This window comes from Acanthopagrus latus, chromosome 4, assembly GCF_904848185.1.
Source record: "Acanthopagrus latus isolate v.2019 chromosome 4, fAcaLat1.1, whole genome shotgun sequence".
Lineage (NCBI taxonomy): Eukaryota > Metazoa > Chordata > Actinopteri > Spariformes > Sparidae > Acanthopagrus > Acanthopagrus latus.
Genome location: NC_051042.1, coordinates 34,675,532 through 34,819,710, shown reverse-complemented (window position 1 = coordinate 34,819,710; position 144,179 = coordinate 34,675,532). Strand labels below are relative to the sequence as shown.

Here is a 144,179-nt window from a genome sequence, read left to right as displayed (position 1 = left end):
GGCTCAGAACCCTCCTCAGTACTGTTCTCTGTCCAGCCTGTCAGCTGGGAGCTGCCAGTCAGTGGACCGCTGGCTCTGTGATGTGGCTGTTCATCACTACTTACTACTGTAAAGGCCAAACTCAGTCTCTCCAGAAGTGCCTGTACTTAAAGTAACACATATAGTGAAGCACAGTGAAGGTGATGGAGGAGAACAGGAGGTGGATATCAGCGGTGCTTGTGCTCGCTGATGGGGAACAGCCCGGTTCAGGCAGCGCGTCCCGACCCAGCTCGCCCTCGTCTGCTTCCTCATCGTCTTCCTCTCTTTGCTTCCTCAAGGTCGTCTCTTAGAGAACAGCTTTGCTCATTGATGCATATTTTATTCTCTTTCCTCTTCATTATACGTATGTGTGGCTTCACCTTCACCTCTGAGCCTTCGTCTCCTCCTCCTCCTCCTCCTCCTCCTCCTCCTCCTCCTCCTCCTCCTGTGGAGCAGGATGGTTTAATTCCAGTTGAAAACAATGTTTCCATGTTTCTCATTACCACAGTAAAAATTGTCTGTGTCTTTGGAAAAAGCTTGTGTCTCCTGTTATTGGGAAGTTGTGTCTACAGAATAAGTGGCTTCCCAGTGAAACAGCATGAAACGAAGCATCGTATCAGCGCCTTCCGTCCTCCTGGCTGCCGCGGGCTAATGAGCAAACACACCACGATGAGCAGAGTCTGCCCGGCTGAAAGACGGAGGCATGCTGTCAGCCACAGATGCTTCTTTAGATTTAAAGCTCTTTTATTTCTTAATCGTATATCCCTCCATGCCCTCGTCCCTTTGTTTCGCTCCACTACAGACTGCATCTCTGTTTCCAAAGCTGCGACTTTCATCACAACAAAACACCAACAAACAAGCAGGATTTATTCTGCATTATTAGACTGGAAGCCGATTTCACACAGACTGCTGACAAGATATTCAGACGTGTGATGTTGCTGCCGGCTCAGTCCAGTGATGAGCTGCAGTGTTCAAGAGATGTTTTGTGGGTCTTTAACATCCATCCGATGTTCAGGAATTTCTGCATTTAACGCGCGCTGTGATTATTTCTTTTAAAGCCGACCGCCGGCAGAGCAGCTGCTTTGTGATGGAGATCTCACATGAAGAACAAAACGTGGTCACAGCGTTTTGCAACAGAGCTTCAGATTCAGTATTTGTGTGACCAGATAACACAGCAAACATCTCAATCCTCACAGCAAATTAAACGGCCACCACATTTTACACAGACGTGAACATTTTGAAGGTAGGTCCGCTGACAGTCCTGACCCTGCCCATCCAGAGGCCCCTCCAGTCCTTTATTTAAGGATTACAGGGCCCTTTGTGTCCCCTCCCTGATCCAGGACCCGTAATAACTGATTCAGTTTCCTTCAGAGACACTTACAGTAATGAGTTGAAGGCCCTGCAGAGCCACAGTATCTGACTGACTAGATCTCAGATCTCAGTGTCAGCTTCACTGACATCTCCCACAGTGTTTCGTCCTCGAAGTTACAGCTGCTGAAACTTAAATAGTTCCTCTTGCTTCATTCATTTTGTCTGATCTAATTAAACCTTCAGTTCCTGAGCTGAATGAAAGTCCGGGTTGATTCGAGGAGCTTTGGGGGGAGGAACATTTTTAAGAGCAGGTCCCCGTCGTCCTTGTTTGAGCCTGTGGCTGACGAGATGCTCGGTGCTGTCGATGGTTCACACTGATCCACAGCGAAGAGCAAACATGAATGACAACATGACAAAATGACAACATGAGCTTCCAGTTCTCCAGAAACTGAGCTGAGTAACAGCCGACTTGTCTACTCAGATTTTAGAAAATGCCCGAAAGCATAATGTCAGTTTATCTTAACTTTACACTATAATCTTCACTAAAGGAACGAACAGAGTGCAGCTTTTGCACACCTGAAGATGGACAGCAAACACACCTGGACCAACAAATCTGAGCCCCTGAATGAAAATCTTTTTTTTGAAGACATAAATACTGTGAAGACTCGTTTATATGCAGCGTAGAGACAGCAAAGATGTTGTGAATGCTTCATATCGTCTGTTAACCCAGATGTTGAATCCCTGCTGCAGTGACTGAGATCCCAACACCCATACTGTGTGTGTGTGTGTGTGTGTGTGTGTGTGTGTGTGTGTGTGTGTGTATGTGTGTGTGTGAGGCTGAAGCAGCAGATTAACGCTGGTTTTAAATTCAGCCTTGGATGTTGATAACGCTGAAAAAAGGTGCTTCAAGGAGCAATTGTTTATTGTTGGAGAGGATTTCCATAATCTACAGGCTAATTATGATGTCGCTGTGGATTCATCTGCGTCTGACTGCTTAATACGGCCGGCGGAGGAGGAGAGTGCTTGGGTATTGATCCGAGGCGGTGAAGGTTACAGCCATCAATCAGGTGCTGCGCTGCTGCTCTGTTCTGGTGCCAAATGGACCATTTAACCAAACCTTTTGTCCACTTTGGCCTCGACTCAAAGCTTTTGTCTTCCCTTAAATTCACTCATTCTTCAGGAGATTACTCTTCCTGCTTCCAGCCTCGTCCAGGCAGCGCAGTCAGATGAGGTGAGGATTATTCTTGTGACTCTGTGTTCAGCACCGCTGCCTCCAGGGACCTCCCAGCTTGGCAGGACCGACTTACTGTGGCTGGCACCGAGCGCAGAGCTCCGTCTCTCTCCCAGAGACTCGGCCCATGACAGCAGTAAACTGTGCACCCTGGGACTGCTACAGGCAATGATGGAGACACCTCAGGGACCTTCAGGACCTTTGATGAGGTCCTTTGGGTCCCAGAGGGAGACAGGACATCTGGGACATGAAGCAGGAACAGCAGACACCTGCTGAGCTCTCAGTGGACAGACACTGTCTGATCTAATGACTCTGATGTGATGTTACATTCTTCTACACATTCTTGTATGTTGTGACTCTTTTAATACTTCGTCCGGCTCCATCAGCAGTTTCATCTTTCTGATCCGTGTCTGAGTGCTGCTAGGAGGCTAGCTGGTTAGCATGCTAACTGCAGCAGACTCCTCTGAAACACAGAACCGAGAATCAGATTGCGAGTCACATCCTAACGATCGATTCTTCAACGATCACCTGAGTTCACACAAGACAAGATGCTTTGAGTTAATGTTGCTCAGACGTGGATTCATCATGTTAATGAGTGAAAGTCAAACTGGGCTTTTTCAGTTAAGAGCAGATTTAATTTGCAGGGTTGGTGGAATAATCTTCTGCTTCAGAATTGGACTACAGTTCAGAACAAATACAAACGTCGAACTGTTCTCAGTCCTGAGTGGAGGACTGATTATGTTGGAAGTTGAAGCATGGAGGCATGAAGAGCAACCTGCTCCCCTGGAGGTGTCTCCTCACCTGGCAGGGTCGTTACTAATCATGCTCACCTGGGCCCACTGATCAGTCTTTAATATGTTTGTTACACCTTCCACCACGGCTCATTACAGGTCAAGATGTTTGTGATTCATTAGTTAGCACGTGCAGTCGCTCGTGACAGATTGCAGCACATCGCAGCGAGGAAGCACACCTCTAACAGGTAGAGGTGTGTGTTTACATGCCCGTGTGTTTCCTGAGGCAAACAGCTAACAGGGGTGTTGATGCAACATCTGTGTGTATCGCCTGCATGTGTGTGGACGTTAGTGTGTGTATATATATATGTGTGTGTGTGTGCACTCTGGGATCATTGGCAGGGAGGTTTGCAGAGGCATTCAGGGAGGTTCTGCCAGTTTGTTTGATTATTGAGTGACAGGAAGCTCAGGAGAGAAGCGCCTCGCTAGTTCAGCCGGCGCCTCGGGGCTTCAAGGTCGACAGGATTAGCATTTTAAAACCTCTGCTCCTCAGATCTGTGAGAGGAGAGAGGCGGTGGAGTGGCAGCAACCTGGCTGATTCAAAATTGGATCTTCTTCCTCCTCTCAGCTCCTCCTCATCTCATTGAGATGTGTGGAATAGATAGGAAGGGGAAGTTTACCTGACTCGTTACACCACATCACAGGACGGCTCAGACTAACAGGAAGCAGTCGAGTGGTTCCACAGCTCTGCACGCCGCTCACGATTTCATCCACAGATCTGTTGCAGCAGCGACGGTTCAGCACATTTTCTGCAGTGTTGGTTTAAGTTTTAGTGAATTTGTACTCTTCTAAAATAGCCTGAAAGTCTGAGGCTGACTCACAGTTTATTTAAATCCTCCACAGGAGACAGGAAGCCTGCTCGGAGTTCTGGACCTGTTCTGATGAGCTGATGTGCCTCCAGGATGCTCAGCAGCAAACCTCCGACATCTCCAGCTCCACATCTGTGACTCAAGTGGCCCATGAACAGTGTCTGTGCAGTACGGAGGCACATTCAACTCATTCAGGCTGTTGAACACATCTGGAATATGAACTAAGCAGGACGACCAGAGCCGGCGCTCACGTTTGCTGCCGCAGGCTCAGTGAAGACGCTCCGCTTGTTAAATGTTTCAGTGAGCGTCGGACCTGAAGAAGAGACACGACGGAGACACGATGCACACGAGTGTAATGTAGCTGTACGAGGTTCAGGCTCTGTTCACAGGTTGTTCGGTTAGTTTTAATCATGAATCTCCTCGATTAGATCTGGGAAAATATAATAAACAAGTAAAAATGTTACAAATGTGACGTAGTTTAAGTAGGAGGAGCAGAGGTTTTAAGTGACTTTTACTGTCACATGTGACACACTCGCCCTCATCATGTGTGGAGTTATGCTACTTATGTCACCTGACTTCCTCCTTTGCTCCCCTCATTCTCACGAGCCACGCGAGGTTGTTAATCAACAAACACCTACATATTGTTCATGCTGAGTCGGTAACGCAGACGAGCAGCGCAGCCGTGACGAAGAGCTGCTCTCACCTGCTTCTGCACAAAAGAACCTGCATGAAGAAAAAACTCACGTTGTCTTTCGGGTATTAAAAATTCAGCAGCTGTTTGGTCTGCAGCAACACTTAATACCCCGCTGGAATCACTTTTCTTTCAAACTCGTCGCCGCAGAATGAAAAAATATCAATAGTTCACGGTAATCTGCTGGACGTGGTTTCACTCAGACCCCTCGAGGCTTCACACGTCTGCATACACAACATTCTCCTCCTCAGCTAATTCAGGTGACATTATAGTGTTTGTAGATTTTCATTTTTTTTTTTTTAAAATCAGTTCAATCAGAACACTTCAGGGGATTCAGCACAATACAGTAAATACAAGGAGCTAATTAAACAACCACCTGAGGCCTCGAGTATTGATTCTGTAATATCTTGCTGAGGTTGCTGAAACGCTCGGGAGAAGTTAATGATTCAAACTGAGATTCTGACACGATCAATACGCAACGCAACAGACGACAAGCAGACGCTCTGTGACAGATTCACATCATCATCTGTAGTCAACACGTCTGCATCGTGTGATCAACAGGCTGACACTGACCCTGGACCAGTTTCTACACAAACACCAGTCAGAACTTTAATCGGGCCAGATTCTGTTCAGGTTCCTCCAGGTGGTACTTAGAGAATCTGAGGCTCAGTTCTTGTGACTTATTTATTTTCACTCGGGTTCAAATGATTTGCAGACTGAATATTTGTATTCAGGTCAGTAATTTATATTTTATTTGACTGTTTTTAATCAGAACTGGATGAGAGCTGTGATTCGGGCCGGGCCTCCCTGGAGTTTAGATCCTCTTATTAATTTTATGTGTTGGTTAATATTTTTGTGTTTGAAATTGTTCTGACTGAAGCTGGTTCACAGCTCACTGAGTTACTGTGGGAGAAACAAAACAATTCAGTCATTATTAGTTTTACAGAACCTGATGTTATTAATCTAAAACACATATTAACATTATTCTGGCGCGTCTCCTCTTTCAGCACACTGTTTTGATTTTACAGTGAATAAATGAAGTGTTGGGTTCAGTTTTCAGTGACAGAGACAGAAATTCTGTTCTCAGCAGCTGAGCTGAGAACAAACCAGAGCTGAGAGGAGATCGACTCTTTTTATCAGACGTGAACATCGACTAAAAATAAGAAACTGAGTCAGTGTTGTGTTTGTAGCTCGTTTCACTCCAAGACAAACTGCGACTGCACGACCGAGTACGAGTGTTTCTTCAGCCTGGTGACGTAAACTTGGTGCATCCTCCAGAAACAGGGAGAAGAAGGAGCCTCTGGAGGAGCCTTCAGACTGGGACAGACTTCATGCAGGACTCTGCGTTTCCTGTTGACCGTCTCTCTTCATGCACCAACAGGCAGCACGTTCATCATGTTCTTCTTTTTTCATATCTGCCAGTTAAATGTTGTCAGATAACGTCTTCGGTCATGTACCTCAGTGCTACACAGCGGGCAGAGACGATGGTTCCTCTGAGGTTTGCTGGACACATTTTAATTCATTTCCGTCAGTGTTTCCATTCAGACTCCTTCCCGTCTCCTGCGTCTCCTCCTAAACCAGAACACATTTCTCTCACTTCTGTGTTCTGAGTGCGTCATTTGCATTTTAAGCACACGGCGCTCGTTTCACAGCATTTCATCAGACTCAGGCTCACATACAGCGCAGCTCACAGGTGTGTGTGAGCTGTCCTTCCCTCAGGGCTGAACACAGCTTACTTACATGTGTTTTCATGCATTAACGTCCCATTATTGTAAGTGACGACACATCTAATGCTCATCACTTCTGTCATGGAGGCCATTAGCGGCTCCAGCTTGTGTGGAGACGAGCTGAGTGAACATCTCGGAGCAGAGCAGCTGACGGCTGAACAATGACGATGTCGGGATGACACGCTCGCTCTGTGCTTGTTCCTCAGACCAGAAACAACCTCAGTGAGTGCTGAGAGCAAGACTTAAATCATCTCAACTCATTGCTTTTAGTTTGTAAAGCAGCTTTTTAAACTCATTTTCTGTGATAAAGTTTTCTGACTCAGCGTCTCTTTGTGTGGATTTCCAGCTTTTCTATGATTTTATGTTTTTTACAATTTCTTGATACTTTACAGTAACATGGCGGTAAGTTTAAACAGCCCCGCTCTCACCTGCATTACTGATGCATATGGTGACATTCAGCCTTGCAAGCCGACCAGCATGAGCACGATTAATGCCTGATTTATTTCTTTCTTCATCGCTTTTTAGGTCACACTGTCAGATCGATATGCAATGACAGACATTATTTACCTCGTCTGTGAGGACTTCTCACTCTCTCCTGGTTTCACTGCAGACACTTTATCACAGACTGAACACAGGTATTGCAGAGAGCAGTTGGACCAGAACCGCCTGCAGTCTGAACACACCTGAACTGTCACGGCGAGGCTGCGGCGCTGACACAAACACTGCTGTGTAATTTGCATCTTAAACATATTTATTTCTGTATTTGTTCTGTTGATGTTGAACAAATGTCCCCACACCACTTTTGGGTTTTTTTTTTCAATTTGAGCTGTGTGCTGTCCCTGAAAGCGTTGAGTGCAGATAATAAAAAGCTTTTTCTATTCAGCAGATATTTATCTCTGCCAGGTCATTTCCCTTTCAATGTCAAACGTGAAAGTGACATTTTCAAATACGTCCTTTTTTTCCTCCACTGCAGCTGTGATTTTACTGTGTGCAGCAGTCGGAGCCAGGCAGGAGGCGTGTGTCTGAAATTATCCCGTCATGATCTGCTCGACTGACGGATCCATTAAACAAAAGCAACAGACTGCTGCTCTGAATCTGTGATGTGTTCTGCAGCTGACTGGTCCTCCAGGCGGGCAGCACATTCAAACACGTGCTGTTGTGCGTCTGCATCACACAGCTCACTAAAACAAAATGTAAATGATTGAAATCTACGAACACCAGAGTCCTGCAGGCCTGGACAGCCTCTGGTTGGATGTGGAAGTCGTCAGACGCTGTCAAAGACGAGCCTCAGCTGTGTTTCTGAGAACTTTTTCAACAAGCGAGAACGTCTTTTGACCATCTCGATGTTTCCAGGGTCGTGTTTGAGGAGATCCAAAGAAAGTCTGGAGGTCGTCAGAAAAAGATGTTTCCAGGTGAGTAAACACCGTCTGAGTCTGGATGCAGGGAGGGAGGTCATGGTGGACTTATTCTAAGTCCTCGGAGGGATGGTTACTGAGACCAGGTATTAAATGGACCCTGAGGCTAAATTACTACAGACAGTCCTGATCAGCTGTCAGTTCTCCTGCTGGAGAGGCAGCAGAAGATATTTAGCATCTTGATTGCTGCTGTGTGTCGAGTTATACTAATAATAATACATTTAATTTCTATAGCACCTTTCAGGGACACAAGGACACTTAGTGGAAGAATCAAAACAAAGAATAAATGGAGCGCCTGTCAATGAGCACAGAGGGTCCAATAAAAGGCGCTGCAGCAAGTCAAACCAGAACTTGGCCTGGTTCAGTAACCTGTTGAAGGTAAGCAGAGGCCAGATTAAACTAATGTCCCACATGTCTACTGCTGCAGTGAGTAGCATCAGCTGGTTGAAGCGGTTGACTCGCCTCCCTTTGGGGTCTTTTTCTCAGCTCCCCAGCTGGTAGGAGAGTCCAGGGCAGGTCCAGAGCTCGCTGGAGTGAACACATATCTCATCTGGCCTGGAAACATTTGGGAAGCGTTGCAGGGGGAGAAGGACGTCGAGGATTCACTGCCCAGCCTGCTGCTGCATGACCGGGTGGATGAGCGGAGGTCAGTCTGCGCCGTCAGACCGCCCTCAGTCTGTAAGGCTCTCGCGTGTGACTGCGTTGTGTTAACACCTTACAGTACGACAAGCTCTTTCTTCACTTTCACTCTCATCCTCTTTTGCATTTCAATGAGCATTTATTGTCGTCTTGTCTCTCCCTCTAAACTGTTTTATATACGACTGGTTTCCTTAAATTCTTCCTTGTTGACAGATTCTTTTACATAGTATTGGTGTGAATAATCCTTCACTTTTCATCCCAGTGGAGCTGATTAAAGCGATCTCTGAAGCCACCGCTCCTGCACAAAGCTTTCTTCCTGCTGGAAAAAGCCCCTCTTTGACCTAAATACAGAGGCCGGGGCACTTGGAAGAGAAAACGCCTGCAGGCATCGCCACAAACACAATGATTACTAATGCAGGAGTGTGAACCATGTGTTGTGTTTGAACCAGTTATCATTAGCAGCCTTGAGGTGAGCCTGGACGCGACCGTCTGCTCTGGATAAGAAGACAGAAGTTATATGTGAGGGTTGAAGGCTGCTGACCTCCGCGGGCGGCTGCTCGCTCGCTCACATTTATCGTGTATGATGTTAATAAGCTGCTTTGACCAGAGAAGATGAGACTTAACTGCAGCTTTGTAGTTTCCCTCCGGCCTCCGTGAGACTTCAACAGAAGGTTTGAAGTCGGTCCGGTGAACTGAAGGCAGGTGAGGCAGGTAGAAGCCTTAACTCACACAGGCAGCCAGAGCATTTTAAGAATACCTCTTTCTTCTTCTTCTTCTTTAGTATTTACCCTTTCATGAAGAGATGAGAAGGATCCGGAGCTGTTAGGGCCCAGCAGGGGTCTCGGCTGAAGTCTTACCTCAACTTAGAAATGCTGTTTGGTTTCACAGTCGAGGTTTCGTACCAGCTGCAGTTTCTCTTTGAGTGTTTGGCTTCATTTTGTGGCAGCAAGCAAGAGCAGCAAGAAAGAAAGAAAGAAAGAAAGAAAGCTGTTGACAGTGACTGAACTGGACTGACAGACTACAGAAGTTTAAAGGTGACGGACTCCATTCTGCAGAGAGATCAGCTAATGATCCACTGCATTTCTTCAGATCCACGTTCTGCCCCTTCAAGCAGCAGTTTCGTTCACACTCACAGATAAACTGTGAGGAGCGTACAGATGATGAGAACAGAGTACGTTCGGAGATGATCTCTCGTTAAAGATCGTCATGGTCGTGCAATTTTTTGGTTTAATCAAAAAGCATCAAACAAAAGCTTGTTTGGTTTTTGCTTCAGACACTTTCTGCTTCTTTTCTTTTTCACCTGATTGATTTCACCAAGAAAATGGATGCAAGAACCAGTTTGATCAGTTCGATCAGTCTTCTCATCTTGTGCCTTCACCTGCCTGTGTCCATGTGTCCATGTGTGTATGTAAGAGTGTCCAAATGCTCCTGAACGACACTCTTCATCAAGCTCGTCGTTAGCTAGCTTGTTAGCATCGCGTGTTAGCAGGTTTACATGTCACTGTATGGATTGTGAAACACCCCGAGTGCTTTGAGGACTATAAACATGTTCAGAGTGGAGCTGCAGAGTTTGTTAGAAAATGTCTGAGTTTCTTTTATGAATTTTGTTCTCTGAATTTTGATATTTCTTTACATCGCATCACATTTTCCTTTCAAGGAATAGTCAGACATGTTTGTAGAATTTCAGCTTTCCTGCAGAGAGTTTGATAAGATGTTCACTACTTTCATGTCTGCATACTTGATGTGAAGCTGCTGTCTTGAATGTAGAAAAGGTTCAAACTGAAAAGTTTTAAATTGTCACATGCACACTCACACCTATATTTACAGCGGTGAAGAATCCAGTGGTTCCTCCCACTCGGCTCCTGACGAGCAGCGTGGGCTGAGCTGTCTGACAGAAACTTCTTCCTTCAGACTCGCAGCTGAACAGTTTCCTCTCAGAAGACAGAAACATGCACCGTGTTCTCACAGCTCACGCTTCATAATACTCCACCAGAGTGCCTCAGGCCTGTATTTGATGAGTTAGAAGTTTGATCATCAGCGTAACACAGCGAGGGGAGAACGGACTGTGGTCAGTGAAGGCACCACGAACTGCTATCTGCTCTATTCAAGGTCTGTTTCACAAAACACATTGTACTCATTACATTACAGCACAGTGATGACCATCAAGTTCTGCAGCTGGGTTCATTCTGCCCTTTTTTTGTCTCGTTTCATTTCTCCCTGTGGCGAAGTGTAGAAAGGACTCGAGCCGTTCATGACACCCGGAGACGACTTCACGTCTACATGGTTTCTCTTCTCTGTCTTACTCGTGCAGGTTTAGCAGCCGTGATTGTCCTTTATCCTTCATGAATCTGTGATCGGTCCCTCCTGAACACAATGCTGTGCTTCTGGTCTGTTTGACTGAAGGCACTAAAGCACCTGGTCAGAGTTTGGAAGAGACAAAGTTTTATTTTAGTTCTGTCCTGATGTTTGGTTTAAACTATCCAGTGGTGTCAGGTCTCTTATCAAACGTACAAATCTGTACAATCTTTGAGACAGGAGTGATGTGTTCCAGTGTTGCTTCCAAGCTTGTGACTCACTCAAACCCACAACTGATGAACAATAATTCAGAATTAATAGTAGTTCTGTCAGCAGAGTGGTTCTGCTACATCAGACTGTCGGAGCCTTCATCTCTCTTCAGATCCTCCTCCTCCTCCTCCTCCTCTGTTTGCTCAGCAGCCGATTCATCGCTGACTCCAATCTGACTCCGAGGGCTGCCAGAGGAGCAGATTAATGGAACAACGTTCTCCTTCACAGCGATAAAAACGCCCGTCGTGCCCCTCAGCTCTTCTTGGAGGCCGTATCCAAATGGATCTGTCGCAGTTTTGTGGAGATTAGATTAAATTTGGTGGTAATGTGATGCCATTCTGTGAAGAGAGATAAAGCACCATCTGCTCCTCGCTCCCGTTCTGTGTTCTCTCTTCCCTCTGCAGCCTCTCACCTTCACGCCCCCACACACACCTCTTCCTCTTCTATTTTCTCTTTCATTCCACTTCTCACTTCCTCCCTGTAAACTCTCGCCCATACTTGTTCTCTGCATATTTCTCTCTTGCTATACCTCATAATTAAATGTGTCCTTCTCTTTCAACCGTGCACTCCAGGCTGCATAATGTCCCATGAGTATGCAGAACTTTCTGAATCTGCTCGAGTCGTTCTCCTTCATCTCAGTGAATTTAACTTCCACCCTCTCGCTGCGAGCTGCCGGTGCTCTGCAGAGTCCTGGTGGGCGGTGTGGGCTCCAGTCTCTGCTGCGCTCTCGCTGTTTGTTTGTCTTGTTATGGATTCATTTAACATTTCTAACCATGGAAGAAAAGCTGCTCACTGAGAGAAAGTCAACAGGTTAAACTTTCCCGAGTCGTCTAATTCATTCTCGCCGCTCTGACGGCAGTTAAACTGCTGCTGCTGCGGCTGGACGGAGCTGCACTGACCCGCCTCAGTGGGAGGAAAAAACTCAAACTAAACATTGCAAATATGTGTGAGAGCTGTTTGTTGTGTGAAGCCAAACGAAGCCCAACAACTCAAGACTGAGTCACGGTGACGAGTTCTCCATGACGAGACTTTATTATCTCCTGAAAAGCTGAATATTTAAAATGATATCTGCTCAATAAAACATATATTTTATAACATATCAGTAAAGTAAAACAGTAAAGTAAAACTCAGATATGTTGCACCAGAAAAACTGAGAATATGATCAGACTTTAGACATTTTATGCTCTCGTCAGAAGCGTGATGAAGTGACTGATGCTTCAGTCTGAAGTCGGTCAGGACAGCAAACCTCCAGACGCAACTGATCCAGCTGGTGGTCGCCGTCAGAGCCTGACGGGAGGCAGCTGGTTTGCTGTGGCCTGATGCTGGACTCTGACGACCGTCACATGACATGACATCACATGACATCACATGACATCACATGACATCACATGACATCACATCACATCACATCACATGATCACATCATCACATCACATGACATCACATCACATGACATCACATCATCACATGACATCACATGACATCACATCACATGACATCACATGATCACATGATCACATCACATGACATCACATGATCACATCATCACATCACATGACATCACATCACATGACATCACATCATCACATCATCACATCACATGACATCACATGACATGACATGACATCACATGACATGACATGACATGACATGACATGACATGACATGATCACATCACATCACTTGACATCACTTGACATCACATGACATCACATCACATGACATCACATCATCACATCACTGCTGTCGGTGTTGATGAACAAAGTTGCGATCATTGTTTTCAGTCACCAGATTTGTTTTCCAAAATGATGAACTTTCTGTCGGTCGCCTGATCACCATAGCAGTAATAAATATTCCAGTAGAGTTCCACTGTGTCAGAGTCGTCAGCGTCCTCAGTTTGTTCTGCAAACTTATCTTTTAAAGGCCACATCTCTCCACACCTGTCCAGGTCATCGCCGAGTCACCGTGGAGGAAGTTTAAACTCCCTCAGACTCGGCTGTCCTTGTCCCAACCTGCCGCACATTGATTATTCACTTACAGTCTCTCTTCTGTGAATCGGTCCAGTTAACTGCTGAGTCACTTTCTCCATCAGCCCTCTCTCTCCTCTCTGCAGGCGTCCTTTGTCCTCTCCCGTCCACCTGAGCATCGCAGCGGCGTCCAGATGGGCCTCCGACCCGGCGCTGCGTACAGGAGCTCGGAGGAAAGGTCACGGAGACACAAAGCGACGAGAAAGGAGACGCTCCAAGTCTCCTGAACAGCAGCTGTGACATTCACACAGCAGAAGTGCTTTTAAAGGAAGCTGCTGTAGTTTAATATGACAGGATTATATACAAAAGGCATAAAGACTGAGCGGAGGAGCAGCTTCACTGAAGAGGAACACGACGCTGACCGCAGCAGAAAACATCTCGCCAGCACACAGAAATGTTAAACATTCATGCCGTCTGAATATTTGAGCCTCTCACAGCTCAGCAGCTGAAGCTCTCGTTCTGTTTTTACACATTTATGAGGTAATGAAACTGCAAAAGCTGGTCAAATTTAAATTATTCACATATCATGAATCTGGTTCATTCGCTCTGTATTCGGCTGCATCATTTATGAAATCTCACTGAAGTTTGTTCCAGGAAGAAACTCTGACAAGCTCTCAGATTAAAGCCAGAACATCATGTTCCTGCAAAGCAACTCTCAATATCAACCGTTGAATTAGTCTTTAAGAGGGAAACTCACATCTTTGCAGATGGAGGTCTGCTAATGTGGAATATTCTGAATTTGTAGAAAGTAATTATTTTTCAAATATGCTCAATATCAGCAGAGAAAATCTAGTTTTCCTGCTCAGAGTGAAGTTCAAAACCAGTTCAGAGTCTTTTGAACCAAGAGACAGATTCAGGTTAAAAGTGGAACCAGTGCTTTTTCCTTAATAAGTGACCTGAAGTGTAGATTGCTTGATTCCCTGCAGCTGCCTGCAGGATGGAGTCAGAGGTGATAAAGGTGGATTTGCTTCACCTGGTCTGACGGCTGCAGCCACACGAGCTGGTGTCATGTCTCACGCTTCAGTGTTGATGGCTGTCGTACTGCTGCCTCTCTTACTTTGGTTCAACTTCACTGAAAGCAGAAGGCAGCACCTCAGTAATGAGATTCTCAGCGGAGTGTTAAACCCATATTCTCAATAAAAGATGAGGGCATCACATCTCAGTTCCTCGAGTCAGAGAGACGATCACTTGTTTATCTGAATCAGATTTCAACAGAAAACCTTTTGTCTCTGACGCTCAGAGAGTTTGAAGGAAATCAGGTTCAATCAGTTTGTTTCCTTTGTTCCCTTTTTGTCCCTTCCTGGTTCTGGTTGTTGTTATTCATGTGAAATCACACGATGCTGCTGAGCACGTTTACATGACCTCAGTGATCTGATCTGAAGTGTTTGAATGAATCGGTCAGTTAGAAGGTGACCTGTCAACATGGCGTCACCCTCTGTTTCCTCTCACAGCTGCTTTCTTTTACATTTTGTGCAGCTGTAAAAGAAAAAAAGAAACCAGATTAACTTTATAGATGCAGCAAATAAAACTGAATATTGAGCACAAAACTCTGTGTGTTTATCGGATTTCTCATAATCCGATATCGGCTTTTATCCAATAAAGCAACATCACATCATGCTGTTTTCATGGCCCCTTGAATAAACTGGTAAATCCATGAATCAGATAAATTGATGAAAAGCCGTCTGAGGTCCCTGCAGGAAGCCTGGAGGACGGTACTGTCCTCCAGGAACACGAGTTCACTGAGCTGCTGGCTGGATCGTGTTTCTGTTGTTGTTAACTGGGTTTCTACTTAATCTTGGACAAAATACAGCTTTGTACATAAAATACACAAAACAACGTGTGTGTCCCCAAACAGAAATAAAAGAAGTATTTTAGCTGTTTGAGTCACTCACACCTGCTTCCTCCCTGCAGCTGAACCTTCAGAGTCACACTTCCTCTCTGCCTGCAACACGTGTCGCCTCGCTGCAGAAACACGACGACGACTGCCGCGTCTTTTCATCGTCAGCAGATTTTCTACGGAGCCTGTGGAGGGAAACTCACCACCGCCTCTCAGACGCTGCAGCTGATGTTTAATGCAGCCGGACATGTTCGGACCTCAGCTGAGCGCTGCGGGGACGGAACAGTCGGGGAGGACACGTCATCTGAGGAAGCTGAACTCATCCAGTGCTTGAGTTTAAAAAGAAAACTCCTCATCTCCCTCATCAGGAAGGGGCGATCCCCACAGACAGAAACACATCACGCTATAAAAAAGATAAAACCTGTGAAAGTGATGCAGAGATTAAACTGATCATATCTTCATATAGCTGGCAGGACCTTCAGCTCGTCTTTCAGACTTTTGTCTTTAGTTGCAGAGACACTGTGACAGTTGTGATCTAACCAGGATGTTAGCATGATACCAGCAGCAGCAGAACAACAGCCAGACGTCCAGTTGATTCATGGTCCTCAGAGGATGATTCCTAAAAGGCCATTACTGACATACAGTACAACACACACACAGGAAGCATCTGTTCTTGGATCTGCTGCGAGCGTTGTGATGGTTTTAGCTAACCTCCTGTCCTCTGCATCAGCACATGAACACGGAGCTGCGTGCAGACAGGATCCTGCTCTGTGCACGTTCACCAGCCTCTCTCTGCAAACACAGAACTGCTGTAAGCTAACTGTTACAAACCAGCATCATCAAGACCGCGTACACACCTGTTTCTTCAAACAAAACCATGCAGGTCACCGACAGCTGAGCTTCTGGGAATCTCCTGCTGGAGGGAAGTTATCCAGAAGTCCAGGAACGCAGATTTCAGTGTTTATTTGCAGACATGAAAACCAGGTGTCTTGGTTTGTCTCTTTTGTTTGGTGACAGGTACAATGACGTGCGCTTGACAGATTTTGTTTGCGGTTTCATGTGGACAGGATTCTTTTTGAATCCAGAGAAGGAAAAAAAAAAAATAACCAAAAAATACCAACGTACGTGTAGACGAGGTCTGAAAGAGAGGAAGGTTTCAGGTCTTTTTTTCCCCTCGACAGAAGGTGAAGAGTAAATCTCATCCTCCTCTCCTCTTCTCCTGAAGCCGGATTTGAACTTGTGACAGTGATTACAGTACAGGGTTCTCAGGATCAGCCAGAGTGCCTCTCCTCCTCCTCCTCCTCCTCCTCTTCCTCTTCCTCCTCCTCCTCCTCCTCCTCCTGGCTGAAATGGCAGTGGAAAGCTCAATAATCTGACAATCTCTGCGGACATTACCGGTTGTGGCCGGAAGGCAGGTGCCTTAATTTCCAGTAACGGGTAGTTATTACTGAACAGATCTTCTTAAAATGGAGTAGGTAATGGCCCATGGTGCTTTGGGTGCTCGTCTAAGCTGCCTATTAGAGCTTAATGTGATTTACACTGCAGAGGAGAGGAGAGCTAAATCGGGACGAGCAGAGTGCTGCTATCTGTGTGGATTTGTGTGAATGTGTTTAAAATGGGAGCAGAAATGAATCCATGAAGGAATTTAAATTGAATGTGATCTGCTTTTCTGCAAGTCCTGCGAAGACGGACCGGTTGCACAGGAGAGGAGGACCAGAGGTGTGTGTGTGTGTGTGTGTGTGTGTGTGGATTAATCCCTGAAGTCATTTTCATGACTTGCAGCAGTAATGCGTCTCTATAATCTGTCAAAGAAGCAGGAAGTGGTGTTGTGCGAGGGATCTGCTGGGATCCTGGCGAGGCGTCAGAGCTCAGCACCAGCTTAACCAGTTTAAGGATGATGGACACAAACTGTGACGAGCATTAAGAGGCGACCAGAGACACTCGGTCCTGTCCCTGTTTACCCCCGGGCTTCACATGTTCAGGCCTGCAGCACAGCACAGTGTCTCTATTGTTCAGAAATGTGTTTAATACTCCGTCTAACAACTCCTGTCAGTCTGTCCTCTGGCTGAACAACAGACTCATGGAAGGAGTTCACAGATTCCAGGATGACTTGGAATAATGTTTGCTGATCGTTTTTAATGCAGCTTCATCTGATTTTAAGTTCAAGTTTCATACAAAAATAAAGTCCTCTGACCCAGCAGCCGGGTGTTTGTGTCCCGGGACTTCTGTGAACCCAAAGACTGAACTTCTCCTACATCTGATGAACTAGTTTTGGTCTGCCTCATTTTGGTTTGGAAAGGTACTTCCTGTTTTATTTTGTAGCAATATCCTCTGGTGTCACACACACACACACACACACACACACACACACACACACACCTGTCTCAGATCAGCCTCATCAGTTCCTGGTGTATCTGCGCCTCATCTCCTCGTTAGTTGTAACCTGTTCTCCGGCCTTCATGTGCTCCTTGTGGTCCTGATTACCTCAGCATTTCTCCCTCACGGTTAGTTTTGGTCACCTGCCATTTTATAGTTTTGTTTGTGACTGTGATTTTTTAATATCAGCTCATTAAAGCTCGTTCTTTCTAACATGTGAATGTTAGTTTCACGACTCTCTCAGTCTCATGACACGTTTTGGAAGCGAGACACTTCAGAGGAACCAGAAACTGAAGAGGAAGTCAGACGTCTTTGACTCTGAAAGCAGCACGTTCACACAGAGTTAATCTGAAGTCCTCCCACGCCGCTCAGCTGTCTGCAGTGATGGAGGCTCCAGGTGTCCAAGTGAAGGTCACCTTCAGCTTCCCGCTCGCAGCTCTCCCTCCCCGCCGCTCCTAATCCACCGTTAATTAACCAGAATCTGCTCGTTTGCCAAATAATCCATCAAACGGCCAATAAGGTTTAGGAGGAGGCGCGGAGGGAGACGCTGCTCCTGTCCAGTTGAAATGAACTTTAACTCCAGAATCACGTCCGGGAGGCTGATGATGGAGCTGCAGCAGGATCACCGAGGACGACCGTGTTACGTCTCAGCTGGACGGACACGTTTCACATCAACAGTGAAACACACGGCGTTAAGAACACATGTTGAGTTTAAACATCCTGTTAATCATTAATCTGATCTGCTCGCTGCACACCGAACATCGCTCTCGTTAGATTCTCCCTGTCCGCTCTTTTTTATCTTAAAAATGGTCGAATCTAAAGGTCAGAAGGATTTTTTCAACCTTCCCTTTGTTGCTCGCATCTTTCTATCATTCCTTCTTTTTCTGTTTATGCCCTCAAAACCAAACCTTTGAGATTTGAGTCCAGACTCAGTATCTGTCCACAAGCTGTTACTTTGGTGCATTGTCTTCAGTCTGACGTCACTCGACCTCTTCTGTTTAAAACTGAAGCTGGTTTCAGATTAGAGTCGTCTGAGCTCAGAACCAGAACCCTCCAGTTCAGCATGGCTGACAATAAAAAAGGCTGAAACACTTTTACAACGACTCCGACACAGTGACAGTCGGATCAGAGCATCGACAGAGCTCTGATGAATCTCTGTGCCGCGCTGCACTAACATTTGTTTTTAGTGATTTGAGTATTTTATCCTCCTTGACTTGACTCAGATTTGTTACTGTTTCATATTTTTTAGAATAGACTAACTGGATTTTTAAGTGTCACACTCGACTGAGCAATTATAAAGTTGACAGTAACGTCAGTGTTGCAGTTAGTCGGCTCAGTGTGGCTCGGTGGATGTAGACTGGATCAGTCCGTCTCTCTGTCCTTCACAGCGACGACCTCTGAGTTCACCGCCTGAAAGCTGTAAATGCTGAAAAGTAACCGGGTGCTAACAGTCTGAACCTCAGCGAGCCAGCAGCTGAGAGCTGTTCTGTCACGGGGAGTCGACCGACACTCTTAAATTAGTAAAACTCTGGAAGAGCCGCACCGTTAAATGGTTTTATCACTGTTTAAATGTGCTGGGAGGTAAACCGGACAGAAGTCTCTAGTTTGCACAGTGAAGAAGCTCAGTACTTCTGTACTTCTGTACCAGCTTCATGTGTCACTGACAACCTCAACAATCATTAATCATCAGAACCATCGATTCTCTTAACGCCCACAGGTGTTATGACTGTGAGCGTCGTGCTTCACGCCCTTCAAACACTGAGTTTCCTTCAGGAGTCGTCCTGTGAGTGTGAACGCAGGCTGTCGTTACTGAAGACAGGACTCTCTGCCGACATCCACACCCTTCATTTCCACATTTTTCTGTATCAATCTGCTTCCTGCTCTCCAGCTGCGTCTCCTCTACCTGGACCCTCCCGCTGTGGGAAAATGAATTTCTCTTGCTTTTATTGCTCGTCGCAGGTTATTTGCATTTTCAGATGCGGTGCTCATACAGCTAAATTTCATGGGACCGGGCCGACGAAATAGCAGCAGGAGGTCAAAAGTATCACAAAGCTCATTTTATTCAGAACTCACAAAGAGCGCAGGAAGTCGCGGAGCAGCCAAACTTTTAGCGAGCTGGTTTTGTTGTCAGCAGGTTATTGCTCGGAGGGTCAAAGCGGCTCAGCAGCATGTGTGCATGTTAATGTGCCGACGAGATACCGAGCTCTGAGCCCTGCTCACGATAATTCCAACACTTGAAAGGGAAACTGGAGCACGGAAGGTAGAAAACCTCTCTTTTTTTTAAAGATGAAATCCAGGATCCAAGGTCAGTGTTTCCCCCTCGAGCGAGCATCACCACTCACACCTTTTCAAGCACCTGTATTCAGAAGGAGCGCCACAGGCGAGGGCGCCGTGATTCAACAGAAAAGACTGCGTGAATCTGCTCCGTCTGCTTTTTTCCAGCCCGTCCTGCCAAACAGCCCGATTGGGGAATCAGGCAGCGATTAGTCTCCCCTGAGCCACACATGAAGGACGATCCACCAGGCTTGTCCTCATTAAGACTCCATTAGCGGGAGTGTAATGGATTTTTAATGAAGGAGGGAGACACAAACACAAAGATGAGCTCGACTCGACCCCGACATCAGCAGGGAGTCACGCCAATCATCGCTGTGCGTCCTGCTCCTCCTCGTCTGCTGCTGCCGAGGGACAGAAAAACATCCAAGAACTCTCAATTCACAAAGATTTAGTTTGACATTTTCACACACTGAAGACCTGCATCATTATTAAATCTGAAATTTAAAGTGAAACAGAAGAAATCCCTCTGATGTTATCTCCTGTTTCTCTTCACTTTAATCTCTCATTAGCAGTTTTATTTTCTCGCTTTCCGCCAACAACCAGATTGTTTTTATGCCGATCGGACGACACTGATGAGAATTCTGCAGAACGAGACGCAATCAACTCCTCTTTTCGGCGGCAGCGTCGATCGTCCTCCGACTGTGTCGGCTCCCATTACACAAGTCCGACAAACACCATTAAGATCCTTCTTTTGTTATTCACAGCAGCGTGCGAGTGGAAAGTCATTAAAGCTGCAGCAGCAATCAAATGAGGAGTTTAATCAGTTCAGCAGAATCACAGATAACATTCATCCATGTTCTGTCCAACATCCTCGATGTCACCGACACGCTCACATGATTCTGTCTTTACAAGACACTTCATAACATAACGTCCTTTACAGAGCCGCTAAAAACTGAAACTCTGATTTGAATCATTTTTCTCACAGAAGAAAATCTAAATTCCACGATGAACAAGCAAAAACACTCAAATATCAACATATATCACAAGTTTATCATGAGTCTGTTCACTGTCTTATTGTCTTCTATCATTTCTGATCACACGCGTCTTTTCTCTCTCAGCTGTTCGTCTCTTTGCTTTGACATTAAAACACTTCAGCACTTGTGATTCGTTTGTTTCTCCAAATCACAATGATGATTTTTTTTTTTTTTTTGTAAAATGTCAAAAATAAATGCGACAGCTTTGTTTCTGTCCTTCAGAACCAACAGGACGTTCATGATTTTACATTCAGACTGACGTCAGCTGGTCATATGCTGTTTCCAACTCGACCATTTCTACGTTTCTGTGACTACATGAATCACTTCATGTATGAACTGTGCACAGACTCTCGGCTGATGTTCATCCTGACATGACATCAGAGCACTGAAACAGTAAACTTACTGGGAATTAAATAATTGCTAAAATATTCCAGAGCATCTTTTCTTTACGAAACACACAGCTGGATGTCAGCGTCTCCGTCTTCTCCTGCTCGTCTTCACGTGGTTTGACTGATCTAATAAATATGTGAACATTCTCTTTGTTCTACGATCCGTCACAGAACAACGAGCTCGTGGTTTCAGATTCAGGACGTCACTTGTTTTCTTTCACCAAACGCTGTGAATCCTGCGTCGGTCACGTCGGCCTCACGTTGATCGTAAAACCTCAGCGAATGTCACCTTTTACTGTGGTGTATCCTGAACTCAAGCTCATCCCTCCTGCTCCTCATGGTAATTAACACAGGTATCGACTCCTTTTAACAGCTTTTAAACTCCCAGCGTTTGATTTAAAGGAGGAAAGACGTCCCGCTTAATGGCTCGCCGCCAAAAGGTCGGTTTTAATTAATGTTATGACTCCATAATGTCGGTGTGATTATCAAAGAGCTGCTCTCTGCATACTCAACATGCAGAAATACCAACAGGGACTCTGGAGTTTTTCTTAGGGAAAGACGTCCGTGTGTTTCATCACCAGCAGCTCGAGAACACCAGAGACCAGCGGTGCACAAAGCTAATCGAGAGGCAAATCAATCATAATTACCTCCAGGAGAAAGCAGTTTACAGTAGCTCAGACCTGGGCTTGTTCTCTAAATGATGGAAAATTGATGAGAGCAGAAGGTCAATCACTCAGGATCATCTGCTGCAGGATCGCTCTGCTGTGCAGGCGGTACCACGGCCCGGCTCGGTCCGATAACACTCCTTCACATCAGTGGATACAGAGACTTCTCCTCCTCTCCTGGAGACGCACTTGACTGAAATAAAAAGCTCAGTCTGATGGAAAACTGTGAAGATGTGCAGTAACAGTCAGTCAGTCCTGCACTGACAATCCAGCAGGACCTCTGCAGGGATCAATACTCCACCTCAACTGTCTCCGTCACGTCTGGTTCATAACATTTACCGATACAAACCTCTTACTCCATCCGGGCCAGAGTCGCTGGAACCTTTTGAAGAGAAAGGTCATCAGACGGTAACTTCCATCTGAGATGAAAGGATTCAGATTATTGCAGCCGGTTCAGAGACGAGGCTGAACAAATGCACCCGAAACACGAGGAAGGACGACAAAACAAAAATGTGAAAGACAAGTTGGAGAGGAAGAGAAGAGGAGATCAAACGCAGAGTGTAATGCTGCACAATCACAGCTCATCTTTTCATTATTCTCAATCCGACCTGCCGTGTGGACCGACATGTAATAAAAGTCCCAATAATATTTCACATCAGAACCGAACAGACCGAACGCCTCCAACCCTGCGCACCTCACATTAACTCCAGCTCGTCGCTCCCTGGTGGCTCTGTAATCACATCAGAGACGTGTTGGTGCAGCAGCTCCAGTCAGAAGACATTTCCCCCGAGAGCTCACAAACTTTGTAAAGAGCGACGAGCGGCTTGTGAAGCCGTCTTCTGAGTTTATTGCACCGTCACACAGCTGCTGTGGGAGCCTGCTGCAGAGATATCAGAGGTGAACGAAGGCAATGCTACATTAACACAGTCAACCTTACAGAAATACAGTGTAGAACATGAAGTTGTCTAAAAACTACCAAACCTTTGTTCCATATATTAACATTAACATTACCCCAAATGTTTCCAGAAAACTTAACGTAACGTGATTAAAACTTTAATACATTTGTCTTTGATTTGATTGACAGACATCGAGTGGCAGAGCCAACAGACTTTGAGAGGGACAGTCTGATAGTCTGACTTCTTGGAAATGCAGTGAGTGCTTCACTGAGTGAGGCAGGCGTCAGGTGTGTGTGTGTGTGTGTGTGTGTGTGTGTGTGTGTGTGTGTGTGTGTTTCCACTGACCACAGATCATTTGCGAGGATGTGCTGTCAGATCTCAGCTGTCCTCATTAACTCACACTTTGATTTATTCTGTCTTACGATCACAAAGAAATGATCATTATGAAGCTGAGCTGCAGATAAAATCAACAGCATTTATGGGCAGCGATCAAATTTCAAGATTACAAGTGTGTTTATAAGACACAGCCGCATCCTGCTGATCAGCTGTTAGAGGTGTGTGTGTGTGTGTTTGTGTGTGTGTGTGTGAAAGCAGCTAGGCGGCGATGAGAAGTTGTCAAGGTCAGCTGCTCAGAGTTTGTCGTTGTTACTCGGCTCCTCGTTTCGCCTCAGGCTTCATTAGCCGCCTGATTGGCCTCCAGTTCACCACCCTGATGACTCTGTTTCATCACACTGAGTCATTACTGGCTGCTGCAGTCACACACACACACACACACACACACACACACACACACACACACTTAACAAAAATGTTCATCTCCATTTGTAATTTAGGACACAAACCAAGTGACATAAAGCGTGTTGACGTTAACTATAAGCATCGGTTTGGTTGGCATTTAGTGCAAATGAGTCCACACACACACACACACACACACACACACACACACACACACACACACACACACACACACACACACACACACAGTAAAAGGCTTCAGGGGCCACTCAGAATCTGAATCAAAACACATTTTCCCTCCAACTTGGCGAGGACGGTGGAAGCAGAGCTGCTGTGGACGGAGACTCGGAGGAAACCTCTCAGGACAGGAAGTGACTCCTGGAAACAAAGTGTAGTCCGTCTATCAGAACATGGTCAGCCACACAGGATGACATTTTAACCACGGCTGATGACTGAGCGAGGTAACTAGGTAACCATAGCAACAGTACATACACTAGCACAACCTTGCCTTCAGCTGGTGGTCTTTGTATGAGGACAGTGCTCGGGTATTATACTCAAGTAAAAAAGTGTCTGAAGTGTATAATGGACCTGCCGCCTCCGTTAGCAGACGCGCCTGTAGACACGCTCAGATGAAGGTCCAGGACCAGCAGAGGAGGTGACGGATGGAGAGCAAAGAGCCAGAACATCCGAGAAAGACTCGGTGACTCACAGAACAAGCGACGCAGACTGTTTTAAAGAAGATTTAATCTGACATGAAACCCTGATGTGTTTCTGAACCGGACGAGCGTCTCTGCTGACTCTTCATCTGAAAGTGTTGCCTCGTCCTGCAGAAGGAACAGAATGACAAGTCGACTCTTAAAGGTTTTGTTTTTGCTGCAGGAGGTGAAAAGAGTTGAACTTCTGTTCATGAATTCATCTTCATGTGGAATCATCATCTGCTCATTTTGAATCAGGTGTCAGGTGTTAAAGTGTTAAAGACGTGCAACAGGAACAGACCTTCAGTTAAAGCAGGTACGACTGTAGAAGAAACACCGACTGTGCTGTTTTTAACAAACTGTACAAATATATATACAACACAAATGTGTCTAATTAAAGACAAATCTACACTTTTTATTTTACACTTCCTTAATTTTGTCTCGACAAATAAGCACAAATTCTTATTTCCAGACGAAGCCTGGAGAGAAACAAGGAACAACTCCAAGTGTCAAAGTGTGTGTGTGTGTGTGTGTGTGTGTGTGTGTGTGTGTGTGTGTGTGTGCAGAATTGAGACAAAAGCAACAAAGTTCTGAAGAGAAGAATTAGGACCAGAGGGGAGGAAGGAAGCAGCTCGGAATAAATGTGTCGGAGCGAGCGAGCGCTGGGACTGATCCAGCAGCAGATTCTGCACATAATGAATAGTTCGGGTGAGTAATTGTTTTTCAGACAGAAAAGAGAAGGAGGAATAAATTGTTTTCTAAATCCTCTTTCAGACATTGAATCTGTACCATTGCTCGGTTCATCTGTTTGCTTCGGTACCGGCTCGTTCCGTTGACTCTGTTGAGACTGGACCCGTACAGACGGAGCTGCAACACATGCAGGAGGTGGACGCTGGTGGTTACACACAACAAGGCTGCAGGCCGGCTGACATTTCCTGCTGATCAGTTACAAACAAAGCAGGTGTTCAAGTCAAACCGTGACGTTTTGTAACCCGGACCAAGTGGATTCTGTTCTGCAGACGCAGTGTCAACCAACACAAACGTCAGGTTGCAACACGTTTAGTTTGAATGTTTCTGTGGTTTAAGCTTTAATATTGATGTGTTTAATAACAGTTATAATATGCGACCTGTTTATCAGCGAGCTTCACCCTGAAAGTCTGACAACATGTTAGATAATATGTATTATTCCTCACGTGACTGCATGTTAAACTGATGGGATGGCAGTCGGCTCGCAGGAGTATGAAGCAATAAAATGTAATGTAATGTAATGTAATGTAATGTAATGTAATGTAATGCTGTGGACGAGGGCAGCAGCAAAACAAATTCTGGATGAATATGAATATATTCTCCTCTGACGTGTCGGTCCTCCAGCGTCCGTCTCTGCAGATGAGATGGAGGACAGCTGTTGATATTGAGGAATGTCTCAGTAGAAATCCAGAGGTGTCAGCAGTGAGCTGCATGTGCCTTCATCTCCTCCAGCTCCATGTCATCCGTCCACGCCTGCCCACAGTCACAAGCGCTGGCTGATCCAGGTACAATAGAGCACCATCGGCCGGACGTCATCCAATTAGAAGCACTCAATAAAAAGCGTCCAGACCAGCCGTCTGTGAAGAGAGGACGAGAAGATGAATATCCAAATGTCTGTCTGATATTTCAGCTCCCTCGGTGCCGAGTCCTGACAGCCACAGAAAAAGTGTTTCCGGAGGCAGTTTGCCCCGACACCATCCAAAGATTCAGCGCTGCAGACGAGAGACTGTCAGGCATAAAGAAACACATCAGCTGGCAGTCTGAATGAAGATATTCAGGATAAGTGCTCCATTTGGTGAAGTGCACAGAGCTGCCAAGGATGAAATATATTTCTGACAAGTGGAAAATGTTTCCAAACTTCTTTACTGCTGAGGACAGTCGACCGTCACACAGCACAGAAGTGTGTGTGGAGAGTAACGTGTGAGGAGATCCCCAAGAAGCCAGCAGCCGGAGAGCAAGTTAGCTGCGATGATAAAAAAAACAACTCGCTCAGCCTTTAGAGGTACGTTTCAAGGACGAGGACTCTCTGATGAGTGTGGCTGAAATGTCCCAGGTCCTTCAGTATCTATCAGAAAAGAGTCAGGAAATCAAATACGAGGAAGATGTTTGGAACTGATTATATAGCTCAGTAACATGCAGCAGGATGAACAAACACACGGCTAGTTTACATCCAATCAGTATCAGCAGAACACAGAACATAGACGGGCAAAGACTGGAAAACTCAATCAGAAGTACCTGTAATCAATACTTACAGACGCGGTTTACTTCCCTTATTGGATTTAATTGGAGTGAAGTGAGAACTCTTGTCTCCATCTTCTGTTTTATGTCTGAGGATCGTCTCTGTGACTGAGTCTCTTGTTCCGTGTCTGTCGTCATGTTTCAGCAGCTCACATGAAAAACAGAAACTAATCACTGCAGTTTAGCTCTTTGTAATGTGGCTTTCTGCATCTGTGCAGACTGGAGATGAAAGAAAATTATGAATAATTGTCTTAATTTGGTGAAATCAGGAGGAGCAGAGAGGAAAACATGCCTCTAATTACAGAGTCATTACAGGGTTTGTTCACTGATCGCCTCTGATTGGCCGATGACGATCAGAAGTTTGCATGTTCACGTCGTTTCACAGCTTCTGTGCAGCGACTCTGTGACACTGTGTTGTTTAAATGTTTAATCTCTGTTCTTAAAGAGGAGATGACATGTGACGAACCTTAGAGTGAAACTCGCGCCAAAAAGCAACCGAGGCTTTTTTTGTGAATGTATATGAGTGAATGTATGAGAGTGTTAGCAGCAGCTTGTTCCGCTCGCCGCCGTCCTGCCAGTGGAGAAGAGTCGATCTCAGAATGAGACGTAACCTGGAGGTTCAGGTGGAACTTCTGTCTTCCAGCAACAACTAACCACACCAGATCTCACGTCACTTTTCCGGCTTTTGATTTTAGTATTGTTTCTTACATGAGGCTCCTTTTTCAATGGACAACACCGCACACTCTACCTGTTGGGTCAGTTTCTGTCGGGAACCTCCTTGAACTCTTTCCAGTCGTTCAGTAAGGTTCTGATCTGACTTGAGTATTCAGGCAGATGCAGCTGATGGAAACAGCAGACACCAGGCGTGGACACAGCAAGGCTCCAACTGTAACGATGTGCTCAGGTCCTCTGAAATCACAGTCTTGCTTCATCAAGTGTTTAATTTCAGCTTGTGTAACGTCTCAAAGAATCATCTTCAGCTTGGATCTTTATCATTTCCCTTTTTTTCAGTCTTGTGTCTTAATCAGCATCATAACTGCTGCTGAAGCCTGATGATGGTGTTTCACTGAGTTATCACATCATCACCCTCAGGATCAGTAGCAGGGGGTCAATCTGCATCCCAAAATGCAACGGGACATTTTTTAGAAAATTGCACTGTCTCAGCAAACCCACTGGAACAACAATGTGTGTGTGTGTGTGTGTGTGTGTGTTTCCCTACAGAGGCTGTGGTTTGCACACAGCGCTGCAGCCGTAACAGATGAAGATGGATTAGCGTCTCTGCGCGTCTGTCTTAGGGAAGCAGAAACAGGACGGAGAAGCACCGACACTCGCAGCAGAAACACATTACTCCACCCTGCCAAGGTCCCCTGATGAAAGCTTCAGCAATTCTATTGGCTGCTTATCAAAACCAAGACGCAGCAGTTTCCTCTCCTCTGCCTCTGTATCTGTCGCCTCCCTCCTCCTCCTCCTCCTCCTCCTCCTCCTGCTGACTCGGCTGAGGAGCTGCTGTCCTTCTTTTGTTCGGTGACATTTTGTGTCTCAATGTTTGGGTGAACGTTTGCCTCCTCTTCATAATATGAGACAGTCTACAGACCACATCACCTTTCAGAACAAGACCAGGAGCACAGCTGAGTCGACATCAGTGTGCACAGTAACACGGTCCAGGTTCAGAACCAGGAAGTTCAGATCAGCAAAGAAAATAAAAAATAAAAGACAGCAGGTATAAACTCTGAGTTGTGAGGATAAAGACTGGTCACTGACGTCTCTCATTCTGATCATGATGATTTAATCTTGGGCTGCACAAACACAGAACATTCACAGAACAATACATGCTGCCATGTTTGAGTCCTGCTGCTATTAGAAACTGTGGTGAAAATCAAAGTGATAGAAAAGATCCGTTCTGTCTGCTGAGTGCTCCCAGTCGAGGGTCGCGCTGGGTTTCATGGCCTCCCTGCTTGCTGTCGAACATCCCGTCAGATTATATTTACTGTTTGTCAACCGCACGCACAGATGTTGCTTTTAAGGCTTGCTAGCGTGGCGTTAGCTCCGTGGCTAACATCTGAGCCACAGTTTAACGGACAGTTTATCTCCCGTTACTGAAGTCGAATCTGTGAGTCGACCACCAGGCGCTGCTGTCAAAGGATAAACCTGTCAGGAGACTCGTCTGTCTGCGCACGGTGAGATCGGAGGTCTCATGAAGACATTTGCCGGCTAAAGTGCAGGTTTGACTTGACCTGGTCTCCTGGGTGTGTGTGTGTGTGTGTGTGTGTGTGTGTGTGGTTCCCGTCACAGTCCGGCGCTCTCACGGATCCGTCAGTCTGGCAGGTCATTAACCTGATGGAGGCAGAGCGATACCAATCCACCTCCGAAAGGTCTGAGAAAGGTTAGATTCATACGGCGGCTTATCTGACTGATACTGACACCAGCACGCCGTCCTCTATCAGTCCACCATCCCCAGACAAACACACACAGGTCGCACACCTTCTCCTCGTCTTCCTCTTTTGTTTTACGCCCTCCCGAAGACTAAATGTCAGAGAAGTGACCTTTTGACGGGAGGTACACGAGAGGAGATCTTGATTTACAGGACGGACGTGATCTTATAACAGCGTCTCCTGTTTAAACTGCTCTCACACAGAAACAGGAAGCAAAAAGTGGAACACTCTTGACTTGACAGAGCTCAGAGGACATTACACAACATCACTGTGATGACTCAACTGATGGTCGGGAGCTTTAGTTTCTCCTCGCTGTCTCCTCAGATCAGGTTGTGATGTGTTCTCTGCTGCAGACTGTGGTCACAGCAGGTGAGCTGGATGGACACATCTCGTGTTTCTCTTTAAATCAAGTCTCCAGTTTTACTGTGAAGCTCCAGAAGCACTCCCACTTCTCTGATGTCACTTTTGGATGTGAAGACGGTCGAGTTATCAATGTGTTAGAAACAATCTCTGATAACATTTTCAAAGTAAAGCGAGATGAATACGTGACCTGGTTAGGGTTGAAAAAAAAAGCACCAGGTTAAAGTCTGACAACATCTTTCTGTGGTTAGTGCTGTTGCCTCACAGCAGGAAGGGTTGGATGATGTCACCAAGCTGATTTATGCACGTTCTCTTACTTAAGTTATACAAAGACAAATCACTGTTGACTCAATAACAGGACATGAACTGTGGTTTTCAGAGAGACAGTGTCATTAATAACTCACCTCCACCAGCTTCTGACTGCAGCGCTCTCGCTCATGCTGAACCAGCAGCGCTTCAAGAACTGAAGCTGGAGGGGAACAAGAAAAACTTTGCCTCTGGCGTCTGAGCCGGCTGCTGCGTCTGACACGTCCAGAGTGACACCGTGCTGCACAGATCATGCCTGCAGGCTCGCTTCAGTCGGCTCGGAGAAAATGTACACTTTGAGCATCAAATGTGAAAAAAACAGCATCTTGGTGTCGAATTCTGCACAGACGTCACTTCAGAGTTCAAACATTCAGCCGGAGGAACAAAAAGAAAACACAGTGTGGACGTGAGGAGCATCAACACACATCAACACACAACACTGTCAGAAGCTGTCACCTTCCTGCTGAAGCATCTAATAAATACTGAATATAGTTTTTATCATCACCTGCCGTTAGTTACCTGTCAGCCTTCATCAGCGCATGTTAATTATCATCTTTCATGCTGTTTTTAAACGTTGTCTCAAAATATAATTTGAGAGTTTTTTTTTTTTAATCTAAGCTCATCTGGTGACGTGTTGAACCTCTCGACGGGACGTTAATGTTGTTTTGGGAGTTGGATTGGCTCGATGCAAACTCAGCTCTCTATTAGCGGCTGCTGTTGTGTTTGGACTGGAGGGATGTGAACACGCTGTGATCTCACACACGAGCACGTCATTATTTCATAATGATACAATATTCCCTCGTTTCAGCCTCATTTTCTTACTTTATCTCCGTTACAGCTCCCATAGAAATGAAACCAAACGGTAATAAATCTGCAGGTGATTGTGGGTATCACAGTGTCTGTGTCTCTCAGCCAACACCAGCTCATTATGTTTGCACAGACTCAGAGCTGAGGACGGGAAATCACAGCTCATCCTGTTAAACCTGCAGTTTAAGTCATTAGACAAATAGATGTTTTCTCTCGGTGTTCCCATCAGTCTGAGCGAGCTCGCTCCGTCTGCTGTTTGGACATCCTAATGCCTCCCTCTAATGACAAAGCATTATTATCATGTAGAAGCCTTTTTATCTCGTCGGACTGCTGTTAGAATTATAATCACAAATAAAAACCGGCCATGTAAAATAATGTATTTGTTGTCTGTGAGGTTGTGAGCAGGCTGCAGGCCGATTAAACGCTTCAGTAACGATGAACAGACTCATTGTTTCAGAGGATGAACACTTATAAACTGCTCCTAATGAATGTGTGATGATTATAGGTTTTGCACACACTGTACAAGACAACAGCACCACTTTACATCCTGTGATTTATTTATTATCCCCAGTAAGAAACTTCCTGTCTGCACATCTGCAGGCTGGACGCCGTCAGACTGGAGATGATCTGTGGACTTTGTCCTGTATGGATAAAAGATTACATGGACTTTTGTCAGAAGTGACATGGTTCAGTATAACACGTGGATCAAACACACATCAGGGTCCAGGTGACATTGTTCAAATGTCTCACAGCTTCACGTTCCTCTAAAACAGCAGAGTGTTTCAGTTTGATTAACTGAAGGAGAAATATTCTGCAGTCAGTTCAGGTTTCTGTCTGTTTCCTCCAGCTGACTGACTTCCCGGGGCCACATGTAGAAAACTCTGTGTGTTCAGGTGTACAAATCTGCCTCCATCATCCTGAAATCATATGCACATGCACAAGCTTTCTGATCGTCACCACAATTTACTATAAATGGCTGTAAACTAATTACCTGGTTTGCATATAAAGGACCAGAATTTTGTTTTGTTTTGTGCAGAAATGCTGGAAGCAACAGTGGAAAAGAAGTTTAATTTTCTGGACTGTGAACTTGAAATAATATTTCAACTGAGCCTTAAAAACAACTTTCATTTGAAGGCTTAAGTTCTGGCGTCAGCAACAAAATGAAGCAGGTGGAACGTCAGAAAGCGACAGAAGCGTTGAACGCTGTGAGTTCAGAGCTGCAGGCTTTTTGCAGAGTTAGAAAAAATAGCTGATTTTAAGCGAGCAGTTGAGAAGCAGCTTCATGGTGGACCGGAACATCAGCACGGGCCCTGAAAACTCACCCTCGCCTGATTCACACATTGACAACGTCCTCTAGCAGCGCCAAAGCAGCTGTTGTGTCATGTGGCACGGCCATTACTCACAACTCATGTGATCAGTGGGAAGGTTTAGAAACTTGCACAATTACACAAAACTTACATAAATTAGTAAAAAGAAGCAGCTGTAAATAAATGTCTCCCAGATTCACACTTTTCTTCGCCTTTGTTGCCGCCGCTCATCGTCACACTGAAAGTGGAATAAACACATGTTTTGTGTGTTTGCATGATTCATGCATTTGGCCTCTGGAGTGCCAGCAGAGAGTCGTTAGAGTTGACTGGCCACACCTGGTGTAGGTGTGGCCCGAGCTGATCACATGGACAGATCCTCCAGGTGCAACATGTCCTTCACCCTGCAGCATGTCTGGTTTCGTGTTTTTCAACATACTTCATTTTATACGACATCTAATGAGATCCTGTTTGAATGCTGACCAAGACAATCTTTGGCCCAACGTGATTCAGCTGGATTGAATCAGTTAACACAATCCACAGTTAAACTTTGTTCTTTTTCCCACCTGCAAACAGCCTTGACAGAATTCTGTTGAACTTTGATTTGCTGTCTGTCACCGGGAACATTTTGTGCACACGACACAACAGCATGTTTTTGTGTCTGTGTGGGAAAACACAACTCACAGACTCTCTCAGACTAAAAAAATCAAAAAAAACTGTGAAATGAAATGAAAAGGCACAAAAATCTGAACTCTTAGTCAACGTTCCTCCCTGTTCTGAATCGTAAAAGCTTCGCAGAGATTTTCCAGAGAAATGTTGTAGTTGACGGTGACATGCTGTTGTTGCTTGGTAACAAGTCCCCTGACGACTGCCCTGCTGTTCAGTTTGAAAAGATCAGAGTCAAGGTTAGCAGCTGTGGCTTCACCTACCTGGATTGTTATTAATGACCTCGTCCCTCTGCTGGCATGATGAACAGCACCTGACCTGCCACTGAGCCCTGGGAGCCCTGAGAGCGACGCAGCAGCAGCAGCAGCTCACGCAGTAGATGACACGGACGACAGGAAATTAATTTACCTGAAGTTGTTCAGTAAAGTTGCACAAGAGAACAAACAGAGTGAAGCACCGCAGGACAGATGGAAGTCATTTTCTTTTATTAAACTGCTGTCTTTTTTATTAACGTTTCCTGCAGGTCGTTAAATAAAACAGTGAAAAAGTTAAATCTCTGCTGGGACACCAGTCCTTCAGATTTATGCATATAGATTTATGAAGATGGTTGTAAACATTACGAGCAAAGTTTAGAAGTAAAGAAGTGCTTCCCAGCAGTCAAAGTCACAGAGGAAATAAATTACATATACAATAAATATGGAGCATAAATAAACAAGGACAATAAAACACAGTAGCTCCTTCATACTCACTGCTGCTGGTTCATGGAGAAATTATAAGTGCCGTGATGGAGAGAAAACTTTCTTAATGCTCACAGGTGATCCTGTCGACACAGACAGAGGACAGATGTGTAACACTATATTCAGGTGTAGACGTCTGCGAACACCTAACAGGAGACGTCTGTTCCCCGTCTCTCCTCAAACATCTAGATAATAATACAGGAAAATTATCTTTATGTATATATTCATGTGGTTATTTACATGAGGACCATTATAATTTTCCTCATGCAAACTGACAATCATGTTTACAGAAGACAGTTAAAGACTTCTACTTAACATTACATCTGTCTTTGTTTGCTCCTTATACACAAATACCTGTTTACAAATGTGAACAATGAGTGGAGAGAAGCGCACCGCTGCAGGAGTGGTGGTTTCAAAAACACATTTATCATTTCAAGTATTTGTAAGTTAAAACTTCAACACCTCCGTTTGTCCCCTGAGGAGAAGAAAAGCATGTTCTGATATATCTAGCTGGATTCTGATGCTTACACATTGGCTCCTTCATACTATCATAACTATTTGTGTTTTGCATGTGTTGTATATTTTGGGGCCTTGTTTCATTATAAAGATGATCCAGTCTGTGAACTGTCTCCGTGTGCAGCAGCAGCAGCGTCTCTGGCAGCGAACACAGGTCATTAAAGTGTGAGAGCAGATTTATGGAAGCGGATCAGGCCACAAGTCAGCCGGGCAAAGGCCGATGAAACATTAATAACTGATTGGCTTTTAAAGAATTCAGGAGTGGATGATCCACTCGAGGTGTGAAACATGAACTTTCAAAGGACAGAAATACAAATATATAAAGTATTAATGGATGCACACAACGGCCACATTCAAAGAGTAATGGGTGAATAACACAAGCGTTTGATATCACACAGTGTCAAAACACATCTTCAGCAGACACGAGAGATCCTGCAGTATTTAGACCAGATAGCTCATAATGCAGCGGAGCAGCTCCAACACACAGCAGGGATTATTCTGGGATGACAGGTATTATTGAGTACAGACAGTTTCAAGACTTTAACAAGCCTTTCCTTCATCTGAGCTGTCCGTCAGACACAGACCACAGCAGTGTTCCCCTATTGAAAATTAATCTGCTTCTCTTAGCTTTGTCGAAAATGTTTTTTGTGTGACTGACCTACAGATGTGTTATATGTTCAGAGGTCATGATCTCCTCGAAATCTCCTTCTGTTTTTTGTCACTTTTCCGTTGTTGTGCTATCGATGACTTTCAAAATATAAAGTTAAACAATATAACATCCATTCTGTCACCGAACAAACTCAAATACTCAGAGTTAACATCTGCTAATGATGCTACAAACAATGATGAATGTGTCCATCCATCTGTCCAGACATAACGAGGAGCAAGGAGTGTACTCAGTGACTGAAACAGTGTTCAAGTGAAGACAGACCCAGAGTTGGCCTGTAAATACCCCAAGAGACATGAACCTGTGAACAGTCAGTGTCGATGTGACTAACCTGTCAGCACGGAGCCCAGAGGAAGCTAACAAACAGCCCCAGTCTGTTCACCCTGTTGCCGTCTACAGCAGCTTCACTCCTTTCAGGCTGGACACACTGGATGTGTGGCGTTACCTCTCACTTTTCATTTCGGCGTCCATGATAAGAGGTTAGATCGTTCACACTGGAAGGCTGAGACAACATCTCACATGTGATATCTACATCGTATCAGCATTTTTACTAGTTTTAAAGTCTGTATCTGAAGAGAACACACACAAATTTCACTTTCTCTCACTCCTTCTCTCTCACTCTTTTGACAGGGGTTAAGGAAAATCATGTCATCATATTTACTGATTATTATAGTTAATCAAAGGCAAGCTTCTGTAACTCTCCTCATCCTCACACACCACACCACAGTAGTTTTTCTGTTGTGTAGCATGAAGCAACACACAACACTTATGTTTCATCGTACAGCCCTGTGGCATGGAGTGAACCTCGATGGAAACACGCATGTCTTCCTGAGGCTTTGTACTCTGAAAACTCTCCTGATGATCCGTCTGTCTGTGTCCAAACAGCTTCAGGCTGTCAATAGAAACAATTCAGCTACAGCTGGAGACACAGAGGTCCACAGGTCAGAAAGAGACCAGATGGGATGAAAGACCTTCAGAGACTCTGAATCATTCTGTACTTTCATGAGCTGTGAGGTCCTCCTACGGCCTGAAGGCGTGCAGTTAAACTCTGTGACCGTAAAGACAGTGTTCTGATTCTGATTACATGTTCTGCCTTTTCTGTTCTTCATTTGGGTTCATGTAAAGTTTGGTGACTAACATTAACCAGCAGACTCTGACGTTTGCTGCCTCTGCTCAGAGAGGCGGTCGGTGTCGGCAGGTTTCTGCTCAGATAAACAGCTTCAGGTCACAGAGGTTGCATCGCTGAGCTGATTTATGTCGTCCACTTCTTCAGTAAACTCACCTCCTCCTCTCTGTCGCTCACTGAGGGATGACGGAGCAGTTCTTGGGCCTGTCCAGCACCGCCAGGGTCAGCTGCTGCGTCATTATCACCACATGTGGGCGAACTGCCTTCAAATGTCTCCTGCATCCCCCACAGCTGAAGGGTGAGAGGGTAATCTGCAGCCCGCTGGCACAACACAACACTGAGTTCAATGTGACACAAACACATTTATACTCCTGTCATTGTGAGGACCAACTCTGACATGATACTGTCCCTCACCTCAGACCGGAACCTTTAAATAATATCAGCTCACCGCATGCAACTGATTTCAGACTGAGAGTTGTTTCTGCAGAATGTTTTAGTCGGGCAGTGAATGTAGAGATAATGATCTGTTGATTCTTATTATCTATTTATCATTATCGATAATAAATGGAATAAATTGGAGCATCCTATCTGAGGTAACGTCTTTTAAATCTCACTTTTATTAACTTGCTTTTCTGTCAGTGTTTGTGGGGGAACCATGGGGGGATGACAAAGCCGACCAAGACCGAGACCAAGATCTGCACCCATCGAGTCTCAACCTCCCTGGATCCTAGATGGTCCAGACACTCAAACCCTTGTCTTCATCCACCAACCCTGACTCCTTTTCTATCCTTCTCAAATCTTCTACCAATTTAAATAAACTACCTTCCTGCTGAACGATTGTGTGGTCTCATTAGTGAACCTGTAATTACTCTTCTACTTTGTCTGTTCTGCCTTATTGTGTTGACTCACCTCAGACGAGGTTTCCATGTGTTTGTCTCCACCGTCGAGTGTTTGTTCTGGGATATTGTCTTCCTGAGTTTGTCAAAGCACTTATAGGTGCTATATATAAAGTTTATTATCATTATAAACCAGTCAAACAAAGGCTTTATGAATGATTCTTGTTGGCCTGTAGGCTGCCATCCTTTTAAAGTTTATGATGTTCACCCTGCCCCCGGGGGAACGGGCCGGGGTCATCTGGGTTGGCTCGGTACCAACTTCAGCTCAACTCGAAAAACCTGATGTGGCCAGAAATATTTGTTAAACACTGCTCATTTCTGAATGCCTTTCTGATTGGTCAGAAATATTTAACTCCCATCTCCAATCTTTAACTTTCACTAGTGTGAAAGCGTCTTCCACAGGTGGGGAGCATAAAAACTAAAACCTGCTTTACGTTGCTTGGTTCTGATCCTGGGAACACGGACAGCTGTTGACTTGTACTGGCTGTAGGGATCCGCCCTGCGGTTCATTTTCTTCACTTCAAAGAGCCTGTGTAGAATAAACTGTGCGTTCAGTGACACCGGCTGCAACCGATGACAACTTGTGAACTGTGAAAATGTGTTTTTCATCTGAATGTGATGCCTTTTACTCAGTGCGTGAGTTGATGTTGTGAATCAACATGAGGGTCTGCAGGTCTGTGTGCATTATGAACTCATCTCGATTGTAAAATGAAGTTTCAATTCAGATTTTATCACCTGGATGAGTCTTACTCTGCACATGGATTGGAACAGTAGATTTTACTATTTCTCTTGATAAGGATGAACTTCTGCTCTAATAATCCACAGCTAATTCCATGACATTTGAAATTCAGGTACCTCAGAGCGTTAGCACATTGAACACTTCCCAGAGATAAACAAAGAAGCACGTGTGATTTCATTGGCTGTGGTATAAAAGCTGACGAACAGCAGACGGAGCTGATTTGAGATGCGTCTCGTCTGTTATTGGTCCCTGTGGCTCGTCTTCATCACTCTCTCTCATCCAAACATCCATCCTCACAAATGTGCACCTTCTGGCACAATCCTGCGTGATGACAAAGCAAGGCTGCTGTCTTCATATTTAATCTCAGCTGTAAAAGTGTCAACATGATCATCAGTCAGAGTCCTGACACAGAATCACAGAGAAAGAGAGAGAGACAGTGTGCAGCAGACTTCATCAGTCACGGTCAAATAAACACTCTGATCATTCTGAGTTCAGACTATTGAAACATAATGACATCTGATACGTTTCTGAGACAAAAAGTCCAACATACATCTCTTTAGTCTCACAGAGCAGACCTCCACTTCTCCACAACACTGTGTCAGTGCTGTAGAAAGGTCTGAATGCAGTCTATCTTTCTGCTCTGGGGAAACCAAACCACTATCGTCATGGTCGGTGAAATACTGCAGCTCTGGTAAAACAGAGTCAGGAGGAACCGGTTGGAGTATGTCTTGCACATGGGGTCGGTAGCTTGTTGTTGTTAGGGACCAGGTTAAGGTCAGTTCAGAGGTTGTTGGTTCTCATAAAGACTCACAGATAGTGGAGGGAGAGAAGAAAGCTGCTTGAAATAGTCGACCGGTGACGGGCTGGTTCCCAACGTCTCCACGTGGTGAGTATGCAGACGTACACAAATATCAGGATTCTCGACCTGAAAGCTTTGGATTCTTTCAAATCTCCTGCTCTGCTCTGCTCTCAGCAGTTTTTTCTAGTCTCTTGTGCTCGTGCTCCTAAAAACTGTGCAGTTCATGTCCACATCTCTGCTCGTCAAGACATGAAAACTTGACTTCATCAGTCTGGGATGAGCCGAAGCTTTTGGTGGCTAATGTTAGCAGAAATAATAAAGATATTTGTGTGTAACTCGCAGCTTGCTGAGTCTTCTGTACTTGTGAACTGCACCAGATTAGATTAAGATTAAAATATGCAATTGTCTTGAAATTACCATTACACAGGCATGCTTAACATGTGACTCATTTATTTCCATTGAGATCACGCATGCACCTATTCTTACTCCCACACAATACATTTTCTACAGACTGAAGAGTGTCTTACTGAGGCATCCTGTTGGCCACAGATCATCTCTCTCATGTCAAATGAAAGTAAAATTCCCACTAAAGTTATAAATAAATATATGAAATTGTCTCATTTAGTGTCTTTGTGATTTATAAAACTGCTTTTGTTTTCTTTGTGGTGAGACGTGATGACGATCTGAGTTTATGGCAAAGAAAATGTTTTTGTATCATCAAAAGAAAAAGATCATTGATTTCTGAGTGTTTGTGTTTCATCTCTTTCCTTCATGTTTTGTCTTGATGTGAGTCTCACTGAAGAACAGAGTAAATAAATGGGACCATACAAGCAGCAGGTTCACAAGCTTGATGTAACGTTAGTCCATTTTCCTTTCTACCTTTACATCATCCTCATACGAAGCTGCCTGAGACCAATTAAACCACAGCGTGTGATATCTGAGAGACTCCTTCCACTTCTGGTGTTAACTTTGTCTTTTATCTGGTTATTTTTGTCCCTGTGATACAGTTTGAACTCAGATTAATCCGTCTGGAGTCTTGTGCTGGCCTCAGGAGAAAAATGCCCAGTCGCTCTAAATATCGACGCGCTGGCCTTTTCCGACTCAGCAGAGAAACGTCGACACAATGGATGCTGCGCCGCAGTAATGGCTGACTCCTGCCTGACCCCTCAGCCTCGCTTTTAATCTGAACCCAGGAGGCTTTGACTTTTCTCTGACATTTAGCATCATACCGCTACCTTAGAAAACGGGGCTTAGTTAATGGCTCTCAGCAATCAATAGGCAGCTAGTACATCCTGCAGCAGTTGAAAAGAAGGCATCACATGAATCTGTCATTTCTGCAGGTTAGAACATGTAAACAAGAACCACTCGGCTGTTTCTGGGTTCGGTACATCTGCAGTGTTCGGTTACATATCAGCTGTTTGTGATGTTGGATAACAGAAATAACAGTAATCAGCATGTTACTGAGAGCTGAGAGTCCTCAGTGAGAAGGGGCTCACAAATCACTTCCACACAACAATGTCTTCTTCAAGGATATTTAAAAGTGTAACTCTTAAAACATAGATAGAATATCTTAAAATGTAGAGGGCAGAACTACTGCAGGTGTTTGAAAGCTGTCCTAGGCTGCACCTGGGAACAGATCGCTTATTATCTCATGGCTCAGTTAGCCACGGAGAGTTTAGTCCCATGACTGGGACTTTGGATCATGAGGGAAGTCACCACGAGCGACGAGGCTCAGCTCGAGTGAACACAGAGGTCAGTGTGAAGACAGAGTCAGTACAGAGGTGATTTACAGTACAGAGGTGATTTACAGCAGCTCTGACCAGGACTGTGACTCTGGGGACGAGAAGACTGTGGAGACAAACCAGGACTGTTCTGGTGACTCTTCAGTTTATGTCCAGTCTGAATGAAGTGTGTCAACATATTTCCTTTCTTTGTGAACTTACTAGACTCAGCAGTGATAATGTACAAAATATATGAGTGAGAGAATCTCTGACAGTTTGAGACAGAAGAAATATGTCCTTTGACTCCGCATCAGAGGACGTCTCTGTTTAAGTCTGACGTCATGAGGCCGACGGCAGTAACTGAGTTGATTGAGCGTGTGGAGAAGAATCACTTGACACCAGCGTCGGGGTTCAGCAGGTAATCAGACGGGTGAAGGCCGGCCGGCCTGGAGAGTCTCCACCACAGAGCTGACATGATGCTCCAGGAAACAAATTCTCCCTAAAGCGCTGACAAAAGGCTTCTGTCCTCTTTCCGTAAAACCTTTTTAAAATGCAGCGAATCAACTGTACAACAAGCAGCCGCTGCTGTCATTATCCTTTTGTCACATCACCTGAACTGTGAAGTGCTGGAGCAGACGATAAGCAGCCTCTCAGTCGGTCTGAATCTCAGAAGTTCACACCGAAAACCTGATTTCTTTTCAGCACCACTTGCCCTCTGTCTCCACCGGTGACTCAGGGGTTCAGGAGGACGAAACACTGAGACGTGTTCTGGAGTCAGACTGACTCAGACTGGAGGAAGTCAGTGTTAAGCATCCAGAGGAAAGGACTGCGGCACACCGGAGGCTGTCAAACCTTTTAACAAGAGAAATTAACAAGATCACAGAGCACTTTCCTTTTGTTCTGTCTGACAGATCGTCAGAGACGTCTGAAAATAAATGAATCCTTCAACATGAAAATCTCACAATCAGAGGCAGAAATAATGAGCGTTTTCTTTTAATATCTCAGGTGTAGATTTCTAAATATCCTCGTACCAGCTGATTGAAAACAGCTTCTGCCACCTGCATCCTCCCTCCTGATTGGTTGGTCTATTTAAAGGTCTGTCCCAGCAGTCACATCACCACGGCAGCGCGTGGGAGCAGTCGAGGGACGGATCCAGGTATTTACTGCGCTGAGGCGGCAGCATGTGGACGCTCATCAGCAGGACAAATACCTGCTTTAAAGATTTGATTTTCACATGAAGAACAAAGATGTAAGATTAACTATGAAGTGTTCCAGTCACAACATTTAACAAAAGCATTTATAAAAGGACGTTAAATAGAAATAATCCATAATTCGACTGAAATGCAGCAAACTAAAGTAACAAGGCTGTTCTGAAGCTGTGAGGAGGAGAAAGTTCAGATGTTTGTGTTCAGATGTAGAGAGGAGAAGTCACAGTGATACTCAGGGAAAGTACATTCACCTGAGCACAGAAACAAAGTGCTAATACTTAGTTACTTCCCACCTCTGGTATAAGGACAAGTGTTCATTGAGTGAAGGTCACATGTTCTGTAAACTAGCATTGGTCAAGATGTGGTACACAGTTTCTCACAACCTGGAGACCTCATAGTTAAATGATATGATTCTTTTTGTCACCACAAACACAAAGAGAGGGCTCACTGAAATCTCCTGAGATCAAAAATCAGTTTGATATTCAGGCAGGACTCTGGGTAAACAGTCCATCTGTGACTCGTGTTTGCACCGTCGTCTTCCTGAGACAACTCACCTCTCGTCAGGTTTCAGACCTCTCCGAACGACCTCAGCGTGTTACGTTAGTGAAATTAGTTCATAAGTTACAGTCACAAACTCATGAGTCACAAACAGGACTCTCAGCCAGTCAATGGATGTCTTTGTTTCACCCATCCAACGACCCCGACCTTCACCCTGTGCAGACAGCTTACACTACAACACCTGACCTGCAGTCAGCTTGTTCACATGACAGCAGGCTGGAGTGGACCAGGTGAGATTTTCAGGGTGGTTTAAGTTCTTCCTGCTGTACGAGACGTCTGTGAGTTCGCACTGACACAAAATGCAGCATTTTATAAATATCTGATTATGTCACTTATTGACCTCTTCGTCACTGCCAGAATGTCCAAGTGAGTTGCCAATCACAATGAAAAATGGAATAATTAACTCCCTCCTTCGGCAGCGTTGCACTGTGGCTGATGAACAGCAGGAAACCAAAGCAGGATGCAGAAATTAAAGCCCTGAGAACATCATGGTAATCATCACATCATGTACAGTAAGACTCTTCATCCATCACGCAGCTCGTCACGTGTGAGATCACTTCACCGCCATGTGATTCTTACAGGCCGGCCTCGTTAGTCGTCGACCTTCACGGCTCCCCGGTCGTCTCCCTGCGACGACGTCCCCATGACAACCTTTAAATCAGCCGCGACTCTCGTCTCACGGTCAATAAGTCACATTATCTCCTCCGCTGAGGATACAGGCTCTGCAGCCACATGGTCAGGACCCACAAGTCACTGCTGCAGACGTCTCAACATCTTTAACCATCAACACAGACTGTTACACTATTACAACCCGCCAACATCATCATCATCATCATCATCATCATCATCGGGCTGATTGTGGTAAAATGTGAAATGAGCAGCGGCAGATTGCAGCCTGCAGCTGGCGGCATCATCATCCTGCAGCAGGGAGACACATCACAGCTGGAGGACTGTGATGCACTCTGACAATCACAATTACAATGAGAGTCGGATTCATGTGGAATCAGGCGACACACTCCGTCATGTCTGATGTTAATGACTTACAGATACCGAAGGTGAGTTTGTGTTCGGCGCCTGATTTCCCTCGAGGAACCGAAAAATAATTCAGTTAATCCTTCAGCCTCCTCCGTCAGCAGGCGCCTGTACTTCTCTCTTCTTATGTATATATTTGTGTGAGCGGCCACACACACCCAGCTACTGTGCAGAATGTGTGGGGTTTTTAAAACGGCAGTGAAGTGCGCCGGTGTTACTCCGGGGACGTGTTGAAGCGTTAACGCTGACGTGCTGACGGAGGAGTTTTGTTCTGACGTGACGGAGCGAGCTCGGGGACTTCCTCCATTTATCTCCTCTTACATCTCCGTTTCCTGGATCTCATGTTCTGCATTTAATTACCAGCTCCTTGCTGCTTTCTCTGCGTTTTTCTCTAACAAACTTACGACATATCTCATCAAATATGGAGGTGAGAAACTGCAGGTTAGTGAGTATTGATGAGGATCTTGTGAGACCATCTGGCTCCTGTGATGCAGACATGCATCACTGTGTTTGTGTGCAAAGTTCTTTCAGCGCCTTTTTTCCTTCTCTGTTGGGATAAAATGTTTTGTCGTTGCTGTTCGGCATTTTCTCTGCAGCCGGGTGGGGAAATTACCAGTCATCCACACATCTGGCAAAATGGATTTCTCATTATTTTAACTACTGACAAAAACTGGCAGCAGCTCTGTGAGTGTTTTTCACTCCACCACAGTGAAAATATTGAATTTGATGCTACTGCAGTTTCAGTTTTCCACCGGCGACTATAATCCATCATACCTTGTTTGCTCACCTGCTGATATCCTTGGATTTTGCTTAACTTATAAAGCTGCACTTGATTAATAGTGCAGGTTTCAGAGTGTAATATATCAGACGCAGTCCAAGCATCACCCTCCAAGTTCAAACCGGCAATTCACTTTCTCCTTCAGAGGATTAACGAGTCGCTGTTGTCGTTAAGAGAGTAAATACACACAGAAGTCGTCATGAATAAAAATCCATTGTGACATTTTAATTCCAGTCTGTTTCACACTGGGTCACTGAATTAAAGCCAACTAAGGGTGGTGAAAATGAGTTCACATCCTAGTGTGGACCTCCGCTTCATTAACTCCCCACACAAGTTTAAAGTGGTCTGATTAATTGACTGAGTTGAGCCGTAATAACCTCGTCACACAGGTAGAACACAAGCAACATCTCTTGTAGTTCGGGGCTGTTCGGGTGAGTTTCCTGTGCAGGAAAAAGTAGAAAGATAAGTGCTGAAGACTGAGTGAGTGTGGAGGGAAGCAGGACATGTGAACAGGTTGAAGACACGTCAGGAACACTGAGCTCAGAGCTGCTGCCTTTGATGGCAGCGTGTAAAAAGGAAACTCCAGCTGTGAGTTCTGCTCAGCTCTCTGCAGGACTAATTGAGAGATGAGGTGATGTAACGTACGGCGAGCCTACGTTTCCCTCCGCGAGGCTCCGGCTTCACTCCTCGTCCTTTTCTATCAAACACACTGAGACACTTCCAGCTGCTCTCCAGAGAACCGGCCTTCATTTTCACAAGATCAAGCTGAACCATTATAATAATAAGGATTGTTAACACGTAACGTTAACGTGCAGCAACCTACAGACATGACCCAGCAGGATTCACTCGTCATGTCAGGAAGAACCTGGTGTGTTTGGCTCCTTCTGAGAACAGAACCAACCCCATTTATTTTTGGACAAACAGCTGTAAATAGTTTGAAATTAAGAATCCAAAATGGAACCGAAGTGAAACACTGGTGAAACGAGACCGGACCTGCTGCCAGAACATTAAACAGATCCCTGTTTGTTCTGGTCCGGGTTGGCTGGTGTGGAAGTTGTCATTCAAACTCTGGTGCCAACAACAACGGGACTTATTGATCGCGATTTATAATGATTTCTAAAGCAGAGGAACTGTGAGTACAAACTACTGGATGTGAACATTTCCCTTCACACTTCAGAAACTGGAAACACTCAGACACGTTCAACTCGCTGAGGTCCCAAACTGACCCGTCTGCTGCTCCTTCCTCCTCACGGGAGGTCGGGTGATGATCTGCTTTCACCTCTAAATGAAATGTGTCTGTGTCCCGAGGGCTTCGATCAGTTCCAGTTAGAGAGCAAGAAATTACAACCTCCGTCGCTCCTCTTCTCTCCCTCGCTCATTCAAATTCAAATTTGCTTTATTGGCATGACAGTAATTATGCACAGTACTTCCAAATCCAGTTTGTGCAGGGCCCACACTGTGGCAGCACTGACAGGGAAAGTAAGATCCTCATAAAGGAAACTCCTACACAGCCATGAATCATCCAACAGCTACACGTCGTGTGTCACGTCCAGATGTTCGCAGCAGCTCCAGCTGAGGTCTGGAACAGAAACTGTTCGGTGATCTGAAGCGTTTCTGTGACGAGGAAACAGACCGAACGTCTTCACTCAGACATCTGAATCACTGCCGGTCACACCTGACACCTTCTCCATCCTCCTCCTCTCTGCCGACGCTGCAGTAAAGTTACTTTGTTCTCAGCTGTAAAGCAGATTTTCCTTTTAAAGTCAGCCGCCCACCGACTGAACCAAATGTCCCCACAACCCTCCTGCAGTCTGTACGACGTGAACTCCTTTTATATCAGTGACGATCGATGGAGGCTCGCAGTGTCACTGTGAGACGTCTGATTTGATCGTGAGCATGTAGATCGACACAAAGTGTACGAAACCAATAACTGTAAGGAGTCGCCAGCTGCAGACGGGCTGACATGTTCAGGAGCATTTTACTGAAGTGAAATGACTTGTTCTTGTCCTTTCTTCTGTAGAAACACTCCTGGGTTTTCTTCACTGCTACAGTTCAAATGTGACGCAATTCACCATCATTTAAGAGCAACAGTAGTTAAAAATTCACTCCAGACACCTGCAGCTTCATCTGTTCAGACATCAAGGCGAGACATGAGGCAAATCTGTTTGAATAAAACCAGAACCTTTTAGTCTGAGTTCAGTCAGGACACTCACGTCACGGCTTTCATGTTGGCCGTCAGCCGACAGTTTGAGCCGCTGGATATTTCTGAGGACACCTGGAGACATGTCCAGCTGTCTTCACTGCTTCAAAGCTGGAAGTCAGACCGTCTCCATCTGCGATCATGGTGAAAACTGACCGCATCAAACAAACGTGAAGCAGAAACATAAAGAAACATTCTGAACTTCTCTGGGGTTTCACAGAACTGTAGCCTGCTGAGACCAAAGTGTCCAGACGAGTTATTTCTTATCTCTTGTCTTCATTTTTCAGCCCTGTCTGTGATGCTCAGGAACAAATCTGTCGGACACTTAAATACCTTGTATCTGTATACGCGATCATTAAATGTTTTATATGATCACCTGTTGTAAGATGTTCTGGACACGTGACTGGAGGATTCGGGTCATGTGACCGAGCCGCAGCAGCTCCAGAAGCTTTAATGTGCAACTTTAATGTGCCGTCGTATAATTTGATCACTTCCTGTAGGTTGATGCAGAACCTGGCAAACGGTTGCTCGAAGCTTTTAATCTATAAAAAAGATACCATAAATGTGTGTGTGTGTGTGTGTGTGTGTGTGTGTGTGTGTGAGAAGGTTAATAGGGCTGTGTGTGGGGGCAGAGGGAAGACGAGTTTTGGATGAGTCCCATTTGTAGCGCATCATTACTCCCTGGCTTCTGGCTCCGTCCTCAGACAGACTGATCTATAAATACAAGCGAAGCGGTCCAGACTCAGAGACAGAGAGAGAGAGAGACAGAGAGAGAGAGACAGAGAGAGAGAGAGAGAGAGAGAGAGAGACAGAGAGAGAGAGAGAGAGAGAGAGAGAGACAGAGAGAGAGAGAGAGAGAGAGAGAGAGGGCGACTGAGCAGCCCGACAGACAAACAGCTGGTAAACGAACAAACAAACATCAACCAGGAGTAAAATCGCACAGGAACGAGGCGCCGGATGTTCTCGGAGCCTGAACGCCTCATCAGTCGTCCTGATGCAGAGAGCGGTCGGTTACAGTGAATGAAGAGAAACCTGGTCAGACCTCTGAGTCTTTACAAAGCTTATTAAAGTTCATCCTTCAGTCGCAGGTGCAGCGGCTGGCAGGAGAGAGAACAAGAGGAGAACGGGGGCCATCTTGGATCTCAGAAAAACAGTTTTGATGAAGCCACAACAACACAGGTCTGCACGCCGGCTGACTTCCTGCTGGCTCCTCACACATATGAAGATAGAATAATTCAGTCATGTGTCTCTTTTAGACTTCTACATATGTGGATGAGACCTGATGCAGCAGGTGCTTTGTTGACATCAGAGGACCAGCTGTGACTAAGCTGACGTCCAGTCACGTCTCCTGTTTCTTTGCTGAAAAGCTGCACTTGAACACACCGCAGACACATCAGCTGACAGCCAAGTGAAAGGAAGCGTCTCTCTGCATGTGTACAAACCAGGGTCACGACTGAGCAGCACTCTGGATCATAGAGCCACTTCTGATCCACAGCCTGTCTGATGAAAAGAGAGGCAGAGGACAGAAACAAGCAGAGGCTGTCTTGGATACGTGATTGAAGCTCAGGTGGCTTTCACTTTATTTTTCTCTTTCTCGTTCCACACACTGATCCGCTCACTGGAAACCAACAAGAGTGATTTCTCTCACAGAGAAGTCAGAGAAGCCGTCCAGCGCACCGACTACAGAGAGAGGCGCTGACAGAAGGTGCTGACGGTGGTCCGTCTGAGAGAAAGCAGACAAACACTCATCAGGTGACTGGACGAACACAATCCATCTGTCCATCTCCGTCTGTCCTGTGAGTGAGCAGCAGGAGAGCTGCTGAGTCAGACTCTCTCTGACAAACTCGCTCTCTGCTCTTCTGTCAACGAGATCGACTCTCCGCTCCTGATTGAACTGATCAACATCAGCATATCAGCCGTCCACTCTTCTCTTCTGTCGCTGTTCATCAAATCTAAACCACGCCAAGGTCTCTGATTGGTTCAACCCCAGTGTGTTCAGCCATAAGCCGGCAGCTGGATCCAGTTTACCAAGAGATCTCCTCACCATGTGTTCCTCCATCTTGCCTCCATCAGTCCCTCCAGCCTCCTTCATCCTCAGCTGAGTGAACGTGTGTCTGAGGCAGCTGCAGAGCAAAAAACTCAGAACCAGAGAGTATCAGGCCACGCTGCTCTTTGATCCAGTCCTGTGCTGCATGTTCTCCATCAGCGCTGACGGAGGAGGTCTGAGACCGAGAGGAGACCGTGAACACTAACAGGAGACGAGGCGGAGACGCTTCACTCGCCCTCCAATCTGGATAACAAGACCTCCATCAGGCCTCAGGCAGCCTGTTTACCTTCCACTCACTGCTGAGCCTCAGACTGTCAGATCAATAGCTGTGTAGCAGCACAGCAGGGTGCCACACACAGACACACACACACACACACACACACACACACACACACACAGATGATCTGAACGGTTCTGCTGCTTGCTGTTGAGGCTCAAACAGGCCACTGATATATTTAGTTTACAAAATAAAATGCGAGCCTTATTTGTTTCTTCTTCTTCTTCTTAAGTGCACAGACGGATCAGTAAACGGACCTGACACGGTGTCGACAGCAGGGAGGTTACAGACGTGTGAGGAGTCAGAACCAACGTGACCCAATCTAATTTTAAAACAGCAGATTATTAGAAATAAAGCTCTGTGATATCAGCGGGTCCAAAATACTTTGTTTTTAATTTCACATCCTTTAATTAAAGACTGTGTGTGTGTGTGTGTGTGTGTGTGTGTGTGCGTGTGTGTGTGTGTGTGTGTGTGTGTGTGTGTGTGTGTGTGTGTGTGTGTGTGTGTGTGTGTGTGTGTGCGCGTGTGTGTGTGTCTCTTCCACTGGATCACATTTTATTATAAGAGTTGAACTTCACTTGTTAATTTATTTTAATTACAGGAAGCTTAGATGCAGCGAACAAGCAGCAGCACAGATCACAAGACTAATGTAGGAATACAGCAGTGTGTGTGTGTGTGTGTGTGTGTGTGTGTGTGTGTGTGTGTGTGTGTGTGTGTGTGTGTGTGTGCTGAGGCTCAGTTGGTACTAAAGGGGCAGAAATGCTTATAGGAGGGTTTCTGCAGACTGCTGACAGAGAGCTGTTATCATCAAAAATCAGGCCATAACATCCAGAAAATCACAACAAGATAAACCTGAGAGTGAACACACACACACACACACACACACACACACACACACACACACACACACACCCTCTCCCACTTTCCTGTGCATGTCAGCAGGTGACAGAGGAGGAGATGGGGGTCACAGTGGGCTCATCAACCTGACGATTTTCTCCAGGTAAGCAGTTTCACACTCACACACACACACACACACACACACACACACACACACACACACACACACACACAAGGACTCACACACAGATAAAACATAAAGTAGTGAGGATATTCTCATCGTCTTTATTTCTGACTGTTCAGAAACTGAACAATGACGACAAAACAGCACAAACACAACATGAAATGTCTTTTTATTAATTTAACTTTAAATGATTTCACCATTAACAAATAAATAATAACGTCTTCAGCTTGTTGGATGAAACGTCTTGAAACACGTCCAGTTTTCATCATCGTGACCTGATGACTGAGAAGCGTCACGCTAACGTTAGCAAGCTCAGATCCTCGCCTGCTGCTCTCACTGAGGAGCAGACAGCCCGTGATGACGCATGGCTCCGGCTGCTTCATCATCCAGACTGGTTTTAATTCCTCCCTGCAGAGCGTTAACGTGCTGCGTCGCTCCCTCTGACACGATAACCTTCATGACATCCAGCAGTGAAGCTCTGAGATGGGAGAACATCTGTGAAGACTGTCCTGGTGTGTGTGATGAGGCCCGATCTCACCGAGCCCGGCCCGACTGAACATTCAAGCAGTCTGTGACATCACACAACACTGTCGCATCACGCCGGGATAACATGAGTCAGCAGGTCTCACACTGACTTGTGGAGTCCATGCAGCTGGAGTGCATGTTGTCATTAAAGACTTTTGAAGAGATGAGAAGATTTAATCTGTAATGAAAAGAAAACCTTGACTGTAGAATGACTGTTTGCGCTCTGACTGCAGAAACACACCAGCGGTCCAAACTTCATAAAAAAACCTGCACCACCTGCTGTCTGGCTCTTCCTGTCTGGGAAGAAGTCCAAGGTAAAGAAGCAGATTCATCACTTAAAGGAAGACGAGCTGCTGGAGCGGAACAAGCCGAGCCAGAACTGGAGTGAAACATCGCTGTCGCCGTTCCAAGATGGAAAACCTCCTCAAGGTGAGAAGTGACGACGAGGAGCCGTCAACACCTGGCTCATCCCAGAGGTGTCGGTGGGGGGAAGTCAGCCTGCCTGCAGTTTTAATGAGCATCAACACGGACAGCGTAACATTTAAAAGACGTGTGTGTTTCTAAAGGTGTGTGTTCCCTCACGGTGTGAACACGGATGTGCTGTGACTAACAAACACTCAGAGGTAACAACAGAAGAGGAAACAACATCTGTATTCGTCATCCGTCACAAACACGTCTCTGAACTGACACGTGGTCACAATCATCTCCACCTCCCGTCAGACGCTTCTGTAAATAACACAAGATCGCACTGCTGCTGCGTCACGTTCACCACAACTGCAGATGTATTTTGAAAGAAACACAAATTTCCCTCAGCGTCTATAAATCTCTCCATCCATCTCCACCCTGAGACACACTGTCTGTCAGCACAACGGCGCCAAGGAGAGAAATATTTCATTTGGTTTCTCAAAATATATCTGCTATACAGAAACCGGAGCATAATTCATGCTCCGTGGTTCAGTTTGGACCCTCTCAGCACACGGTTCAGATCTCTGACAGGTAAATAATTAAAAAGTGAAGAGTGCATTCAAACCATTTAGTTATTTTAAAGAAATGGTTCTGTCTGAGTGTGTTTCTGCTTTTCTAAGAATCTGATGTAACATTTTACAAGAAAAGATTAATAAAGAACTTTTATTTATTCTGCTCATCAGACCAACTACAGGGTTCAAATCCACACTGAAAGTGATTTCAAGCCAGTCAGAGACGATAAAACGTACATGATAACGATAAAATGTTGAGCACAATGTTCCAGAAGTTGCACCGACACGTTCAGCGACCAAAATAAACTTGCTGCTCGTTAAAGTCGCTGTCGTCAGTCGTGCAGGAGTCAGACGCAGCAGGGAAGGTGAACAGAGATCGTCTACTTGTGTAGAAAAATATAAAGTTAACTGCTCTGATCCCACAGACGTCCTGTGGGACAGGCCGTCCTGTTGTCCTATAATCCCTCCGGCAGATTGTTCTGGTCCAGCTGTGCATCTTCCAGACGTGCGACCGACCCACTGGTCCTGCTCCGGCAGTACAGACAGAACCGCCCGGCTTCACTCTCAAGTCTTCAGCCGATGGTTCAGTTCCCAGAGCAGCACTGCCTCTGCAGTCGAGGTCAAGGTGGTATTTTTTTCTGACTCCTGTTGAATTCTGTGTTTAGCTGTTTTTCCTTCGGCTGTATTCCAGTCACAGCTCGGCTCTCTCCTCGGGCCGGCTCCACCGTGACTCCGACTCAGTTCTCCAGAATAAATGTGCTGTTGAACTTCTGCTCTCTGTGAGTCTGAGTCCTGCTGCAGGTCTGAAATGAGCTCAGCCTCTCAGATTGTAATCTTCACATCATTCATGAACCCAAACCAAAGTTTTCATTTCTCAGTCTGAGTTTATCTCCTGGAGAAGTGTGGACTGTTGGCCCGCTCAGTATCCCTCACACGTTCTGACACCTTGCCCTCCGCCTCGCCTCGGCCCGTGTTTCTGTTCAGGTCGCCGCCTCTGATCGAGACAACGGAATCATTTTCACTTTTATTCCCGAGGATAAATGCAGTTCATCACATTCCCACCTGACAGAGCTCTTAAATTGAATTGTTCTTCCCGTGACACTGATGTTATATATATATATATAGTTTGGTGGCGGAGCAGATGAAGGCGGTGGGAACATGACAGAGCCATTCTTCTCTCTGCTCTCCCATGAAGCTCCTCCGAACCAGAGTCTATCTCTCGACAATAGAAGCTTTTCTTTCTAATGGAGACAGAAAACTGATGGAATAATTCAATAACAGAGCCGGCGCTCTTTGACTGGATCGAAGCACGGCGCGCTCTTCAGTCCTTGATTAAAAAATGGAGAGGTGCCACTCAGAGGTAACAATGAAAAGATGAACACAATAGAAGAGGAGAATAGGATGGAGGTGGATGCAGATTAATTGATGATTTGGTACCATGAACTGTGTCACTCATTGTTTGAGCTACAATGAAATGTTCCTCCAACACAAATGGAATCCGTTTTTCAGCCCGACAATGATTGTTTCCTCCGTATTATCACACTGATGTGTTTTTAGTTTTCTTTCTCTACCTAATTCAGTTTCTTCTGCTGACAGATGTTTCAGATGCTCTGCCATGTGACTCGCTGCCCTTCAGACAAAATGAATCACAAATTCTGAGGAGAAGCTACATTCAATTATTTTTGTTAAACTGGAGCAGCTGAACAAAGTCTGAGAGAAGAATCCAGGTCCAGCTGATTTATATCGCCCATGCAGTCATTAGCTTATTGTTCTGGACTGACTGGAGAGCAAAATAATTCGTGTTAATAGACAACATGATGTCCTGATAACACACAGAGTGGAGGTGAAGTCATTAAGTCCATTATCTGGTCAGTCAGGACACCAGAGTGAATTATGTTACTCGCCCTGCGGCTGCCGACCACGAGCAGGAACAGTAATGACAGTAATCAGCAGCATCATTAGAAACATTCAAACTTTAATCCGTATCATCAAGAAATGACAGGAGGAGCAGAAATAACAGGTTCTGAAGACAAAGGTGAGTTTTTAACAGTCGGCTCAGCGTCCTCCGAGTCCGAGCAGGAAGAAGGAAACGATCTTCAACTGGAGCGAAAAGAAAACGTGTGAAACTAGTCGCACACACACTCCACAAAAATATAAACACTCGTGTGGAGATGCTCATTAAACAGCACGATTATTAAACAGGTGTGCTTCCACTGGTTTGTCCAAAGCACCACCTCTCTAGCTTCAGACAGTGCTCTGGGTCCTCTAAATAATTGAATGAAGCTTCTCCTCAGAATTTGTGATTCATTGTGTATTAAAGGCAGCAATTCACATGGCAGAACACCTGAAAACATCTGAAAACACCTGAAAACATCTGAAAACATCTGAAAACATCTGAAAACATCTGTCTGCAGAAGAAACTCAATTACTTACTTGAATTGAATAGAGAAAGAAAGCTCTATATAAACTGTCTCTCTCTCTCTCTCTCTCTCTCTCTCTCTCTCTCTCTCTCTCTCTCTATATATATATATATATATATATATATATATATATATATATATATATATATAGAGAGAGAGAGAGAGAGAGAGAGAGAGCATCAGCAGACTGGTGTTATAAAGACACACCCCGGTGTTTCTTGGTGATATTGATTCGGAGACGTCTGCGGTGGTCTTCGGCGTCTCGGCTGTTTGTGAAGCGACGACCACGCAGTTGAAAACAAACAGACGCTGCAGCAGGAAACACCGTCTCATCCCTCTTTTCTTCCTCACATAACAGGATTGTGAGTGATTACAGGGTTAAATGATTTCATAATCTACCCGGCATGGCTCGGATACAAGAACGACAGATAAATCCTCCCAATCCTCCAATCCACTCACGAGATGCCCTCGCTGCATCAAACACTGAGTGTATGCGCGCTGGAACAAAACGCCTAAATCATCGCTTAACAATATAAATATAAATGTATATAATATACAATGATGAAATATGAAAAAATAAGCTGCACTCTGATTCTTGTAGAGCTAAAGGAGAACATGAGTTGTGGTCTGAAGGCAGGTGAGACTCCATGGAGACACCACAGGTGATGTGATGCTGCAGCAGACATCCTCCCTCAGTGGTGCAGTGGAGGTGCAGCCTGTTCCCCAGCAGGTCACTGAACGACTCCCTCAGCTGCTGCTGGATCCTGGATGAACCGCAGAAGAACACGAGTGATAATTTAACAGCGATCATTTCTGAAAGGGTCTTATAACAGGTTTCATTTCAAGTCATTACATTCATACAGCTGTATTGTTTTGTTCCCGTCAGATCCTATGAAAATGCCTGAAATAAAGTAATTGTGGGTCATTATTTCTGCAGCTGCTGAGCCTTTTAGGATCCTGCTTGGTTTGGAAATGATCCTGTCAGAGTTCCCACTTCAGTATTTACTATTGTTGGTCATGATCGTGGAAATAACCTGAAATAAACACACTTAAATGTCGTAACTGAACTGTTAGACTCCCTTCTTCTTTGTCCAGACCTGGCACCTACATTACCCACAATGCAATGCAACTGCAGACACTTGGGCTGGATGTTCAGGTGTGTGATGCTACGAGCAGCTCATGTGTGAAGCGATGAGGAGCAGAGACTCAACAACAGACTCGTTTCATGTTCGAACTTCCTTCTTCCTGACTCAAGCGAGGTGCTGATATCAGAGCCAACAAGTTCAAGTCACACTGGATATTTTTAAGGACACATGGAGGTTTTACTGTTTTTTGTTCTGGTGTCAGAACCAGCTGTTTTTGTTCACAGGAAGTCGTTTTCCTGACACCTTACCAAGTGTTGTTTGTGCCTCAACCCATCCAGAGCATCAGCACAGTGTTGTGACGAGACAGGAAAAGAAAATTCGACCAGACAAACATAAAGTTGCATCATAAAGAAACGTTCAGTTTGCACTTATCAATGGTTTTACAGAAACGTACTGGAATAACATCCAGTGTTCTGCAGATCGGGCTGCTCCCCTGTTGTGATCGACATCACAGCGTAAAGGCCACATGGAAATATGTGAAGAGTTCTGATTACATTGTTCTTGTACGTAACGCGGGCCTGAATAAAGGTTCAGCCTGACTGTCCTGGTGCCACCTTTTTATCCGTCCATCAGATTAGTTTTCAGTGTGTAAATGTGCATCGCAGCCTCACAGAGCCACTAACATGCAGAAGACATTTAGTCATGATAATTGCTTTTCCAAGCAAACAGTCACACATCACGACCCTGTGATTAAATGGCCTCGGCGAGTAAAACTGGCAGACTGCAGTGATTATTCCCGCCTGCCGTCCTCTGGTGAGGCTTGTTTTTCTGTCCTCTGACACGATGTAATTGTCTTCCAGTCCCCGCAGGAATCTGACCATCAGATGTCAGCTTCTCATGGAAAGTCACGTCGTTCAGCCTTTTTGCATACAGAAGCATTTGATTTGATCTCTTTTTCCTTTTCCGGTCAGTAAACTGCAGTTTTTCAATGGAACCAGACTCTGATGAACAGCAGTCGTTGTTCGCTGACGTCTGTCCGTCTGTGGTTTTGTTTTTGTGTCAGTGGAAAATAGTTAACATGTATGTAATGAATCAAAAACAGTTCAGACATGGATCTCTAGTCGTGTTTTGAGGATCTGCAGGACTATATGAATCTGTTCATCGCCGCCTTCTCTTCCTCTCACAAACTGAGCGAGAGAGACTGGAGAATGGAGAGAGAGAGAGATACAAGACCGCCTCGGGGGAAATCGCCACATATCGGATGTGCTGACAAGACACCGCAGCCGAGATTAACTCTGTGAAACGCTGTGGAAAACATCCCGCCCCTGCACCTCTCCACACGCCATTAATCTGAGATGACACGCAGGAGACGGGCCGGGAGGCGGAGGCCGCGCTGACGACTGTGACTGGAAAAGAAAGAGGCGGCGACGCTTATTTCCTGAGATATTGGCACTATCGTCGCCTCGCTCCCTGTCACGTTTGCTCAGTGCATGCCCTATATGAACAGGCGATGAAGTGCGTTCCACTCTATAAATGTTTCCTATACGAGCCCTTGTTTAGGCTGTCAGGAGGGAAACCGGAAGTTGTGTTGATGCTGTAAGAAGTGAGTGGGAGGAAGCGGCGGTGTCGCCCGGAGGCTGCGCCGCCTCACGATCTCATCGTGAGGAAGAAGACGAGGAGTTCTGGTGCCGCCGGACTGCACAGATCGTTCATCAGTAATTAAAACTTGGTAAAAGTAAAAGAGACTTAATCATTTCTGCTTTACAGTGACGTGGTGTGTGTGAGTGTGAGTCCACCAGTCTGACTGCACTGCAGTGAAGGATGGTAACAAATATGATGGTTGCATGTCAGTTAAAGCTGCACACAGCTGATTTATGAAGAGACTTTCCATCAGTGTGGAGGAAGTTTTAAACATCATGTTTAACCGAACGCTCCATCGCTACGTTTAGTGTTTGTTCAAAGACAGAATTACTGCTGTGAACCCTGCAGTCTTCTCTTCTCAAGCTGTCTTCACTGTCAACTCTCTGAAAATTGAGCAGCACGCAGCTTCTTGTGATGAAGGGATGGACGGAGGGAGCTGGTCTGGAGTCAGTCTCAGATGTCTTGATTTAATAAAACTAAGGTTTGAACTTTAGTTAAACTGTTTTCAGCTCCACAACTGAACAGAAATCATCAGCCAAACTGTGTGAGGTGGTTTGGAGTTTTTGCTGACGTGTATCTAAAGTGTTCTGGCAGAACCCAGAAGACGTCTTCCAGGTTCTTCCAGGTTCTTCCAGGTGTAGTGTGTGAGAGGCTCCAGGTCACAGAGGAGCTGCTCTCTGCAGACCTGCAGGTGAGGTGGACTGACCGAGCGAGTCTGAACGTCTGCCTGTCCGTCAGTCTGCAGTGACCTTATCAGCGCCGTTGATTTGATGGTTTTCAGGTCAAAACACTTCCGAGTTAAAGTTTGTTGCAAAGTTTTTGAAATGTCGGTGCGTAACTCTAAAAGGCCAGTCCAACATCAGCAGCTTTATCCATCTCAGCGGATTTATTCTTCACAATACAACTAAACCTTTATCTTGCGTACTGCTCACAGAGCCTGTGTGGAAACCTAATTTCGGAGGTTGCTCAGCCTGGTGAAGACGACCTGAGCTGCAGATACTGAACAAATCCCTGCAGCCAGACTCTGACATGTTGTGGGAAGCAGGAGTGTGGAGGCAGCACAGTAACGCTCAGGATTCACTGACATGTTCAACTACGTCACGCTCTCTTTTATTCTGCTCCTTGGAGAAAGACACATTTTTGACTATAGGGCATCTTGATGAAGTAAATGTTAGTTCTACTTTCCCTCCTGCTCGGTGATTCTACAATTTCACATCTGTGTTGTCGACTAAATGAAGGAACAAACTCACATTTCTGTGTTATCTGAGCTTATTGATACAGCAGAGATGTCGTCTTTGGCAGCTACACTTCCCACAATGCAACGTGACCAGCAACAGCAGCTAACTATGGCAGACTGTGTCCTGCAGGATCAGCTCACGTCTCTCCTCACCGAGAGTTTTTAACTTGCTGACTCAGATGACATCACTGGAGGACATTTATCAGGCGTCATACTGTCAGAGACGTCCATCTGTTCTGCTCCTTTAAGGCTGTTGTCATTCTTCACAACATGTTCATCAAGTTTAAGACTTCTACGGTTTGAGAACTTCTCACCACAGACAAAACGCCCACTGGAGCCTGTTGTGGGTCAATCAATTCAGATGTCAAGCAGGAAAGTGAAACTGAAGCACCCGTCGGCTTTATGTACCAGGAAAGTTTGTTCTCAAGTCTGTTAACACACACACACACACGCACACACACACACACACACACACACACACACAGTTTGCAGCTGCAGTGTGTCCTGATGTAATGCCGGGTGGATGTTGAGGCTCCACGCTACTCGCTAAGATGTCGGGCTGTTTCCTGATGTGAGGCGCCGTCAGCTGGATGCTGCTCTGCTGCTCAATTAGCCTAATGAGGAGAGTCAGCGTGATGTCACAACGCAGCGCCGCTGGCCGTCAGTCGGGCCGCGGGCCGTGGAACCGTCCAGCGGCCCTCTTCATCACACCGTGTCAAATTATGCAGCTTTTAATAAGAGCGTCTGAAGGTTTCATTATGGAATTCGTCTGTAAGTTGTCTGGCTGTGTTTCCGATCGATCACCTGAACCGACTCTCATCTCGTCATCTCCTGCCTCACCTTTCACTGAGCTCTGCAGAACCACCCGCCGCTGGTTCCTCCACAAAAAGAACTAAATTAGCTTCATCTCACATGCGTCGGTGTATTAAAAGAAGCCATCGACAGTGATTTATGCGTCTGCTGTTCTTGTTCTGCTGAAGGGACTTCTTCTTTGTCTTGGCTCAAAGAAGCAGAAGGCATGAATATAAATGAGTTAATCAATTTCAAACGCCACAGTTTGTGCACCGGACGGCTCCCACGCTGTTGGCCTGGAAACCACGAGTCCAGATAAGACCTGAGAGCGTGCCGACAGGCGTGCAGCTCCGTCACTATCGAGTTACCGCTTCAGATCGCTGCTGGACCGAGTCCTGGTCCAGAGTTAAGCTGCTGGGAACAAACAGACAGCGTACCGGCTGAACATCATATGGTCTAATGTTTGTGTGGCCGAAACGTGTGGATTCTTTGGTGTTTGTGGTTTTCTGTTAATCTGTTTTGGTTTGTGTCACTTCATGTTTTCAGGATTATTTAGATCTCAGACATTTTTTAAGTCACAGCAACACTGCGTAACTTATAAAAACAATTGTGGAGAAAGAGCTGACTGTGCAGATGGGTGGGTTGGCAAGCTTATAGCAACTAGTGTTTAAATCCCCCGACACTCCAGAAATTCTTGGTTTGCTTTGTTTATTTTGTCTGTTTTCTGTGTGTTATTTTTATTACTTTAATTAATTTATGTTTTGTTTGCTGGTTAATGTTCTTGTTAATCTGCTCAAGTAAAAACAAAAGAAATACACATGAGAGAAAAGAAGTCATCTGCAACACAATAGAAGAAGAAGAAGAAGAAGAAGCCACGCCTCCTCCTGAGCTCCCTCTCATCAACAGGAAGTTGAGTTTAGTGCCTGAGGTCAAACAGAAATGTGTCTCTATATTTTGTATCACTGAATGGATCACCCAGCCTGTGGAGATGGAGATCAGGTGGACAGGTGAGCCTGCAGGTGGATGTTAACCTGAACTGTGGCTCTGCAGGCGGGCGGACATTTTGTTTTCTGTGGTGTTGAAAGAAGAGCAGCAGAACCTTTAGCTTCTGTGTGTGTTCACGTTAGCAGGTGTGTGTTCACGTTAGCAGGTGTGTGTTCAGGTCAGCAGGTGTGTGTTCAGGTCAGGTGTGTGTTCAAGTCAGCAGGTGGCTGGTTGGCTCAGTTTCTTTAAATTGTGAGTTAGCATGAATAGATCTGGATGAACAGAATCAGGTGTGTGTAGCTGGCTGGATCTGACTGAGGACAGTTTGATGTGTATTAAAAGAGACTGTTGGGCGTCGGTGGAGGTATACGCTCTACAGATGCTGTAGAACCTTTTTGCTCTCACAGATTCCTGTAAATGTCATTTCCTGTTCTGGCTGAACGGTTGTATGTGCACCATCAGGATAATCTGACTCTTGTCGGAAAAATAATTCCCATAATGCAACTTGATAGTGTCCAGCCACATCTTTATAACTCCACACGCACAGGTCCCCTTTTTAAAAAAGCTTTATGAGGCCAGAAAACTGATCAGTTCCCTCCAGAGAAGCAACACACACACACACACACACACACACACACACACACACACACACACACACACACACACACACACACACACACACACACACTTCCTGCAGCGAGCTCGGCAGATGTTGTGAGCAGGTGTTTTGGCCTCTTTTCCAGATGAGAAGTTTGGTCTATAATTGGAGACCTGGGGCCATGATGGACACGCACACACACACACACACACACACACACTCTCTCTCACACACAGACACACACACACACACGCACACACACACACACACACACACACACACACACACACACATACTTAGCAGGCTGCACCAGTTGGGCTTCATTTACCAAATGTTGCAGTATGTCTCTCTAATGAATCCATCGTGTAAAAGCGTGTTCGCCCCTTCGCCCTCATTAAGTGCTGCTGCAGCCTCCTCGTCTTCGGACCACGTGATGTCAGAAATGAGACGACGGCTCTGATCCACGTGACCCGGCCGCTGGCCGCTGAGAGGCCCCTCAAACATCCTCCCATCAGGGGGAGGATCAGATTTAATGAAGTGGAAAATGTCCATTTATTTGTCTTTAAACACGTCAGATATGAAGCGAGCGCTGTGGGCGTGATGTCAGATGAATGTGGCTGCTGGCTGAGAGAGCTGCTCAGGTTTGACTTCATAAGTAATAAAGACAATTCTGCGTGTGGTCCAGGTGACAAATCAGGCTGACACTGTTCACCTGGACGCACCTGCAGCATTCATGACATCACAGCAGGCTCGGAGCCAATCGTGGACCAGTGTGAAAGCTACACACACACACACACACACACACACACATACCTGTGCCTTCACGTCTGGTGATAAACAAACTAATATGTATTATTATATTGAGAAGTAACAGACTTAATACTTCAGCTAATTAACACCAGCGTGTGTGTGTGTGATAAAACACAGCAGCTCTGATGGAGGAGGAGTGAAGACACGTCAACTTAACACAATTAATGAGCAGCTGTAATCATCGTTCATCAGGCGACACTTTGTTTGTGAGACGTCTCGTTTTAACGCCGCAGCAGAAACACAAAAACATAATTATCTGATCGTCAGGCTGATTCTAACGACGCTCTTTATGACCTCATTATGAGCTCGTCTGTCCCTGACAGGATCCTGTTGGAGGCGTGCTCTCTCTAAGCTGATTGGTCAGTGGCGGTGCAGGTGACAGCAGGTTACCATGGTGACCGGACTCCATGATGCAGAGCTGCTGACGGTCTGGTTTTTATGCACACTGATGGAATGTAACTAAGTACATTTACTCAAGTACAACTTTTATCATTCTGCTCTTCGATCCTTTTTACTCCACAACATTTGACTTTAGTTACTAGTTACTTTGCAGATTACATGAGAGATGCAGAACTGACCAGGTCCATATCACCGAGTCAGCACTGAGTCAATGGCTCATACTTTTACTTTTACTTGTTGTTTAATCACTTCAGTACAAGTCATATCAGGCTTGACTACCGTTCATGTGGGTGACGTGAGCTTTTTACATCACAGATGTTGTAAATGTTGTTGTGTATTCAGTGACGTGATCTGATCTTTGATTCCAGCTTCTTTAACTGGAGACAGATAACATAGAGTTCATTACCAAGTACATGTTGCTCGATGTAAGCGCTGCAGAATAATGACACTGTTAATATAAGATTGGTTCAGTATATAAACTTTACTTTCACTGTAAACACCCACATTCTGTCAGGAAAACGTAGACTGACTGGAAAATGGAAATTATCCAGTTGACCTTGGTTTTGCTTCTTTCTTCTTCTGTGACAGTAAACTGAATATCTTTACTGTTTGGACACAACGAGACGTTTGAGGACGTCATCTTGATGTTTTTCACCATTTTCTAAAATTTATCGAGTTAATAATAATTGATTAATTGAGAAAATAACTGACAGAATACATGAACATAACTTCAGGTCTAGCTGTCTGCGTGTCTTCATGTCGTCGCTCAGCTGTGATGTGGTGGAGATACAGTGCTGTGTGATCTTTTGTCATCATCGTTGTGTTAAAGGACTTTTTGTTGCTTCAGGTGACAAACAGCTGACAGACACAAACATGAAGCTTCAGGGTGAAACTGTGAGACTTTAATATCATTTGTTGGCAGTAATTAATTTCTAGTGTTGTAGAGGATGTACACAAAATGTATATGTTGAAGCTAAAACTCTGAGAAGAATCGACACGGAGACGGGACGCAGACAGTCGGTTCAGTTTATTCCTGGACTGACAAATGATTTATAATCCCCAGAATCTGTTGCATGGTGACCTGGACCAGCACCAAAATGTCACACTGATCTTTGTTCTGTATCTTTCCTAATAATCATGTAACTCCCAAAGTGTGCGTGTGTGCGCGTGTGTGTGCGTGCGTCATAACACAGTCATTAATACCAGTCACCTAGTCGATCCAGATTTCTCAGCACGCTTTATATAAATTAAGACTTTTCTGGAGCTTTCAGTCGTCTCAGGTCTTCATCAGGACGTTCGCTCGGCTGTCGTGGAGTCGAGTGTTTACAGCTCTGACTTCACTCTCTGGTATCAAAGTTCATTTTTGACTTTGGAAATCTTAGTATCTTAGAAACTGATTGTTTGGATTTAGTCTTTGAGATTATATTTAAATCGCTGTGTTTTGTAGATTTGACGGATTTCTAAGACAAGATAATAAATAAAATAATAATGGATCTTTAGTTTTTATACAGAAGCTAAAGGACACGAGTTTCTTGTTCACTGCTAGTGACGTCTGATCGACTTGAATAGTTCTGAAAATTGTGATTTTGTTCACAGAAGTTAAGAATCTATTGATCAGAGAGTTTACAGCAATAACAAGTTTTTAATAATGATCCTGGGTGTCGGTGAGCAAACGTGACAACACGTGAACATCAGTAGAATTTAAAGTCCAAACGTTTGGAGCAGAATATGTCAGCTGCTGGTTTCCTTTTTTATTTTAATCAATTATTAAACATGAAAATACAAAGATGAAATGTTTGTAATTGGTGAGAGTTGGAGGTGAAATTAGCAGCTCAAACATGTTGTTGGAGATCAGACACAGAAATATTAGAACTTATTTAATTTGCTGACTTTCATAATGAGACTCAGAACGTGAACGTTTGTATCGACCGGATCTGTTCTGAGAGCAGCGGCTCTGAACTCATTAGCTCAGTGTTTTCTAGATGACACGCGCTCAATTAAAACAAAACTCTGATCGTCCCTCAGGCGGGAACCTGCTTCCAATTTATGTCATCAAGCAAAACAATTAATTAAACTGCAGATGTCAAATATCAAAAGTTACCAATTAACACATATTGATCAAATTAACTTTGAGCGGCCAGCAGAGAAACAACCTGTGCTTCTCATTAGATGAAACATTTCTGTTTGATTTTTCATGAAGGAAAAAGTCACAACTACGGATCCAACCGGACCTTTTTATCACAGCGCACATGTTTCCTCTTTATCTGAACTGACCCTTTAAAAGACGACTCCTGTTTGTTAAAGAAGCATCTTTAGTTACTGTCAGGATGTCATTAATGAGGCTGAAGGAGGGAGAACCTTCTCTTCCACAGGGTGCCTCTAAACACTTAACTTAACATTTATTCATTTGTCTCAGCTAAATGTTTTAATGCTGCAGTCGAGCTGTGACTGCTCCCGTCAGCTGGAAAACACATGAGAGTAACAGGATCAAACACTCAGTAGAGTTCCTTATTTCTTTATTAAACGGACTTTGTGCTGAACAGCCACATAAAACAACAAACTCTCTTATTTTTCAGGTTTATGGCTTTAAAAGCTGACAGAGCAAATTTTAGTGGGTTTGTAATCTCAGTGGCATCATGATGCATCAGTAATGTGGAGCTCAGGAGAGAGAAGACAAAGATGAGTCGCTTGTCAACACCATGACTCGTCGGCTGTTGTAGGCTGTAGGACGGGCACAGAAGCTCATATCTGCTGCCTCTCTGGATGACATGTGGCACTGAATGGATCTCGTGCACGTTTGTGGATAAGAGAAGATGTTTTTTGTTGGACTTTGATGAACCACTGCGACACCTTTTGTTGGCGAGCTGGTGAAACTTCATGCATGCTGGTTTATTAGCTTGTTTGTTTGTTGATGTGGTTTCATCTTGGAATGGTTTTGCATGAACCGAATCACCAGAATCGAGGCTGGATGTTGTTTTGCATCATGACTGTAAACTTCTGTTGAGACGTTTGTATCGTTTGGTGAAGCAGCTGACAGCTGACGTTTCGGATCTGTAGTTTGACATCGACAGCAGCTGTGTGATGTACAGACCTTTAAATGAATAAGAGAGGTTGTCGTCTTAACTTCACCTCATGTCTGATGTTCCAGTGACCGTTGTTAGATTCACCTGGAGACCATGTTAATGTCTCCAATCCGCTCACTAACAGTTGTATGTATTCAGCTGTGCGGTTCTGTCTGTTCTCTGTGATTCCGTCATTACCGGGTCTGGATTAGGGTCATCAATGGACCAACTCTCCAGAGACGGACGGTCAATGACAGGCAGAAGGGACAATAACCACCCAGGGTAAATCTGATGGATACACCAGGGGAGCTCTGCTGTTAGTCTGATCACTGCTGAGAGAGACGGAGCGTCAGCCTCCCCTTTATTGAGCCGCTGGAGAGGAGGAGACGGAGAGGGAACAGTTATTGGCATTGATCTGAGGAGGAGGAGGAGGGAGGAGGGAGGAGGAGGAGGGAGGACGAGGAGGAGGTGGGAGGAGGGAGGAAGAGGAGGAGGAGGAGGGAGGAGGAGGAGGAGGAGGAGGGAGGAGGAGGGAGGAGGGAGGAGGGAGGAGGGAGGAGGAGGAGGAGGAGGAGGAGGAGGAGGAGGGAGGAGGAGGAGGAGGAGGGAGGAGGGAGGAAGAGGAGGAGGAGGAGGGAGGAGGTGGAGGAGGAGGAGGAGGAGGAGGAGGGAGGAGGTGGAGGAGGAGGAGGAGGAGGAGGAGGAGGAGGAGGAGGAGGGAGGGGGAGGAGGAGGAGGAGGAGGAGGAGGAGGAGGAGGAGGGAGGAGGAGGAGGTGGAGGAGGAGGAGGAGGAGGGAGGAGGAGGAGGTGGAGGAGGAGGAGGAGGAGGAGGGAGGAGGAGGGAGGAGGTGGAGGAGGAGGAGCAGGAGGGAGGAGGAGGAGGTGGAGGAGGGAGGAGGGAGGAGGAGGAGGAGGAGGAGGAGGAGGAGGAGGAGGGAGGAGGTGGAGGAGGGAGGGGGAGGAGGAGGTGGAGGGAGGAGGAGGAGGGGGAGGGAGGAGGAGGAGGAGGTGGAGGAGGAGGGGGAGGGAGGAGGAGGTGGAGGAGGAGGGGGAGGGAGGAGGAGGAGGAGGAGGGAGGAGGGAGGAGGAGGAGGTGGAGTCCTCTGGGCCCTGGTGGGAGTTGCTTTTTGTTGGGAGCACATCGATCCAGCTCCACTCTGACACTGATAATTGTCCTGTGTCCGCCTCGGTCCCCCGACAGCTCCGTCACCTCCTCCTGCTCCACAGCGAGCGCTGAGCACCGGAGAGCTGAAGTCAACACTGTCTCATGCTCCATGACACCAGAGCACTTCTAGTGAAACTGCAGGTGTATTTTGTTTATTTGAACTGAATTATTTTCTGATCTGTGATTTTAAATTGTATTTTGAAATTGGTGCTGGAAACATTTTAGCAGAATAAAAGTTCTTTATTTTTTTCCATCCGTTAAAATTTAATTCAAAGTTAAATTCAAAGTTTTGGAAGCTAAAAAAATTCACTAAGAAAAAAAAATCAGTATTTTGCGAAAAAAACAAAATTATTCCAGCAAAATATTATATTTATTTTTTAGGATTAGTAGAGGAAAAAAAAATAAAATCCTGACTTGTTCCTCCGGGCTCCTGTAGTTCCCTCAGGGGCAAGTAAGAATTAGTCTTTTTTCTGGTGATCCAGATTTGATCTATATTATTTTCTCTCCTGTGATTTACTGGGAAAAAGTTTGGCAGGATGATGTTTCTAAGTAAAAATAAGTCCAATATTTATTTATTTTTTAAAAATAAAAAAAAACATTTAGTAGAATTGTCCTTATTTTCTTTCCCATCTGTGAAAATGAAGTGAAAAAAGTTTAAAGAAATTGAGAAGGTTAAAAAAAAAAAAAAAAAAAAAAAGGTAAGAAAAAAAATCAGTAAAATTTCAGTTTTCATGTTTGAAAAAACTGAAACTGTTTGTTTGTTTGAGTGTTGAAGCAGGTACAAAGGAAAAAAAATCCTCTGAATGAAATGAGGCTTCAGGTTTTGGACTGTTGTTGGACATTTTACACAACTCTTTTTGGGACTTTTTTTTTCGGCTGAACAGCAATTTATTTATCTTGAAAATAATCAGCATGTTAATCAATAATACTCATAATTAGTCCTGACTGTAGCAAAGTGACCTACAAAGTGTTAGACATCGTTCAGTTTACTGAAATTAGCTTCTGAGTTCGTGTTACATTCTGACTTCATCACCTCCAACAAAGAAACAAAAACTCCTGGACGAGGAATGGAACAAGGAGCTCTTGACTTGTTTCTTGTCGATCCATGAACACACTCAGTGTTTTCCCAACAATCTAAATGAATAAATCACCAGAAGAAGAAAGCTTTTATTCCACCAGTGATAAAAATATAATGAGCAGGCTGTCATCTACTCAACTGACCCTGAACGCCTCACAGGTTGATGTGAATCATCAGGTTGGAGCGCTCGCCGCTCTGTTAATGTTCAAACATCCAGCTGATACTGTGAATCTATTCAAAGCAGCTGATAGTCAGTTACACAACAACATGATGAGCCTCAGAACAAGGAACAGACTGACAACACAAAACAAGACGGCACAGATCAGATCTGATGGTGTGTGTTACTCCTGTCTGCTTCATGGCAGAGCAGGAAATGATGGCAGTGGGAGGCAGGTGGTGGTCCGGGTGGAGGAGGCGGGTGGTGGTCCGGGTGGAGGAGGCGGGCGGTGGTCCGGGTGGAGGAGGCAGACGGTGGTCCGGGTGGAGGAGGCGGGTGGTGGTCCGGGTGGAGGAGGCAGGTGGTGGTCCGGGTGGAGGAGGCGGGCGGTGGTCCGGGTGGAGGAGGCGGGCGGTGGTCCGGGTGGAGGAGGCGGGCGGTGGTCCGGGTGGAGCGATACGATACGCAGCTTGTTTGTTCAGAGGAGTTAAATCATCTTCACTCCTTAACCACAGTGGAAATTAAGTTTCTGTGTGCAGTTTGACTTTAAGTCTGAAAATATATTCAAAAAATCAAAGAACAAAGAAAAAAGACCTCATCAGAAGAAATATCCAAAATAAAATCAACTTGAACTTCAAACAGATTTTAGAAGATTAACGCATTCTTCATTAATCCTCACATCAAAGATTAGTTCTCATTAGCTGGAGGTTCCAAATTATTAAAGACAGTTAAATAAATGAGTCTATATAATAATTATAAATATGATATTATAATAAATGTCTGTATGAGGGCAGCAGGATGTTCAGTAAAGCTGCCGTCACTAGACATCAACATGACGACGACGTCAGACAACATGCGTCCTGTTCGTCCACATCATCGTGACACAGACAAGGAAAACATGTCAGCAGTGATTCTGATTCACCTGGAAGCTTTTGGAAACAAAAAACAAAAAGAAATGCAGATTTTTTTATTATTCATTTTAAGTATTCCCACAAACCAGAGGAGCAGTAAAATCCAATAAAAAGATGTGAGTCTCATTCAGCCGTAGAGTTCCAAACCTCTGCATTAATTCCAAACTGCAGATCAGAGAGTTAATGTGCATGATGTCATGAATCATTTAGGGTTGTAAATCTCCTGTGAGCCTCAGTGTCGCGGTCAGAGTGAGAGCTGTCCTTCACATCTCATGTCAGATTATAAATAGTTTATATGTTGATGGAACTTTTGAAGAATGTTGATGCAGGTTGATTAAATTTGAGTTCATGACCAGCGTCTGTTCATCGTGGACAACGTTCACACAGTGAAGATCATCATATACAAAACATTTCCAGACCTGCCTGAGAATTATTATTCATCAGCAGCAGTATACGCAGATATTTACCGCTGTTTCCTTTCCCATAGAAATGTTCTCTGTAGGCTCCAGTGTGACTCGGATGATGGATTCATATAGACTGTGATTATTCTGAAAATAATAAATGGCGTCCTGAGTGTAGCGACCGTCTCTTCAATGAGTAATTGTACGTGTGTGCTGTATGTCTGCTGACACGATGTACTTACAGGCTTGTTGGCCTACATGCAGAGAGGCTGACTAATAATTGAAGAGTCGTGGCTGAGAACCCTGCAGGGAGACGTGGACGTCTTTCTGCTGTGAAGCGGCAGCTCGGGGAGGCCGAATGTTCCCGCTCTGTTAATGTGTTGGAGGAGAGGACGGCTGCAGGCTGCTCCACAAACAGACAACCGCGAGGAGCATACATGCACACATGTGTGTGTGTGTGCACAGCTGCAGTTAACGTAGACGTGTTGAGGTTTCCGTCTTGTCGAGGAGCGACACGACGTCGAGCTCCTCTGTGGTTCACATGTTCAGCTCATGTTACAGGAACATTCCCACATTATAGAAAATGCACAAGTCAGTCTGGACAGAAACGATCATGGAAACAGCGCTGACATGTTCATACGACACCTGAGTTACTAAATCATCACACTGTTAACAGTCGGGTGATGTTCAGGCTGGAATGTATCTTGTTTTGAGCAGTTGGGATCCACAAAGTGTTTTATTTTCAGGCGGAGAAGCGCTGTGTGTGCACCTCAGACTGCCGAGACCAAGCGTTCATAAGCTGGGAGAAAAAATGCTGGTGATCCACAGGAGACAAATATACGGTGAATATTATCACCTCGGCCAGGAAACGATGACGGTGACACCACCAGCACCACAGAGCTGCAGAGACGGTGACAGTTCTGCAGGTCCAGTCCTGCAGGTCCAGTCCTGCAGGTCCAGTTCTGCAGGTCCAGTCCTGGAACTTTTAAGGCATTTCTTTAGAACCTGGTTCCTACATTCATGGTTTTGACCTTCGCTCATTAGTTGAAGATATGAAGCTGCTGGTCGACTTCACTGAGGAACACAGGACTGATGAGAAGCTGCTGCTGTGGATCATGGTTCATGGATGGACGTCCTCAGTGATTGGTCGACAGGCGATGTGTCAGCGAATGGGAACATGATCAGGATTTAATTTGAAAGTGTTTGAGATGTTTCATATGTTTCAGATTTCACACATGAAACAAACTGAAGTCGATTCTGTCACTGAGCACTTTCTGCATGTTGGTCTGATGGAGTCGTGTGTTCATCAGTCGTCCAGAGATGGAAATGAAATCAGTTTCATTTGATCAGCTGGTGATAATTTACTGTTCACTTAATGAACTGATGGTTCTGGTTCCTGAGGAGCAGTTCAGTTATTAAGATATTTAAGATATCAAGTTCCTCCAGAATAGTTCCTGTCTGTTGATGAGCTGACTGGATCTTTATCAACTTAACTGTTGTCTAAATGTTCTTTTTAAACGTCCGTCTCCGATGTGGCCGACATGATGTTGACATGATGAGACTCATTACCTGCTGACTGAGCAGCACCGAGCCCGCTGGACCTCAGAAATCTATTTCTCTTAGGAATTGAGAGAAAAATTGTGCCAAATTTCCTCTTGAAGAGTCATTTTGAGCACATTCCAAGTTTTTTTCATGCTGTGAAAAAATTAAAAGAAATTTCACAAGGAAAAAAAAAAAAAATTGTCAACACGAAAAGAAAACTTGTGAAAAACATTTTCAGTCGGCTCAACAAAAGAAACAAGTTTTTCATGAGAAAGTTTAATTTCAAGCTGAGCAAAAAAATATTTTTTCACTGTTTCACACATGAAAACATTTTTAATATTGACAAAATGGAGCAACAGAAAAAAAAAAAATCCTTTTTTCTTGCTCATTTTTTCCCAACAGTTTGACACAAGAAAAAAAGTTTCATGTGTGAGAAATTTTTCAAGCTGAGTGAAAAAAACATTTTCGTGCATTTCCCTCGACATTAAATTTGTTTTTTAAGAAATTGTCTGATGTATCGCTAGAAAAAAAAAAACAAAAAAAACAAAACTTTTGTGTCATCAGACAGTAAAACAATCCAGCAGCCTGGTCAGTTTGATGCTGTGTTTCTAGAGTCGAGAGCGAGAAACGGATCAGACTCTGGACTTGAACTGAGCGGAGGAGGTTCAGTCCAGTATGTTAACAGACATAGATAACATAGTTATTTTAATCCAAAGTGTGATCGTTGACCTAAACATGTACCTTTGTTGCCTAAAGCTGCCAAACCAACGAGGAGTCATCAGTCTGTTCTCCAGGAGAAGTTCAGAAGTTCTGATCCAGCTTGTTTCCTCCAGTACAGTAACAGAGTTCAGGCTCTGACATGGACTCAGAGGATCAGAGTAAAAAGTCTCCCTCTGAAGGACATTTGTGCTCAAAGCTAACTGAAGCTCACGTCATATTAATAGAATTCAAAGACTATTAAAGTTCAGATGTTTGTGTAACTAAGTATGTGTACTTTGTTACCTCCCACCTCTGTTTGAGTCATAACACTAAATGTTTGTCAGCAAGCTTTATTTTGAAAGTCTCCCCAGATGTTCCAGATGTAACATTACTAACCTGACGAGTCTGAAGAGCTTCAGTTTGAAGCTTCAGGCAGCTGACAGCTGCAGCTGATATCGAGGTATTTAGTCATAAATATTGTGAGATTTAATTGTGTCGCCCTTTCAGAGCCGTTATGAAGCAGAGATAAATAGAGATATTTATATTTATTGTGTATCATGATGCAGCCTGGTATCATTTTAAGGCCACATCGCCCACTCATAGTTTCAGGGCTCATTTCAAGGCTCTCTGCTTGTTATTGCTGCAAAATCTACTTTTTAAAATGGTTTCGTACTTGATAAATATAATAAATATTCTGTGTTCAGAGTGAGAAACTAGAACATAATGTTTGTTTAGACACTGCAGGAGAGTTTGTGTCTATCAGGTTATTATAAGTTACATTTGACCTGAATGTGAACTGTCAGCAGGCTCGTGGACTCATGCAGAATAATTTAGTTTGTGCTAATGTTCCTTGGACCAATTACACACATGGAAGCTTCACACAGGCTTAACATCCCTGAGCCTGCTGCATATTATGACCTCCTGGTTACCTGAGATATTATTTGCCTCAGGGGGGTTAGAGTTTTATAGAAATCTTCAGTTTCAGTAATCCCACATTAACATGAACTCAGATTAATGAGGAGAAGTTTCAGTGAACTTTTGTGTGTAGAAAAACAAAATGCACCAGACGAAGTGATTTAAAAAAGGGCAATTTTATTTAAAGCACTTACATAGAAAAATATGATTGATTTGAGTCAACAATAATAAATAGAGCGCCTGACTATCCCCAGGCCCTGTCGGTACAACAGTACAATCAATATCCAGTTTCACAATACAGCAAAGGCACTAGCATTTACCACAATCAACAACAAGTCAATGGAGGCGGCGTGGATGGAGGGGGGCAGTTCAGTCACTCCTCAACAAACAAACTGTGTGAGCCCGCGGGCCTCAGTACAGAACCACTAAGATCCAACAGCCTCTCCCTGTTCTGACTGTCCTCTGGATCACTTCTGCTCTGCTCACCATTCGTCCAAATGCAGGAAGGAATTAAAGTAAAATGAAACAAAGGGACAAAATATTCTGAACATAATTGGAAGTAAAACAAGGAGACGACCCCGAATCGTTCCAGTTTCTGAGATCGTGTTGGAGCGAAAATGTAAAGAAAGTTCTATTAGAACATGAGGATCATCCTCTGGGGAGCTCGACTACACAGGACAAATACATCTGGCCAATGACTTAATAAAGTCTGGCGGGGACTGAAGGTTAATTTAACTTCACCGTGATAATTCACCCACTAAACGTCGTGGTCAGCTCAGAAAGTAAAAACTGAAAATAATACAAAAATCTGTAAGATTAAAGTCCAACTGAAGTGTTTCTTTCTGCTGCAGCGCTCGTTTAAAAGACATTAATCAGCACCTGAAAGGTTTTTATCGTCACGTCGATGTGTATGTTCTGAGCACTTCCTCTTCGACACTGTTTGACTGTTGGTCACACTCTCACACCAAATTTAAAATTCATGTGCACATTTTATTTTAAAGGTGCTAAAGTCCTCCGTCTCCTTCCACAGTGATGGGAGGAGAGTCTGAATGCACCAGCAGAAACTGTTGATCCAGAAGACGTTAATTAAAAATATACTGAAGACTTTTTTAAAACAAATTTAGACACGTTTTTTCTGGAAGTTGTTGAGGAGTGAGACGTCGCCTTTCTTTCTGATCTCTGTTGAGAGCTGCACATGCTCAGTACCGATCAGACGTTCACGCTCTGACGCAAACTGTCATCATAAGAATATTTTTTACTTCAGTCTCTCTGAACATCAGCGCTGGCTGAACAGAGACTGAACATCCTTGACTTGTATGTGCATCACAGCCAGGTGTTGTTTCCATCTCAGCCAATCAGAGCTGGAGCTGAGAAACACTCACATTACAGACAGAAGCCAGATGTTCGTGGGTTTTTGTCCGGTGTGAGAGGCGTCTGAACTGTTGAACTTTCCCTTTATCTACCAAACCAGTACCGTCTGTCTCCAACACTACAACCTTCACTGTCACGTATTTCCCAGCAGCCTCAGAGTCAAATCTGTCTCACACGGACCTCCACTTTTCCTTCGCCACCCTCCGGTCTCCCCCCAGCTGCTCTGTAGGGACAGAGATGTATAACTCATATAACCTCTCCCCAAAAATGATAGCTTGAACTACAAGATAATCTGCTACACTGCCCCCTGTGGCCACAGGAGGTACTGCTCCGTCTGTATGTGTGTCTAACGTAACGTAAATAATGCATCTTTTTCATGATGGCCAGATCACATCATCTTGTTTGGAGGGAAAATTGTAAAGGTCAAGAAAAGCTCCTTATACTTTAATTCAGTACAGTACAAACAGTGAGTGATGTGACTGCAGGAGGGTGTGAAGTTAACATTTCAGCTGGACTTCAGACTAAAGGAACGGGGTGTCGTAAGGCGGAACAGTAGACGGCACATAAATCCAGTGAATCAGACACAGTAAAGATAAAATGACACAAAGTGAAGAAGCTCCTGCCCCTCGTCCGAGCAGCCGCTTCGTTTCAGAGCTTCATTAATAACAACTCACTGTCACGTGTCAGCGTTGGTCCCAATCAGTGATGATGCATCTGTTGTTATTAATAGATTCTGCTTCTCTCCGAGGATTAATGCTGGAAAACAAACTGATCAGTGACGTGAAAGGAACATGTAGTGCAAACTCTTTACATGCAAGCAACTGTATGATCGAGACAGAAGCGAGAATGACATCGACGACGATCAGTGAGCGTGTTGAAGACGAGCCATACGATGCAGCTGGATCACACACACACACACACACACACACACACACACACACACACACACTGAGCATGTCCCTGAAGCTCAGAATCTGACACAACTGGACCGGGACACGATGGATTTTCTTTTAAAGAGCTCAGAAAATATAGAAAGAAAAAAATAAACTGATTCTTATGTAAAGTCGTAATCAAAACATTGTAAATGCCAACGTTTGTTATTCATTGGTTCTGATTTACACCGGGGGGAAAAGAAAAGGAAAGAAATGAAAGTATTAAATATCTCAGTAAATACCATGAACGTGATAAGGCTTAAATCTTTCTCCAGTTCGACTGGCCTCACACACACCACTCTTCTCTTTGAATGTCTCCACAGACGCTTCCTGTCGCGTCCTGATGTCCACGAGGACGGACTGGTTCCTCCTGTGTCTTCTGGAAAAAGCCCTGATTGTCAAAACAAATTGTAAGTATATGGTTGTTGTTTCCGGCCTTAAAGCTAGTCCCATCAGTCTCCACTCTCATCCATCGGCCCGTCCGGCTCAGTGAATCCTGCCTTCAGGAGGTACTCAGTCTCTGCCGCTCGTCCTCGGTCACCTTGAGGTGGAGTCGACTGGAGAATTAATGCACAGGAGCCCAACAATGTTCAAAAGGGCTGTAAAGCTTTGCCGTCATTGTTTTGCGCTCTGCAGCGATGCGGCCGGCGGCGCCGTGCTGCGTCAGTACGTGTCCGAGCTCCGAGGCCGACGGACTCGCTGGCTCTCAGCAGTTCACGTTCCTAGATGTTCCTCTGGGCGGTGAGGTACTTGAGAGCAGCCGAGCCGTACTTCCTGGACAGGTCCTGGTGGAACTCGTCCTTCAGGGTGTTCAGACAGTTGCGGTAACTGGAGCTGGAGCGAAATTTGGAGATGTCAAAGCTGGGAGCGTGGGGCATGTGGATCATGAACGCGTTGGGGAGAACCATCAGGTCGTACTCCTGAGAACAGGAAGAGAGACGGCTTGAGACAAAGTGTTTCAACAAGTCATACTTCAGAACAAGAATCCAACTGCCGATCCAGAATAATTTAACAAATGTAATGTTAATGCAAAGTAACTAATGTAATCAGATTAATGTGGTGGAATGAAAGCATAATTAACTAAACATGGAAATACTCAAGTAACATACATCGAGCTTCTGCTTAGTTCCATTCCTTCACAAACATCGTGTTAACAATTTATTGTTTTTTCACACAACTGAAGTTACTGAAACAAATTTAAATCACCGTCACGTTTCTCTTCAGCGGCTTCACAAACCTGACTGAATGCTCATCTCATGGAGAAAAACCATATCTGGATTTAAATTTCTACATCAGAAAACAGTTTTCACGTCATCCTGACTCATTTTTCGTTCCCTCAGGATAACAACAGGATCGCCGTCGCTCTGCTCAGCTGTGTGAACGAGGCGGCACAAACTTTATTATTTCTTTATGATTGTTAGAACGCGGCTGGCTGGTTAACACACATTACAAGACCTAACAGACACAGAACAGGATGTGACTGACTGTTTCAGTCTGTTTCAGTGGTGATAAAAACAGAAAGATCTTCTCCCAGGAACATTTCTTACCTCCATGTGTGATGTTAAGGGGCCAGAACAGTGAAAATATGATTTGTCATTTGGGTCGGAGGGGTAATAAAGTGTGATTTGCATACCTGAATACTAAGGAGTGGAGTTCTGATGCAGCCTCAGAGCTCTGACGAGAGCACAGAGCTGCTATGATTTCACCCTCTGAAGTCTGTTTCTCTCTGCTGCTGTTGTTTCACACAGAACCGGCTGGATTAAAGTTAACTTTGAACTGAGCTGGTCTGGTGTTCTGCTGGATCAAGTTCTACGTTAGAGATGTTGTTAAAAAAACCCACCAGAAATAAAAACACTTTTAAAATGTCTGCTGTTTGTAATGTTAGCAGGAAGTCAGGGAGATACTGACAACTGAACTCATCTGTAAGAGAATTAAACCAGGAGTCTGACCGATCACACTGACTGCTGAACTCTGACATCACGGCTAATATCAGCGTCTTGTTGGCTGATATAAGCAAACGTCAGAGCTCGTCCCTCTGCCAGACCACCATCCATCAGTTAGAAGTGACCTTTAATCCAGCACAGTTTCATGAGCTTCAGTAACAGCAGAAATAAACAGACTTGCTGTTTGGGAGCTTCAGGTGAACTCAGGTGAACTCACTGCTGTGCGCTCGGCTCTTGTAGTCCTTGAGTCTACATGCAAATCACACTGACAGAAAGCTGAAACTGAGAAGCAGCAGCACTGAACACTTTACTAAAAATCACGTCATTGAAAAATAAAATCCAAAAAATAACAAAAATAATTTCATATTTTTTTTGTAGTGTCAATACAAAATTGTGTCCTTTTTCAGTTCAGGTTTTGTTTTGATAAAATCAAACATATTTTTGATGTTCTGGCTCTATTTGTCCTTCAGTCTGAAGGATCTGTAACACGTGGAGCTGTTAAAGTTCCCGCCAGCGTTTCTCGTGTGGAGGTGACATTTTGAAGACGTACCTGTGCATCCAGCTCCATGACGTGGGACACTTTGTTCCAGCCGAAGCCCACGAAGCGCTGGTCGTACTCGGGACAGTCTCGTCTCACCACGACGTACGGTTCGAAGTCCGGCTCCCACTCCACCTTATACGGTGTGGTGGCTGTTCGCCATTTGGCATAGTTGGTAGGAGCGTGACCTTTGGGCCACACGTGATACCTGAGAGGGAGGGGAGACGTGTTTTCTGCTGGACTTTTCTTTCCTGTGATCATCGTTCACTAATATGAAAAGCTGTTCTCTGGACGTACCTGAAGGTGTAGAGAGTCCCCATGTCCAGCATGGAGAGCAGCTCAGCTTTGGATTTGGGGAAAGACAGACGGTAACGAAGCGTCTCGAAGGCTGGAACCACCAGAGCCTTCTTGGTGTGAGCCATGTCCAGCTGCACCACGGACTTTCTGCTCGGAGGAAACAGGACAGGTGAGTAACAGGTAACAAAAAAAAGGCCACACAGATGTTCTATCAGTGGATGTTAGTCGCAGCCCTTACTCCGGATATCTAACCACTATTTTTATGATTGTTTAGTTTACAAAGTGTCACATTATTTTATTTTGTTCAACCAACAATCTAAAACCCCAAAACTCTTCATCTGCTGTCACAAATCACAAAAACAAAGCAGCAAATCCGATCATGGAACCTGCAGATGTGACAGACCATTAATTCATTATCAAAATGATTGGTATTTAATTTGGCAAATGTCCTTTGACTGAACATTGCAGCTCTAACCAGGGAAAAAGAGGATCTGCTTCATGGTGACAAACTGTTTTTCCTGCCCTGAGCAGCTGAACACAGAGGATGCAGTAGATGTGTGTGATGGCAGGAGCCCTCGTCTGTCTGGACTCAGATACAAGTCCACATAAAAACCACAAGACATCTTCAAGGCACGTGCTTTTAAACTAAAACGCACGTGTTGTCACAGCGTTGGTCACGTGAGAAAACAACTGATTTCTCAGCATCAAGCCTTCAAACCCCTGACGATTTTTTTTCTTGTAACTTTTATGAAAACATCATTATGAAAAACTGAGAGAGCTTCAGCTGCAACGATCAGCGGCTGAATTAAGTCTCAACTTTAAATTACATTCCCTAGCAAAAACATTTCAATTCTCAGCTTCTCAAATCTATTTTCTGTTTAATTTATTTGATTTTGTCTTCTCTAAAACGGTAAAATGAATATATTTTGGTTCTGGACAAAACCGGACATTTTATGGACCAGACAGCTAATTGATTAGTGGAGAAAATGGTCGACCTATAGTGGACGTGTCAGTGCGGCGTGTTGCTTCAGGCGCAGACGACTAACGACTGAATACCATCTTTTACTTGTTCTGTATCGAGACTCTGAATATCTAAAAAAGTACCAAATACAATGTGTTCTTGTTAGAAGTTGAGCCACATTCAACTTCTTTGCTGATGACACTGTTCTACTACGTGAGAGTTGTTCAATAATTATTAGTTACACATGTTCCTCCTGCTATGATGATTTAATGTGTGCTGTCATAGTTCTTATATAATCCACTGCCTAACAAACCTTTCTCGTCCCTTCAGCACGGCGGCCGATCTTACCTGAGGTAATCGTAGAGACCGTACATCGGCAGGAAGTCCACGTCGGTCAGGAACACGTACGGCGTGTTGGCGTTCTTCAGGGCCACGTTCCTCACCAGGTTGACGGGGTAGAACTGGCCCTCCTTGTAGACGATGTGATAGCCGACGTTCTTGCGGTTCTTGAGGACCTCCGAGGCCTGAGCGTACCGGAGGAACTGCTGGGCCTCGGCGTCTGACATGTAGAGCGCCAGGCTGATGGGACCCTCCCAGTGCTTACAGATGGCCTCCAGCATCTGCAGCCTGCAGGTGAGAAGTCCCAGGTGTTCGGTGTTAAAACAGTCGTCATGACAACCTTCCAAAACTCGAAATGACGTTTACAATTTCTTAGTTTGTGCAAAACCCAAATATATTCAGCAACATTTGCAAAAATTTGTTATGAGGGAACAAACTGCTGGTTAACTTTCAGTAAATGATTCACTTTTAATCTAGTTTGATAGAGTGATAAGTAGTTTATACTTCTTAGTACACTGAAGTATTTACTAACGATTCTTCAGTTATCAAGTCTCTCTTGATTTATTTCCTCACTCACTGTTACAAGATGTTCAGCTCACTGTGATATCAAACAGAGTAAAGTAGCAAATCTGGAAACACAATGTTTGACCTTGTACCTGAAGAATGAGTCAGTTTGGAGTAAAAATCAAACAATTGTGTTGAATAAATCTCATGACAAGTTTCTATCATGTTTGTGTGTTTTCAGTCATAGCAGATGATCTTCATCTGCACATTTGTGTTTGCACAGTTGTCAGGGAACTGCAGAAGATTTCCATGTTGATGTCAAACTAATTTAAGTTGCTCACACAAACAGAAACTTGGAAGCAGACATGAGATAAACACTGATCAGCCAGAATATCACAGAGCGCTGACAGGTGACGTGGTGATGCTGGTCACCATGTATTGTTCTGTTGGGTTCTGGCATTCAGGTGGAAGTCACCTGATGCACACCAGCCTCTCAAAGACCATAAAACAATGCACCTGGCCACACTGAACAAACTGCTCAAGGATCATGACAAAGAGCTCAAACACCTTGAGCGCTTCATCACACGAGTGGTGTACTTGATTCTCCGACAGTGTCTGGGTGGGTGGTGATGACTGCCAGGACTCAATGTGCACTTCACCCGTCAGTGGTTTTAATGTTGTGGCTGACGGGTGACGGGCGGTTGGGTACCTGTCCATGGACAGCTGGGCGACCAGTGTGACGTCGGTGTCGTCCTCAGTGGGCGTGTACTCGTACTGCAGGAAGTAAAGGTGCACTCGGTGGACGGTGAGTCGCTCCCGCCGGAAGTCGTAACACTGATCGTCCTCGTCCAGCTCCTCCAGCGCTGCCTGTAGCTGAGGAGACGAACAAAACGCTGGTCAGAATATCAGAATAAAAACAAAGCAACAAAACACTTTTAACTGAAGGAGTTTTTAGAGCCAGAAAATGTCTTTTGAATTCTAACGATCTGTTGCTTCAGACTGAAGAGTTTCGCCTCCTCCGTTTAGTTCTGGCTCTCTTTTAAATTCTGACTTCAGGAGACTTTCTGTCTTTTAAATTCTGACGGCTGAACTCGACCGCACACACGAATCAACCAATAAAACTAACTTGGAATCAAGATCTGGCAAATCTTAGCAGAAACTGTGTTACCACGGTAACCACGCTCCCGCTGAACAGAGAACCATTAAAACTGACATCCTGCCAAATAATAATAACATCAATAATGAATCCCATGGAAAGTGTGAAATGTAAAATGAATGTTGGCTGAGAATAATTTGTTACTCTGAAAATCAATTACTCAGTGGGATGAGTCGCCCTGAACTAACTCCATCACGTGTCGCGTGCAGTGTGACGTCACCTGCACAGCGTCGGTCTCTCTCACCTGCACCGTCTCCGGACTGGCCTGACTCGGACAGCCGAACAGCTCCCGTCTCAGCAGGTTCCCGTCGTACTCCAGGAAGGTCAGGTAAAGGTTCCTGAAGAACTCCACGTGTTTGTTCTTCACTCGGAGCTTCTTTGGAGAGTTCCAGTGGATCACCTGAAACCACAGCGGCACAGTTTCCACTTCAGGAGACTTTCTGTCTGATATTAAAATGATCTTAGAAACCAAAAGTGTTCTGCAAGAGTTTCTTTTTTTCATGATTTGAACCAGGAAGCCGTCTCTTTCATCTCCATTTCATATGCAGCACGTACTCCTCAAACTGGAGGTCAAACTCTGTATCTCAATTATTTTTACTATTTAATTTAGTCACTTTCAGGAACTAGTAAACGTCCACAGTTGTTTTCAGTTATTTTGGCTGATTTGGTTTCTGCTTGGGATGAAGAAAAGGTGAAACAAATGTAAGATGAGAGTGAGAGACGTGTCGATCAAAGATTTGATACATGATAATATTTTGCTGCTCATTTACTTCAGGACATTCAATAATACTGGTGACATTTAATCATATGTTTTTATTTACACTGTATTACGAATCAATAATTAAATGTGTTTGTGGTGAAATCAAAGAATAATTCCAGAGCTGTCGATTCAGTTTCAGGAACATGCTGAACTCTGACACTCTGTCTCTAGATGATGGTGTCTGTATTGATTGGTGTGTGTGTGTGTGTGTGTGTGTGTGTGTGTGTGTGTGTGTGTGTGTACCTTGAGGTCCGACACCTCGGTGTAGCACTGCTCGGAGCGAGTGTGATCGGACAGCTGAACGTTCCAGAAGCAGGGCAGCTGGTGGACCAGGACCGGGTTCTGCTTGATGAAGGCGTTGAAGATGTCCTGCACACAGACAACAGACAGCGTGAGCGTCGCTGACAGCAGCTCCTCTGCTCTGCGTCCCTGATACTGTGACTCATCATGGCATTAAGACTGAAACGCGGCGGCTCGGCTCTTCAAGGCATCAGGCGGGAGGCGTATTATCTCTGAGCCGGTTCCCTGGCAACCTCAGCTTTGATTTTACAGCCTGTAGGACGAAACAAAGGCGGCTCCCGGCGCACAGGACGCTTTGTGTTCTTTAAAACACAGTCAGGGTCTCTGATCGAAGCTCAACAAGCACGCTGGTAATACAAGATGTGTGACTGTAAATAAACTAATACGAATGATGAAGCCAAGAGAATAATTCTTGTTGTGTAACAGTGGAGCAGGACTGGGCAGCAAACCCTGATGTCAGTCAGCTCACTGATTGATCTGACATTGATCTGACATTGATCTGACATTGATCTGACATTGATCTGTGCTGGGCTTCTCTCTGGTTGTTTTTTAAACCAGCCATGGAAGTTTTCTGTCAGTGAATGAAGCTCGAGTGTCCTCTGATCGACGTGTTGTCGGCTGTAAAACTCTTTATGGCAGATTTCTGATTTTGAGGTTCAACAATATAATTCCATATACTGAATTCGTCTGATACTCCCAAAAATGCTGGAATCTGTATTGCTGAATAAACAAGTCTATGTACCAATAATCTGTAACTTCCTTCTGCTCAGCGACCTTCATTTAATTACAGATGTCTGATGCACAATTATCCACAAACAGCAACAGGTGAACTGTGAACATAAAAGGTTATTCATACAGCTGTTTGAACAAAAACAGTAATAAGCATATGTTCAATAGGCTGATACCCAAAGTAAAAAAAGAATTGTATCTGAACAACTAGTGTGTCTCTTAGCGACTGTACTGTGTTGTCTGTGTGGGAGTCTTCTCATGTTTATCTCTCAGTTACTGATCTCATATTTTGGTAAAATAATCTCTAGCTGGGCTTTTCAAAGCTGCAGAGGACTGCTTGTGTTGAACTCACTGTCACTGATTAAATTGTCCCTGTCATCTTTTTCTATATTATCAAAGTCTGCATTGGTTTACTGTGCAGTAAATGCACTACAGGAATATTAAACAATCTATATTTTCATACACCATTCTCAGCTACATGATCGAAACAAATAACCCAAAACCAGTCCGGTCATCAGAAACTGCTGACTGACTAACTGATCCATAGAAGATCTAACTGTTTGGTGACCTCTGATCTTTCATCTTGTGCCATCAAAGGTCCCAAAAAAACCCCCAAAACATATTTCAGTGTGCTGGCGACGTCACACACCTGATCAGCCAGCGACGTACTGAGCATGCTCATTAGCTCCCTCTCTGCCGTCAGCCGCCACATCTGCTCCCAGCCAATCCGCCGCAGTCGCTCCAAGTAAAGAAGAATGACGCCTGTGAGAGAGAGAGAAGAGGAAATAACTCACAGATGACTTCCAGCTCCACCGCTGTAACCTGGCTCACGTCACATCCTGCGTCTTAAAGTTGCCAGAAAACCGGCCGTTACCTGTGTTGAAGCCTCGTCCCAGCGCAGGCCAGGGTTTGTGGTTCTTCCACAGGTTCCCCAGGTACCAGTCGCTCTGGTTCTCCACCAGGCCGATCACCTGTTTGTCTGCACACACCTCAAACATTAATAAACGTGCAAAGCACCATATACATAAATCAACACAGTATACATTATTCATGCTTGTGTATGAACGATAACTACACTCAACTATTTTATATATTCACTAGTTACACATTTATTTTATTTAGCATATGTATGAACAGTATATCCTCATATTTACATTTATACTGTGGTGATCATGTCCAAATTAATGTTTATACTTTTAGTGAGATGTAACGTTTGATTCACAATCGCGGGTCAAAAAATCAATTTCTGTCTGTATGTAACATCTTTGCTCTGATCTTATCTTACATTTTGTTTTTTACCCTCCTGCTTCATTTCTCTCCCTGTGATTCTGACTCTTGAACAAACAAGTTTTCCTGCGGTGGGATCAATTAAATCTCATCTTATCTCGTACTCGTAGTTCAGTCTGACAGCAGCAGGGATGATTAACAGATGAGCTGATGGTTTAGTTTGTGGGCATGTTAGACAACAACAGCTTCGAGGTGATGGAAATAAAATAATCCTCTAATATGGTGTGAAACTGTAGTAGAACAGTAGAACAGAAGAAATATTATTTATTCTGTGGTCGGAGGTTTTGGACGGTCTCTCCTCTGACTCATAACACTTGTGCGTATTTGAACGACAATGAAGTTCTTCATTTGTAGATCAGCATCATTTTCCTGTAATCATGTTTTTGTGCTTTAACTCTGATGGTGGCTGGTGTTCGGGTGGTGCAACAGCAGCATCATCGCTGTAAATGATCGCCACCTTTGTGTTCATGAATGCGACACCTGTGAAGCCTCAACATCTTTTTACAGAGGGGAATAAAATTCAAAGATTTCTCACCGGTGAACTTCCTAAAAATGCCCCACAGCTCAGCGATGTCGGTGGCGAAGGTGATGTCCGTGTCCAGGACGATGACCTTTGACAGGTCTGAGGGCAAAGCTTTGGTTAGCGTCAGCTTCATCAAGCCGTAAATACCTGAGTAGTGTTTGTTGGGTATCCACGACACCTCGGACTGAAACGACACAGAAGGAAACAACAAATGTTTAGGTTTCCACAAACGGGTGAAACGTGGACACGGTGACTGACGTCCTGTGTGAGCAGCATTCTGTTCGGAGGTGAACACAAAGCAACATTCATCACATTTTGGCGAAAGCTCAATGTGTTCTTTTCTTCCAGGATCTGCAAATAGTGTCTTTTAATTAATTCTCTTGATTCAGAGTAATTGGATCTGCATAAGTGCGTCATGTGCGAATATAATCGGCTTAGAGTCTCGTCTGCTTTTCCTCCAGTTTAATGTGAGTTGATGAAAGCTGAGCAGAGAGGCTGCAGGTCGAAGCATCTGACGGCACAAAGGACTCATTGTTCAGCACAAACACTGCGAGGGAGGAGAATGTGATGATGTGACGGAGGGGGATGCAGGTTGGAGACACACACACACACACACACACACACACACACACACACACACACACACACACACACACACACACACACACACACACGCTCGTTCCTCACATTCCCGTCACTCTGAGAGCTCATTCATCAACTTGATGTTAAAATAAATGATGCTGAAGTGTCACTCGCCTTGGAGGGAGAAGTGTTTAAGCAGCTCCAGCAGATTGTTGCTTTTCAGTGAATGTCACCGTTTTAATGTACGGAGCACAACGTACCACTGAGATCACTGAGACAGAGTCTCATGTGGTCAGGATGTCAAACACACTGTAGGTGAGTCTCACAGCACACGTGTTTGATGGAGAGAAGGCGGTCGTCACAGGTTGGCTGTGGAGACGTCACGGCAGTCTGCTCTAAGATGAGGCGGGCGTCACCCTCAGTCAACAGTGTGAAGGGTTGAGCACTATGAGATATACACTGTAAGACAACTGGCACATTAGGGCTGCAACTAATGGCGGTCTGGGTTTTGTATTTCAATCACACCTGCTTGCAGGTGAGTCTTAAACCAATGACGCACATGTTTCGATCCCTTCAGTACTGTTGAAGGATCACAACTAACAAAGTGGATCCACTGACTCAGTTACAGACACGTTTCATTTCCTGTAACTTCTTCACAATTAAAGCCCTCTGTTATTCACCTAAACTCTTTTATTGTGAACACAGACTTTAAAAACCTCCTTCTCTCAGGTTTCTCTCAGGTTTCTCTCAGGTTTCTCTCAGGTTTCTCTCAGGTTTCCTGCACAGACAGGATCAGTATTGATCTGAGGGGCAGCAGGTGCTTGGTACTGGTTGGCTGCAGCCCGACCTGTTCCAGAGCCGGTCCATCGCCGGGCAGCTTGGCTCAACTCAGTACAACTGGAGATGGAAAAGCAAATCGGCGCAGCTCGGTTTGACTCGCGGGGCCAAAAGTGCTGGTGGAGAAACTGCATAAATTGAACTAATCCTTAGATTTATTAATTTATTTATTAAATCTGTGGTCTGACCAAAATCAGAAACCCAAAGATATTTAATTCATCATCATGGAAGTCAAACAAATCCAGCGTACTTTCACATTCATGGAGCTGAAACTTTTGGAAAATGTTGCATTTTCTCAATCAATCTCAGGAAAAGAGCAGCAAATATAAAACCTGTAATTCATAAATAATGTTGTGAACTAATATTATCCACTGAACACTGTTTCTAATATTGTGTCCCAGCATATTAACACAAATGTGTGTGGACACAATAAAAGAAATAAGAGACAGAGATGTTAATTAGCTGAATGTTGACGCATCTAACTCCGACGTGACCTTGGACCTCCTGTCTTGAGATTCGCTGTCAGTGTAAATGGAGGCTAAGCTGCAGATTGACCCTCCATCACATCTGGATGTAACATCCAGTTAACACTCGGCAGCTTAAACAGTCGTCTGATCTGTTAATGTGACATCTGACAGGCACACGAAGACGCACTGTGACCTCCTGCTTTAAATTCACCATGTGTCTGAACTGTGCAGGTTTCGTATTGATGTCTCTCCGTCTTTGATGCTCCGAGGTGAATCTCTTCTGTGAGAGAAGATTTATAAATACATTTAACTCGACTCGTATCCTCACAGCCTGCTGCAGCTTCGGTGCACAGAGATCCTCCTTTGATATGTTAAACGTGCTGTTTGACTTTGGCTCACCTTGTCCCAACAGAGAGACACGGTGTGTGTGAGACCAGGTGTGTGTGTGTGTGTGTGTGTGTGTGTGTGTGTGTGTGTGTGTGTGTGTGTGTGTGTGTGTGTGTGTGTGTGTGTGTGTGTGTGTGTGTGTGTGTGTGTGTGTGTGTGTGTGTGTGCGTGTCCTCTCACCTTGAGTTCATCTGCATCGTAGAAGCTGACTTGCACAGACGGGACCATCCAGGACTGGAACAGTGAACTCAGGATGCGATTGGCTACTGTGTCGGTGATGAAATGAAAGTGAAGAGGATTTCTCCTGAGAACAGGAAACAGAGAGCCGTCAGGATGAGGAGGGAGAAGGTTTGAAGATCTGAGCAGGTTCAGGACGGTCTGGTCTGAAGCATCAGTGCAGTTAATACCATCTTAACTTTTCTAATGCCTAAGCATAAAATTTGGCTCATTTAAAAATCTGAGCAGGGTTGAGCCTGATCACAGCCTCCAGGGGAGACAGCAGGAATATATTCCCCCGCACATCACGCCTGACCTGCTTCTTTCAAATATTTATGATGATTTTTTTTAAGAAAAAGTTTTATCATAGAAGGAATTTTTAAATAATATTACTTCACCAACATCCTGAGCATGTGGTAGGTATGGACTGATGATCAGCCTGGATGATTACTGGCTCCAATATTTAGCATTTTTCTGATTGTTGGTGTTTTCTGTGTCTGATTTCTAATGAAACACATTCATTCAGAAAAGAGCTCAGGTCACACACACACTGTTCACCTCCTGTTCACCTCTTATCTATGTGAGTGACGGAGCAAATCAAATGTTGAGCTCAACTCTGGTGAACCTCGACTGACGAAGTCAAGCCACAACTGAGAGCACGAAGCGTTTACAACAGTCACGTCTCCTCTGCAGACGACAACACAGGATGAATGTGAGTGTGTGTGTGTGTGTGTGTGTGTGTGTGTGTGTGTGTGTCTGTGTGTGTGTGTGTGTCTGTGTGTGTGTGATCGAGCTCTCACTTGGTGGCAGTTAAAACATTTACACAAAGGAGCCAAATGAAGGTTTAAAACACAACATATAAACTGTGTTCAGGCTCATCATTCCCCTTTTTGTCCTGATGAGTAATATTCACATGAACACTGTGTTGTGTTCACTGAGGTGAATATTTTTCTGTCAAAATGTTCAAGGCTGAAACAAAAGCTAAACCAACGTACACACACACGGACATGGAGCGCACGGAGCTAAAAGCAATTTATAAGATAAAAATATCGTAAAAACAGGTCCACAGGAGGAAGCACTCAGCAAATACAGTGAACTATAATTCAGTTTGTTCTCGAACCAGCAGCACGTCAGAAAGGCTGAGGTCAGGTAAAAATAACTAAACTGAACTTTAAGTCTTTAAAAGCATCTTTAAAAAGCGACAAACCCGAGAGACACGAGCTGACTGAGGTCAGGAGAAATCTGCAAACAGCAACACAAGCCTGAAACCTTCTCAACATCTCAGTCGTGAAGGTTAAAAACATACAAATAGTCATAAATAGGAAATCAGTAAAAAATAAAAATTGTCATTTACTTTCAGAATCAGAGGGAGGTGATACTTTGATAACAGGGTTGAAGGTGTTTCCTTTCATTCGGGCGCTACATTAAAAGATTACTTAAACCGCTCTTTCTTTCTCTCTCCTCCACCGTTCAAGCATTTACAGCTCGTACAAATCGAGGTTATGACTTCTGCCTCAGAGAGGAAAATAAAAGCTGAAGTGGAGCCCAAACAAGTTTCAGCCTCAGGGACGAACAGAGAGGTGGGAGGGGTCAAGGAAAGGTCGCTGGAATGAGAATTCAGCGTGAAACCTTTTCCTGTAGTGGATGAAGCGACTCACCTGTGAAAGAGGACGGACTTGACCAGCGTGACCACGTCTCTGCTGGCGTTGTGACCGGCACAAACGCACGCTACATGGATCAGCTGCGGAGACAGAAGACAGGAGGAGTCAGCGGCTTTCAGACAGCCGCCTGCACTTCCACACTGTGGGTGCAGACAACTTTCATCATGAGTTCACAGCGTCCGTCTCTCTGTAGATCTGACTCCTGCTTTTTTTTTTGCAATGACAACATGCAGCCCCAGCTATCAGTCTGAAACACCTTATTTGTGAATTTGACCCTTTTTTTTAAATAACTGAAGCCCCTCCTTTTAGCTTCCCAACATCTTCTGGAGATAAAAGCAGCTTGCCCCGACAGCGCCACATAATCCAGGACATCACACCCGACTCTGATGTGAAATTTCACATTTAGCTTCTCAGATATGTACGATTTCACGTCACACACTTTTCAGCAGGACGAGTCTTTGAAAAGTTGGAGCTCAAAGGTTGGAAGTCACATCAAAGAGCAGAGTGTGTGTTCCCTCAAATCTCAGCCCCCGTCAGCTTCCTGCTGCCGCCATCTTAGATCTGCCTGTATGAACTGCTGTGATACAGTAAAGGTGAGTGGTGCTGCAGTAAAGGTGTGGAGCTGCAGTAAAGCTGTGTGGAGCTGCAGTAAAGCTGTGTGGAGCTGCAGTAAAGGTGTGGAGCTGCAGTAAAGCTGTGTGGTGCTGCAGTAAAGGTGTGGTGCTGCAGTAAAGGTGTGGAGCTGTAGTAAAGCTGTGTGGAGCTGCAGTAAAGCTGTGTGGTGCTGCAGTAAAGGTGTGGTGCTGCAGTAAAGGTGTGGAGCTGCAGTAAAGCTGTGTGGAGCTGCAGTAAAGGTGTGGAGCTGCAGTAAAGCTGTGTGGTGCTGCAGTAAAGGTGTGGAGCTGCAGTAAAGCTGTGTGGAGCTGCAGTAAAGGTGTGGTGCTGCAGTAAAGGTGTGGAGCTGCAGTAAAGGTGTGGAGCTGCAGTAAAGGTGGTGCAGCAGTAAAGGTGATTTTGCAGTGAAGATGGTGCAGCAGTACAGGTGGTGCAGCAGTACAGGTGGTGCAGCAGTGAGGGTGGTGCAGCAGTGAAGGTGGTGCTGCAGTGAAGGTGGTGCAGCAGTAAAGGTGTGGAGCTGCAGTAAAGCTGTGTGGTGCTGCAGTAAAGGTGTGGTGCTGCAGTAAAGCTGTGTGGTGCTGCAGTAAAGGTGTGGTGCTGCAGTAAAGGTGGTGCTGCAGTGAAGATGTGGTGCTGCAGTAAAGGTGGTGCTGCAGTGAAGATGGTGCAGCAGTAAAGGTGATTTTGCAGTGAAGATGGTGCAGCAGTACAGGTGGTGCAGCAGTACAGGTGGTGCAGCAGTGAAGGTGGTGCAGCAGTAAAGGTGGTGCAGCAGTACAGGTGGTGCAGCAGTACAGGTGGTGCTGCAGTGAAGGTGGTGCAGCAGTACAGGTGGTGCAGCAGTAAAGGTGGTGCAGCAGTAAAGGTGGTGCAGCAGTGAAGGTGGTGCAGCAGTAAAGGTGGTGCTGCAGTAAAGGTGGTGCAGCAGTAAAGGTGGTGCAGCAGTAAAGGTGGTGCTGCAGTGTGTTTCCTCACCTCACACTTCTGGACGGTGGGCGATCGGGGACACTCGGTGTGGTTGTTCTTCTCCTCCGCCGTGTTGTCTCCGTCCTCCGGTCCCGTGTCCGCGGAGGCTCCCCACTGCTGGTTGCCATAGTTACCGTCCGGAGGCTGGGCGGCGGTGCCTTGCGATTGGCTGAGCTGCAACCGGATCTGCCGGTTCTCTTCCTCCACCTCTCGAACCCGGGACTCGAGCACGGCTCGCTCCAGGACTCGGGCCGCCGGTGTGTCGGCCAGACAGGGAGCCAGGAGGAGGGAGCGTCCATCTGTGGAGGAGGACAGTGGGAGTGTCAGACCGGCTGTGATGAAGACAAGTTGACCCCCCACAGAACCTTCAGAACCGGGAGTGGTGGTTTAGAATTCAGACTGATACTACTCAGACTGACACTGGAGGAGACCTGATTGAATTAAATGGGACTGTTGGTCCTGGGCGGAGGAACGTGATCCACTGAGTGCCATTCTATCGTGCCACTGAAATGTGCTGACCTTAAAATGGTAATAAAATAAATCAAGCGTAAGCATCAGGCCTGCTCTGAGGTAGAGGGTGAAGCTTCGAACAACAAGAAGAAAAGCACATGTTTCATGGAAAGCAACATGAATATTAAGAGTTATATTTTGGTATATTGATGATGGCGCCTGCCGACAGGCTCCGCTTCCTGCTGGCAGGCGACAGAAGGTGAAACTCTGAGCTCCAGCTTCTAATCATCACTTCACAGACCTCCAGCGGTGACACTCACTGTGGTCACGTTTTCAGACTTAATGGTAAAAACATGCAGACAATATGTGAGCAACATGTTTTCACCAGTCTTACACTTGAAAATTGGCTCATCACACTTCTTCTTTCTCCACCTCCCTCCATCCCTCGCTCTGGTGGTGTGAACGCTGCCGCTGTGTGTGTGTGTGTGTGTGTGTGTGTGTGTGTGTGTGTGTGTGTGTGTGTGTGTGTGTCAGCTTGTTACTTAATAGAAGTGAAAATATGAGCGCTGGCAGAGATCCATTTGCTTTGAATACATTTGAATAAATCACTTTGTCTTTTACTGAGTAATTTCTGACGCCTAATTTAAAGCTGAACTGAAGTGGACTCACAGTAAATTATGCATGTATGTTAGAGGGACGTCAAAGGTAACGGCGTGCTGTTTAATGGCTCTGAGCACACAGACGAAAGAGAAAGTTCATTCTTTTCATTCATATTCACATCTTTCATCATATTTTCTAAATTCCCTGACTGCCGGTCTGTCCCTTCCCTCCTCCTCCTCCTCCGTTCCCTCTCTTATGCTGTTGGAGCAGCAGCTGGCCCACAGCTGAAGTGAGGCATGCTGGGAATGCTCACACCCTAATCTGAAGGAGAGAGGAGATGAGAGTGACAGGCGAGGAAGGAAGGAAGGAAGGAAGGAGGGAAGGAAGGAAGGAAGGAAGGAAGGAAGGATCATCCTCTCTGTACAGGTCCGATGTTTCTGTGCCTTCCATAAACTGCTCGGTGGTTTAACTTCCTGTAACACTCGTGTCAGATAAATACTGGAGGACACAAGTGTAATATTTCCTTTCCAACATTAACATATGTACACTACAAACACCCCAGAGTTGCACTTCAGCACAGCGCCTGAGTTAATGCACTCTGCTACCTTGCACCGCTGCGTCTAATGATACTGTTGGTGGGGATCTATTAAATCACAGTCCATCTAAACTGTCGCCTTTATCAGGTTTGAAATATCCTCTCGACTGAAGGCAGACGTGTATATTCCATCAGTTTCTCTATTTTCTTTATAAAATAAGGGCTGTGACAGTATGCAGGAGTCACTGTGCCATTCTGGATACAACAGGACGAAAATCCCACAAGTATTCTTTTTATTTATTTCCAGCTGACTCCTGATCAATACCTTTGTATTAACAACGGTTCTTTTTTGAGTCATGTAAAGTACTTCATCCAGTTCATACTGTCATCCAGTTTGCTGCATCACTCTGTGGTTAGCTGAAGGAGTCCAGTGGATCTGCTCGTCACTGAGGTCATGTGAAGTTTGGAAAAGGGACATGAGCACCTTCACCACCTAAACTCCTCAGATCACCCAGATTTATTTACATCCTGGATAATTATACTCAGATTATAAACCTCACAAACATGCTTTTCAGACACTGAATTTGAGAGGAAGGAAGAGAAAAGGCAAGGAGGAGAAACGAAGCTGAACCTGAGACGGCAGATAGAGTAACAAAAAGGCTGCTGGTTATTTCTGAAGCGCTGTGTTGCCATGCAGAAGCACAAATAGTCTCTAAAAGCTCCGTCCATCACAGACACACAGCACGAAGACAGTCAGCAGTCGTCCATGTTCCTGAGAGAAAGGATGGACAACATGGAAGAGGACGGCTCTCCAAGATACACCGCCAACCTCCAAATGTGTGTGTGTGTGTGTGTGTGTGTGTGTGTGTGTGTGTGTGTGTGTGTGTGTGTGTGTGTGTGTGTGTGTGTGTGGGGCCCTTGTTGCTCGTCAACCTTCTCCATCACTATTAAAATCAATAATAACACCACAGGGTGCACATGGATCAGGAGAGACATTCATTAATAAAACACAAATGCACTGAAACGCCATAATGTTGCTCAGTCACTGCTGCTTAATCAATAATGTCAACAGGTCCACGCTCGTGAATATGCTGAATATATTCTGTTTCTCAGAAATGTAAGAAATCCCTTTCAAACACTGCGCCGTGACTGATCCGAGCCTCCTGGTTCTGTGAGCTGACTGTGGTTACAACCTGCTCCTCCGCTGATATGTCAGTTTACAGTCAGCTTCTCCTGATTCTGTAGGAGAGCACCGGTGTTACAACAGACCGCGACACCTTCAAGGTAAAAACATTCAAATCAACATGGACGAGAAGTTTTAAAGTGGTCAAAGAAGTGAACTGCAATCTAAGTGCAACAAACGTCCATGAAGTTCATCACATGCTACAAAATGTTCTGTAAACGTACTGACAGTGTTTCTGTTGGATCCGTCACAGCGTTCTTACTTACAGCTACATCGTACAACACGTCATCATCTGCATAGAAGTGAATCAGGACTGCAACCATATAGATCGATCCTCCGCTGCACTCAGATCAGCAACAAGGGCAAAATAATCCAAACACCAGAGTGTGTACCTGCTGCCGTGTTCACACCCAACACCAGCAACAGACCAGAAAACAAAGAGGTTTCTCTGTGGTCTGACGCACTAACCGGTTCAGAACGACACAGAATCGCCAACATCATAATGTCGCCTTGTGAAAAGTCTGAATTCACTGATCGTCAGGTCTGTAGGTCAGACGACGAGCTGACAACTTCTCAAATGCTTGTTCCCTGGATGGAGTTCGGATCGATCAGAGCTGAGATATATTTCCGAAAGTTCCCAGGCAGCCTGACTGTCTCGCTCACGTCCCTGCAGGACAGATCCTCATTCGTCCTGTGTCAGTAGCAGAAGATGTTCAGTCATAGAGATTATTATCATCTCCTCCACTGATGATCATGAACGTCCAGACATCGGTGTGAATGCCAACACTGATAGGCTTTTGCAACACCACGTCATTCAAATTTTAGCTTGAGTTAAATACTGGCTGTGTCCAAAACGTTCTACCTGGCTGCTGATACATTTACTGATACGTCACAAAACATCTGACAAACAGACCGACGTGGCGGTCGGCTGCTGTTCTATTTAATGGATCTTATCAGCAGCTAACAATCATTTATGTTTTTGTTTAATCTGCTGATTATTTTCACAGTTAATCATTTAAATGTTTGGTCTATAAAATGTAAAAATAAAAAAAGTGAAAACTGCTGATCACAAATTCACTTCAAATCCACTTCTCTTGTCCAACCAACAGTTTCTGTCATGGACAACAGAGAAAAGCAGCACGTTCACATTTGAGAAGCTGGAATCAGAAGATGTTCCACAGTTTCACTGGAAAAATGACTCAACTTCTAACCACAAATGCTCAAAGATAATACACCTAGTAATTCTGCACTGGGAAGCCCCGACAGAAACATTTCCACTAAATGCACTGATCCTAGCAGAGCCCAGAGAGCTGTAATCACATCCTGTATCCTGATGACAAACCTGTTAACAGTGAAGGCATTTACTCAGAAAACAGATGCTCTGTCACACAGAGCTGAGCAGGATTTATCTGGAGTGTATTCATTGGATTGTGATATTAGTCTGATAGAAGTGAGCCCAGATGGTGCTGAAAACACCGGCGCTGAGGTTTGATTCTGGCTGAACGAGTTAATAGATCAGGAGGAGGTTCTCGTCAGACGACTCGGTGCAGTCGTGGTAGATTCAGTGTGATCTCGGGTCTGTGTGACTCTCTGATGGCCTGTGTGAGGACGTGAGTGTGAGTACGTGTTATAAAAGCTCTTCCAGGAAACATCATGGCGGCCTCGTGGAGAGAAGCCTCTCTGAACTGACCTCGACTCCAAACCAAAGTGCTGACTGCGGCCGCGGCGGCTCTCTGTGATGTCAGAATATAAAATCCAACTGAACAGAAAATAAGCTCCATATGTTACAAAAATTCACTTAATAGTCGGATCGAAGGGAAAACCGTCTGATAATTGATGTTTTCTGTTCTCGCTGGCTGGATCAGTGCGTCCCTCTGACCAGAACCACAGCTCCACTCTCTTATTATAAATCAGCGTTTGGCTTTTCAAATCTCCGAGTCTCCATGATAATCACACAGTGGGACTGGACGATGAGAGCTTGATTTGGACTCGTACTCACTCTCCAGGTTTCCAGCCAGCAGGTAGAGCCAGGTCAGCAGGACGACGGCGGTTAGAGACGCCACCAGCAGCTTTAGGCGCCCGCGACACAGCAGGTTCATGATGGGATGGAGACGCTGAGGGCTCTGAGGGTCGGGGGAGGGGAGAGGAGGGGGAGGGGGTTCAGGTGGGGCTCAGTCCCTCGTCAGGCCGCTGCAGCATCCTTTCATCTGCAGGGACGAACAGAAGAAGACAGGCGGTTGTTAAGAACAGTAAACCCAGTCATGATGTATGATCAGAATGACAGCAGCTCAGTGCTGATGTACATGCAGAAGATCTACGTTTGTACATTTCATACAAAATTCAAAATCTGATATTTCTGATTGAGTGTTTAAATCTCTGGTTCGTGCAGTGATTCAACCCGACTCCAGAAACATCTCGGCAGCTCGTCACCGGCAGGCGACCACATCGACACGGATGACGATCCCGTTAATATTGACCACAGTTTGAGACACACAGGTGGATATTTTGAAGACACCTGAACATTTGCAGGCGTCTCTTCTGGCACCAACACTGGCTGTGTTGTTTCAGGCAGACCTGCAGACATCTGTATGTGTTTTTGTGGCTGTTTGTGACAGGAAGTCTCATCATCATCTTCATCTGCAATCTTGGAGAACAACAACAGGTATTTCAACCTGATCCGTGTTGTTTTTCTAACCTCAGACAGAGAGGTGAAGAACGCATCTGTGGCTCTGCAAAACCAAACAGAGCTGACGTTTGTTCTGACCATCATGTTGCTCCTAATGGTTTAAATCAAACACAGTTCTTCAAATTGCATCACTTGTCTCTTTTATTTAGTTTTTCTTTTTCCCACCCAGAGATGGAATCTGATCTAACGTCCATGATGTGCAGTGTAATGATGCACAGACGCTTCAGCTTCAGGCTGCGATGAGATCAAATCATCCTCAACAGTTTCAGTCTAATGAGGCCCAGCTGAACTGAACTGAACAGGAGAATCAATAAGTGTCACATTTGCAACATGTAAACATCCAGAACAAGCTGCAGCAGCTTTGTGAAGCGTCCGTGTGTCTCGGCTCGCCTCCCTCTGTGTGCTGAGCCTGATTAGAGCCGCAGGTCTGCCTTTGTTTTACAATGTGATTCATTAATCCCACTTTAATTAGACAGAAGCCTGAAGGAAACACGAGCGGCAGAAAAACAGCACGGCGAGTTTCCAGCAGCAAGAAGGAAACTTGAGCTGAATCCATCTCGAGTCAACAAGTCGTTTTACGCTTCAGTCGAGACTACGGCAGCTGAGGAGGAGCAAAACTGACAAACGTTCAAGATTAATGATGAATCCATCAAACTGTGACGTTATAAACTGAACATTAATCAGACAATTCACAGCATAACAGAGCTGCAGCGATCGGTAGATTCATCAATTTGTTGTCAACTATTAAATCAGCGGCTGACCATTTTGATCAGTCCATCACATAAAAAACATAATTGTCTGATTTCAGCTTTTGTGAATACTTTGTGGGTGACAGTGATGTGAATATCTGTGGGTTGTGTCCAGAACAAGACATCTGAAAATGATCGACAGATTAATCAATAATGAAAATAAGAATAGTCGCTGCCCGATCCAAAATAAACAGGTTTGTATAAAGCGACATAACTGCAGTCTGCCTGGAAACAGTGATGTAAACCAGAGCTAAGAAAATCACTGAGAGACATCTGAGACATTTTTATGCATTATAATTTATTAGTGGATTTTTTTTTATCTGCCATGTCAAATATATTTTTGCTCTGATCTGTTTTCCACCGACTGAAAAAACTTGTGTACGAGTGAAGTGAATTCATGTGAAATGTACAAACTGAACTTCACCTTCAGTCACAAACACATCGTCGTTCTTTTCAATAAACTTCTTCTGATATTTATGTTTCTTTGTGAGCAGGTTTATAAAAGTTTCAGTGCAATAACAAAGAGACACACAAAGGACAAACAGCACATCACAGCCACATGATTTATGATAAGAAGGAAAAACCCGGTTAGACAAAACGAAACACTTTTCACTGACTGTCCTCGTCTGTTCAGAGACTGTGTGTGACCTTCAGATGAAGGAGGACACGCAGGAGCACAAATAAAACTGTGAAGAGAGAAAGTCTAAACACATTCAGCCTTCAGACGTTTAATAAAACTGTCCCGAGATGAAGGACACCGGTGTGACGCTGCCGTCAGCAGGAACGTCTGCACTCGTTTCAGAAAGAGGAATTCAAACAGAACCAACAGAAATCATGACTTTCACTTTTTACTGCTGTTTCAAGGAACAAACAACTTAACATGTCAGTCAGCTGCAGCAGAAACGTGAGCGTGGATCTGAATAATGAACGCTGCGGTTACACTGAGGACAAGGTCCGGCTCGGTCCGGCTCGGTCCGGCTCGGTCAGGACGTTCTGCCATCGAGGCTCTTCTCTCTCCTCTGCAGCTCCTGACGGTCGCCTCACACCGCTGCTCAAGAAACAACTCAGAGAAAACCTCAGATCCTCCTCCGCTCCCAGACGGACCCACTTCAGTTGCTATGACATCGGCTGGATATTCATGGTCCTCAAAGGATGAACCTCAGAGTGTTTGGTGTCTCCCTGGTCTCCCTTTAACGTCACCAACAGGACTAAATGTCTCATATCTAATGACAAGAGTGATGCAGAGTGTGACAGTTAAGAGAGAAATCACTTCAGTCGTCACCTCCTCCTCCTGTGCTGACGGACGGTCAGCTGGAAATGTGATATTTCATGTCCAGACCTTCATTATGTGAATATATCGTTGAGTCGAGGGTGAAATAACGACAGCTCAGCCCTCAACGACTCTTTAAAAGCATTAAAAATGTCATTTCCTCTGTTTGAAGTTTATCCTGTCCGGAAGAAAACGACAGATTGATCATTTGTAACAGCTTCATAAAACTAAACTTTTAGTTAACGGCAACAATACAAGGTCGTGAAAACACTGTGATGAGCTGCTGTAAATCAGAGCAAAGTGTGCAGAGCTCCACTCCCCGACGCTGCCAGAGCCTTAAACTTTCCCACTACATAGAGATGATTTATGAGTTAATTAGTGAAGTTGATGTATGCGCTGTACGTCGTTAAGAGCAATGAAAGGTGCTGAGATGGGAGGAAAAGTGAGGATAAAAAGAAAGTATGAGGAGACACGAGGAGGAGGAGAGAAGGTGGAAGTGTTTGTTGAAGAGAAGAGGCTGAAAGGAGGAAAATAGAAAAGATGGTGGCAGACTAGAGGAGATAAGAAACAGCACAGACGCTGGAGAAAATGAGGAAAGGAGGAGAACAGGATGATTTAGTTAGAAGGAAAGAGAGGAAAGAGCACAAAAGAGCAGAGAAAAGAGTCAGTAAATAAGATCCAGGCTGAGCTGTGGGATGTGGAGGTGTGTCGGCCTTTCAGCCTCCAACACTCATAAACCCAGCGAGGATATAAAAGTGAGGGACAGCGCCGCTAAAGAGGAGTTTAATAGGCAGCTTTTGTTGATTCTGCAAGAGCTGCACAAAACGCTTACACTTCTGGACTCTAATTGTAGCTGTAAAAACAAAAGGCTCGGCCAGCCGGTGATACGAGGGGGAGGCGTTGGAGGACCGCAACCGGTCGTCTAATCAGAGCCGAGAACAGCGCCGGAGGGACGCAGAGGCTGCGTGGGCGGCGCCGGGGTAAAGATACAGCAAATAACTTGGTCTAATGGCTGTAAATTAAAGGATAACACAGAGAGTGGACGCTCTGAACATCCTCTGAAGCAGCTAAACCGGGACTCATTTACTTTCGTTCAGTTGCAAACGAATTCAGAGCCGAAGTTTCTAAAGGTCAAAGTGAAGGCGGCTCCAAAATATTTACTGCAGCACGACCAGGATGGAGTTTAATGATGATCTCTGCAGTCAGCGGCTCAGTCAGCTGCTGTGCTTCAAACCATAAAGTACACAGAATGTGAGCTGTACCGCAGCCTGCAGTATCTGAACGCAGGCAGATTCTGATTTTGTCAGTTCGCATCAGATCTTTTCACCACGATGAGAATCACTGGACTGGTAACAAAGACCGGTCGGCCACCAAGAGAACCATTCTTACTATTTTTCTAAGATATTTCATGACTCAATTCACTCCTGAGATAAAAAAAAAAAAAATAACTGTGGATTTTGAAAATTGGCTCTAAAAAAAATAAAAATCTAATTAAAATCAAAAATGAGACCCAAATGCAGAAGCACCGGCTCAGTCCGTGGAGCGACCCGTGTACAGCAGCAGCTCAGGGTTCTAATCTGACCCGCGGACCTCTGAGGCTGCAGGTCATCGCTCCTCCCTCTCATCCCGTCCAGCCGTCCAGTCAAATCAATCTGAGGCCAAAGAAATATACATATATCGCAGTAATCTGAAAAAATCTAATCTGCCTTGATACTCTGCCAGCCTGATAATCAGTCCAACCTGACCCACAACTTTATACTGCTGTTATTCTTTCCCTGCATTATATTTGTGATGTATTTTTATGAATCTGACGAAAAAAATGTGAGAAACAGGACGAATACAAATCCGTCAGCCCAGAGCGGTACTGAGGAGAACCACAGAGGGAACCTCCTGATTCCTGATGCCGGACCTGCAGGGAGTCTCTCTGCAGGGGGAGTCCTGTGAGTCGGGCCAGCAGGGGAACGTACAGTATGATAATGCAATTAAGCGCTGAGAGAGGTCCTTTGGTCCAGCGGCCGCGGCTCCGTTCAGACTGAAGGGCTTCTTAGCACCAAGCTAATCACACAGGAGATAGTCCTGATTAAGGCAACAATCAGCAGGCGCTTCCTGCATTAGAGGAGGACGGAGATAAGAGTGGAGACGGGTAATCAAGTCCACTCTCTCTCTGCTGACCTCACTGACCCACACACACACACACACACACACACACACACACACACACACACACACACACACACAGCACTTCTTTCTCCTCTCACGTCTACACAAGCACACTTTTGATTTCGATGATTTAATTAATTCAGTGTTTAGTCGTCGTCCGCTATAAGAAAATTCAACTGCCAACAAACTGTCCTCAAACGTTCGGCTCGCCGCCGTCACACGCTGTGTTTATATACTGTAATCTAATTATCCCTCCCAGCTTCTGATCATTTAAAAGAAGCTGTTTTCATGCCCAGCAGGAGAGCGTCATAGGAGTTTATTTCTGTTTTAATGCTGTTTGTTCCACACACTCACCGAGCACACTACACCTTCCTCCATGCAGAACGTGTCGGCTGCCTGAAACACTTTCACTGAGTCGTCTGAAGGAACACGAATTCCTGCTCACATGTTCTAGGATTTAATTAACCCTTTCCCGTTAGATTCAGCCTATTTAATATTACCGTTGCTCCATACTTTAGCCCCGGACTCTTCAGGATGATAACTTCAGGCACTTAACCTGTTTGCAACTGTTTTCACTTCTGAAATGTTTAAATTCTGCAACTTCAAATCTCTGCAAATGAAGGAAACCTCAAAGATTTTCAAGCTTTATTTATAATGTTTACAGCTAACATTAGCATAAACTTTAGCATCCAGAACTGCCTCCTGCTGTAAACCCATGAAATGGTGTAATTAGCTAATATCGATGACATGATAATTTGGTCTTGTGAAGTAAAAGCACTAAAAAAACTACTGTTTCTCTAGGTGCTAAGTGAGTTAGCATGGCGTGCTAACACGTGTAGGCTAGAGCATTCTTTGTAGTTTAGCTCTGGTGTTTGGTTTAAGACAAGCTGAATATTAGCATGCTAACAAGCTAAACTCAGATGAGTGAACATTCCAGCACTGCGAGCATGTTAGCATGCTGATGTTAGCTTTAAGCTCAAAGCTCTGACAAAGAACACAAGACAAGTGAACTCCAGTGTTTGTTTGTTTTGTGCAATCACAAAAAAAAACCCACAGAAGAGTTCATATTCATAAAAATCAAACATCTGTCTGAAACTACATTACAGCAACAAAGACGTCGTCTGCAGCTCCATCAGCCCATCCATCACGGTGAAGTGAGCCTCATTAGAAACCAACTGTGAGTTCTGAGATCAGTTGTGTTGGACTCACACCACAGTTACTTTGCCAATATCATAAACCAATAAAATCCCCACCGTTAAAAAAACAAACCATTAAACGATCAGAACAGCTAACAGATAAATCAACTCTGACTCACTCAGTTTGTCCTGAAACAGACTGAATCCACACAGAAACCTGACGACTGTTAAATGTTTAACCATTACAGACACATTTCATTCATCATGGACAAACACGACTGCTGGGTCGATATCGACAACCATTAAACTTTGATCATGATTCGACTTCGTGTTGAGGACTGAGGCGAAAATCTGTTGGGAAATCAGGAGGTGAAACAGCGACTACAGCGAGAGAGAACGCCGTCTCCTGTAACAGTGACTACACACTCAACTTCAGGATCCGTCTCTTCTCTCATTATTTTATCTTCGGTATCACAAAGCTGCTGCTCTGCTCACCAACGTCACCTTCAGCAGTTCTGTGTACCAACGATGTCAAAACTCAGCGCCAACATGTTAAAAACTGCCTGGTGCAGCTCTGGAGACACACGGGCTGCTCTCCTCCTCCTCTGCCCTCCAGCGTTTGTCATGTTTCAGCATCTTCTCGTCCTATTTTCCCTCCTCATCATCGGCTTCATGACTCTGCTGCTGCTCGTCTTCACCCGACCGACATCAGAGCGCTGCAGTTACTTTCAGGAGAAATGAACTCGACTTCAGCTCGTAAAACACACAACTGGAACAGTTCAAACACGGGCTGCTTCATGAAGGAGGGAATCAGGAGGAGCTTGGTTGAGTGAAGGAGTTGAGCAAGGTGACCCCGAGTACATCCGTTTGTTTGCAGACGACCTGGTGTTGTTAAGACTCTGCTGAAGGTGAACTCGTGCCACCTGTTCTCAGCTGCGATTCACAGCCCTAAATACCAAACAAACAACTGCGAACACTGAAGGTTGGACGGTGCTACCATCCACCCGGCTGGAGTCTGAGAAGGATCCTGAAGCCTCCCCTGCAGGTCGGGAGGGCGGAAGTGACGTCTGTCCCTGACTTCAGCCCTTTATCACTTCACTTCTGTGATGTTGCATATTAGTGCAGATGGAAAAATGCACCAAAAAACTATCCAGCAGCCATCAGAACTGAAGCATTTATAGGCCTGATGATGTGACAACATGGCTAAGATGTTAGCCTGTGGATATTACCGCTGCTGCAGTCTGACTGAACATTAAGTGGCTGTTTTTTGTTATCTGAATATTTGCATCGTCTCTAGTTGAAACACTTCTGAAGCTTATAATATCAGATATCACAATCTGTAACTTTGACTCGCCGAATATCCAAATAAAAAACACAATGTTCGACATATTTAGTGGTCTTGAGTCTCTTGAACTACTGCATCAATCCCATTCATCAGATGTAATTAAATCATCACTCAGCGAAGGAGAAAGTGAGTTTTAAAAGTGGCTCCGCAGCTCTTTTCTCTCCGAGGTGAGTCTGTCTGAAGCACAGAACATACATATTTCATCCAACAGACTCCCAGGTCAAACATTACTTATCATTCACTCTCACCGTCTGACATTTCTCAACATTTCCTGTCCACACTCTTTTGTTCTGCCAGGAATGAGAACCAAGTCTGCTGTGAGCTCCGTTCTCCCGCTCTGATTTTAATTTGATTCCTTTCGGTCACAGAGCTGCGCTCGACTTAATCTGCTGTACTGTCGGCGCGCTGGCCTGCGCGCTGAGGTCGCCTGTATTTCTTTGTGATTTATCAGAGTAAGCTGAGGTGGGATTAGTGGGTTTGTGACCAGGGACGACCTTTTCATTTCATTTCCCTGCAGTCCCACAGACGCAGGCTGGAAATCACAATGAAACACTGATCTCTCTCTCTCTCTCTCTGTTTGTCTGCTTGTCTCTCGCCCACAGATGAACTGCAGCACGTCTCATTCTGAACACAACAAAGGTTTCTACATCAGCTCTGCGCTGGAGGTTGGAGATTTTTTGCAAAGTTTCTGATTTTTAACATAGTATAAGCTAACTTGTGACGGCATCAGCTGGTAATGTTTCACCAGCTTTTATCTAAATATAAGATCTGAGTGAACACGTTACATTCTGATGTGTTTCCTGTCACACAAAGTGATGATGTGTTATCATCATCCCGCAGCGCCGCGTAGAAACGACCACTGTAGTAAAATGTACAAACTGGTGCTCAACGTGACATCATCACTGGCCTCCACGCTGCTGTCACAAACCCTTCAGGTGTGCAGCTGAGATCCAAATGCACGACAGGTTTGATGTCTGAGTATGAACTACGTTAGGGAAACAGCACAATGACGAGGACCACGGCGCTCACGGAGGCAGTGACACTGGCACCGGAGTGTAGTTCAGACCAGAGACGGTGCGGTCCGACCCATAACTGCTGCACACATGTGACTCACTAATGTTATTATTTTACATACAGGGTGTTGATAACTTGTACTTGTGAAGTGAGAAACTACATTCAGTCGTTTTGAGCAGAAACTTGAGTATCAGTAGACGCAGCTCACCATGGTAACAGCCGATGAGTGGCAGCATTCCTAATATTAACAAGCGCTGCAGCCTTAACGTTCAGCTCGAATGCAGCGAAAACATAAAAAAAGAGGAGCTGCGGCTGCCGAGGATTTACTGCACAGACTCAGGATTATTCTGTTCTCTTGTTTGTTCCCTGCTGTCATATTTTGTAAGATACATGTCTGAATGAACTTGCCTGTGAACCTTCACCTCCTTTCATTACTGCTGCTCAAAGCAGAGAGAGACAACATCTTCACAAGGGCAACGTGACATTCAACCAGCACTGTCTGTCTGGATATAAACCAGAGCAAGTGAGGTTAAACAGCATGTCTGCCTGTTAGACATCACAACACACACAGAGACAAACCTCCTCCTCCTCCTCCTCCTCCTCCTCCTCCTGCAGGAGCAGGAACGCTCGTAACAACAGCTCAAAGGTAACGTAGGCAAATACAAGTCAGCGGTCGCCCGGGAGATGAAAAAGAAAGCTTTGATGAACCAACAGAAAGAAACCTGACGAGGAGAAGCTCAAAGGCCGACTGCACACACACGCACACACACACACACACACCATCAGTAAACACACACACACACACACACCATCAGTAAACACACACACACACACACACACACACACACACACACACACACACACACACACACACACACACAGTAACCACAGCCGGGACCTTTGCCCGTCGTCCTACCTGGATATGTTTCCTTGAGTGTGAGCTAAACGTGGTAACAAGTTCAGCTGCACAGAGCGAGCTGAGCGCTCTTCCTCGTCATACCCCCCTCCTCCTCCTCCTCCTCTTCCTCCTCCTCCTCCTCCTCCTAATCCTCCTCTTTCAGCTCTCCAGCTCGACAATAAACTCCACAGTCTTTTCTCTCTCAGCAGACTTTTGTCCCAGTTCTTCCACCTCTGTCGCTGCTTCATGCCCTCTTTTCCTTCCTTCTGCTGCTCTCCTCCCACTGCTCCTCCTCCTCCTCCTCCTCCTCCTCCTCGAGCACAAACACACCATAAATTGCCTCTACCTCGGTGGGAGCGGCTCTGATTTCAGCCCCCTCTCCTTCCTCTCCTCTCAGGGCTTTTACTGAAACGAGTTCAGCTCCGTCAGACAGATGGGAGGAGAGAGGAGGAAAGAGGAGAAATAACGGGGAGAAAGGAGCGGTGTCATCTTACACACTGTCAGGGATAATAGAGAGGAGCTTTGTGGCTCTTTCAGCGGTGGAATGCAGAAGGTCTTTGAGGCCAGCACACAAAACAAAACAGAGAAGCGTTTGGATTCGTCTGCCTCGGTGTGAGCAGGAGGGCAGCACACAGAACCGTTCACCAGCACCTGCACCGGGTCCACGATCACAGGGAGCAGGTCCAGTTCTAGATCCAGAACCAGATGAGGGACTGAGCTGATACCTGCTTTCACCTCCCTCATTCAGCCTGACAGTGTTCATGTTCCACGGTGGTATTTTGCTTCATTTTACTCAAACCGGTGATTAAGTGTTTCCACCCCGCGGCTGCTGACACAGACACCGATTCTTCTTTTCATCTGTAATATGCAGGTTGTGATGTTTCACACAGTCAGGCTGCTCGAGAATATTGATTATTCTGTTTGTTCTCCGAGCTCGGTTTACTCAAACAGCCCAACAACCGTCATCAGGAACCAGACGAGCAGACAAAACACTTACTGCAGCAGATTACAGTGAAGCCAGGAGCACAGAAACACGCTGCCAGGGTCTAAAAATAACATTTCTTTCTAACCAGATTAACTCGAATCTCTTGCTTTGGAATGATTCTAGTCTTGAGCTGAGACCAGGTGAAGACTTACAGGAGTTACAGACACTGATCCTCAACTGGAACTGAAACGCTTCAGTTGTTGCCCGGCTTTTATCTCCTGGAAGCTAAAAACACGGTTACAGCTGACCGGAGACGCAGCAGTTCTGATTCAGGCCCGTGTGACCAACCAGTCAGAGCAGACTGGGCCTTACGAGGGAGCTAAACCCAAGAATAAAGTCCTATAATAAACAACATGAACCTGAATATCAACATCTTCTCAGTGAAGATCGATGAGTATCAGGCGAGCCACTGACTGGAGCTCTGATGGGATTTTTTCTCGGCTTTGTGTTCATAAAGTTGATTATTTCATCTCCTGACACTGTCCAGGACACCACGGTCAAACAGTAACACAGACCCATTTAAACGAGGACTGACCCGACTGTGAGGTTCTGGTTAATATTCAACCCGTCCAGGAATCGAGCCTTTGATGTTAGCTTCCTCTCACTCCTCCATGTGGTGCAGATGCTGTTAGACAAACTCACGGCGCGCCTGCAGCGTCCAGGTGTATTTGCCAAACATGATTCATGGGGAGTGTGTTGGTCCTGGCTCAGCCTCTGTTTTTTTGGCGCCTGAAGGCATGAAGGTAAGTTCCCACAATAACAAAAGCATCACGAGTGCGCGAGCGCTCTGTAATTACTGAGCACACAGAGCTCCGGTGTTGGCGGAGCCGGGTCGAGAACGAGTCGGTGCACGCTGCATGCCTGAGCCGCTGAAGCTGCGCCGATAGATGCTTCATTAAGGACGGGGATCAGTGGAGTGGATCAGCAGGGAGGCTGGAAACAGACTGCAGCTCTTATCTCTTCTGTGGAAACGACTCGCACTCGATCTGTAGCTCCGGGGGAAACTCAACGCCGCACATGAGCAGTGCCAGGAACGTCTGTAATCACCTTCCGGAACGTAAACTGTGTGCAGAGCTCAGAACTTCACCAGGAGGTTATTCCAGGTGACTTCCAGCAGGTGTGACTGACACAAAGCTCTCACTGCAATTATTGTGATGTGCAGACGGGAGATTCAAAGAAACACCATTTTATAAGAGTCTATGATTGTGTTTCACTGCTCCTCAGCATTATGTGTCTGGAGAGATCGTCACCCGTCGGTCCAGTCTCTGTGACCCCTGAAGCTCCTGACACACAAACAATGAACCTCAAGGTCACTTAAATCTTTTCCTCCCGCCATCCTGATACAATACTAGACCGACTGAGCCACCCTTGATGACTTTTGGAGGCGATATTCAGCACTGACGTGTCCTGTCCACACGACGTCCTGCCCACAGCATCGGATCGGTAACACGTCACAATAATAGCCGATGAAAGATAAAATAACATGAAAGTAACTTAATTTATCAAATATGTGTAGTGCAGAGGAAGTATAAAGTAACTGAGCATTGAAATACTCCAGTAAAGTAGTAGTAGTAAAGTTTATTTCATCACTAGTTTCAGTTTTACTGCAAACAAATATCAGTCTGAAATATCAGCCCAGCAGGCATTTAGAAACACTGGAGATGTGCAGTTTGTAGTTACGCAGCTGAAGATTGAAGACGGCTGTGTTGGTTTAACAAAGATGACACAACAATAATTTAGTCCAACAACAACACGTCTCTCGAGTCCTAACATCCAACAACATGCAGCTCCTGTGAGCCTGCGACTGAGCGACTGAGGTCAACAAAGAAATCTCTCCTCTTATATCAGACACAGAGCAGCGACGGCAGCGCTGTGAAGCAATATTTCTCCTCTGAGATAAACACGGGTTTTAACAAACTGCGGTCGGAGGGTCAACGACTCTTCACGCAATTTACTCCAAGAACAACAAGGCGTTTTATTGGCTGCAACCTGCTCTGCTGTGAGGAGATCAGGTGACCGTCCTCTAGACGACATGACAGCTTAACACCAACACTTCCCTCCTTGTTATGGGGTCAGAGGTCAGGTTTACAGGCCCACAGGGGGGAGTTCCTGCAGACTGGCAGCACATAAACAAGAGACAGAGCTCCACTTTCCTTGGTGAGGTGCTGGTGTGAGGCGGGTGAGTGGACAGTACAGGGCAGACGTGAGGAGTCTGGTTTCCCCCTCGCACCTGCTGCACTTCCCCCTCCTCCTCTTGACTTCCAGGGAAGTCTGGACTCTCAGTGTTGTCTCCTCGATACGACACTCCCTTCTGCTAAACATGAAGCGTCCAGCTTCAGTTTCAGCAGACAGACTTCAGGACAGCAGACACCCAGATGTAATTACATGCAATACATGTGAACCACCTCAGCTACACGACAGCTCCTCCTAACATCTGTCGAGCTGCCCGTGCTCGACAGATGATCGAATAACTTCCGAGACCTTCCTGATGTCGTGTCGTCCATCTTTAACTTTCTAAAACAAATGATCGGGCATAAGAAAGGAGCCACGGTTTGACTTCCATCTCAGCTTCTTTTAAATCACTTCAAGTTCACAATCACACTGACCTTCAACAGAAAACTGAATCACAATCCTTAAAACAGCACCAGACACTGAAGACCAGCGACTGTCCGGGTCGAAACTGGACTCAAACATCACAAAGATGTGAAGTCATTTCTGCTACACGCACTGATCTGAACAATAAAATCTGACCAGTGATGATCCATCCAATGATCAGACAGCAGCGTTATAATCAATAAGGAGTGACGGCAGAAAAAAATAAATATCGCTGTGAAAAAAACCCAGAAGCTTCCCTTTAAGGACAACAACAGCTGAGCTACTTTACATTCAGAGTGCAGAGGATCCGTGTTGGACGGCGCCGCACAACATCTCTCTCCATCTCTGTCAGTGTAAACATGTGCTGCCCTCTGGCTCCACGCTGCCCACCCACACCGACTGTATAAATAATATGACAATAGAGTTTACACACACACACACACACACACAGACACACACACACACACACACACACACACACACACACACAGACACAAGAGCTCTTCTGTCTGTTCTCTGAGCTCCGGCTGCCTACACACTGCAGATTCATACACACACGCACAGAGCGGGTCAGAGGTTCTGCTGAGATTCTATTAAAAGCAGTTAGCTGTTGTGTTTCTGAGCAGAACTGCAGGTTTGTAATGTTTCAAATCTCCGAAGCAAACACACAGAAATAGATCCGCGGGGGTTTTCACAGGTGGGCTGATCGATGCAGGTGACGCAGCGTTCGCTCGGCCAGCTGTCGAGATTCTTGCCTTTTCTTTCAAGAAGCTGTTTTTTGAAATATCTCTCCTCCCTGCAGAGGAAAACAAGAGGAACTGAAAACATTTCTACCAGTGTTACTGCAACATATTGGAGGTTTCATGTGACCTTTCTGTAGGATTCACAGCCAAGAGATGTGATTCTATCTCCTCACTTACTTTCTGCTGGACAACAACAGTGGGATGTTTTCAACTTTTCTCACGGATGAATAATTTATATGCTCCAATTTTGCAGAATTGTTTAAAAATGTGCTGATTTGATTACTGATCAAAAATCTGACAAGTGAATTTGTTTAATTCACCGACTAACTGAGGTCCGATGGCAGGCGAGTTTATATCCCAGCATGAAGACGACATCTGAAAGCCTCAACAGCAACGTGTCACAGAAACAACGTTCCTGGATCATCAGAGCTCACAGAACAGGATTCATTACAGAACCTGACTGTGTGAATATCTTACAACCACAACAGATCCAGGATCAGACAAACCAGACCGCCATCACAGAACTGGAACTGTTGAAGGACGACAACTGAGTCAAACACGTCGCCGTACAAGAACGACTGAACACGTCTTCATTGTGCTGCACACAAGGAAACACTAATACAGGTTGTAATAAGCTGCTTTCACAGCTGCAACAGCCACAGCATGAGAGGAAACACCTGTGCAGACCACCAGGTGGCAGCAGTCCTGACAGCAGGAAACCAGACGACTCGGGGCGGAGTCCACTTTAATGAGAGTGGTTTGTTAAAATCATAGATACCGCAGCAACAGACAGAAGAGGCTTTCCTCGTCTTCATGCATCTGTCTTCTCGTGCCCTGATTCGCTGAGCTGAACAGCCAATCAGATTGATTCCTCTCATCAACAGGCTCGGTCAACAACAGAGCCGACACACTCGGGATGAAGACTGTAGAAGCCTGTAGCCTCAGATATTCCTTTTTGTTTTATTCATTTGGAATGCCACACGGAGACATTAGCATTAGCATTAGCATCAGGCTGGTACTGTTGAGGGAAACCTGAGTTGTAACATCTCCCTGCAGGGTTCGTTAACGCGGTACGAGAGAGAGAATCAAGTGGTGATTGTGATTTGTGGACTGACTCTGTAAGAGCAGCGGTTCTGGTGGAGGAACAGGAATAGAACTTGTAGCACGAAGCTGCGTGACCCGGAGGCGACGGCGGCTCCATCATGTGGTGGAGCTGCAGCTGAAGCTCAGCAGAGACAGAAGAGCGCCTGCAGGCTACATAACTACCAGCTGCTCTTTCCCTGACCCCAACTCAGATAACATGCTCCATCTGAGGCCGCCGGGTCGCTCGGTCTGCCTCCGTCAGCCCACACACTCATTTCACATGGACGGTGACGTCTCTCGTTACACACCGGCCCAAAACTTTTCAGAGAGCAAAAATCAGTCTGAGAAAAATGTTATTCCTGCTTTGCTGATGCTGTTCTCTGCTTGGAAAGAGGCTGAACAAGGAAGCTGGTTCTGTTGCGGTCCAGACAGAGTTCAAGTATTGAGCCGACTCTATTTCATGAACTCTCATAACCTCAAAAGAAAACAGAAATGATGAAAAAACAGAGAAGACGAAATAAGTCCAGAGTAAAATATTCATCGACTGCTGCTGGATTCAAGTCAAAAAGGTTAAGGGTCCGAACTGAGTCACTGAGGGGAGCCGGGAACACAATAAAACATGCTGTGATTCTGTCAGGTCTCAAACACAAAGACAGAAACACTGCTGCTGCTCAGTTAGCCCTCTCTGCTGCCTCACCCCTCGTATCAGTAACACACACACACACACACACACACACACACACACACACACACACACACACACACACACACACTTCCAGTGCAGCACTGACCCGACCAGCAGGAGCCGGTCCGGCGCAGCAGGCTGAACCTCACAGTTCACATTTCATCTGAGATTCAGGACCAGTTTCACCACCTGACACCTCACCTGGTCTCCTGCTCAGGAGGCAGAACACAGTGAAACACCTGAGACGAAGGAAACGGCTTCATCTTTTCTACTTTGTCCTCTTTTCAACAAAACTGGATCACAGTAAACATCTGGTGAGGAGAGAGACAGATGTGAGCAGCTCCGCCGTCGTCCTGCTCGCTGTGATCACCGAGACAAGAACCTCCTCCAGTCGCTGTTCTCATTATCGGGTGTTTCTGTGGCTGTGATTTCATCACAGTTCAGCAGCTGCACTGTGATCTGGACAGTCAGACTTCATTTGTTCGACTTTGAGCTGTTGTTCTTGGAAAAGCTATGTTTTTGTGGTAGAAATCTGAGCCAATCACCAGAACACATGTGGAGACATGACTGTGAATATGGTCTGAGTGACAGAAAGTATTGATGTCACACAAATGTTTGAATGTCTCAAACTGGCTCTGCAGCCTCGTCACCTGGCTGTGACTCCCACCTCACACCTTCACACCCTCACCGCCTCACGGATGTGACAGTAAGATACACGTCAAATCTGAACATGACATCGACGTGGTTTATAGAAACGTTACCTGCCAGCTACGCTGGCTACGTGAGGATGGAACAGAGAGGAAAGATCGATAACCAGCTGAGGAAGACGTGACGTAACAGCACCCTGACAGCAGACAGCAGAGCCATGTTTGCTTCCTGTTTCCTACTGAACCAACACTGGTTTATTTTAACCCTGAACAGAACTTTCCCGACTAACTGAACGTTAACCAGAGCCGTGTTTGATCAGAACTTATTTCTTGCTTCTGTCACTCTGGTTCTGAGCAGCTCTCCTGCTGATGCCGGCTGTCTGCAGGGCAGCCACTAACATGTTTTGTCACTTTCTCTTTTCAAAGCCTCGTGGAGCTCACAGAGGGGTTCGTGTCTGGATGGGGTTTTCTTCTGGGAAAGCAAAAACAGCTTTTGTTGAGGTTAAACAAAAAATCCCTGTGTACATGTTTGGAGCTGAAAACTCAAAGAGAAATCCGGCTGTTAGAGCTAAACATTGTTCCCTGTACGACTGAGAGCAGCTCTCACTCTTCTTTATCCTCTCTGCATCTGGAAACTAGACCAGAATCTGATTTTTTTGTCTTTGTGAGTTGATTTTCCAAACGTGAACAGCTGAGCCACATCAATTAAGAGCCGGCGTTTGGCTGAGAATCAGATCCAGTTAGCAGCTTCTGGATATATGTGGAAATAAACTCCAGCCAGCTCTGTTATCATGTCGCTCACTATGAGTCTGACGGCCAGGTGTGCTGGACCCGGCCCAAGACAACCGGAGCAGCAGAGCGCCGAGACGAGCTGAACGGCTGCCCGGAAGATAGAAATCCATCTCAGGGTGCATGACATGCTTTGGAGAACTGTGTGTGTGTGTGTATGTGTGTGTGTGTGTGTGTGTGTGTGTGTGTGTGTGTGTGTGTGTGATTAGAAAACCTGAACAAACTCTGATCTGTAAATCTCTCAACTGACTTCCTGTAAAAACCATGAATGACTTTATGATCTGACAGAAGAGGGTGGAAGTTCTGTTCTGCGGTGCTTCTGAACCCGTTTGATTCATCTCAGCTCTAAAAATAAAACTGAAAACAGATCTGGACTGAAGGTGACACCATGAAATAACCTCAACATTAAAGTTGGTGTCTGAGAGGGAATCAGAGGAACTAACTGAATCCTCCTCTCGCTGCTCGGTTTAATAATCATTGTGTCTCAGTTTGTTAGCACTCTTTAGTCCTTTCCTTGCGTGTTTTAATCCTTTTTATCATATTTCTGATTCTCTTTCATAATTTCTTCAATGTGAGCACGTCGTTTTATCGCTGTGAATAAATGAATAGATCACACGAGTTGAGTACGAGGAAATGTTTGGACTCAGATTTGTGCTGAAACGTGAAGTCTCGCTGACTGACACATGAACACAGAAGCAGACTGCAGTTCATCTTCTCCCGACACAACATTACTCATGAGTGCGCATGTGTGTGTGTGTGTGTGTGTGTGTGTGTGTGTGTGTTCGCTGCACTTTGATGCTGTGAGACCTCGCCGGGCTTCTGTTAATGTGGTGAGTCACATGCTGCTATTTCTGTCCACATTAATGCCGCGCTGCTCTCGGGCTGATCTGAGGTCAGCTCGGGGTAAAAAAACTTTCATCAGTTCACTTCCTGCGAGCCGGCTGACAGGTGACGTCCAGTGTTCACACACACACACACACACACCTGCGAGAAGACGCCTGATGATGAACGATATGTAGAGCATTGATCCTGGAGCTTTTTGTTTGTTTGATAGTCGACTGTAACAACATTTTAAAGGAAGTCACCAAAACAAAAACAGAACCTGGAAAGTCCAGACATGAAAAAATGGGTTTTCATTATTTTTGGTAAAGGGCGTAACATGGACTCTCAGTCAGTTTGATCGTCCAATATAGTGCAGGCTTAGCTAAATGTGTTAGTCGATCTTCTTGGATGACTTTGGATTTCTTCTCTTCCAACACTCACACTGATTTCTTTCAGAATGCATCCTGACCATGTGGGCCGAGCTGCTCACACTGAGCTGATCACTACCTACTGATCGTGCGATCAGAAACTCGTTTTCCATATGAAGATTCTCTTCTCGTCCGAGGTGACGAGCATAAGATCTCCCTGCATGCGTCACCAAGTCAGAAGACTTTCTCCTTCTTCATTCCAGGACTGTTTACACTGTGTTCATTCCATATTAAGCCTACTTTAACACCAATTATACGACAGTAGAGATGCTGTGAAATCAAATTTCCCCCCTCGTACCCTCTCGGCTGCTGATCTACAGAAGTCCTGTCTCGTCCCGGTGACTCACAGAGTGCTGAGAGCACGCTGCCGTGTGCTCCAACTGCTCCAGGATCTGATGTTGAGATTGTGGCGACTCCTCGGTGGAAACGTCACGTACAGAGGACGAGCGAGGTGTGCAAGGAGATAGAGAGAGAGAGGGAGCGGGAGGAGGCGGAGCTAAATGATTAACTGTAGACGTGAGTTCATTTCCCCTGCGGAGCCCCGGCTCCATTTCTTCACATCCACCAACAGAGATTCATCTCCCTGACAGCGAGAGGAGGTGTGTGTGTGTGTGTGTGTGTGTGTGTGTGTGTGATAGTAGATACAGTGACATCCATTAATAAAAGCTTTTCACTGTACGCATCGCATGTTGTCTCCCTCAATCTTCGTTCATCACTTTGCCCCCCCGTCAATCTTCTCCCTCATTTCTCCGGCAGTCACAACAAATGTAGTCGATGGCTTCACAGGGCGGCCTCATCATTCACTGTGTGTGACGAAGAGGACGGTGAGGCACGAAGGGAGGAGAGAGGAGGAGGTGGAGGAGGAGGAGGGAGGATGGAGGAGGAGGAGGAGGAGGAGGAGGAGGAGGAGGAGGAGGGAGGAGGAGGAGGAGGGGGCGGGAGGATGGAGGAGGAGGAGGGAGCAGGAGGGAGGGAGGATGGAGGAGACTGAGGGAGGAGGAGGGAGGATGGAGGAGGAGGAGGAGGGAGGATGGAGGAGGAGGAGGAGGGAGGAGGGAGGATGGAGGAGGGAGGAGGAGGCGGTGGTGTTGTTGTTTGGAGCTCAAGGCGCTGCTGGCATCCTCCAAGGAATCTTTTTTTATTTTTTCTTCACAGCCGGAGTATTTTCAGATGATTTCGATCAGATATATTTTATTTTTGTTGCTGAATTCAAGTGACACAGAGACAGACAGGAGTTCATTTGTCCAATCAGTCGACAATAAGGATTTGAAAGAATGCAATCTCATTTGGAAATGTAACTGAAGTGATCCTGAGGCTGTTTCATCTGTTATTATCTTCTGATCGTTCTTGATATGATTCTCTTCAAATCGAAAACATTCCTTCTTTCTGCAGTGGAAAGCTGCGGCCTCGTCATGTTGGATGCTTGTGATGATGTCATTATGTGACACAATGTGTGGTGACATCAGGTTGATAGAAACGATTTGTTATTGATGAAACTATCTATAATCTGCTCAACAATTAGAACATGTCATGAACTGTCTCATGTTCGCAGTTTAATTCATTCAGAAATCCTTTTGCTCAACATGTTTTGTGTTTTTATTCAGAAATGTAGGTTTAGTGACTTTACTAACAGAATCTTGAAGTGCATATTTTTACTTCAGTCCATCAAAAAAGCATCTGATAAAACTGACAGCTTAATGAAAACCTCGTCACAGCTTCTCTTCAGCCTCCTCGGCTCGTCACAAATCTACATTTCTTTTGAAGAAAAAGCCTTTTATTGATTCTTTATGATCTCTTCAATGAAAACTTAAATGTCAAACAAAGTAAAGAAGATGTTCCTCGTGGACTCTCTCCTTTAATAACGGGGTTTTAAAGCCGCTGCTTCAGGCGACAGTTGAATTTGTTTCGATTTTTCAACGTCCAAAAAAAGGAAAGTTTCCTCAAAGGCGGTGAAAAATCCAATCCTCCCTCCACAGATCACACAAAATCGAAACCTGCCGTCACTTTCAAATTCATAATGCTTTCATTAAACTTTAATACACTGACGGTTGTGTTCAGTCATGTGGGGCTTTATGTCACCTCTGACCCTGACGGACCCCCTCAGGACGGAGACCTGCCCCTCTCCTGGGAACACCGGCTCATTAAAACACGTAGCCTCCGGCCTCCCGGGGGCCGGACGGCCCTATCAGCACATCACATGGCCCCAAATGTTTGTCATTCATCCAATCAGAGGCAGGCAGTGGAGGAGGGGGGTCAGGGGTCAGGGGATTAGGAGTGGGAGAGCGAGGCATTGTGGGTGCCCTGTGGTTAAGTCAGGTCACCTCAGCCTGGAAACTGTGGTGAGGGAGAACACAATGTGCATCTGTGTGTGTGTGTGTGTGTGTGTGTGTGTGTGTGTGACTGGCTGTCACCTTGTAAAAGCTCATTACAAGTCTTACAGGTCATCTGCAGCCGCGAGCTCATCAATCAGTCAGAGCTGTCGCATTTCTGCACACACACACACACACACACACACACACACACACACACACACACACACGTCTACTACAGGGTCTGATTTAACTATCTAAAGCTGAGCTAATCAATATTTTTTATATTGCCAATGAATAAATTTACTACCTGTGACCTGCAGGTGTAGCAGCAGGCGTGTCATCCAGGTGACGCATCAGAATCACTTCTCTGACAACACGTGAGTCATTCTGGACGATGCTGACAGCAGAAGAAACTAACCTGCTGCTTTCTACTGTCTCCTGTTTCCTCCAAACATCTGAGACATCCAACGCAACGCACAGAAAAAACCCAGAAAGGGAAATGTGTCTTCTGGCAATGAGAAAAAGATTCAATCATCCACAGAATCACAGATCTGAGGAGGAAACTGAGGCTCAGTTCCCACCGGATGGACTTCGATATGAGTCTCCTGCCTCTGGTCACTGAACAGATCAGGAGAGCAGAGGACGCACATTCATCATTAACAACTTCTCTCTTTTAAAAACAGGCTGATGTGAAGCGAACACATAAAAAGAGCGATGACACTGAGAATATACGAGCTAAAGGGAGAAGCTTGTCTCTGATCCTGCATGCTGATCTGAGCATCATGGAGGACAGTATGCTGTTATTATGGACTCTACTGCCTCTGACTGGCTGCGACGCTGATGCAGCGGATTGCGAGCTGTAGTTTCCTCAGTAAACACACCGTCGCTGTGCCGTCAGAGTGGAGCCGCCCAGTGACAGCAGCCGCTGGACGCTCGACAGAACGAGAGCTCCACAATATACAGCGTCTGTGCTTTACACAAACCTGCAGGTGTGTCTTCAACTGATGACACGCGTCTTGAGAGGCTGTCTTCCTCCCTGCAGTGGTAACAAAGAATAACTGCTATAAACATGTTTTTTTTTACATTTTATTTTTCAAAAACGTGCTGGATTTTCAGCAGCTGTAACGTATCGACTCCTGAAACAGTAAAACACGGCCGACATCTGAGAGAACAAACAGAGACGCAGGAGAGAAACTAGACTTCAGACAACAGAGATTCAGTCAGAAGCTACAAAACTGAAACATTTCTGCGAGCTCAACAAACAAGAAACGTTAAGAAAAGTCTTTCCCTCTGGTCTCCTTCACAAATAAGAGCTGAGCAGAGGGGAACGGACGCTCGGGCTTCAGCCCTGCTCTGGAGATGATCCATCTCAGGCCCGGCTCTGTCAAACTCTGCACCTCTACTAGTAATGGAAACATGATTAAGTGTAGCTCCGACTGACTCAGTACGGCCAGACAGTGCCGACGGAAAAGCACCACAGGACCCCGCAGAGCTCAACTCCTTCATCTGCACTGCAGATCAAATATAACTGCGACTTTATCCACGTCTGCTTTATCAGCTGGGAGATTCTTGTTCAAGATGTTTGGTTAAACTGGATCGAAAGGGCTCACACACACACACACACACACACACACACACAGTGACAGACTTCAGAGGCTGGTTATTCCCAAACTCTAAATAATCTGCAGCAGCCACGGGACCGACGGAGGACGATCAGTCGGCGCGGCCTCTTTTTATCTGATCAGGATGAAAACTCCGCCTCACGCTCGTCCCAAATGACTCCGTTTCATGTAGATGTTGCAGCGTACACGAGAACACACGACGCGCAGGCAGCCGACTCTGAGCCGACGCTGCCTTAACCGTGTTTTTAAAATTGAACAAGGACTTATATGAAGCAAAGCCACTGCAGAGGTCTTCAGGGAGAGTACAACAAAGCAGCGAGGATGTGGGAGGAGTCTGACGGTCCAGGAGGAAACTGAAGCACAATTCCCACCTGGTGCACTTTGATATGAGGAGTCTCTTGCCTCTGGTCACATGTTCACACAGTGTTCAACAGCACTGATGTGTCTCAGTGAACAGTTCAGGAAATCTGCTCTCAGCAGTTAACACGACAAACTTTAACCAGACCAGCCGATCAGTCTACAAATCAGTGCTGATTCTACATTTAATGGGGCCTCTTATGGCAGTTTATCATTTCCTGGAAAACAATTAAATTCTTGATGACTCACCCTGTATTGGAAGGCATTCACTCAGTCTGCATCCAAAACAACAAGCTAAATTTTAAGACTTAAGCTGCCAGAGAGAAATGTTTCACATCGTGGAGCTAACCTGCTTATTTCACCTGTAGTTCCCCAGATATAGTCAGCGATTTGATGAAAATATAACCAGGGTTTGGTTTTCATCTTTTCCAGTCTCTGAATGACGGACAGAGGCTGAGAACGAGACTGCTAAACTTTTATATGTTGATCAGGCTCAGTGCTGCCTCTTGTGGTGTAAAAACACACCAGCTACAGCTCAGGTTGAAACCAACTAGAGCTGCCAGACTGGTTGTGATAGTCGGACAAGATCGAATTCAAACACTCTCTGGTTCCAGCTTCTTAATGTGAGGATTTCTTTGTCATTTCTCACAGTAAATGAAGAGATTTTGGGTTTTGGACTGTGAAACTCAAGCCGTCACTGTGGGCTCTGGGAGGTATGATGAGCATTTATTCAACATTTTCTGACATCATATGGACAAATGATTAATTGAGAAAATAACTGTCAGATTAAAAAATAATGAAAACATTGCAGCCCAAACTGTATCACAGCTTCTTCTATCCGGCCTCTGGGGGCAGTAATGAGCCCCGCTGCACTCAGACAGTCACAAAGAAGATATTTCTGCTTCATGAACAAGTCTTCGGTGTGTTTTGGTTTCGAGGACCGGCTGCGTCTGGTTAACTTTCCACCTCTGATGACGAGCAGCTCAGTGTCTCCCACACAGGATGAGTGTTCATACGGTCCAACACGACTGAAGGTCTCACAGAGGAAAACCAACAGAGTGGACGTCCACAAAACTGACCAGGAGGACACAACTAGACCTGTGCTTCATGTGAGACATTCACACAGACTATAAATAGATGGTTTGAAGTCAAAATCTATCTCTGACCAGCTACTGATCCTTCTCACTGATCAGCTGTGAGTGAACCTCCATTAAACGTTCATGTAATTCTATAAAACGAAGTATAAGTCAGTCATTCAGCCGGTTCCTGAACTCTTCATCAGTGAGATCCGTCTCTGTCGGTTTCCCGTTTGCTCTCCTGCTCATTAAGTCTGATGTGTTTGAACAAATCGACTGCAGCCGACAGCAAATATCACAGCTGGTGACATTTTCATTAAAAAGCAACAAACCCTGCAGACTTTCACCACCTGAAGCTGATCTCTTATCTGACAGTTCAGGACATTGTGTTATCACCATCACGTACAGTGTGTCATGTTCATGTAATTCAGACACAGAAACTGTGGTGGTGTAATCAAGATATATGTCATTTCCAGAAGTTGACTTAAAACATCATCCGTTGCTCCGACCGGCTGAAACATTTGGCTTTACCTTCTCATTCTGAGGTGAATACTGATGGAAGTGACTGTAGAAAAGTGAAACCATCTGACTAAATATCGGCTCCCTGTTATCTTGCTTTCATCACACCGTTCAGTCTGTCACCAGGCCGGACTTGTTTCTGGGAAAATCAAGTTGAGTTCTGGCACAAAGAAACAATCAAAGGCGCTGTTCTCCCCAGTAACTAGTGTGGAAACTCTCGGACCGGAACCAGGCTGCTAGCAGTAGCCATGTGGCTAACCCTGCTGCTAACGGCACGTACTGTAACGCCACAGGGAACGCTGCACTGCCTCTATTGAGCAAGTATCGATCGTATATTAATTCTGCAGTATTGATCTGTTTGTGATCTTTCTTTTGAGGCTTCCTGCTCTGAATGAGACTCCCGGCTCATGAATTACGTTTCAGGCACGCATTTATTTTCCACTGCAGCTTCTATAATGAAAGGAAACCTTAAATCACTTAGAAACCAATTAACATGGTTCAGACTTTAGTTCCTCATGTCTCGTGTCACATTATAGACGCCACAGAATAATCAGAAGAGCAGACGTGTCAAAGTAAACACAAAGAAACGACAACAAACAGCGAACGCGACATTTCTCTGTATCATCACGGCTTCTGCTCCTGACTTGATGCGGCTGATTTTACACTTCACATGAAGTAATTTTCCTCCAAGACAACAAAACCTCGTCACACTCCCACAAACACACACACAGGGAAGAGAAGAAGTGTGACATTTGAAGCACGAAGAAGAAAGCGTTTGTTCCTCACCAGGTTCGTAGATGTAAATCCCAGGGCGGGAAAGAAGTGTGACGGAGAACCTGCTCAGTCGCAGTCGACGACTCCGACAGGGACCTCCGGGAGAAAATCCAGTCTGTAAATACATAAACAGGTATGAGATGACAGATACAGCGTGACAGGCTGCTTATCAGATAACAAAAGTATGTATAAGATATCGCATGAAAATACATTTAAAGAGAACGTAGGGTGGAGATTATTGTTGAGCAGCTCAATCGAGCTGTCAGTCAAACATCTGAGAATGAAATTCAACTGTTCAAAGACAAATCACAAGATGTTCCTCTTGTTGCCATCGTTAGACTCTTGACTGGGTTTCTGCCTCAGGCTTCACGGGTCGACTGAACACGGCAGAATGTGACGGGATCTGGTGTTCTGAATTTCCAAAACTGGAACAAAAAAACTGAATCCACCACAACGAAGACCAGTTTGAAAATCTGCATGAAGGCAACAGAAACAAACGTGGAGACGAAACAAGGTAACTCCGTCAGCAGTCTTCCCGTGAGAAGAAGGTAGTCTCGTCTTGTCTTGGAGGACGAGGAGTTGGTTCTGAACCACGTCTCCACTTGAGGTGGGCGAAGAAATACCAGAATTTCACAGCAGAGGATGAAAGAAGGTCCATTTACTGAAGAACCCCAGTGATAGAGTAGTGTGTGCGACATACGGGTGTATGTAAGGAGACGAACAGGACAGAGAAAGAAACCACAGTGTTTCAAACCCTCAGATTCCGGTCTGGGGCTGTTTTCCGACTCCACCCTGACGGAGCAGCAGCGCCGCTCCATCCTCCAGAGACACGCTCCACCCTCTGGTTTGACTTATAGAGAAGGATTTATACTGCAGCAGTATAATGAGCCCAAACATGGACCTTCCTTCCACAGTCACCTGATCTCGACAGGACGCTTTGTGGAACACAGTCAGATCACGCTGGTCTGACATGAGTCAGCAGGTTTTACACTAACTTGTGGAGTCCATGCCAGCTGCAGTGCATGCTGCTGCCACTAGAGCAAAAAGGAGGACAAAGGAAAAACAAATACATTCTGAAAAGGTTGCATGCCTCACATCTTCTCTGTGTTGTGGCAGTGAGACATTATTATGCGGCAGGAAACAGAGAAGCTCCCCGAGGCTGAAGAAATGATAGGAAACAATAAACATGCTGATAATTCAATACTGAATATTGAAACAACAGCTTCAAACAACAGCTTCACTCCCGGCCTGCAGTTTCACTCCTGAGCTGCAGCTTCACTCCCGAGCTGCAGCTTCAGTCCCGGCCTGCAGCTTCACTCCCGGCCTGCAGCTTCACTCCCGGCCTGCAGCTTCACTCCCGGCCTGCAGTTTCACTCCTGAGCTGCAGCTTCACTCCCGAGCTGCAGCTTCAGTCCCGGCCTGCAGCTTCACTCCCGGCCTGCAGCTTCACTTCCGGCCTGCAGCTTCAGTCCCGGCCTGCAGCTTCACTCCCGAGCTGCAGCTTCACTCCCGGCCTGCAGCTTCACTCCTGAGCTGCAGCTTCACTCCAGTTCACCTCTGGGAGGGTAGCAGTGTGCAGTGCAGCTCTGGTGGGGGGGCGGAGAGGCAGATGGGTGGAGTGAAGCAAGAACTCAGAAAACCGCCACAAAAAGAGAGTGTTGTCTTTATTTCGTCCTCCCTGGCGCTCGCTGCACTCCGTCCAGATGGCAGCTCATCTCTGCAGCCGTACACAACAGAGGGAGGCGACATGACGCCCGTCAGAATCTCTGCCCTGGAGCCCGATCCGAGCCAGAGCCTGTAACAAACCCTCAGCACGCATGCCGACAGTCTAATCTGCATCCACATCAAACGGGGTGTGAGCGGGGGGGCTGGAGTCATCCCGACCTGCAGGAGGTCTCGGGCTGTTTTTACTGCAGCTGATAGCGGGAGTGCTGTTGTTGTTTGTGTGCTAACAGCCCTCTGATGGCTCCAGGAGCACAGCCAGATTGGCTCGTAGTGTGAAACAACAGCAGCCATTAAAGCTGCTCAATACGACCTGGGGGAGGAGGGGGCGGGGGGGGGGGGGGCGGCGGGGGAGTCAACCATCCACCCATAACACAGCCCTGCCCACTGTGAGTGAGGATAATCTCATTCTTTCTTTCTGTTTTTGTCTTAGTTAGCAGTAAACAGAATCAGGACAGACTCACATCCATCGACTTGCTCTGCAGTAATCTGATTACTCCTTTCTACTTACAGCAGTAAAGAGATTACTGCTCTTTATGGTGTTAAAGGTTTAAAACAGTTTAACACACACACACACACACACACACACACACACACACACACACACACACTGAAACATGGAGGCTTTCCTACATGTGCATGAAAGAACAGATTACTTCTGTCACCAGAGACGAGACGATGAAATGAAGATCATTGTGTTCAAAGTGAACAAATCCACTGAAGTGACTTGTATATGATGTCAACAGGAGGCTTGTTTACAGTAATCACAGGACGGGATCAGAGAGGCCCGACCCTCCTGCAGGAAACAGACTCATCTGTATGTATCAGTTCCACTTTAACATGCGAGCGTCGCTGTGACGGCTCAGCAGCAGGAACAGAGACGAGCCGATGAAAGATTTTATTGTGGTTTGAGATAAAAAATAAAAAAAAAAACCTCAGGAGAAGTTGGTTGTGGTTAATTTCCATTATCAGGATATTCATGAATATTCTCACGACTTAGACAGCTGTCCAACCTGAGAACGTAGTCGTGCACTGACTTCCTGATTTAGTTTGAATTTCCATATGCTGTCACATGGCTGAATACTCTGTACACCAAACAATCATTAAATATGGTCACTATGGATTCAAAACTACAGTTCGACAGGGAGAAAAGATAATTTTCTCACTGCATCACTGATTAACACAATCAGAATTATTTACACATCATGGCACTACACATGAAAATACATCAAACCTTTGTCTGAAACCTGATTTCTTAAAATTAAAAACTGCAAATGATGCACACCAAAATGTTTCTACAGGAGCCCAGAATGGACAAACAACACACTGAGAACAACTTACTGAGTTCTGTTCTCCGTCCTGCTGCAGATGAATAGACATCATTCATTCATTCATTGAGAAGTCAAAGACGGGCAGGTGACGACAAGTCAGCACCTCGTGAGGAGAAAATACACAGAACTGCAGTAACTTCATCACAGTCACAGGTCACACTGTGTGGACTGGAGGCCAATTAGCAGCTTTGTGTTGGTGCTCTGACAATCAGCACTGTGATGTGAGACTTTTCAAAGCAGCGTGACTCGAACGGCGACGAGGATGAGTCACATGGGATCTGACTGCAGGTGCAGCCGCGTGAAAGGGTTCAAAATAATTAAATACTGTAAAGGGAACGATCCGCAAACTCAGACAACAATCAGGCACTGACGGCACAGACGGACCACAGACAGACGAGAAGCCTCGTTCTGATTCTGTCTGAACATCAGCTTCAGTCCACAACAAGCTGCAGAGCTGCTCCAACCGCTGGCAGCCATTTTAGATTCAGTCACATTCTAGTCACTCTTAATTTTTCAGTGTTTTAAGTGTTAAAGTGTTTTCTCCCTGTAACTCATTTAGTCTCTGCAGCTTCATCTGTTGCAGATTTCCCTGTCAGACAGTTTGATCCGCTGTAGCTTGGACTTACAAATACTACCGTTAAGATCAAACGGGCACTGACACAATCATTTCATTAATATTCTGACAAACTATACATAATTATCTGCCAGATACATTGATGTGTAAAATAGAGACAACAGTTTGACTAGAAAATGAACTGCGAGGTCAAGTTCACAGCTGCACCATGTGAGAACACATCGAGAATAATGAAGAGCTGCGTCTTCAAATATACAAATATATAAATATCAATATATGAATGAATAAACTGGCAGCAACACGGTGACGTGCATTTAGACTCGATTCCAACAGGACAGACATGTTTTCTTGTCCTGGACGAGTTATAAAGTTCATGATAAAGCTCTGCATGTCTCACTCACACATTATCTAACACAGCTAATGTTAGCATGAAGCCAGATGTTAGCTAACACATCTATGCATCCCCATCGGCACCCTTAGATCCTGCATCCATGAACCTGATGCACGATTGTGGGAAAAAAACCCAATCATATTTTTCAAACATACAGTTTTTGTTACAGGAATCTATTTGAAGCTTAAGTCGTTGTCTCGTCTCCATCCACATCCCACGAGCACCAACATCTGAGAGTGATGTTACAGACAAACGAGGACAAAGTCGCCTCTGATCAGCCGACTTGGCAAAACGGATCTGAGTTTGCAGTCTTCAGATCCTCTGACCCGTCCACTGCAGGGGCCTCATCTACATGTCCTCCAGGTTCCCTGCTCTCCCTGCAGCACCTGAACGCACCTCAGGGCTGTTACCTGCAGTTCGACCTGCATCTCTCTCACCTGGACAAACAGGCTGAAGCGCTGAGATGCTGCAGGGCTGCTGATGTATTCTCAGCGTGTTCTGTGAAGTGTCCGCCGGGACTCTGGTTTAGACTTTGAGGTGAATTCAGGTTGCGAATTCTTGAATTCTCGGTACAGTAGAAAGAGAAACAGGACGTTGCTGCTGCTGCTGCTGCTGCTGCTGCTGCTGCTGCTGCTGGAGGGAAACTGAGAGGAGGAGCTGAGATAAGAAAGATTTTTAGATGAGTTTGGGGACTCTGGGAGGGATTCTGGCTTTGGTGGGAGGTGGAGGGAAAGCTGAGGGGGGTTAAAAGCTTTGACTACACTTCTCCTGACTGGCGTACAACAGGGAGAGAGGGGGGAGCATCTCACTTCTCTCTTTGAGGTGAAGCTCATCAGTACTGGAAAACATCTGCACTTCATGAAAAGGAGTCTGTTGATTTTATACAAATGCACACAAAGATTTGATGTTTCTGCTGCAGTCAGATGACAGAAGAGTTCAGAGAAAAGAAGCTCCTGACGACGACGGAGCAGAAGGTGTTTTCACCGAAGGACGAAGAGCTGCTTCAACAGTAACCAGACAGAACACATTCATTATTTTAACATTAATGCTTTTTAAATTTACCCAAAAAACATCAATAAATTGCTTAAACTTAAAAGTAAAACTTCCAAAATACAGAAAACACACACACACACACACACACACACACACACACACACACACACTCTGCATGCACGATTAACCCGTCGACTCGCTCTCTCTGCTGCTTCAGTAACTGGTGGAGTCGGCAGAGTATTTGGGAGCGAGCGGTGGAGAATAATGAGGTTATGATAGCATCGCTCTGCGCTCCATTACACCACCCGCCTCACTGATATCCCAGTTACACCACCACTACACCCAGGACACTCAGCTCAGGCCCGACTGGTTATTTTCATGTTAGCGACTTTATTCAGGCTGTTGACTGAAGTGTGTGTGCGTGTGTACTTTTGATTTCTAAGTATATTTATATCAGATACTTTTCCTCAAGTACTTTTCATATAGGCACTTTGGGGAACACTCAAGTGTACATTTGTCATTTTACACCAGCTGTAAACCCTCAACAGCTGAGAGTCAACGTCTTTAACATTTCATTTTCAGCCTGATGTTTAATTCAACTTGTATTCCTCTCTGCGTTTACAGAGTCGTCTATTTTTAACTAGCCCACTTTATTTTGCTCAGAAACTTCTTTGGTAAATTAGTGAAGATACTAACAGTCAGAGAGCCAAAGCAGTTCAGCCCACCGGTGCTCTGAATCCAACACATCGTGCCAGATCCATGACGTGAAATAACCGCTTCAAGTTCACCTGCCTGGTACCGGTGCCAACGCCGGCCCATGGCCGGCCCTGGTGCTGCCTCTCAGCCCGCTGTGGTCCAGTTCCAAACCTGGCAGCCTCGTTGGACACAGATGTGACTCACATCTGGTGCTGTGCTGCCAGAACCCAGCAGAGTGAAGCGAGGACGATGTTTTCTCCTGAGACTCAACAGAACTTTTCTCTGTGAAGGTGACACATCTGACCAACGTCTCCTCAGTCCGAACGGATCAGACCAGACCAGCGACTCAGATCACTGGAGACCAACGTGCTGCCGAATTAAATAACGCACGTTAATAATGTTGTTATTTAAATCTACAGACGAGTTCTCATTTCAAACTAAAACTGTAGAAATGTTTCATTTTAACACCGTGAGAAGTTTAAACTCACAAAGTAAAGTTTTCTGCTTTAGACACAAAATCTAAATAAAACATTTAAAATAACCCAGAACATCTGGTCACATCTGTGTAGGGATCAACTTTAACAAGTCTCTCCTCCTCAACAGATCGCTGACAGATTCTTGTCTTCACACGTCGACTCTTGTTTTCTCTGCTGAACAAACAGCTGCCAGCTGAAGTGACACACACACACACACACACACACACACACATACACACACACACACACACACACACAGTGGATGTTTACACACAGATTAACCTCCAATCAGCACTCAGGAAACCTGACACTCCTCTGAACAGGAAGTCACACACTGAAGCTGCCGGCGTCAGAGGAGACGACTGTACGAATCGTTTCTCTTCAGGAGAACACGACGTCTTCCACAACAAACCATCACGTGTCCGATCAAACTAAACGCTCCCGACAGTCAATGAGACATTTCATCATTGAATCGATCTACAGACTGAATATCTTTTTAGTCTTGGACAAAGCAAACGATTTACATCTTCTATAGATGAAGTGATGAACACAGATCATCAAATAAAGATGAAGACAACAGAGCAAAGCTAACAACATCACCACAATAAAACAGCATCACAACATTTAACAAACCACTAATATGTTCAACATTTCTACAGTGACCACTGTTCAGGACTGGGTTTCAACTTTTCTGAGCCTGAATTCTGTGCAGAAACCTAACTGGACTTTAAACACAGCAGCGTCACATTGTGAGATTTAAAGTCTGTCTGTGGTGTGCAGACATGTAAATGTCAACATTTCTACTGACAACGAGGTCGAGGCTGCAGGAGAAGACTCACACATTTTAAAATGTCAGTCTTTTGTCTTTTAGTTGACTTCAAACGTGACGCTGCACCGTCTCCGAGGTTACAGCTCCAACCAACCACCAGCCGTGACCCTTAGAGACATTTCTGATGAGGAACTCATGCTGAAATACTTCTGAATGTGTCAAAGCTGCATCACGTTACGCTCCAAAATATGTGATACAGACTGTAAAAATGCTAAATCAGTTTTGTTACTGTGATTTTCTGATCAACTTCAGTGGATGGACTCTCAGTCGTCTCCTGCAGAGATGAGGTCAGAGCAGCAGAAAGTTCTGAGCTGTTTGTGGATCACTCAGCGGCTCACTTCTCTCCGGGCGCTGAGTTCAGGAGCGTCGGCTAAATGGACGCTGCATTATTTATGAACAAGATTAACGGCTCGTGTTTCCGCTTTTACAAGAAAGTCTAAAACATTATCTCGCTTTTTATCTCTCCTCCACCCTGCTCTCCTCTCCTCCATCACTTCCTCCCTCTCTTCTGCTGCTCATGTTAGCTTCAGCTGGTCGGCCCGTGCCACGCCTCGTCTCCTCGGGTTCATTAGCCGAAAGTCACTTCCTGATCGAGATGCCGCTCGATGGCACAACGGAGATAACGAGGACGCTTCAACCGCAGTTCACAGAGACAAACAGGTGGAGGTAAGAGAGTCACGACTCATTACCACATCACACACAGCGCCCTCGGTTACATACACCACCCGAGCCCCGTCCCACACAGAGAGCTCTATAAATACGAGGAGGAGAACACTTGTAGATCCAGTTTGAAGTGAAGAGGAAAAGGCCTTTTGAAGAGAGAGCTGTGCTGGCAGGTTCGCAGCAGAGTGCATCTTCATGTACATTAATCCACAACGTTCAGGTCAATCAGTCAGTGAGAGCTGTAAGTGGAGTTATGTGGGAGTCTTTATGAGGCGACGTCATCACTTCCTTCCATCACTCTAAGTGGAAAAGTAAAGTTCACTCCGCGCAGCTGCTTCTGCAAATAACTCCACCCAAAGTTCGACCTGAACTGAGACTAATATCCTGAATATGTATCAGGAAGCTGCGTCCTTCATGTTGGTGTAGAGGTGGAATATGAAGACAGAAACCCTGAAACAGTTAACGTCCGTCTCTGTTGTCATTCACATCGATGCATTTATCAGTTCAACATCTCCGAGTGTTTCAGTCCACCGGCTGTTTTATGGCAATTTTAAAATAGTTTTACATGAAATACCTGATTAAGTGCATTCATTTTTGATTGACGATGAACAACTAAGATAAAGAACATTGTCACTCCAAAGTGACAGTTCAAAAAGTCCTCATCTCCTTCTCCTGAGGATATAAAGTCCTCCTCTCCTCCTCCTGAGGATATAAAGTCCTCCTCTCCTCCTCCTGAGGATCTAAAGTCCTCCTCTCCTCCTCCTGATGATATAAAGTCCTCCTCTCCTCCTCCTGATGATATAAAGTCCTCCTCTCCTCCTCCTGAGGATATAAAGTCCTCCTCTCCTCCTCCTGATGATATAAAGTCCTCCTCTCCTCCTCCTGAGGATATAAAGTCCTCCTCTCCTCCTCCTGATGATATAAAGTCCTCCTCTCCTCCTCCTGAGGATCTAAAGTCCTCCTCTCCTCCTCCTGATGATATAAAGTCCTCCTCTCCTCCTCCTGATGATATAAAGTCCTCCTCTCCTCCTCCTGAGGATATAAAGTCCTCCTCTCCTCCTCCTGATGATATAAAGTCCTCCTCTCCTCCTCCTGAGGATATAAAGTCCTCCTCTCCTCCTCCTGATGATATAAAGTCCTCCTCTCCTCCTCCTGAGGATATAAAGTCCTCCTCTCCTCCTCCTGAGGATATAAAGTCCTCCTCTCCTCCTCCTGATGATATAAAGTCCTCCTCTCCTCCTCCTGAGGATCTAAAGTCCTCCTCTCCTCCTCCTGATGATATAAAGTCCTCCTCTCCTCCTCCTGATGATATAAAGTCCTCCTCTCCTCCTCCTGAGGATATAAAGTCCTCCTCTCCTCCTCCTGAGGATATAAAGTCCTCCTCTCCTCCTCCTGAGGATATAAAGTCCTCCTCTCCTCCTCCTGATGATATAAAGTCCTCCTCTCCTCCTCCTGAGGATATAAAGTCCTCCTCTCCTCCTCCTGATGATAAACTGTCTGCAGGACTTCATGCTCTCTGACCTCCTGAGCGATTTTTCTCTCTCCGACTTTCTAAAACTTCCTTCAGGTGAAGTCTCTTCTGACCCACAGAGAGCTGCAGCTCCTTGTCCACCCTCCTGAAATATTCAACAGTCTCTCTCCCTCTTCTTCACCTCCTCCTCCTCCTCAGTTCCTCCCGTCACTTCTTCACCCTGACTCAGCATCCTCTCCCTCTCTGCCGCTGTGTGTCACCACGGATCAGAACCACAGCAGGACACGAGGAGTTGATATGATGTTGTTCAGGTGGAGGAAACCTGGTGCATCTAACTTGCTGTGGCTTTAAGGTAAAAACACGTTCTGACAGAAGACTGTGAGCATCAGCGCTCCTCCACAACCTCACAAAATATAAATATAATGTAGAAATATGCAGAAATTTAAACCTCCTCTTTTATTTAAAATGATCACTTAAATAATAATATGAGTGTTTAATAAACCCACAAACCATGAACAGTGAGAGCAGCTTCATATCTCACATTTTATTGTATTCTGACGTTACACGCTGGGAGTTTAATGTTTCGACTCTTTGACAACCAAATTAATGAAAAATAAAATAAAGTAATAAACCTGCTGGATTCAGCTGCAGAGAGACGATCCATCACGACGTTACATCATCAGAGTGTGATGATCACCACTCGACGGTGCGTTCAAGGACATCACACATCTCAGATTTAATGATCATATTTCCTGTAAGATTCTGGAGCCTGACCGATGTATTGATTGGCTGATATCATCGGCAGATATTGGCTTATCACAGATATATGGTATCATCTTATAAGTTGTCTGAGATGTACTGATATCAAACCTTATTGTCAGTGGAAGATATTCTGCCTCTGTTATACATTTTTGTCTCCAGTTTTCCTCAAACACACGAGGAATGATTGTAAAAACTGTGCTACATCAACCGAAAGATCGCCAGCTGAATTTCTGTGTTACCTGATATCAGCTTTGACCCAAAATAACAGTCGAGTGTCAGTCGGCTCTAGTTTGGTCCACACGACAACAATAATGACAAATGTAATACAAAAAATGTCAATCAGCGTCTTGCTGTTGTTGTCTTGTTTTGTCCACAGCAAATATTTAGTTTACTGTCACAGACGAGCAAAGACACCAGAACATATTCACACTGAAGATGTTGGAATCAGAGTTGTCATTAACTTCATCTAAATCAGTTACAACATGTAAAACCTGCAGTCAGCGGCCTCACAGAGCTGAGCCTCCCTCACATGTACCGACACACAAACAAAGTCCTCTGGGACGTCCTGGCAGACGTGTAAAGGATCGAGCCGAGCAGCTTTCTGGAGACATCATCAAAGTTTGACTGAGTCTGTGAGGACGAAGCCTCCAGCTGCCTCCGGCTGGCTTCCTGTCCACAACCAGCGCAGGACACAAGGAGAAGGAGAAGAAGAAGAAGAAGAAGAAGAAGAAGAAGAAGAAGAAGAAGAAGAAGAAGAAGAACACACCATCCTCCATGACGGCGAGTGAACTTGAGTTAAACAAGATTTGAACTTGTAGCAACACAAAGTAAAATCATGAATATCTGAAGTGATATTAACGCACATCTCGCTGCCTTGTTAACAGCACAGGATCACAGTTACCCCTCACTTGTCACCTCTTGTGTTGTTAATGAGATTCCTCTCCGTCTGTGAAAATGATCTTACACTCCACATTAAAACACCGTCGTCCAGCTACAATCATACATCAGCATTTCATCTCTCGTCTGTGCCGAGTGCTCGCATGAATGAATGAGTAATGATCCAGATAAATGTTTTACATTCAGCTCGTGAGCAGAAAGAAAAGATCAAATAACTCATTAAGAAGAGAAACAAGATGAGGAGGGGGAGGTTTCTTCATATTTATAATATTCATTAGTTCAGACTTTAAAGGCAAAGAATGGAACTCATCACTGAAGCAGCGGAGAGGAGAGAAAACACAGGCTCAGAACCCAAAACCTTCACGGGTTCAACTTCATGAACTGGATGAACAAACTTGCAGGCTGATTAAAGTGTTCTGGCGTCTGCAGGAGCCCCAGTGTTCCCAGGTCAGATCAGACATATAATCCCTTCAACGAGTTCTGGTTCTGCCCTGGTTCTGCCCTGGAAAACCTGGTGCCACCACCGCTGACTCCTGAAGGAGCAGCTCATCGTTGCCGTCTCATTCTTTCAATCACTTCCCAAAGCTCGTGATCACAGGTGAGGTGACAAGCTCGTGCAGTCTTAAAGACAAAACACACGTGGACTTCAAGAATGAAGAGCTGGTCCTCTGGTCCGCTGGTCCGCCGGTCCACAACCAGAACAGAATCTGATGTTTGGTCTGAGCTCTTCTTGTCAGCATCCTGATCTAAACCGAGCAGAGCGATCCCTGATAACTGGAGCACAGCGACCCGCTGGAGGACGTGTTGGTCCCAGCGACTATTAATATTCTGTCTTTGTACAATATTCAGGAAGCCAATTAAAGAATATCAGACATAAATACTGCAATTACTGCCTGGTGTGAAGTGAAAATAAGAACACAATACGTTCATGACTCCTGAAATGATAAAACAGTGTTTAAATCCATCGTGTGAATCGTCTCTTATAACAGACGGAACCACGTGATGGACGTCAGTCCTCACTCGGGCTGCAGGCGATCGTATCAGCCTCGTATCAAACCCTCGTGTGAGGAGAGGAAACAGAGCGAACCAGCGCTGTCACAAAAGGCTGAATCACACGAACACATCGTCTCCAGCTGATCCATCATCAGCTGTCACGCTGAATGTCCCGGTCAGGACTGGAGCTGTCAATCAGGGGACAATAAAGGCATGCTGGGAGCAAAGTTCAGCTCCAGCAGGACTGACGAGCAGAGACAAGACGGAGACGTACAGCAAGGATGACGAGTCCTCTCCCGGGATTCAGACGAGGACTCAGCAGCTTTTCTCAACATTTGGACTGAACCACAGAAACATCTTGTGTCTCATCCAGTCTGCCTGCAGTGTTACCAGGCACAGCATCACTCATTAGCACCTGCGTCAGAGTTACCCAGTACAATCATTCATCTGCAGAGAAGACTCACCGACACACAACTCACTCGCTTCGTTAACAAACATCTGGTCGTGCTTTCTCTCACATTTGAATAAAATGCCACATTTTCCATCTGACACCTCCGTCAGAGATCAGCCACAGCTGACAGGGAGCCGTCACCCGGTCCAAAAATAATAACAGTCGTCCCAGCGGACAGAAAGCGTGATTATCAGTCGGAGCCGCTGTGAGCACGATCACAGATCAGCTCACACATGAAACCAGGCGTCTGTGGAAATAACTTCCTAAATCCACTTCCCTCTGAGACGAAGGCCACGTGGGATGTTGTTCCAGCACATCTGACTCATCTGAGTTACATTTCATCAATGAATTATTAACAAGTGAAAAATGATGCTAATAAACTCGGTATATGTTGTTTTGAAGGAATTAGCCTGCACCACTGGTGTGCAGAGTGATTCTGGAATAACTGTTGAATCATTTTATTCTCAGATAAAAACAATATTATTCAACTCAGAGACGTTAGAAATACTTTAAACCAGATTTTATAAATATTGTTCCTGTATATGTTGTGTCTGTCTGCTCCAGTTGGACATTATTCACCAAAAACAGGAACAAAATTCTCTTTTGGCATAAACGCAGACCAGACTGGACGGATGAGATCAATGTTCATGTTCAAAATCTCATTTAACATATTTCTCACAAATTAATTTACCCGTCTGGTTTTCTACATAATAAGAGGATTTAACAACTGTTCCAGAGGTACTTTGGTACGTCTCTTCTTCACTCTGCCATCTTGAATTTGTGACGCAAAATTACAGGATCCAAAATATGCTGGAATGGAGTCTTTCCACCTCGAGACTGTGGAACACGACCTCCAGATGTCTGCTCAGAGTCGTGGACATGATGCAGAAAAGGGCTCGTGAAGAACACGAGGTGCCACAAACATCCAGAGAACTGACTGAAAGCACTCGGCTTCAACATGTTCGCTGGAGTAAAAGTTCAGATCACATCTGTTGTTGCAAGTTCACTTCAACAAAACACAACATGAAACTGCTTTTAAAACATTCCAGCCAATCAGACGTGAGAGCTGAAGCCACAGATCTCAGCCAGTTAAATACAACAACATATGACTCTCTCTCTCAGGTATAAAGGGCTCTAACACTCACTGCCTCCGAGGGTCCTTTATGTTGGTTTTTGTTATATTTTATATCCAATTCAGTCGTCAGCTCTAAAAGACATCTCCCGTCCTTCCCTCAGGAACTATTGAGCGTTGTGTGAAGCTCCTCAACTGCAGAATATCCAAAACTTAATGCAGAAGTTTTCTCTCAATCTGTGAAACTCATCTAGTCCAGTCTGAAACACACCAGGCCTCTCTCTGGGTCTCGGCACCTTGGCCTCATGCTTCCCTCTCATATTTTTGCTGCCTGCAGCTGCCACATCGCAGATGAACCGAAAACTGTGCAAAATCAATATCTGTGACACAGAAACAAAACTAAAAAAGGTCAGATTCCAGGGTTCAGGTCTTACCTCAAGGAGCCTCAGCAGAGAAAATGTTGCAAACAGTTCAGCAGCCAGAGGAGCACAGATCCATCTGAGGGGGCAGCGTTAATGTTCCTGACACCCGCTAACAGACCATCTGAATACGAAGAGGCCGACGGCGGGAACAAAAGAGCCGGCATGAAGAGAGCCGACACCTCCCAGGGCTACAACACCTTACCCCCGCCCCAACGCCTCCTCTCCCTGATCCTCCATTCATACTGCCCTGCAGGAGTCCCCCCTCTGCCTCCCCACGACCCCCCTCTGCCCCCCCTCTGCCTCCCCTCTGCCTCCCCACGACCCCCCTCAGCCTCCCCTCTGCCTCCCCACGACCCCCCCCCCCCTCTCTGCCTCCCCTCTGCCTCCCCTCAGCCTCCCCTCTGCCCCCCCTCTGCCTCCCCTCTGCCTCCCCTCTGCCTCCCCTCAGCCTCCCCACAGCCACCCCACAGCCACCCCACAGCCACCCCACAGCCCCACAAATGCCAAGTTAAATTTGGCAAGTTGAGAAGCCACATGTTGGACACAGGCCATTAGGACCAAAACACCCCCAACAACTCCGACAGCAACGTGTTGGAGACACAGAGGTGAACAGAACAAAGACAGGAGAGTTTCTGTTCAACATCTGCAAAATAACATCCAGAAACTCCCAGAACAATAAATGGTATATAAGCAGAACCACACACTCGCCTCCTTCAGGTCCTTCAGGAGCAGCTCGCACAATTTGCACATTTCAAATTTTACAGTTAAACTAAAAGATTAATTTTTACTTTATGAGTAAAAATTTTTTTCCCGTCTTTAGAAAAATGAGCCCTTGACAGACCAGCTGTGCTCATAAAAAGCTGAATACAGCAACGGCTCTGTCGGATCCTCCAGGCTCGTCCTCTCTTAGTCTTTATTTTATCAAAACAGATAATTCCTCTTCTTTACTAGCACAGCTGACTCACACCTGATGTAACCGTCCTTCATGAGTCATTCAGTCACAAGTGGACAGATCCGACAGTTCACACCAGACATTAACCAATCAGATCTCACTTCCCCACTTTAAATGCAAATATCACATCGGTGAGACAAACAGACACACGGAAAGAAGTTCATGTGGAACATTTGCTGAATTTACAAGAAGGTCCAACTAATGACCATCGAACTGTAATTCTTTTATCCATCTCTTGTGAGCTGCTCACCTTTCACGAGGTGAGGTGGTGCGTTATATCACTGCAACACTCCGTCAAGTCGGTTGTTTGGGACTCAGTACACAGAGTTCAGGACTTCAACACAGACCCTCAGGTTTATTTCTTATACTTGGTGGGTCAATTGTGACTTGATCAGCTGTTTCAAGAGTAAAACCAGAAAGCAGCAGATCTGTCAGTCTTTGTCGTGTAACACACAGTGAGACAGTGAGTGATTTGTCTGCCTGGTCAGCTCACAGCTCCAAAAGTCAAATATAGAACTGAAATCGTGTTCGGACGCGACCGCGGATCAGACGAGGTCCAAACGTTCCTGAATCTCTTTTTCATTCCACTCATTCACTGTCGGGCTGAAACTAAACTGACATCTCAGTCAACCATTTATTCTCCTTCATAAGACCACTGAAACACACACACACACACACACACACACACACACACACACACACAGAAAAGCAGCATGTTTCCTCTATAAAAGGCATCAAATCAGAGCTGGACTCCCACGTGCAGCTCGGCGCTGAAGGCGATGAGCAGCTCGGCTTCGTATCACACAGCAGAACCCGGGTCAGGTTTTATCCTCCTGCTGCTGCCGAGGCGACGGACACGTGAGCGAACACCTCGACTCCTTCCACACAGAGACCGAGTGATGAGATGAGAGACGGAGCGCGACGTCAGATCATGTCTGACCAGGAATATCAGCTCTGTGCTTCTCAGGTGAATCATGGTTTATTAAGTAAATGGCTACAAATTACTTTTAATTTAAAACTGATGCCTGTATGTGACCTATATAAGCCAACAGTGAGAAGATCGGCTATTTCTGTTACAATATCTTTAATATGTTGCAGATTTATTTTAATGGCTTCCAGAACAAATGCATGAAGAGCCGGATCTTTACCACAGGAGGTGCTGGTGCTCATACCGCCTCCATCCACCGCAGCAACATGAAGTCAAAGCTCCTCGCAGCAGCTTTATCATTCAATACAGCAGATTTATAAATGTTTTTATCAACCATTATTTTTCTAAGAAACTGAACGTGTTTCTGTTTTTCCGTCCCTTTCAAAGTCAAGTTTCAAGGTCCAGACACGGGACGCATCCAAACGCAATATTTCACAAAAAGAGACACAAAATGGCAAAAAAAATTAAAAAGATTCGGTTTTGATTCAAATGCAGAATGAATCTACTCCTCAAGGTCACTGCCAGTACGGGAACTCAGTCGGCCCACTCGGCACGTCACTTCAGTTCCAGCAGTCAGAATCAGAACGCAGACGAGTCTCTCAGTACTTAATAAATCCATATCGCAGGAAATGAACTGACTCCCTCATGCAGCCCAGTCTGCAGGATGTAATGTCGGCAGGTCACAGTGACGTTTGGACCAAATGTGGCATCACATTCTCATGACAGGATTTTCTCAGCGGGGGTGGAGGGAAGGTGGTGGAGTTAATACAGTCTGAGCCACACCACTGGATATTTCTACTGGATATTTCTTCTGGAGGGTGGGTTGCCTCATTCGTAGCACCGTGGCTACGTCGGCTGGAGCAGAGTGGCTAAATGACATGTGGCCACAGAATGGACCTGCGTGTGCAAATGGAGCATCAGCACTGGTTTGTTTCATGTTCCAGAAACAATGGATCCTACATTTCCCATAATGCATTTCATCTTTACATAATTACATTGAGCATTTTGTAAAGTCGAAGCCCAAACTGAGACTGAGAGTAAAAGCTCCGTCGGTCACAGAACAGCAACTCAACATGATGAAGAAACTGATGTTAATGTGTTAAACTTCTGCAGCGGCTCCTTAAAATAACCGGCTCACTTCATTACTCGCCGTTTGGATTACCAAGCACATCTGGTGCACCAAATGTTTTCTTTAAAACACTCGGAAACTCAGACAAAATCTGAGTGATGCAGAAATAAAAACAGCACCACAGCGTCGAACCACTCGGACCAACAAAGGAGGATTATCGTGTTATATTTTATCCTCCTAATGTTTCTCTATATGATTGGATAAATGACAATAAAAGTGCAGTCAGCAGACATTTTAATGACACGGAGTAAATCAAAATGGAGCAGGTATAAATGACTGCAGCAGCGGCGATAAACAGACGTCTTAACTGCTGAATCTGACCACACTTGTTAACGTTTTATCCTCAGTGTTGGACGGTGTAAATCTGACAGGCAGCTCTCAGCTGCACGGGAGCTAAAACACAAACACAGCAAACAGATAATGACCTGAAATCAATCAGAGCTTCAGAGGGATTATTAGCATGCAGCCCAGCAGGCCACGCAAGTCTGCAGTCGTCTGTGCGGTCTGGATCTGGTTCAGGAAATGTTGAGAAAGGAGGTCGACGCTCAGAAAAGACGAGCCGCACACACAAACACAGAAATCTGTTTCCTCACATGAAGACGACCAGACGAGCGCAGAAACTTAATGAATATGGTACAAAGAAGCTTTTCTATCGACATGAGGATAATGTTCGATTGTGATTAAAAACACATTCAATAAAATGAGCAGACTGGAGAAGCAGGTGAACACGTTCCTGGTTCTGGAAGCATCTGATTGGGTTTTAAAGAAGTTGAGTAAAAACATGCAAGATAAAAAGAAAAGACCACACGTAATATTTCAATCTGACATAAATCATAATAATCACATAAATGTCTTTTGGCCTGAGAACCATAAAATTAAAGTTAAATCACTTTGTTCTCCGTGTACCAACAGAAAGTCCAGTGAAGTGTCGTGGACCACAGAACAGTTCTGGAGCTTCACAGTAAAACAGATGGATTTAACCACAGAAACATCAGATGTCTCCACACAGCTCGTCTGCTGTGATCACAGTCTGCAGCAGAGAACAGGTCACTAACTGATCTCAGATCAGATTTACAGCCTTTTCAAGCCAAACTCTTGTAGCTGCTAATCTAAGCTCGGCCGCGCATCGAGGAAGAAAAGAACAGTGAAACTCAGAAATCAAGAGTTCATTACAAAACTGAATGATTCATTATATCCACACGTTAGGTCACAACTGTGACACTGTGTTAAATCAGTGTTAGCTCTGTTAGCAGCAGCAGCACAGGCCTCCTGTCTACAGACACACTGACACCTTTTTATTCCAGCGTTTACTGTTCTCAAGAGAAAAAGCTATAAAAAGCACACGCACACTTCCTGCTGATCAGCAAACAGCAGACAGACAGTTTAAGAGTAGCTGGTGAACTCAGTGGAGCATCCAGCAGCTAAAGAGACACATGTTCCCCTCAGGCGCTGGTGGAGACCAAAACCAGAGCTCAAAGAGAGGGAGGGTCGGACTGAGGTTCATACAAACATGACTCCACATGAATGATCGCTCTGTAGCGTTAAGAACAACTGGATAAACTAAAAAATGATTTTATTTTTGGAGGCCTGAAGATGCAGCTCAGGTGAGGGCTGGTGTGAAACACAGTCTGTCTCCACCTGCATCAGAGTCCACAAAGATTTCATCCTACATCATCCTGTTGCTCATCAAACGGCAGCGGGAGAGAAAAACTCACCGGGCTCCAGTTAAAGTGACGATACAGCAGCGGCAAGGACATCCAGAGACAATACTGTGCAGACCTTGTGGCAACAGCAGCTTCCATTAAAGAGAAAGAAAGTGTGTGTGTGTGTGTGTGTGTGTGTGTGTGTGTATGAAGGCTTAACTGTGTGGTCAAATCTGTGAAATGCACGGCTGGATAATGTCTCTTTCCGCTCAGCCAAACACGTTATTTATTTCTCATTGTGTGTGGCCACGGGCCGTAAATAAATCTGTAATTACCCACACAGCCGTCAGGTGGGGTTAATGGAGAAACCATTAGCAGTAGAGAGGGGATGGATGGAGGGGTGGAGGGACAAAATGGAGCAGAGACAGAGGAAGGAGAGGTGGAGGAGGACAAAGCTACCGGCAGAAGCAGCAGATAGCGGTCGTTAATTCTGCCTGTTGAGAATCCGTCTGCTGCCCTGCTGCTTACCGCAGGAGACGGGTCAGCAATTAAAAGAGGATCAGACGAAATAAAGGAGGATCTGATTTCATTTAATTGAAGAGAAGCTGGTGCTCTGATGGCTCCACTGTCAACAACTAAACCAGCCGCTCGCTGCAGCTTCTGTCAACCACACGGGAGGAAACAGAGGGTTTGTCAGGGGCTGTTTTCAGCAGGACGGTGTGTGTGTGTGTGTGTGTGTGTGTGTGTGTGTGTGTGTGTGTGTGTGTGTGTGTGTGTGTTCATGGTTGTGAAGCAACATTGCAGTTGGGTACCGACCCAATGACATCAGCACTAAATTATTAAAATCAGTATTTGGCTCCGGTGTATCGATTATTGTATCTTAAGTGAAAATTGCTGTGTTGATGTTTTGTCCCACCCCAAAACATTGACGGCAACACATCTCACCTGAGCAAACACCTGGTCAAACTTCAGATACGCCTGAATCTGAAGAGCCCGCCGCGTTTCACTGCCTGCGCTGCAATTCTTCACGCAGAGTTGAACTCTCTGACATGAACGATGAGGATTTTCTTTTTTTTGCTTGCACACACTGAGGTTTGATCAGATCAGATGATTACAAAACTAAACAATAACCGGTGCGTCAGGAGACATCAAGAGGCCGTGACGCGGGCTGACACCAAGGAGAGAGTACAGTAACCCAGAGACAAGGTGCCGGTATGAAGGTTCTTGTACCAGCAGTACCTAACCCAACAGAACATGTCGGCCGCTGCAGTGTGGCTCACTGATGGGTCGAGGAAGTCATATCTGCACACCTGTAATATGTGTTGTATATTAACTTCAGAGGAAGTGAAGTGGAAAAGTAGAAGCTTGATGTTTTATTAGACGAGGAGGAAGAATTCTTGAAGTGCTGTGAATTACAGAAGTGGTTGAGAGGTGGAATAAAACTATTATTACACCATCAGCTATACGAGCAGCAGAGTACATTAGGGCTCACTCAGCAGAGCCTGTAACATTAATATTATACAGAATATACCTTTGAAATATTGATCAGCCATATTTTAATGGTCGAGTCCCATTTTCTGTTCTGCAGACAACAGAGCAGGACGAGCTCGTTACAGAGCAGAACCACCACTGAGGGTCAAAGAAGAGGAAGAATCAAATGAAACCGGGTCGTTACTCCTGATTCTTCTCAGAACCGAAGATCTGTTGGAAGCAATTTAACAAAAAGACTCATCAAGTTTGTGCTCTGTAAAACATTACTTAGTTCATTAGATTTGGAAATGTTCTCATTCACTTCTTGTGAGAGTTTGATGTCGCTGTCTGTAAAGTAGGAGGAGACAGTTAGCTTAGCTTAGCATAAAGACTGGAAACAGAGGGAAACAGCTAGCCTGGCTCTGTTTGAGGGAAACTAGAATAATGAAATAATCACTATCTGTTGCAAAAAGTACATTTATAACAAAAAGCTTCATAGTGATCATGTTAGAGAGGCAGAATATTAAGTTACTGTTTGTTTACAGATCATTTTCACAAGTATAAACTCTGCACCTGATCTCCATCTGAGTCTTCACATCCCAGACTCTCACTTCTGCTCCTAACGAGGAGATGTCGTGATTTATTATAATCATCTGGGTGGAACAGGGTTCAATCTCTGTTAAAATTCTGATCAAATTCACGGTTTATGGATTATTTTATTCATCACAAATGAAAGCGTGATTACAGTGATGCACACATGAAGCTCCCGGCGGACCTGCAGAACGATTCTGGAACATCTGCTGTTTTCCTCTTTGTCTCATTTTTTAATTTTAATCATTTCTAAACCTCCTCCTCCTCCGCCCCCCTCCTCTCCATCGCTTCTTCTCTTTCTCTGTGATCAATTAGCATCTCAGCCATCTGTCACCAACTGTAACAGGTTAGACCGATCACAGTAACCATCGATCGCTGAGTGTCGTCGCGTGGATGCTAACGCTTCTGTAATTATTCGCTCAGTTGCTCTGCAGCGACTCGCCACATGTTCGAGATGGAGCGGCTTCTGTTCCTAACTGCCCAACTGTGTTTCACATTTCAGCTTATTACAGATATTATCAGAATTAGTATCATCTCAAGATGAAACCAACAGGAAGTGGACACCTGCTCAGTCAGATGTGACATGTGATGCCATGTTCTGCTCCGACAGCTGATGTCTGATAATGTTTGATTCATCAAACCAAAAGCTCCAAAACCAACAGAAATGAAGTTTACTTTCACTTTTTAACAATAAAAAGCATCAAATCCTCTCGACTGTGTGAAATGTTGGTATTTTGCTTGAAATATACATAAATGTTAAGTTGATTATCAGCATCGCTGTGAATAAATGTTCTGTTCCACTTATTAAATCAATTAATCGACTAATTGTTTCAGATCATCCAGCAGGTCGTTGGATGACGTTGAGTTCTTTCACACCAAACTGAGACAAACTTTAGTCATGATCAGCTTTGTGTTATATCATTAATATTCATATTTAATGTTCACAGTGTCTGTGAGGTCGTTTTTCTATCCACTGTTTATATTTTTGACTTTAGCGCTGCAGCGACTATCGATTAGTCAATCTACAGAAAACTATTTTGACAATTCATCATTTCAGTCATTTATTAAACAAATACTTTTGTCAGCTTTTCTTTGTTCAACACTGTAAATACAGGGTGACGAAAAACACCAATACACAATAGTAAACAAGGACACAGATGATCGATATTTGAAAACCACATACATTTGAAGTTAAAAAAATCTGAATCTTACGTATAATTTTGTGGAACTTGACTTGAGTATTTCTGTCTCCTGCTCCTTCACACTTCCATACTACAAGTGTTTGATAACTTTAGCTACTTGTCAGGCGTTAATGATGGTTAACCAATCAGAGAGTGTCGTGGGCGGGACATTGAGCCGTGATTACAGACAGAGAGGACGCTGCATCAGAGCAGAATCGGACACAAACTTCACGATACCTGTAATCAGAGAAAATGCTGAACATCGGCTCCGATAATCAGCCGGACCAACAGTCAGCCTCTCATTTTAAATACTGGAATATCTAAAAGAACCAGTGACAACAAACCAACATCAGCCGCCTGTGTCTCAACCAATGAGCACACAGCAGAGACTCCAGCCGACAGCCAATGAGAGCACACCTTCTGCTCTTGCACGAGAGGAAATAACTCTCCACACCATCAGGTGGCGATAGTGTGTATTCATCATTGAAAAAGGTAAAAGATATCCTGGTTTATCTACGAACCAACCTCCACAAACATCCTACAGTTCCCATAATGCAGCTTGGCAGTGTCCTCTGAGATGACCCTCACACCTCCAGGTTAATAACACAGACAGCTGATCGGTCCAAAGAGAAACAACCCTGATGACATCATTAACCACATGTGTAGAACAGTCGGCCTCAGTATCCGGCACCGGTCTGGGTCTGAACCCTCCGGGCTCTGATCCCTCACCGTTCCCTCCACTAACAGCCGCATTAACATGAAGTGCTTGAGGTGAAGTGTGACACGCGTCATCAGGAAATCCAATCGCACACTCCAGGGATTTCCGAGCGGATGCAAATGGCGTTTCTCATTTCCTAAATCTGATTTCACACTTCCTGGACGGGTTAAGTGTGGAGTCAGTGAGAGCCGAGTGCCACTGCGACTGTTCCCTCTCCGAGCGGCACTCTGGCACACCTTCGCTCAACTGATGAATATTTAAATATTACCGTGTGAAACATGCAGGCGAAGTGTTCGCCGCCGTTAATAGAAAGAGGGACGAACAGACTCGTCAGCAGAGATCAGCTGGTGAAGACGGACACCTGGCCAGAGGCAAACGTGTGAACAGCAGACTTAAATTCATCACGTGACACAAATACTTCTTCAGTCGAATGCTGATGTGGCGCCGTGTGTCTGCTGGATGTGTAGATGTTAAAGTCCAAATCCTGAAATGTATCGTCACAAAGCAGCTGCACGCTGTTAAATCCTGGTGAGCAGTGAAGGTTCTGCAGGCGGCCCGCCAGAGTGTTCAATGTTGTAATCAAGTTTGAAATTACCATTAAATATTTTTCATTATCTCATAATTGCTTCAATCATGTGAACAGAGTTGTGATTAAAAGTTCTGGTGGGCCCGGGAGACTTTCAGATTGGGCTGCACCGTTATCAATATTTGGGAGCGTCTGAAGAAAAGAATCTTTTTCTCATATTTCGGTCCAGATTTTTAAAAAAAAGTTTTCTGGTTTGATAAGTCAGCATGGTCCTGGTTCCCTCTGTGATTCTGGGTTATTAAAGACAATAATCGGTGTGTCAAACACAAGGTTCTGATCTGTCCAGGTTCTGTTCATCCAGATAATCTCCACAGATAAATTAACTGTGTAGCAGTAAGAAGCTAATGTTAGGCTACAAACAGACGACATCACGGTCACATGACTGGAACGTCTCCACCACTAAGAGTCTTACTGCACAATTACTATCCAGGTTTTCTATAAACTGATCAGTGTCCAAGTTGTAAAGTCAGAGTTAGAACAGTGTGGAACTAAAGTGGCCTGTAAAGACGGACTAGTGAGTAGATGAGTCTCCGTGTTGCTGTGAGGACGTTTAATGTCCCCGACAACCTCTGTAGTCTCATTCAGACACTTGTTAGCAACCGCTAACTGTTTTCACATTTAGCACCCGTTGACGTGGTTTGTTAACCAACACATCCATCTTGCTTCTTCATGCTAACTTAGGACTCATTCCGGAAGTTATTAAAGTAACAGTTGATTAATATGCACAATAAACAATGTCATGATGCTTTGGCTCCCCCTGTGGCTGCTGGACGTAACTGCAGCTGTTCCTTTCAGCTCTCACGTGCATCAGTCGCCTATCTGAGCTGTTCAAAGCAGCAGCGGGGCGTCATTCTTCCAACCTGTTGGACGTACGGGCGCGGAACAAGGCGTTGTTGTTCCACAAGCTGTTAGCGGACGGAGTAACAGGCCTGAATCACTGACTGTGTGGAAAAAAGGGTGAGTCAGCAGGACGAGATGCTCACACACACACACACACACACACACAAAACGCTGGCATGTAATCTAAAGATCACACACTGGGGGCGTTGTTCAGTTCAGCGTGGTGTTTTTGCAGGATGTGTTTAAAAAGAGCCGATCACAAACACACTCATGGACGTGCTGAGGCTGCAGCTGACTGACGGGAACAGGCTCTGAAATAATGGAAACTTTAATGACACTCGTATCTTCCTTTATTCAAATGAAATCCATCCCCGTCCACGCAGGAGGACGGATCCTGAGGCAAAATGTGCAGAGACACCTTCAGCTTCAGAATACAAAGTACAATCGCTGCCTCGCTGGGAGCCTCAGGGTTTAAAAGCACGACGGCCTGAATGGACTGATGGAATAAATCAGTGGTGAGAAGAGGCAGAGCAGGTGAGAGTGACACGATTCATCATCCAGGTGATTCTATCCTCTCTCCTGCCCCACAATCACATTCTGCCGTTTGTGCAGAAGCTTTTTACTTTGTTGTTCTCACTGATCGTAGCTGCATGAGTGAACCTGCAGCAGCTGATCCTCCGTTTCCAGGATTTAAACATACGACCAGAAGAATGAGTTCATCGATCACAACCTCAAACATTCATGACCTACAGAGAATTAAATCTTTTATTCAGAGAAATATCAACATTTCAAATGACTGTTATGCATGAGAAAACTGTGTGTGTGTGTGTGTGTGTGTGTGTGTGTGTGTGTGTGTGTGTGTGTGTGTGTGCACTGTGAGGGGGCTTCTGAACATGGCTCAGCGGATAAGAATGTAGCTCAGTTAGACCTTATCCAACACACAGGTCACATGGACCTGACACACACACACACACACACACACACACACACACACACACACACACACACACACACACGCACACACACACGCACAGTCACTCACACACACAAAATCCATCAAAAGCAGAATTACATTCTGCAGAGAGATTCTGTTGCTCTCTCTTCCCTCTGATCCTCTCTGGGTTAAATCTGAGTATCAAACTCAAACTGGTTTCTTCTTCATCATCATCATCATCATCTTCATTTCTCAGGGGCAGAGAGTGAACACCTTGCTCACCTGTGTCTGTAGATCTGGGAGGCTGTTACTTCCACTGTTGTTGGTCCGGAGCTGTGAATCACTCCATGTCTTAATCCAGCAGGTTTGTAAACCAATCAAAAATCCATCCAGGAACAGGGACAAAGCTCTGCAGGAGGTGGTGGCATCGTCCAATCCAAGAGGTGTGTATCCGCGTGCGTGTGTGTGTGTGTGCGTGTGTGTGTGTCTGTAACAGCCCTGCAGAAACTGTCCTCACAGGCTCGTGCACACACAGACACACATGTAGCAGAGCGGACAGCAGAGCTCCAGAGAGGCTCGGTCCGCAGCGCGGTGCACCCTGCCCGGGCTGGAGGAGTGTGGACGGTACCGCTGTCAGAACCGGTCCGCGGTTCTCTACAGTCCTTGTGTGTGTCGGTGTGCAGCCGGTCGGGGTTCGGTCCGAGCACAGCACACAGTCCGCTCTCTGCTCAGCTGCTCCGGAACACTGAGGCTGACTGCAGCAGCACCAGCCCCCAGCGGGACAAGCCCCGCCCACACACCGGCTCAGCCAATAGGCTGCCTGCTCTTACTTCCTGCTCGCTCTCTCTCTCTCTCTCTCTCTCTCTCTCTCTCACACACACACACACACACACACACACACACACACACACTTAGCCTCTCACCAGGAGCCAATCACAGCCAGTCAGACTGAGCTGCACCAACAAACACTTGACAGCATCTTCAGACCTCAGTCACAATCTGATCAGCACCCTGAGCAGGAAACACACAACTGACGTTTAATCAGGAAATAAAAGTACTTTTACACCCTGAACTGCTCCACTACAAAGTAAAAGTACTGCGTTCAAACTGTAGAACTGGAGGAAAAACAGAATATTATCAGCAGGATCATTTAATCTGTGAGATACGACCTGAGTTTCAGTTTAAAACGTTTAAAACCAGAAACATCATCTTCTGAATGTCTGCTGTCAGCGACTGCAGCGACTCCACGCTAATGAATGTGGAGGTGAGATGATGTTGTCGGAGAAGATCACTGGCGCTGTTCTGTCCTTCAGGCCCACAGCATCAGAGTCTGATGAGCTCTCTTACAAACAGGACCTTTAAATAAAAGGATGAGAAGAAAACTACTCTTGATGAAAATATATTCCCAGACTGAATCACAGCTAAAAGAGGAGGAGAAGTTTCTCAGCACATAAAGGAACATTTCACCCTTTACTTTATCAAGAACGTTCAACATGGACACATCTGGAGAAACTGGTTTTCTCTGGACAGGAAGTCAATAAAGCAGTCAGACAAATGTAGGTGGAGAATTAAAAAACACTGAACAAAGCATCAGACTGAAGGTCACGCTCTGTGTCCAGCCCGACAACATGCTGACAGACCCGACGGAACATTTAACCTTGTGACTGAAATACACTTAAATGTATCACAGCAGAGTCAATTATTAACCTTCTAATATGACGTTAAAGTTTACTGAACTACTTCAACGGCTCAACAGTGCTCAAGAAGAAAGGTTTAAGGTCATGATGTGGAATATCTTTTAAGCTTTTGGACGGAGGTCAAACATTCACTTTTGTGAAGACACAGAATCAGAAACTTTAAGAGAGACTAAACTGTACCTGTCTGCAAACACAAGACCAAGAGTTTGCCAAGACAAACAGAAATCCTGCAGAAACACCAGATTGTAGAGAAGAAGTCCAAAGTTCAAGGAAACTGCAGAGTTGACTGTTGCTCCAGCGGCTGCAGTCTGAGAGCAGATATCACATGTCAGCTGTCAGGGCTGAATAAACAGAAGGAGCATTTTCACTGATTTAAATATATATATTCTATATATATTCAGATTAAGATCACTGTGGGAGCTACTAAGTTTTGAAAAACTGTATGAAAAATGTATCAGAGCAAAATACAAAAACAGTCCTGTGTTATCAGTTTGGACCTTCGGGGTGGAACAGTTCCATTTTTCTGAACAGGTGAGAGAATAACTGAACAAGATCAGACCTCAGAGATAAAACTGTGTGAATAATGAAACCTACAAGGCCACCGGACCGACAACACGACACAACACAACACAACCCAACACAACACAACACAACACAACACAACACAAGAACAAACTGATTAAAAGAGTCCCTTCACACTCCTCTAACTCAGACACACAACAATACAACCAAAACAAAACACAAGATCAGTGCGGCACAAACTCAGACTTTGTGTCCAGGGATGAAGGACGGAGTTCAGCTCGCCGCTGGAAGTCTGACCGGAGGTGAGTCTCTCCTGAAGACACACATGACATCCAAATGTTCTCAGGTCACAACAGAGTTTGGCTCCTCTGTCACACCTGATGTGTCACATCAGATCTGGTCAGATATGATCAGATCTGGTC

General features: G+C 45.3%; 1 protein-coding gene and 3 long non-coding RNA genes across 9 annotated transcripts; 2 read left to right on the top strand and 2 right to left on the bottom strand.

Moving 5' to 3' along the window:
• Positions 1-3,408: 3,408 nt before the first annotated feature.
• Positions 3,409-4,632, top strand: LOC119018680. Its single transcript, XR_005074831.1, has 2 exons — positions 3,409-3,539; positions 4,195-4,632. It is a non-coding gene; the product is annotated as an uncharacterized LOC119018680 (long non-coding RNA).
• A 19,182-nt stretch (positions 4,633-23,814) lies between these two features.
• On the top strand, positions 23,815-28,408 carry LOC119018357. 2 transcript variants are annotated; one of them, XR_005074725.1, is made up of 3 exons: positions 23,815-24,441; positions 24,598-24,833; positions 27,612-28,408. It is a non-coding gene; the product is annotated as an uncharacterized LOC119018357 (long non-coding RNA). The 2 variants fall into 2 exon arrangements; XR_005074726.1 differs by having other exon boundaries at positions 23,819-24,441; positions 24,692-24,833.
• Positions 28,409-30,830: 2,422 nt separating this feature from the next.
• On the bottom strand, positions 30,831-32,950 carry LOC119018326. The gene is made up of 2 exons (XR_005074715.1): positions 31,754-32,950; positions 30,831-31,212 (listed from the first exon to the last, which is right to left on the bottom strand). It is a non-coding gene; the product is annotated as an uncharacterized LOC119018326 (long non-coding RNA).
• A 37,193-nt stretch (positions 32,951-70,143) lies between these two features.
• Positions 70,144-142,290, bottom strand: large2 (LARGE xylosyl- and glucuronyltransferase 2). Of its 5 annotated transcripts, XM_037095654.1 has the most exons (17): positions 141,821-142,290; positions 116,836-116,938; positions 113,459-113,511; positions 92,128-92,335; positions 87,370-87,659; positions 85,774-85,856; positions 84,080-84,203; positions 81,639-81,810; positions 80,691-80,795; positions 80,466-80,578; positions 79,031-79,156; positions 78,272-78,427; positions 77,581-77,744; positions 76,377-76,655; positions 75,068-75,214; positions 74,783-74,978; positions 70,144-73,209 (listed from the first exon to the last, which is right to left on the bottom strand). In XM_037095654.1, exons 4-17 carry the CDS (start codon positions 92,225-92,227, stop codon positions 73,012-73,014), a joined length of 2,253 nt encoding a protein of 750 aa, XP_036951549.1. In that variant the 5' UTR covers positions 92,228-92,335; positions 113,459-113,511; positions 116,836-116,938; positions 141,821-142,290; the 3' UTR covers positions 70,144-73,011. The 5 variants fall into 5 exon arrangements, with proteins under 5 accessions (XP_036951549.1, XP_036951547.1, XP_036951551.1 ...); XM_037095652.1 differs by lacking the exon at positions 113,459-113,511; XM_037095656.1 differs by lacking the exons at positions 113,459-113,511; positions 116,836-116,938.
• Between the last annotated feature and the right edge of the window lie 1,889 nt (positions 142,291-144,179).

Coding starts and splice junctions, on each gene's coding strand:
- large2 (XM_037095654.1), bottom strand. CDS start 92,227: ATGAACCTGCTGTGTCGCGGGCGCCTAAAGCTGCTGGTGGCGTCTCTA. Junction 85,857..87,369: donor CCACCGTCCAGAAGTGTGAG/GTGAGGAAACAC, acceptor CTGTCTCCGCAG/CTGATCCATGTAGCGTGCGT. Junction 84,204..85,773: donor AAGTCCGTCCTCTTTCACAG/GTGAGTCGCTTC, acceptor TCCTGTTCTCAG/GAGAAATCCTCTTCACTTTC.